This window comes from Pseudorasbora parva, chromosome 7 (assembly GCF_024679245.1).
Source record: "Pseudorasbora parva isolate DD20220531a chromosome 7, ASM2467924v1, whole genome shotgun sequence".
In the NCBI taxonomy this organism is placed as follows: domain Eukaryota; kingdom Metazoa; phylum Chordata; class Actinopteri; order Cypriniformes; family Gobionidae; genus Pseudorasbora; species Pseudorasbora parva.
Window position 1 is genome coordinate 13370045 of NC_090178.1, and position 138324 is coordinate 13508368.

The window sequence follows — 138324 nt, forward strand, 5'->3', positions numbered from 1 at the left end:
TGTTTTGCAGTTCTCCCACTGTGAGATGTGTCTTTCACTACAGCTTTGGACTTTCTGGTGTTCTCACTGTAATTAACATGATCTTTGAGGTGTTTGGCAAAAGGGCCACAATAGTCGGAGGTCAAACTCATGGGGGAGGCAAAGTTTGTGGTCGCAGAAAAGCTGTATGTAAATGGGCAGCAGCTGGATAATCAGTTTTCTTGTTTTCTTCATGCATTCAGGCGTTGACTAGTGCCTTTGATCGACACCAGCATGGCTTGCCCCTAGGAACTAAATCTATTCTGCCTTTGGGAGTCCACATTCTTATTTTCATGAGTCATTGGGCCCTTTTCATGAGGGAAAGACATATTGTATGACTCATGCATTTTATTTATTGTCCTTTGCCTTTTATCAAAGAGTAATAAAGAGCAGACACGAAAGCTGAGAAACTGTAAAAATACTATTTTTTTATTTGAATATATTTTAAAATGTAACTTATTCTGTGATGGTACAGCTGAATTTTCAGCAGCCATTACTCCAGTCCTCAGTGTCACATTCAGAAATAATTATCTGCTGATTTGGTTCTCTTGTGCTGATACATGCATAAACACATTTCATTGTTCATATTTATCTACCTGTAACCACTGATTGTTCGTAACCTATTAATCAAAGTAAGAAAGAGTTGTGACGCAGAAACGGTGGGATTGTGAAACTGTGTGCTTTTCCTGCTCGCACATCCTGAATGATTTGCATGCAGTGCTGTGATTTGAATGCAAAGGATCTGTGTCTTCAAATACATCAAATATATAAGTGTCTTCAACTCTGGATTCAGTGTTAACTAGGATTAAGGAGGAATCAGGCCAGAGGATCCAGTTTTGCTAGCTGGCTAGAGTCTTTTTTATCACAGCAGGAGAACAACAGCTGTGTCTCTTATTTTGTTTTCTTGAGTTGAGAACATTTGCCACGGGACCTCTCGTGTATTAAAGGCTATGGCGAGAGAAAGATTCATGGTCAGATCTAAACCATCTTGGCTGGCTGTGGATTGTTTTTACTGGCTGGCCTGGGGGAGCCTTGACTCATGACTCAGTACAGATCAACTCTAGCGATCGGCTTTATTTGAGACCAAACTTCTCTACCACCATTTGGTCTCGCCTGAACAATAGATCTTATACTGTGCCGTGTACATCTACTATTTATATTAAACATTAACAAACAACATTATGGAGGTATTTTTGGACACGTTTTGGATATATATATATATATATATATATATATATATATATATATATATATATATATATACAAAACAGTTGCCTTAATTTTGAGTTCATTGAAATTAAAATTGAGTTACTACAATGAAATTTTTTGAGATTCGACAGCCTTTATTAAAATATTATTAAAAGATTTTGTAAGCATATTGGGTAATTGTGTGTGTTTTATTTCTGATGACGCAGTGAAGCATGCCAAATCGTGCTATTTTCATTATTTATCAAATTTTTTATGTGGTTCAGATACAATAATATTTTGAGTTTCTATTTATTAAACAAATTTCCTTCATTGTATCAACTCAAATTTTCAATTTGAATAAACTCAAAATTTTAAGGCACCCAGGTTACTTACTTTTTTAAGTTAAACCAACAAAAACCAACATTTTTTTTACAGTGTATATATATTAAAAACGTTTTAAATTATTACTTTTATATAATCATCATGTAATCACACCATAAACAAATATATATTTTTGTTATGTGCACCCTTACTGATCTGGGGCTATGCAGCTCCATATGCAACAAACTGCGATGCACTGTGTATTCTGACACCTTTCTATCAGAGCCAGCATTAACTTCTTGAGCAATTTGAGCTACAGTAGCTCGTCTGTTTGACCGGACCACATGGGCCAGCCTTCACTCCCCACATGCATCAATGAGCCATGGCCACCCATGACCCTGTCACCGGTTCAGTGTATATATATATATATGAGGAGTTCAGATGCAAAAGCCTCTAAAAGCCACTTTGGTCAAAAATGAGATAACGATACTGAACGAATGCTCTCTATATATAGTATACATTCATAAAATACTTTCACTTCATTTGATTGGAAATATGGTTTTGTTCCTTTTTGTCATGCAAAACCAGTGTTTGCACTGGTCATGGCTTTTAGTGTCATAAGAAAGACTTAGGTATGTGAAGGCCAACAGAGACCTATATACAAGCCTTAATCTCCACAGCTGCAGAGCCTGTGCAACTGAAAACGATATTGCTGTATATCTCCAAAATGTGTGATGAATATCAACATCGTATCCATCGTCCACACAGGACTAAATCATCTTTTATATGACAGAGTGAATCTGGGACATATTTAGAACAGCTATGGTAAGGAAATCTGAAATTTGCCACAGCATGCTGGACTGACGGAACCAGATTGGTTAGACAGCTGCTCAGATTTATTGGTTTAATGGTTTTATTGACTTGAAAACAAAATATAACAAAGGGATGAGTAAGTTCAGCCACAGAAATTGTAACAGGCCTCAGAGGCCCTGCTGTGAGATGCAGTTTGGTAGGTGACCCTCACAAACACTTCCAACCTTTTAACGCACTGTCCACAGTTTTCAAGTGCCTGTTCTCAAGTGTCTCTCGTATACGCACATGCACATATACACTCACAGAGATTTGTTAACCCTTGACCGATTTGCCCAATAAAACCAGTGGCCCATACCCCATACAAATCTAATTACAAATGGTTTGGTGCTGCAACATTTTGGAAATCTGAATAAAGATAGATCACATTTATAGGCCTGTAATAAAAAAAATGTAGTACAAAATCATTTTTGGCATAATAATTTACTTAAATGTTACTTCTATTGAAAAAAATCATCATATTCATCATAAACAAGTAAATATATGTATATGTATGAGTGTGTGTGCGCCCTTGTTTAAATTACATTGTGGGGACCAAATGTCCCCATAAGGATAGTAAATCCTGAGATCCGCTACATTGTGGGGACCAGACAGCGGTCCCCACTTTTAAAAAGGCTTATAAACCATACAGGATGAGTTTTTTTGAGGAAGTAAAAATGCAGAATGTTTCCTGTGATGGGTAGGTTTAGGGGTAGGGGCAGTGTGTTGAGGATAGAATGTACAGTTTGTACGGTATAAAATGACGTCTATGGCGAGTCCCCACAAAGATAGTGAACCAGACGTGTGTGTGTGTGTGTGTGTGTGTGTGTGTGTGTGTGTGTGTGTGTGTGTTTGTGTGTGTGCACGCTCGTGACTCTTTAGCTCTGCCCACAGTACGCTTCCACAAGTTCAGCTGTTTTCGGAAAGAATCAGTACAGCGTATCAGTCTTTTATGAATCTGATAAAACTAAACACTTTTCAGAGATATGAAGGATGCAATACTACTCTGTAGGTACTCAAGATTAACATGAGATCGGCAGAAACTGTGTGTGTTATGTACCCTTTAACGTTACTGTAGTATGAAGCAGGGTAGGTCTGAAAGCAGTTGGAGCGGAATGAGGCCGCTGGAGCGATTGCTAATGAGAGACAAGTTCAACACACGACTCGAGAGCAGCAGAGCTTTTATTATGCTGCAGACGACTGCTTCCGCTTCTTCCAATCATGCGTATGTGGGGTAACACAGCACTTTTTTTTTTTTTTATCATATTAGATACATTTGAGTTTGTTAAAAGTTATGTTAATGCTACTCTCTGCATTCTCGCCAGCTATGAGACACTTGCTGCACACTGCAGTAAACTAGATCAATATTAGACATGGTAATACAAGGTATACTCAAAGTAAGTCAAGAAACGGAAAATCGAGGGTAACGCGGTTGATCATTGATAGTCAATGTTCTGGTTGAAATTGCTTATTTCTCTGGATTTAAACATTCTTGGAAACATCTGTGATAATGTAAGCACAAAACTACACAAAATATATTTAAAAAAAATAATGGTTTTTGGATATTTTAATATAAAAATATTACATATTGTGCCTTTAATACAACTAAAAAACTAGAAAAAGTGCTTATAGCAAATTGAAATTAACAGCAGCATTTAAATATTCTGCTATAAAGGGCCTAAAATCTAGCCTGACAAGCCAGACCCACATCAAGATGTTTGGTCTGGAAACTCCCCATTGACAGGGCTCAATCCGAGGGGCGGGATAAACGGTTGTCTTTCAAACTCCCTCTGCACGTGATAGGATAGCGCAACAACCAACCAGAGCAACGAAGGTGAAACTTTCGCCGTATCCAGTCGGCAAAACTCAGAACACATCTTCTTCTCTTCTTAAGAATGACTTCAGTGCCATTCTTTGTTCTTTTCTCAGAGAAAAGCTTAACTCCAAGTCTTCCAGAGTCACGGCCAAAGCTGATTCCAAAGGCCGCCGTTCGCCAGTTTCTGTGTTTACGAGAAGCACACAAATGCAACTCGGCCGTCATTATGTTAAGCTCCGCCCACCGACTCTACACACGATGTGATTGGCCTGATCAGAGATTGGCGATTACAGCTCAGAAGTGTATTGAGAGTTGCTAGACGACACTCGCGGCAGATTAGGTTTGCTGCGGCTACCTAAATTCCCTCACAGGTTTTGGAATATAATCTTTAAACCACCACACCAGTCTCGTTGGCTGCCATGCACATTTTAAGCTTCTTATTCTTCTTGTTCTTATGGTTAAATGACATATTGAGGTCGTGCAATTCAGGTCGGAACAAATATGTAATATAAAAGCATCCTTTAAAGGCTTCTTTTCCACAGGTTCGGAGTGGAAAATGATCTTACCTAAATTCAGAGGCTTTACAGAGAGCCATTTATTGTGGTCAAAGCTGTAGGCATGATGAATCCACATTCACAGAAGGCTTCTTGTAAGCTCTTTGTTGTGGAAATGTTGATCTGCCACTGCCAGCAAAGTCAAACTTTATTAAATGTTATAAAATGAAAAGGGTAACATTTTATTCACAGCCATCCAAATTTTTATTGTGTGCTCGATATAGGGAAATAGCAGATGGCTTTGAATATGTATTTCTGGATATTATATCTCTATCTTCTCCATAGCCCAGAGCACTGTTTTGTTCTTCCCTACTCATTGCACTGGCATGCCACATCTTATTAAAATAAACTCTCCTCTGGACACCCACCACGGCAACAAGGTCTTTTTCGCAACGAGTCAGGTTTCTTTCAAGGGCTGCTAGGATGACCTAACCACATTAGCTTTCAGCACGATGAGAGAAACCTTCGTTTATAATTGAGATGCCAACTATTCCAGATCTACTACTTTACATCCGCTGTGTCCTTGGTTCTCATATCCCTTCCCAACATCTTCTTGCCTGTATTCATAGCAGCTTCTTGCCCCGGGCAGGGATTAGAGTTAGAATTATTACAGCTTTAGTCCAGACTCCTTTATGAGAAACATATAGTAGTGTTCAGATGCTTCTAATCGCTATGAAATATTTATGTTTTTGAATTAAACTGATAATATATAGTACATATTATCCTAAAATACAACCACTCACAGTTCAGACAAATGCTTACTAATTTAATGCATCCGTGGTAAATATTAAAGTGATGTTTGTGAATGTGAACGTTCTGCTATGTTGAAAGTGCACCATAAATCAAGTTATTGTCTCTCAAAAGAAAGAATCGACACTGAACCGTCTGTACGAGTCATTTGTATTTCGAATCCCACTGTGTGACGTTTCTACATAACTAGAAAAGACATTTCTACAATGCCTGCCTATTTTGTAAATTTTCTACCCATGAATACCATGACCAGCCACCTCATTTTACCGACGACTGCTTCTCAAATCTAGGAGTTTAACGCCGGATTCACAAAACACTTGCTCTTACAAGATGGGTCAGTAGCCAGTTTATTTGGACCATCTTGCTCCTCAGAATCACAAGAGTAATTACGGATGTATATATTTTCTACCAGGTGTTAAAAACATTTTTATGTTTTATGTTTAATATTGTGTACATTTCCGGCTAACCGGCTAACTCATGTTATCTCTGTCTTACTAAAATAGTTCAGCTAAGCAGCTGTGGCCCACTCTTCATAGTTTTCACGCGTCATCACGCTTATAGGATGGGAAAACAAGGCTTTCCTCCATTGCCCACCAGTCATTTTTACCAGGTTTGTAGTCAGTATTAATGCAGTAAGACAGTGATATTAAAATACCAAATTCAATTTACACCTAATTGATGTTGGATATACTTTATATAAGAGGCGGGACCTTTCCGGGCAAAGTGCGCTAAGCTGCTGTCCAATCACAACACGGGAAGCGCTGGCCCAATCAGAACTCGTTACGTATTTCTGAAGGAGGGACTTCATAGAACAAGGAAGGCCGTTTTTAGGACAGAGGAAACAGTGCTGTACAGATAAGTCAATTGTGTGAAAAATACTGGGTTTTTTTACTCGCGAAACATGAACTCATGATGTTATATTGCACACTGTAAACATTATCAAAGCTTCGAAAACACGCGAAGAACGGGACTTTTAAAATAGCATAATAGGGGGACTTTAACAGTCCTCAAAAATACTTCATTATATAGCTGGCACAGAATACAGTACAAGCAAAAGCTGACATACTTGATGCTGTGCAAAATGTTGTTTTTTTTGTTGTTGTAATTTATACTTTATACTTTATTCAATCCAGGAGTGAGCCTGTCACACATCCCGAAGGATTCTGCCCTCTCCGAGGAGGTCTGCAACTAGATCAGTCTGTTCAAATGAAGTGATGTAACATCATTTCTGGACATCAGAGGGAAAGTGCTGCAAATATTTATGCTTATTTTTGTTCATAGTACTCATTATCCACCAAAAAAAATAAATTAGCATACCATATCAAACCGTCTAAAATATATAGATGTACCACATGAATGCAATGCAAGATTTTGACTCAGCAGGCTAATACAAACCATTGTATGCTCATGATTAAAATATGATCAGCTTCAAATATCATTTATGACCGAGAGTTTAATGGGGACTTATCTGCTGCCTATGAGGTTCATTTACATGCAAGTAGTTTTGTTTATTGATTCTCTCCCAAAGTGACTTTGGCAACCATGCCATGTTTTTTAAAGGGTATTTTTATTTGCTTTAAACTTCCGTAGGTTATTTTGCAGTTGCCCAAAGGACAATTATATTTATAGTTTACTCCATGGATTGAGAAAAGATATGAATGCTTGTCATATGAAACGGCTCGATTCAAAGGCTAGGATTAAGAAAGGAAAGTGAGAAAAGGGTTGTAATGTATGCTATGGGGGAAATGGCTTTTGACCGAAGCCAGTGTCAAACCTTCATGAAGGGTTTAACAACGTTTTATGTGAAAGAGCCTTATGATTGGACAATGGTGTCACTTGTCTGCCCAGCTGCTTTGGAAAGCTGGAAGCTTTGTGCGCCATATTTTTGGGACGGCCACCATCCTCTCTCTGCTTGCCCACTGTAAGAGGGTGCCAAGAGTCAAATGGAAATTAGGTGAATGCATTTGAAATCAGAGCCGTCAAATATGTTGCATGTTTGTGTATGCCGTGTGCATGTGTTTGCAGGAGGTCGTCTGGTGTGAATGGTTGTAATTTGTGTGTGTAAGACGAGATGTGCGGGAGACAAAATGGTAGCACTCCATTTGCTTAACTTTGGAAGGCAACAAATAGCCTGAAGCGCAAATATGGAACTGGTGAAACAGAGGCTAAAGCAGAACAGTGCACCCATTCAAACCAATAATTTGCCCTGGCACCATTTTTAAAGGGTAGAAAATGAGATCATGGAGTTGTGTTTAACTGAAGATGAATAAAAATAAAATAAAAAAACAGGAAAGATTTTATTCTGAGGTGATATACTAGGTCAGTTTTAATTAAATTTTAGCTCAAATATTTTTTTACTTTTAATCTTGACGGAGATTTAGCCAATTTAATCTATGGGAAGCTTTTCTGTTTTGCAGTTGTTGATGTACGGAAATTAAAGAGCCATGCCATGTTTTTTTCTACTTGAGGAATGGATATTTGAAGAAACACCTTGTCCCCTGAACCCTGCCTTGTTCCATCCATGCACCTTTGGCCTGATGAAGCCAAAAGCAACGGTGTGGAAAATGCTGGGTTCTAGCCTTTAAACTTTAGTTTTTGTTCCAAGACTAAAAAAAAAAATGTACCAGAAAGTACCACAGTATTTAAGCATATTGCAGGAAGGTCTTTGAGCCTCATAAGGGTATAGGTCTAGGGTCAGGGTTATGTCACTCAGTTTATTCTTGGTTTTGTGACAGAGCCCTGCCACTCCAGTATTTGTCTTGTCATTGTGTGAGCATACAATCTCGAGTGTGCTCGAGCCCTGCGCTCTCTTATCATGTCATATTCTGTGTAGCACACGGGCTGTTTTTTCACCGGCCGTGTGCTTTAATGTCACGATGTTTTATGTGAACATGGAGTCTGTGAGTGTGCTCATTGGCTGCGTGTTTATCTTTTGTTTTGTGTTGAGCACATGGCTGGTATTTGTCTTTGTTGGCCATGTGCTTGTGTTTGTCATGTTTGATGTGAGCACATGGCTTGTCATGTATTTCCTTGTGCCATGTGCTCTCCTGTCTAACCCCATCTATCTTGTTTCCTGATTATTGGTTAATTTGCCCCACCTGTCTTCTCTTGTCACCCTCTTTTGTTTGCTTCCCTATTTATTCTCCTTGTGTCCTGTGCTGGTTCGTCATAAGGTACCCTTCATGTGTCTTGTCTCTGCCAATCTTGCTGCCTGTTTTTTGCCGCATGTCTTGTTTCCCCCACAGGGAATTTTTTTTTTTTTTTTTTTTTTTTTTTTTTTTATAATTAAAGACCCATAAACTTCTGCATATGAATCCTCGCTCCTTTCATCACCCAAAACCTGACACTATATCACTCGATCAAAATTTCTATTAACCAATCAGATTTTAGCATTAGGCTTAGGCAAGGAAAGTTTTGCCTTTATACAGAGTGTCTATTTACACCAAGTGCAATTAATGTTCCTTGTTAAGGGGCTAGGTTTTAATAATAATAATAATAATAATAATAATAATAATAATAATAATAATAATAATTATTATTATTATTATTAGTATTATTAGTATTATTCTTAATTTGTTACAATTATATAGCGTTTTTCTGGGTACTCAAAGCACTTTACATATGGAGGGGAACTTCAACCACTCCTCAACCACCACCATGCGACCCGGGTTCTAATCCGCCTTTTCCGCCTCTTCTCCCTTTACTTAAATTTTAGTAAAACTTAAGTAATTACTGGGTTACCATGATCTTCACTTTAGATTACTGATCCGAATAAGTAATCATTCCTACAAGTATGTAGTAACACTTGATTCATTACTATCCATAAACTTACACAAACGTCAAAAGTTACAATGACTTCAGTCATTACTAAAGAGTTATCATGCTTTTCACTTTAGAATACTGATCCAAATAATTAGTAGTTGCTTCTGAAGGATTTCTCATTACTAGTGGTTTACCATTACCTTTACTTTAGAAATAAATACAATTATAAATTAGAATAAATTAGAAATAATAGATTATGCATTATTCAAGTTAATTATGAATCTGTATATAGTAGTTCTTAGTAGGCCTCTGCATGGGAGTTATGAAAAAATAGTAGTTATTAATAGTGCTATTTCTTACTAATTTATTAATCAGTTTATTTTTTTTATATTAGTTACTAGAATGTTAATGTTGTATTGCTCATGTGTTCCTGTGTAGTTATTCATTAATGATGGAACAGTATTCTAAATTGCTACCCAAATGCTGCATTAGTTGTCTTAAATATTGTTAATTTGTTAAACTGCAAACAAATAATTGCATGTTAACATTGACAGCACTATAAAAAATATAAGCCAGTTTCACACTTTCAAGAACACTTTGTTAGTGATAAAACATAATGAAACTACTGTACAGTATGCATTGAATGTAAACCTAATAGCAGGATGGAGTCTACTACATAGTCTGAATAACAGCCTAATAAGGTGTTAATTGACTGATTTTTCTTTTGTCAGCAGCGTGACGATAATGGCACATAATCTGATAAATACCGTATGAGTTCTTTGAGTTTTTGCCTGTGAGAGGGAAACCATTATTTTTGGTTAAGTAACAAAATGTGAAAAGGGATAAATTCCAGATGGACTTCTTGGACTTTGTTTCCATAGTTGGGTTTTGGCTATCAGTGACAGCAAAGGGATTGTGCGAGAAAGGAGAAAATTTGTAGTTCAATCTCTGCCGTTACGTAACTGATCTGTCTGAAGATGTGCCCGTGAAAGTTGTGAGCAAAGCTTATGTGCAAATCATTCTGATTATTATAAAAGTGATTTACCTCTTTACTCAAGTCACTGCCACCCTAATCTGTGGTTTATTGTCTTATTACTTATCTTGCATAAAGTCTGTATGCAACACATTTGATATTATCTAGATGGGCTCTCCACATAAAACACTAAGTTCTAGAAGCTCACGTAAAACTGCTTTTATTTGTACATTTCATTCCCTTAATGTAATGGTAGTAAACCCATGGGGTGTTGTATTACCCCCAGAGAGATGTACTCTATGATCCAAAAGGAAATATGTTCTACAATGAGATTCATTGTCTTTTTATATTTTTAGTGTGGTTAGCTGCACTCATAACTGATTACCAATGCTCTTTACATGATTCTGATTGGTCGTGACTTTCTGCGCTCAAACATGTTTGTATAATGATGTCTAAACTGTATAATTTGCAGCTGTCTTCGGCAACCAGTCTCCTACATTGTAATGAAAGCTCTAGTGTAAAATTCTGCCAGGAAGATTCAATGTTATGTCACTTATCACATTCAGACCGAACCAATCATGTCCTAATTCTCAGAGTATAAAAGATGGTCACGTACACATGTCTGAGTTCGCAGATGCTGATGCCAGCATTTACCTCCATCCTCCCCACCACCACCAGGATGGTCCCCGCTTATACCTCCTAGGGGGTCCGCTGCGCCTCTGCCTTCATCTTTAGGCAAGAAATGCAGAGTCTGTTACCTTCGAGACGAGAGCTACGCCAAAGAACCTCTAATTATAATACTTGCTGGTCTGTTGATAAACTTTACTTTATTGTACTTCATCGGGCCTCCCCAGTCTTTCTGGCAGAACTAGTTTCATGTCTCTCATGTCACTCAATCTTAAATCAATATTTCATGTCTGTTTATTTTGGTAAGTTGAATTAAGTGAAATATTGTTCTGTGAGTCATTATTGCTAAATTGTCTTAAAAGACCTCTCCTAATCCCCCAATTAATTTGGCAATTGTGAACAGCTGACTGTTATTTAATATTTATCACACGCCTTAATATTTATCACACACCATATCAAAGATTCAGGTCTCCAATTGAACATTTTCAAGTGACTTATCGCATCTAAATTTTTCAGTTGAAACTGAAAAAGCTGAAAAATGCAGTAATTCACAGAATTTCAATTCGAAACTGAAAAATTTAGATGTGATCAGTCACTTGAAAATGTTCAATTGGAGACTTATTTTTTGCTTTGTGTTTTTTTATATAGTGCAGAGAGGCTAATTTTATGTTTATATCATGGTAAAATTCATGTGATATATGTGCAGCCAGTGCTATAATTCTAGCTGATAATGATAAGCCAAAAATAAATGTCATGTTATGGTTGCTAATTGATAAATAGGCCATATTAAAATGATATACTGTTATAAGATGTTTATAGGGGTGTGAAATGCTGTTTCATGCATACTGAGCTTTTTACACTGTTAAAGACTTGGATTCCCATCCTAAACATAGACAAAGTTTCAAAAACTAATGTTGGACGTTTGATGGAGTATTTCTGTGTTAAAAATACTCCTTCAGGTTTCTCACAAGTTTCGGAGAGTTTTTTTCGAGTATGGGTCGGCTTGACGTTAATAAGAGCGGAAGGTCCTTGTATGGGCCGTACGGGCTCTTCTCCCAGTAGAGTGTGCGCGCGCGTGACTAGAGCGAGAGAGGAAATGCACGCCCATAAACACTCGCTCAGCTGCAGATCCAGTCGTCCGTGAACACTTATGATGCGCCGCGCTCCACTTTATTCCTATGGGTGACATCAAGCGACTTTAACGCTTCAGCACAGCATTCCGGGAAGGCAGCGCTGCATTTGAACCGATTTGAACGCAGAAATTACGAAAAGCTTCACAACATCACTTCAGTGGCGTCGCAAAGTGGATCTCCACAGTCACTGCTGTCAGGACTTCACTAAATCATACCAAAGAAGTGTGTTTTTGACGGAGCGGTCCCAGCGACAAAGGTTCGGTCCTGCTTTGGAAGCAGCCGGTGAGTAAAACTGCTTTAAATGTCTCTGCTGTTTGCTATCGTCGCGTGAGTAAACATCAGTAAATGACACGATCGCGTGCTTCGTCATTCAAATGCGCTAACGGTTACTCCATTGCTGTTCTCTGTATAACGTTACACTGGTCTGACGTGCAAAACGGTTTTGCTTGCTACTGCTAAGGTTTAGTCGCATACAATAGTCCATAAACCGAATCATGTCCTCATGAACTGCGAGTAAAGACACACAAATGTTGACAGGCCACTAAATACAGTACATACCACAGAGACGGACGTCCTGCTGTTGCTGTTTCTCCTGTTCAATTTATTTCAGCCTCCGAATCTGATTCTGGATCATATATGTATTAGTTGAATCTGATCGATAACCATGGGTTTCTCCACGCTTGAGGACGTCACCGCTTTGTGCGCGCTCATTCTTTAGCCCCGCCCACATGATACGCCTCCAGGCGCTCGTTTTATTCCGGAAAGACTCGGTACAGCCTATATTTCTTTTATAAATATAATAATACTAAAGATATATGAAGGATGCAATACTACTCTATAGGTACTCAAGATTGACATGAGATTGACTAATTAAAGGGGGGGGTGAAACACCCAGTTTCAGTCATTCTTCTTCTTCTTTCGGCAGTTTTCTTTATGGGTCGCCACAGCGAATCATCTGCCTTTAATGAATTATTCATTCATTATTAAAAATTAATGTCACAACATTGTACGGTATAAAAATGGATACTGATTTTGAGATTTGCTAAATATTACATTTAACTTTTTTTATTATTATCTGAGTGTTAGAGGATGGGAAAGGTAATGTCGCACAGTAGCTATAAATAATAATATTGTGCGTCCTTGTATTGAAGTGTTTTAAACTGAGCTTTAAATTGTGTTTGTGCTTCTTAGCCAAAACGTATTTTTCCAAATTTTTATTTTATTTTTATGTCAGCTGTAAACTACAGCAATCCGAACGGTGTGTCTGCAGGTTCACAGCATGCATGCTCATATATTCCTGAACAATTATCAAGCGTGAACTTTAAATATATCGCCAAGCATCAGTCACACAACAAGCACAAACCCAGTCAGAGCAACTGCACTACCTCAGAGCGAATATTGTGCACATGTGAAGTCACAGTTGATGAGATTCTGAGAACATGTTACTCTAGAGACCAAGTGATTCATTTAAACATGTATCTATATATATTCGGCTGTTGACATGCAAATTGTGCAGCCTAGCTTACAGGTTTAATAAAAGCTATTCAAGCATATGGTGCACAAAACACACTCTACCCACTAATTAATTATCACCACTAACTAAACTAATAATACAGGCTAATTAATAAGTGCCAATGTAATCATTTTATGATAATTCATTATTCTTCATATAGTTACTTATATTCTTGAACAGGGTCTTGTCTTCTAATTGTTTTTTAATTGCTGAGAGTCACTGTGGTGAGTCGAGCAGCCACTTGTTATTAATGCAAAGCATCTGGGTTTACTTATCCCAAAGCTACCAATTAAAATGTGTCCTAGAAACATCAATATTTGACTGGAAAAGGCAACTCTCTGAATGTTTACATTCACATGGAGAGCTTGTCCAGAGTTTAAAACAGTGGTATAATAACAGCCAACCCAGAACACTAAATTGTTCCAAACTCTGCAATATTCTGTGTGAAATGCCTAGCTGAACAGGAGTAGCGCTGCGCGGTGGTTATTTTCAGTTGTATTTCTGTTGGAGAAATAGTTGTTTATATTTGTATGCGGGCGGTGAAAATGAAAGTTTTGTTTAACATGGCACTACTGCTGGAAAAACTTTGAGTGCTCTGGATTTTGTGTAATAACTTAAAATGGTATGTATGAATGTATGAATGCTTGTAGTTTGCTCTGTGAGCATGTTGTGATATTCTGCATTGTCCTGCAGAGTTTACCTCAAACCCTAATCAAACACACCTGAAACTAATCAATCACTAATCACTAATCACAAACTAATCACTGCCGCACCACTGCCATGGGGCGGCTGTGGTTCAGTGGTTCATGTAGATTGTCTACAAACCAGAAGGTTGGTGGTTCAATCCCCGGTTCCACCTGACCAAGTGTCGAGGTGTCCATGAGCAAGACACCTAACCCCAGCTGCTCCCGACGAGCTGGATGGCGCCTTACATGGCTGACATTGCCGTCGGTGTATGAATGGGTGAATGTCAGTCAAAATGTAAAGCGCTTTGGATGGCCATAGGGTCTGTTAAAAGCGCTATATAAATCCAGTCCATTTACCATTTACCATAATCAATGCCTTTATAGTACCTAGTAAGACATTAGCTGTGTCTCATTTCGAAAGGCTGCGTCCTCCGGAGGTTGCATTTGAAGGGTGCATACGTCATAAGGCCGTCTCATTTCAAAAAAGTGAGTAGGACACTCCAAATGTGACCTTCGAATGCGTCCTTTCAATGGATTTCGGAGTGTGCATGAGGTGTAGCCTTCACGGCTGGAGATAACCCACAATTCTTTGTGTCGCCGTTAACAACCGTCATATTTTTTTATATTATATGAAAAAACGGCACCACCGTGCAAGTGTAGGTGCGGTGTTTAAATGTAGTTTAAGCTTGTTTTTGTTTTTTAAAGGAGGGGTGAAATGCTGTTTCATGCATACTTTTTACACTGTTAGAGTTTTTTACACTGTTAAAGACTTGGATTCCCATCCTAAACATAGACAACGTTTCTATGTTTGGCAGAAGTTTGTATGTCAGGCAGAAATGGTACCAGAGTAATTTAGTGTAAATAGGTTACTTTGTGTACAACAAATGCCAAAGTGTTGCATATCTACCAAAAGTAGACATTCTAAGCTTTCAAATGGTACCACATATGAGGCCAGAGCTCCTTCACACACTTTAAAAAATGATGACAGGCTCAGGGTCATAATCAGGGTCTGCAGAGTTTAAAAGGTTAAGTTTTTATGATACAATAGTGTAAATCATAAATCAACAACAACAAAAAAAAGAAAGGAAAACATATTTGATGCTTAAAATAAAATGTATTTTTTATATTTTATGTATATTGTTCAACATGTAGGACAAATGTGGGGGGAAATGGTTTACGGTCTGATGGCATATTTAAGAACTGAATACATGCGTTTAAAAATTTCTGAAATGAAACAAATATCTTTTGTTTAGTGATCATTAACAAGATTCAGATGAAAACAACTGGATAATGGCCAAATGTCAAACCCTCCTTGCAGGAGACGCCATTAATTAAATCAGTAAATGCTTCAAAGATTTAAACAACAACATCAAAAACAATAAGAGAGTGCAGATGCCCCTGCTGGCAGATAGAGATCTCTAAAGGAGAGAACTAAAGTCATGGCATCAAATAGAATTCTTTATGAGTAAGAGATCTTAAAAAGCTTATGTTCAGGAGAAGTTCAGGAGCAGGATGGGATGAATTTTGCAACCCACAATGACTCACTCATGATTGGTTCTCTAACCCAACCTCGACTAACATGCTTTTAGTGAAAAAAAAAAACATCTGGAGCTGGGAAGATGGAGAAAATTGTGGGAACAACAGGAAAATAAAACTACAATTCTGTTGTGTAGAACAACAATTATGCATTTAAAAGGCCGGATGAGAGAAAGACGGTCATTTTAATTACTGTGCAAAGAAATGAGGTTGTGGTGGGTGGCCGTCGTCACTTTTGGGTTGTGACACTGATGTCCAACTCTGAGTTTCAGCTGATGCTTTAGGCAACTGACATAGTTGTGGTGCAGCATGAGTAGGTTAAAGGAACAGGCTGTTCTTGACACTCATTCGCTGGGATGGAGTGTAGGGGGAGGAACTGGGCACAGTCTACTTCCTGTGTAGACAGACTCTTCTGTGATGGTCCTTTAGAGCCAGAGAGACCCAATCATTGAGTCTGCCGCCATAGAGCAAGTCTGGAAACTGTGACACAGCACTAAATTTGGCAAAGCCAAGATGGTTAGACTGAAAGCTCCAAGAAGGGGCAAAGGAATTCAATGTCTGCCGACACATGCCTGTCTTGTGTTTCCTATCCATCTCTTAATCATAGTCATATAGTAGATTTGGGGCAAGGAAAGAGTGAATTGTCAATTATGTCTTTGTTTAGAAATGCTAGAAAACTTAGAATTTTTTTTCTGTGAACTCATGCAGAACCTTTTTTACAATTGCTCATCAACTTTTTAATGGAGATCAAGTGCAGGCTGTCTGAAAACACATAGAATATCTCCCTATAAAGAATGTTAGTAGAATACGTGTGTGTGTGTGTGTGTGTGTGTGTGTGTGTGTGTGTGTGTGTGTGTGTGTGTGTGTGTGTGTGTGTGTGTGTGTGTGTGTGTGTGTGTGTGTGTGTGAGCCTGTTTATGTGGTTTATGAGGACACAAATTTGTATAACTACATGGGTATTACACTGGTATTACACTATAAATGTGGTTTATGAGGACATAATACATATAAATGTCCTCATAATTCAAATGGCCTTAAAAACATACTAAATTATGTTTTTTTGAGAAAGTAAAAATGCAGAATGTTTCCTGTGATGGGTAGGTTTAGAGGCAGTGTGTGTGTGTGTGTGTGTGTGTGTGTGTGTGTGTGTGTGTGTGTGTGTGTGTGTGTGTGTGTGTGTGTGTGTGTGGTGTGTGTGTGTGTGTGTGTGTGTGTGTGTGTGTGTGTGTGTGTGTGTGTGTGTGTGTGTGTGTGTGTATAACCGAAGAGGGTGCATTATTTTCTAATAGCTAAACCGGAGTCAATTATTCTGTTTAAACTTTTAGTCAGAATGCCTACCCTGTTCTGTTATTTTGTGTAAAGTTTCTGTATGTCAAAAATAAATTTTAATTAGAGACTATTTAAAACATCTAAAAATACATAAATAAACACCCCATACTGCTTTGTTGGAGCAATATTAAAGAAATTGCTCATATCATTTACTTGCCTCAGACCATTCCAAACCTGTATTTTTTTCCATCTGTGAAGAAGATGGATATGGGATAAGAGGATAGTTATTGTGAAAAGCACATCAAATCTCCATAAACATGCCACTTTAATGGCACCACTTTCATGGTGACACTCCACCCATTTAAATCTGGCACGCACATGAGAACATCTTTAGTGTAAAACATGCTCAGTGTCAGTGTGTTGACCAACCACTCTGTTGTCTGAATACTTGCGTAAAGTTATGTTTCTGGCCTTACCTTTTGAGTAACAGTGGGTTGATAAGACCAACATTTAAAAGAGTATTTATCAGTTTGGGATAAAATAAACTATAAGAACACTCACTCGCTTCACATCATTGTCTGGTCTCGTCTACACATACCTGGACTACTTACATGCTATACGTACATGCTACATATCTGAACTTTCGCATCTTCTTCCAGTCATCTTCCATCTCCAGTTCCTTGTTCCTCGTTGATCCCTTCACCTGCACCATACGTGACTGTTCACAAAGTGCTTATCTACTCACCTGCATACGCCATCTGCCTGTGTTCGTGTCTCTGTTATACAAGTAAACGTATGTGTTCACTTACCCCTCTGCCTCCGTCTGTGTCGTGTCAGTCTTACTGTCATTTTTTTTTTTTAAATACTCCATAAATATGACCAACTCTCATATGGTCTGTATGGTGTCCAGGCAAGTGTTTTAAGGCTTGATAAGGATTGTTTTTGTAAAGCTGATGGCTGGATAAAACTGTGGTTTGTGTTTTGTGCAGAATTATTTTTATAATAGACTCTAGATTTTAGAATAGACTCTAGATAAGAGTCACAGCTAATCTTTGCAGGGCAAGGTTTGACACCCTCTTTAACACCCTCAGTAACCTGAGCTGTAAATGGTCCCTCCAGTGGGACTGAAAGTGAGTTTACAAAGCCAAGGTCTAGAGTTCATGACACACATATAAATAGCATTCTTTGATTGCTGATATCAAGTTATGGTAAAGATGATATTTGGATCAGTAGGGTTTTAAATACAAAGAAACTGTATACCATATATCTTTAGATTCTCTAGCGGTTTAGTTAAAAAAACTAAACAAAACTGCATGAATTTTGTGGAAAAACATTGTTTTGGTTGTGCTTGGGCTCTGTGTGACTGTGCAGATGAATATAACCCTTTACAATATTCAAATCTCTCAGTTCTCTGAATCTCAAGCCAATGTTGATTCTTGTTTTATTACGAGCTCTGCCATGATTTCTTTTTTCCAGCAGACTCTGTTCATGTCACATATATGTTTGTTGCCACCGTCATCCCTCATGAGTTTAATTCAGTCAGCTGTGTTTAATCATTTATCATCTGTATCACCTGTCCCCCTCGTAATGTCTGTCATCAGTGTGTGTATTTAGTTGGTCCGTCAATGTCTACCCGTCTCTATACAAGTCTCCTTATACGTCTATGTATACCAGTGTGTGAGTATTCTATGAAAAAGTTGTATATTAAAGTCCTGTTCCAAGTTCGTCTTCGTGAGTTTTTATCACCACTGGTGCGTGACCAAACAAAGATTTAAAGCTACGTTTAGCGCTTGTAGGAGGTTTTTTTTCCATTTTCGTGTTCAGGGTTTTGTTTTCCGTTTTCACCCCTGCATGCACCATGGACCATCCAACGGTCATGCTCATGTGCCTTGAGCAGGGAGAAGGCTCCCTCGAGAGACATTTAGAACTGTACTTGGATCTCGCCCATCAGACCACCTTGCCGGAATACTACCTGTGCTCGTTTCTGTTTGTGGGTCTCAACGCCGCCACATGAGCACAGTTGTCCGGGGAGGGTCCTCGAGGGAGCTTTTCATCGTATGTGGAATGGGTGCTGGCATCCAGCAACTCACCATTCACCGTCGTGGATGCCGCCAGCCCCACTCCTGATCCAGGACCCAGCCCAGTACCACCTCTCTGCGAGGAATGGCAGGATGTGCCCAGCGACAGAGAGAAGACCTCGGCAGCGAAGTCAGAGCCCGCACCGAATAGAGCGAGGGAGCCAGACATCTCACCCAAGCCTGAGGGGAACCCATCTGACCAGGTGTGCGAGCCGACTGACCCTTCCATCGCCGAGGGAGTCCTCGTGGAGATCGAGGGGATGGAGACGAGCCCCGCCCACCCTCCCGCCACTGTGAGTACTGCCAGAACATCATAGCCAGTTTGTGTATGTGTGGTGAGACCAATTTCCTTTGCCCCCTCATCTCATCTGAATCTGAATCTTCGTCAGTCTTGTTAACCCCACCCATCCTCCCTCTCCCACCACCTCTCCAAACTGCCATCATATCTGTGTTCTTCAGTCTCCTCTTCAGCCCTCAGCCACTCCTACAAACCAGTCCCTCAGCTTCACTTCAGCCTCCTCTCAGTGGTGTGGCTACCCCTCGGGCCTGCTGGGTGTCACCGAATCCCTGGATGTCTGAAGCCCGTGGCTCCGCCTCATGTCTCCGAGTACTCCACTCCATCTCAACCTGTCATCCTGGCTCTTGTGCCTTCATTCCTTCCTTCCTCCCAGGGGGTCGTTGTTGAGGCTCCGTCGCGGCTGCCGAGGTCTTCGTTGTCGCTTTACCCCATCGGTCCTCAGTCTATGCGGTGGGTGTCCCCATCGTCATCGCCTCCAGTCGTCCCCAAGGTGGCATCGTACATCACTCCACCTTGGCTCCTCCCTCCTGCGCAGCCGCCTTGGTGCATATTCCTGGCTGGGACCTGGATCTTCATCTGGACGTCCCTGTTCAAGGCCATCCCATGGCTCCTTCCACCTTCCCCTCCTCCTTGGACTGTTTTTCTTTGTTTTGTACCTTTTGTGTGTTTTCAGGTATAAGTTGTATATTAAAGTCCTGTTCCAAGTTTGTCTTCGTGAGTTATCACCACTGGTGTGTGACAGTTCAGTTCAGTTTTTTTTTTTTTTTTTTTTAATATAAAGGTAATTTTAATAAAATAGGTTTGCGACTTAGCTATGTCACGCTTTCTCACTCATTTCTTGCAACTGATCTAAGCAAATCCCACACCAGTAGCCAGAGCAACTTTTCCCTATTTACAGTTACTCACGGGCAAGAGACTTACAGGGGCACGGGAAAATGTTTTAATAATAATAATTTGTTACATTTATATAGCGCTTTTCTAGGCACTCAAAGCGCTTAACATAGAAGGGGGAATCTCCGCAACTACCACCAATGTGCAGCATCCACCTGGATGAAGCGACGGCAGCCATATTGCGCCAGAACGCTCACCACACACCAGCTTATGGTGGAGAGGGGACCGAGTGATGAAGCCAATCAGGATAGGAGGAAGAGGAGGCCATGATGGACAGGGGACAATGGGCAAATTTCTTGGATTTTTAGCAACCACAGAGAGTCGGGACCTCGGTTTAACGTCTCATCCGAAAGACGGATTTTAGGTTGGATGTGCTGTGGGGGTTTTTTTCCACCACATTTTTATAAGAAACAATATTGAGTCTATAAAACACATCAAAACTCCACAAAACACGTGTTTAATTATTAAAAATAAATTACTAAATGCAAAAAATGTATAAATGCCCCTGGTGACGTACAGTATGACTGCAATTTCCCATGAAAACCATCCTATCAGGTCACTTACTATATTAGGCTTATTATACCACAGTAAATCAGGGTAAGACAAAAACAAACACAAAACAAAAACAATCCTTTTGGAAGAAGGATTGATGATGTAGTGAAATTTAGTTCTACCAGAAAGACTCAGGAGATAGAATGATGAATGAAGCATACATTTATTGACAGCCCAGCAAGCATAATAAAGTTTTGGCATAGGCCCCGTCCATAGTTTATAATCTGAGGGTAGCGGATCAGCATATTCCTGCCTGAAGATGAAGGCAGGGGCGCAGCTGACCCCCCTTGGAGGTATGGACGGAACCATCCTGGTGGTGGTGGGGAGGATGGAGGTTATTGTCGCATCGGCATCTGCGAACTCAAACACGTGTAAGTATGACCTTTATACAGAAATATGAAGACGTGATTGGATATAGATTAGGTTAATAAGTGACGAAGTAATTAAGTCTTCCTGGCAGAAATTAAGCTGAAGCTTCCATTTCATTTTGAAGAAAAAAGAAAAAAAATGTTACATAACAATCTGTAAAAATAGTAGATTAAAAAGTTACTGCAGAATTTTACTTTAAAAAAATAGCTTTTATTGCAGCACCATCTATTTGCATGCCACCTTACGCAGTCACCCGATATAGGCCTTATATCACCTTGAAGAGGTTTATTTTGCGATTATGACCAACTAGTTGTTCATTATCTCGCTAAATACTTAACTACTCAAATAAATAACCATGTAATATATGTAATTAATGAATTACGTGAGGAACATAATATGACTTGTATGAAACTAGTTCAGCCTTGAATGAAATTGTTTTAAGGGTCATTACACAAAATATTTGACTGTAGAATGCCACGATTGACCGATTACGTGAATCTAATCAGCACCAACCACCCTGGGGAATCATCACTGCTATGCTGGAAAGTTAACCGTAAGTGAGACTGTTAACAAGCTGTAAATATTGACTGACAGTGCTAGGAAAATGGCATATGGTAGGGACGGATCAGCACAGGCGCTAAATTTACCCTTTCGTGTTGAGGGGGTTGGGATTGAGAAGGACGTTTGTGAAGATCTGAAATTTGTCTGCTTGCTTTCAAGTCAAGTTGTTTTGCCTTGCTTGTGAAGAACCCTGTTTACTGCAGTGGCTTCCTTGTAACTTTCTTTATTGAAATAACAGATCACAAAACTCCCAGTGTGCATTAAGGCCGTAGGCTACATCGGCAGCCAGGTGGATTAACCTGCGTCTGGGGAGTTGGAGGCAGTTTTCTGCCTCAGCTGCTGTCTCCTCTCAAAAGCACTCACCATCTCGCTCTGGGAGTGTTCTTCAGAGAGGGTGGCAGCTGGCTTGGCCGTGTTTTTCAACATGTTGTGCATGTGGACACACATTTATAAGTCAAATACTCTCTATGTCAAAAGGAATAACAACAGCATGGTGGAGTTAGCATAGTGAACTTCTTCACAAACGCAAGATTAATGAGCATTCCTGGTGCTCTTCCCAGATAACGTTGAGGCATTTGCTGCGTCATTTTTGTACTGCTCATTTTGGGAAAGCACCAGATCATCCTTAGATGTGGAAAGAAGCACACGTGGAGAGACAAAGCGCTAAGAATTTGGTCAATTGAAGTCATACGGCACATCTTCAATCAATCAGCAGTACCTGACTTTAACCAGGATCAGCTGTTTTTATTGGATTATTTGCAGAGCATAATCATATTTTTTTGAGAAAACTAAAAACATCAGTACAAAATATGATGCATCAGCTGCTGTATTTGCAAAATGCCCATGTGTGCACTATTATCTAAAAGTGGTTTGGCAGTAAAGTCTTAAATATTTTTTTATTTGCAATGAAATGACAACTTCCAAGACTGTCCCAAATTACTTTTTCCATTTGATTAGTCTTTTTTTCCTCCATTTGTCGTGCAAATGCACTACATTTGTGCATAGTTTTGAATTATTTGGTATTTGTTTTTTAGCAAACATTTGGTACATTGTATTTGTTTCTGTTGTTTCCCATTTTAATGAATTAGAACTGTAAAATGTCATCAATCCAATCATGTTACTGAGGAAATTGTATCTGACTGCAGGCGTCCCTCTAGACTGACTGTTGGCCAGTAGGGTCAAATATTCACAGACCCTGTTTTAGCTCAAGGCTTCCCCTGCAATCGCTTAGATACTGATTCATCAAAAATCCACTTGCAAAACCCCCTCCCCGTATAGTCTATTCTTGACGCAAATTTTGCTCTTTACCAGTAACTCCAACTGACCCACCTGTTATGTGCGTTTCTGCGAGGGCTCTTCTTTTATGAGTGGGACGCATTGCATTATATTAGGAGTCTATTTAGGTCTGCATGTTTGGCAGGGAGCTGCAACTAGAGGCTTAAGATCCATACTTAGACAGAGATAGAAGCCTGTCTAGGGAGAGCTCATTCTCTTTCATTCAGCTTCGTTTAGGTTGGCAAAGCAAGGCTGTTTGCCTCTGTGAAAAGGTGCTGGCTGACACAAAGCCCTTTTTCTTTTCACATGCTCCTGTCCTTAACAGCAAACAGTAAAATGTTACAAGACCGCTGCAAGATACTTGCCAAATTCTGTCTTTTTCCTTTTTGGTTTTCAGGACATTTTACGCAACAGTACTAAAATGATGTCTTTCCAGATGTAATGGCTTTTTGATGTCATCTTCATGTCTTTGGACTTTGGAAAATGTTTATTACACGGATGCTTTAAACAGTTGCCCCAGTAACAATGCTAATATGTCTTTAATGCCAACAGTGCTGAAAACTGTTTAGTATCTGGCATCTGAAACAGTTGAATACTCTGCTTCGAGCTGATATCCATTCCCTTCTTACCTTGTCTTTCTGACGCGTAATCATTCCCGTGCGTGTCAATGTTTGAATAAAGCTTTAAAAATAAAGCTGACATACACTAATAAATGACATGAAAGACTATAAATGGGTGAGGAATGTTGAATATTTTCCAGTTCCTGCAAGCAGTGTTGAAATGCAGGCTGCTTGGCAGTCATTCTCTCTAATAGAACAAACAGGTGAAGCTTCCAGTCAGGTAAGAGCAAGGTAAAGCAAACAGTGGTCCAAATATTTGTTTTGGTTGTTCTCAAGACTCCAATATAAAGATGCTGTGCTTCAGTTACAGGTATTCAAATATGAACAAGCAAATGGAGAGCTGTACTTCAAATATTAACTACACCCACGACATCCAACATTTGACATATTCTGCTTTGAGTTTTAGGACATATTCTGCTTTGAGTTCCAGATTTTCTGCAGAAACAATTAAACAAATAGAAAAGTCCTAGACACTGTCGTAGCTTTCCTGTTTTTAAATAGCAAAACATTTGGTTTTTTAATAATTACATGTCTAGTATGCAACATTTTGTTTCATTTTTTCCAGCCTCAATACCGAGCATGTGGGTGTTAGCTATTTTGCTTATTGGCTTTGAATATTAAAGGGATAGTTCAACCAAAAAATTTAAATTGTCAGCATCTACTCATCCTCAAGTTATTTCAAACCTGTATAAATTGTTTGCTCTGCTGAACACAAAGGGTGATATTTTGAAGAAAGTTTGTTACCCAGCTTGCTTTTGGGCACTATTGACTTCCATAATAGGGAGAAAATGGATGTAAATGGTGCCCCAGAACTCTTCAGTTTCCCACATTCTTCAAAATATGTTCCTTTGTGTTCCACAAAACAAAGAAATGTATACAGGTTTGGAACAACTTGATGGTGAGTAAATGATAGAATTTTTGGGTGAATTATCCCTTTAAATAAAGCTGTAAAATATTAGCCTAGAAATCTAGACGCATCCTAGCGGCAGCAAATTTAATTTGCCCGCAAGTGTCGTCCAGGAACTCTCAATACCATTCTGAGCTGTGTTCCTCAAAATCTGGACGGCCCAATCACATCATGTATAGAGTCGGCGGGGCCATAATGACGACGGCCGAGTTGCGCTTGTGTGCTTCTAGTAAACACAGAAACTGGCGAACGGCGGTCTTTCGAATCAGCTCTGACCGCGACTCTGGAAGACTTGGAGTTAAGCTTTTCTCTGAGAAAAGAACAAAGAGCGGCACTGAAGTCATTCTTAAAAAGGGAAGATGTGTTCGTAGTTTAGCCGACCAGATACGGCAAATGTTTAATCAGTCAGCGAGCTCTGCTTCACCTTCATGTTGCTCTGGTTGGTGTAGCGCTATCCTATCGCGTGCAGAGAGAGTTTGAAAGACAACCGTTTATCCCGCCCCTCGGATTAAGCCCTGTCAATGGTGAGTTTCCAGACCAAACATCTTGATGTGGGTCTGACTTGTCAGGCTAGTAAAATATAGTATTTGCAGTTATATTTAATGATACAGTTTGATGAAGGTTTGTTGGCAACAGTGTATTTCAACACGTGTAGGTGAACCAAAAACTATGTTTTGCTTGTATTGGCACACTTTGCAGTCTTACATGCACACTGAATTTCAGCAATGAGCTGTGAACTTTCACAAATCTTGATTTCAAAAACATATGGTTTCTAGCCGAGACTAATGGAATCTAACAGTACTTGCACTCAAATTTTCATCAAATACAAATACAATTTTACCTTCTCTGATTATAAAGGATCAGATATAACTAATGTGTATTAGTTTGATCTTTCCCATCATCACGTTGGCCCATTGACTCTACTCTACTTACACTATGATAAAAACGCCATGCTCTCAGATTTCTTTCATCAGTGCTGACACAGACCAGTATGGACTGACATGGTTCATACCCTGTGGAAGTGACTTGAACATGGTAAGAGATTAAAAATTCTATAGTCGTGTCACTTTCCAAAGCCCTATTTTGCCATGGATTTTTCATGCCATAAGAAACAAAAGATTAGGCTCCTGAAATGAGATTGAGCAATCTTTCAGCTTTCATGCTAGCAAAAGCTACAGTATAATATGTGTGCATGGAAAATGTGCTTTGAATAAAAAGAGAGATAGTAAAAGTATAAAAGTGTTTACTATATTGTTCAATTTTTACTGGCGAGCAGCTGAAATATTTACACTAGCTTATGAGTTATACAGTAATTATAATAATTGGTGTCACTGAAATAATCATCAGCTTAGTTCTATTATGCTTAAAATAATTATTCCAATCCAAATGCTTCATAAAAATAATTATAATTCAAAATGAGATGAGTAGCGTTTCTCGTGATGCTTTTTAGAGCTTGATAACAATAAAACCGTTCGTATCAAATGCTTGTCCTTTAATGATCCCCTCGTGCTAATCCATATAGCCCATTTAAAATTCCAAAGCTGACACTTTGAAGCTGACCTCCTCGATCTTGGGGGTGTTGGAAGCTTGCATGCACAGGTCTGTAACCGAGTATTGTTTCTTTTGCAAACAGGTGCTACAAAGGCTGAACACAATAGGCAGCAGTTACTGGGCAAGAGAGAAGACTTAATTGTTACCATGATTGTCATGTGCTTTAATATGGCATGTGTCACTGAGGACACACTGTAAATACAACAGAACATAGGAGAAGTACAACAAGACAAGTAGAAAATATGCGTTGAGTGTTTATTATCGGTATTATTATTATATGGTTTCCTTATGGTCACCTTCAACTTTAGCCATAAACACCTCCATGGTTTCATAACACATGGTGCAAATAGAGCATAAACAATATAGCCAAACATTTTGGGACGTCTTCCTTTGCATGCACATGAACTTGAATCACTTAATCCGTAGGGTTTAATATGGAGTTGGCCAACCTTTGCAGCTATATCAACTTCAACTCTTCTGGGAAGGCGTTCCACAAGGTTTAGGAGTGTTTATGGAAAATTTTGACCATTCTTCTAGGAGCACATTTGTGAGGTCAGGCACTGATGTTGGACAAGAAGCCCTGACTCACAGTCTCCACTCTAACTCTTCTTAAAGGTGTTCTGTCGTGTTGAGGTCAGGACTCTGTGCAAGCCGGTCAGGTTCCTCCACACCAAACTCATTCATCCATGTCTTTATTGACCTTGCTTTGTGCACTGATGCGCAGTCATGTTGGAACAGGAAGGGGTCACCCCCAAACTGTTGGGAGCATGAAATAGTCCAAAATGTCTTGGTATGCCGAAGCAAGGTGATGAATTAAGAAATCAACTTTCCCTTGAGCTTTTGATATATAAAAGGTCATGGTAATATAACAATATCCTGTACGTTTCAGAGCTGAAAATGTCCTTGTTAGTCAAAGAAAAGCTTTTATAGACAAGAGGCCCAGAAAACAATGGTGTGCTTCAGTGGTGTAGTCTAGATTTTTGTAGTGAGTACTGTGTTTTCTTTTCCCCCTATACCAGCGTTCATATGCATATTCAGTAGTTAACGCTTGCCGCTGGGAGTGCACCAGAACCACACCATACCTGGAGGAGGAATATATATCGCGGCCCCTTTAAGAGATCCGCGTCCCCCATTAAACTGCCGGTATTTTGTGTGTGTGTGCAGAACTGTGCCGCGATTCACACGAACAGTGTGAGAAACACGGACTTGGAGCGCTTTTGTACAGAAAAGTAAACTGCGTATTCGTTTTGGCCGATTGTAATGTATTTAGTTCCAGGGACGTGCACAGGGGGGTTGCTCAGGTTGCCCGGGCAACTGCCCATATGCCCTTCTCGACTCACGTTGCCCTTCCGAGGTGGAAAAAAAATAATAAAAAAAATCGTACAGTGGATGCAGAATTTCACGTAGGTCTAGATACAAAAAAATAAATAAATAAATAAATAAAAATTCGTAAAGCCTCATTCACTTCCATATTCAGGTACCCGTCCGAAAGTGAAAGTCAAGCAATTGCTTGGGGCCCCGAGCTGGCCTAGGGCCTCAAGACAACGACAGGTTAAGAATAAAATGCAACGACAAACTGCTCGAGAGCCCCTTTCATAGTCAATGCAGTAAAGTGCAATGACACTGTTATCGGAATCCCCCTCAAGGGGGCCCTCTCAGTCGCTGACAGCAGCCACCCAACCACGCGATCTCTGCTGCCGGCAAATACAAAACCTCCTCATGAAGCGGAATTATGCTTTAGGAATCCAGAAAAGAAAAAATAGAAAAAACAAGATAGTGGTAAGTTATAAATTACACTATATAAAATAACTCTATTTGTACAAAAATGGTGTAATTTTGCAGCAGGTAGGCTAGCAAAAATATGTTTATGTTAGCCTGATGGCAAATGCTGCTTGTAATGAACAGTGCAACTTTTTTTTCAAACGGACGGAATATGGTTACATTGTAATATGTTTTTTAACGGGATAAGGAAGACGCAGATCTGTTCCAGAATAACTGTTTATCGTATTTAATGACCTATAATTGCTATAGCTTTGTAATAGGTTTTGATGAAAGTGACATAGCATGCTATAGGCTACTAACTATTTTTATGCTATGCATAAATAACCTGGAATAGTTAATATAGCATTAACTATTATTATAAACATTATTTAACCAGAAAGAGGCAGAGGAACATGATTTTTTTTTTCCATAACTTATCTTAATGTGCTAGTGTCGGGATATACTAAACAGTTTATACAAATATGATATTATTTTTATAAGTTACCAATGGATCTTGAACAGTTACTTTATTCTGTGTGAAATTTTTACACTGTTGCATTTTGAAGTACAGTATCAGGACAACCCACATGATTTACTGTTACTGTTTATTAAATATTTAACAAGGTATTAGTTGCTAACAAGGTATTAGTTGCATCTGTTGCAACTTTATAATAGCCTAACCATCCAGATAATGTTTATAGACAGTTTACAAACCAACTAGTAACCTTAACAGTGTTAGGAATATTTGGTCTGTCTATCTATGTAAAGTTTATAGATGTTTTAAAAATGGTTTCTTAAAATTTTACAAACATTTTTTAATCATTAACCGTTTATCTGTAGAAGGTTAGCCATGTCCATTTTGCTTGGGGCCCCCAAAATCCTTCTAACCGCCCTGGCTGAGCCTGCATGAGCGGCACTAGAAGGAGATTGTCGCGGTTGTCGGGTGAGACTTAACGTTGTCGGAAAGGTATAACAAACGGACGATCATAAACTGTTGATGGCAGTTAAATTAATATTGTCTTTTTTTATTAGACTATTGATATTGATTGGTTTGAGTTCTTTATTGGTATAGGCAAGGGAAATGGCCTCAAACGCACCATAATGCAGGAAATCACATCTACGAAATAAAAAAAATTCTTGGGGGAGAAACCCCCAGACCCCACTGCAAAAAAATAGCCCCACCTATTATATTTTTCCTGAGCAGAACATAAATACCACTAGGGGGCATTGAAATAATAATGATAATGGCAATAACAATAATATGTAAGTGGACCGATGATTGGGGGGGGCTTTTTTTTTAGGTCAGAGCAACTGCCCCTCAAAAATCCTGTGCACGTCCCTGTTTAGTTCAATAAAACATGTAATGTAAGCCGTATTGTGTTAATGATTTACCTTAGATATGAGGGAGCTTCAGTGCATCGCGCTCAGACTGCAGAGATGTGCTCCTGCAAAAATCAGGATGCAGTGAATAATTGATCAAAGTGCAGAAAAGTTGCGGTGATTGGTCAAAATTGCGAGTCGCACTGGATTTTCTGTAACGTCCGTGCATCATCTGATACAGCTGAAGTGTCACGCGAAGCTGCTGTAGCTTTAGGGGCAGGCTTCCGAAAACACTCAAAGAGTCTACTTTCGTTTCATATCTTCTTTTACATTAGTTAGTTAATTAATTCAAACTTGCGCCAAAAAAGACCGCCAAGCAACTTTTTTTCCTTGGTAGGTGAGGTCAGATCAATGTCACAGGCTACGGAAGCCCCAATGGTCCAAAAACCTTATTGATTCGCAATTTGACTTCAACCACAGTCTGTGTTCGCAACACAGACGTGGTGAATTTATGAATGAAAGTTCTGTCACAAAACGATATTGTTACGTATCCTCACGCTTTTTTAAGTGGGTATACGGAAATCCTTGTCCAGTGGGTATACGGCGTATACCTGCGTATCACGTAGACTACACCACTGGTGTGCTTCATCTTTACGTCGTAGCGTGACGAAACATGCCTCTACAGCAAATCTAATTCAGTAGCCCCACCCACCGACTCATGGAACTGCGAAGAAGATGGCAAGATATTGCGCTATTCCTGTGGAAGAACACAGTCGCTGCATAAGGTTCCTTCGGATCCTAATATTAGGAATGTGTGGTTAAACTTTATTTTTAATGAAGTTCCAGATCATGTGGGAAAGACATGTACATGTGTTCACTTAATTTCACTGTGGAATCGTTTGTAAACAAATCTCAGGTCAATGCTGGATTTTCAGACATTTGAGATTAAAACACAATGTTGTTTCTTCTATATTGGATCCGACAGGAATGGTGCAACACACTTATGTGAGTAAAACGTGTTTTTTATATGTCATAGTATTGCATTGTTATAGATTGTTTTGCTTATGCGTATGTGTCTAACAGAACATATATTAGGATGCTGGACTCAGAAATGTATGGGCCAGGGCTTGCAAACCCAACGTCCTGGCTCTATGTGTTTTCCAAAAGTCAGCCCGTCGGCAGGCCGATAAATCTCATAATATTCCTTTCTTGTTCTGTGGTGTTCTCTCTCTCTTGACCTGACATTTGAAGGGAACGCTCGCACGTGTGTGTGTGTGTGCACGCGGTTCATGCTTATATCGACCATTTGTGGGGGCTATATGTAATACAAAATAATAGTCCAATCAATCGCAGCTGGATGAGAAATAAATAAATGTGTTTGTTTTATAAAGATGTTTATTCCGGTTGCCACTTTCAAAACAATCCCTCCCTCATGTGAACTGAACTGAACAGGGGAGCAGAAGCTCATTAAATATGCTAATCTTTTCCAATCCTTGCCGTGGACGTTTACTTCCAAGTCTCCAGTGCATCATGCCCATCAAAACCCAGCGTTTAGGAGAGAGTGTAGAAAATATTATTTATTAGGTATGATGTTTTTGAATGTAAAAACCACACAAACATCATTAGTTGACCTCAGACAACAGTATGAAAAAAATAAAAAAGCCAGTTCATGACACCTTTAAGAGTTCCTTTCACAAGGGGCCAAGCCCAAACTCTGAAAAATACCCCCACACCATAATTTACACTTGGCACAATAAGGTCAGGCAAGTACCGTTCTCCTGGCATTTGCCAAAACCCAGACTCATCCATCAGATTGCCAGACAGAGAAACGTGATTTTTCACTCCAGAGAACACGTCTCCACTGCTCTGGAGTCCAGTGGTGGCATGCTTTGCACCATTGCATCTGACACTTTGCATTGCACTTGGTGACATAAGGCTTGGATGCAGCTGCTCAACCATGGAAACCCATTCTGAAGGTTACACGAAGTTTGGAGGTCTGTAGCTATTGACTCTGCAAAAAGTTGGCGACTTCTGTGCACTGTGCACCTCAGCATGTACTGGCGTTGCTTTGTCATTTTAAATGGCCTACCACTTCATGGCTGAGTTGCTGTTGTTCCCACTTTCTTCAACTTTGTTATAATACCACTAACAGCTGACTGTGGAATATTTAGGACATTTCATGAATGGACTTATTGCACAGGTGGCAACCTACCATGGTACCACACTTGAATTCACTGAGCTTCTGAGGGTGACCAATTCTTTCACAGATATTTGTAGAACTGCATGAATTGGTGCTTGAATTTTTACACCTGTGGTCATGGAAGCGATTGGAACACCTGGATTCAATGATTTAGAGGGGTGTCCCAATATTTTTAGCAATATAGTGTATATTCATATGGACCATTACTTGAAACTTTTTTTCTGGTGCTTTTGCTTCTTTTTTAAGCTTGACCGTTTCACTCCCTGTTTATTGTAATTGCATGGAAAACAGCATGCAAAACAGTTGGAGGCTGCAGTTGAGCTGATCTACCAAACAGTGAACTATATAAAACAGTGTTCAAATGATATGATTTTCATTAAGCAAGCCAAGCCCATATTTTCCATGGGTAAAGCAAAATTCACCTCCAAGAAATCTCTCTTCACAGTTTCATCTGGTTGGACTGAAACCAGAGGAACGGAAGAGGCCTATATTCCCGTTCCAAAACTCCCTGTTGGCATTATATTGATTGCCATAATATTCTGTGTTACATAACTGCTTGACACCCACCATTTTAATGTGGTAATATATCTCTCTACATCTCTATACTGTGTGACATGCCTTTCCCCCATATGTTAAGCCCAGTTCACTTCTTGTAGTGTTGCATAATAGTAGCTTTGATCATACCAGTTTTCCCTTTCCAAAAATCTCTTTAAAGAAGTCTGATCCAAAGAAAGACAAAATATACCTCTGAGAAAGAGAATATCAGTCTTGTCAGATGCATGACAAACTGTTTCAGCTTGTCCCTAGCATGCATCTTTATTCTGCATTGATATTACGATTGATTTCAAACTGTTTCTCTCAACCAAGTTCTCAATGTAAATGTCGACAAGCAAACATTTAGTTATTAATTAAAACAACACACGCCTATCAACAGTTGATGTGCACCGAAACTGATACTTCCACAGACACAGGCCCATTTTATGCATTTGTGACTGAAGATGCATAACAAAAAAACAATGGGACCTTGTGTATTTCTGTGTTGGCTATCACACCAACCTGATGTAACAGTTAACAGATGGTCAGAAATGCTATAAAAGCCACAATCTTGAAAACACTGGCGAAGGAAGACTGTAACGAATCAAAATGTCCTGGGAAAACAAAGCTGGCGCAAAAGCTCTCTTCCTCCCAAAATGCTTTGTCCATTGAGGTGTTGTAAAATATCCCTACTGATCATTGTTAAGGACAGTATTGAATCACAGATCTAATAGTTATCATATGTCTCAGACATCTGAACTACATTCTGAGTGGAAAAAGGAAGGGAAGTCAATTGACCTCTGCTGAGTCAAATGCAAACCCGTTCAGCGTTTGTATAATATATTAGGCTAGTTAAACAAATAACTTTAGTCCTTATAGGCTCAAAGATGAATTAAACTGTGAAATTGACAGCTCAAAGTAAGTCTCTATTTTGTGTCCGTCCACTTACATTTTTAGCATTAGATCAGACTCAATATATTTTTGAGCTGTCACCACAACTGTTAAAACCACATGGACATCCATGAGCTTAGTCAAACACTATCTGTTTGCATAATAAGAAGCATTTCCCTAATGTGATAATGTACTCTGATCAGTTGATATATACAAAGTAGGTGTCAGTGAGAGAGTATTCTCAATCCCATCTTAAATAAAGAGAGCTAATGTGCTTCATATGTTCAGTTCCCACCCAGCACATTCCCTTAAAATGTGGGAGGCTAAGAGGTTTGAAAATGAGGAGAACACTGGGGTAAGCACAAGTCAAATTAATATAACATTTTAAAAGGCATTGGTATCAGACACTGGTAAATTCATTTTATTTAAATAATTATACATCTTTCATTATGCATTCAGTGATGCCAAACACTGATTAACATACCACACTCTATTTGAAAGCTACTGCACACACTTTTTTAGCTTTGGTCTGGTTGTTGATATATGTGTCAGCTGTATGCATGGGTTTGGCAGACTTTCACTTTCCATTTGAAAAAAATTGCTGCTTTTACTAAGGCTGTTTTTCAAGTTTAAGTCTTTACTCAATTCATACTGTATATTCTTTAAAAATGTTCGACATAAGACAGAACACAATTGATCCTAATAATATTCATGTTTCATTTTTGGGTTCATGGTGAAACATAAAATAGATTTGGCCATCTCTTCCAAACCACAGAATAATGAACACATTGTTATAATGCTGCTGTCAAAATCTATTTCACAATTTGTGCATTGCTTTGAGTATAGTCCATTCAGTATATCATGAACAAACAAATAACACTCTTTTTTCTAGTTTTCTCTTTTGATTGAATGTCATCATCTGTTGAAAATTAAGGACCACACATCGTGATTTGATTTGATTTACTCCTCCAAACACACATGGCTAAATATTTCCTTTGCAAAAGTAAATGTAGGAGTTTGAGAATTTGGCAAAACCCCTGGGCTTCACATATTTTCTGAATTTATAGGTCTAATGTCAAGGTGAATGGCACCAAGAATTCAAATGAGAAGAAAAGTAAAGTTAATACTAACAATAAATAATTCACATGAATTGTTTTTTTGAGCTGTTCAGTCATGACATCAATTCATCATGATTTCTCTCTTATTTAGGTGGAAGGGAATGTATAAATTTAAGTAATTGGATTCATATTATGTTATCATTTTAAGTCAAATGTTTAGAAATGGCAGGCCAACACCAAAGCTATGGCTGACTTTGACATGAAGCAAGATTATCGATAGTCAAATAATAGCTTTAATAAATCAAAAGATTTTCATTTTATTGTTATGGATTTTGGTTTTTGCACTGTTTTTCAAGCAACCTAAAATGTGCGTAACACTATTGCACTGTAACACGATTATTACTGTAAATTGTATACATGTGGTAAACATTTAAAGGTGCTATGTGTAAGTTTTTCACTTGACTAAAGCATAAAAATAATATACTTGCAGATATTTAGGAAACATGCTCAAATCACCTACTTGTTTCTCAGAAAACCAATGCTACAGCCAGTTATTCTAATTTGAAATATGCGTTCTGTGTCGGAATGTCTTTTTTGTTTTGGTCTGCGTGATCCCAATGATATTTCAACACCTCAGGTTGCCATTGGCAGAAAACAAAGCATACTGCAGCTGCCATGAAAGCCAGGAAACAAACTGGAGCAGAGATTGGAGATTCTACCTGACCCGATGCGATGTGATGCTTCATGAGTTCACATCAGAGCCCCAAATGGAAGATAAGAACTTGCCGAATAAAGTTTTTTTTTTCCTGCACAAAAACTATTCTCAGCGCTTCATAAAATTATTGTAAAACCACTGGAGTGAGTTGGACTTTTTAACTCTTTCCTCGCCAAACACAGAATTTTCCGTTATCTGTGAGAAAACGTTTCCCGTCCAAAATCTGAATTTTCTGTGTTTCCACTGTTAGACACTAGAGGGCGCTATTACGTATGTTCCTGAAAGATTACTGAATCTCCTGTTCAATACACACGTGAGGAAGACGCAGTAAAACAAGCGATCGTATGTAATCATATGCATATGTAAAATAACGTGATTATTATTAAACAGCATATGAATCAAAACTATCTAATGTTACTGAAATGTGGACCCAGGATGAGCTACAGGACTGTGAAGCAGTAGGGGTGTTGACGGACTCGATCTACTCCATCTGTGTTTGATAATCGTTGTGAATCTGATCTTGAGTCTTTCACAAAAAAACATGATTTTCTTCGCTTTTTGTTACCCATATCAAAGTTTTGATAAAAAAGGAATGCATGAACCTAGAATAAAACAATGCTCAGATATTCATTAAACAAAATATTCTATGGGTTATTACATTTTTTTGAAAATTGTCAAAAACCCTGACGGTGGCTGGCAACTTTTTTTTTTTTTTAAATACACTGGCGGGGAAAAAGTTGATGACGTCTTTAGTGCCTTTTATGAGTCTTGAGAAAGGAAATGTCATTGCTGCCAATGTAGGCCTTTCTGAGCCATCGGATTGCAACAAAAATATCTTCATTTGTGTTCCGAAGGTGAACAAAGGTCTTACGGGTGTCGAATGACATGAGGGTAAGTAATTAATGATGTCATTTTCCCCTTAATGTTTATTTTAGCAAGGCAAAAAACGTCTGAAAAAAGAATTAAAAAAGAACCCATGGTAGCTACACAACGGATCAGTATAAAATATAAAAGTAAAATAGTCTCAAAGAGTCATCATACCTGGCAATAGAGACACACTGCAACAGTGGGAAGTTCTGATTACAGGTGCTACATTCCCTTTAAATATTCAAATAGAACAAAACAACAATATAAGCATTTAGCACCCACATATTTATGCAGCTTTTGGTTGAACCTTTCTTGTGATGGTGAAATGGTCATGCCTAGCTTTGGGGGATGACAGCAAATGTTTATCAAAAGATCTTTAGGTGTATCTCCCACACCAGGGGAACAAAGTGCCGTGGGATTTGCATGATTGTCTGGGCCCTGAGAGGGAGAGGGTGAGAGGAGTCAGGGGAAGAGATAAGATTGGGCCAGGTGGAGTCTTGTTTTCTCCTGTAGATCTCCTATTCAGATGAGTGAAGTTTTATTGTCTTATTGCAGATTAGATTTCTTGAGTTCTTTCTTTGGTGAAATCCATTCTTAAAAACGTACAGTGTGTAAGGTTTTTAATTGTCAATTGTGCTCTGTCCTTTTGTATGTCCTCAAGCTGGCAACCCGCGTGAGCGTCGAGTCTGAGGAGGTGGGGGGTCGGGGAAACAAAGATCTCCAATACTAAGAATTTGGACTGCAGTACCCATTTTGACCAATAGCTGTCAAACCTACATGCCACATCTTTAATTTAGGTAATTCAATTAAATTTAAACAAGCATTTTGCTTCTGCATTGAGCAATCGAATCATTTTGAATTACACAGCATTTCTTCATTTCCAAATTTCTACATTACAATGTCAATGATGACATTCTCTGTCAAATATCAGTTTTTTTTAACATCACACCATGCCTGTGGTTAACCAGTGTCATGCAGTGGTGTTCTGAAATGAGGAGGCAAAGTCCTCACAGTTTTTGTCTTGTTTTTTATAAATTAAATATAATTTTATGTCCCAGTTACACTAAAAGTTGTAAGTTGCTTTGGATAAAAGTGTCTGCTAAATGCATAAATGTAAATGTAAATGTAAAGTTATCACATTTTCCTGGTTCCATTACACCAAAAAAGAGAAATGTATTAATTAACTAATATTTATTAAAAAAGTATAAATCTAATCAAGTTAAAATGTTTAAAGGGGGGGTGAAATGCTGTTTCATGCATACTGAGCTTTTTACACCTTTAAAGACTTGGATTCCCATCCTAAACATAGACAAAGTTTCAAAAACTAATGTTGGACGTTTGATGGAGTATTTCTGTGTTAAAAATACTCCTTCCGGTTTCTCACAAGTTTCGGCGAGTTTTTTTCGAGTATGGGTCTACTTGACGTTAAATAGAGCGGAAGGTCCTTGTATGGGCTGTACGGGCTCTTCTCCCGGAAGGGTGCGCGTGCGTGACTAGAGGGAGAGAGAGGAAATGCACGCTGTAAACAGTCTCTCAGGTGCAGATCCAGTCGTCCGTGAACACTTATGTCGCGCCGCGCTCCACTTTATTCCTATGGGTGACGTCGAGCGGCTTCAGCACAGCATTCCGGGAAGGCAGCGCTGCATTTGAACCGATTTGAACGCAGAAATGACGGGAAGCTTCAAGGCATCGCTTCAGTCGCGTCGCAAAGTGGATTTCCACGGTCACTGCTGTCACAGGACTTCACCAAATCATACCAAAGAAGTGTGTTTTTGACAGAGCGGTCCTGCTTTGGAAGATGCCGGTGAGTAAATCAACTTCAAATGTCTCTGCTATTGGCTATCGTCGCGTGAGTAAACATCAGTAAACGATACGATCGCGTGCTTCGTCATTCAAATGCGCTAACGGTTACTCCATTGTTGTTCTGTATAACGTTACACTATTCTGACTCTGACGTGCAAAACCGTTTTGCTTGCTACCTCTAAGGTCTAGTCACATACAATAGTCCATAAACCGAATCATGTCCTCATAAACTGCACACAAAGGCCCCTAAATACAGTACATACCACAGAGACGGACATCCTGATGTTGCCGTTTCTCCTGTTCAATTTATTTCAGCCTCAGATTTGATTGTGGATCATTATCTGTATTAGCTGAGATAGATGGGTTTCTCCACGCTTGAGGACGTCACCGCTTTGCGCGCTTGTCATTCTTTAGCTCCGCCCACACGATACGCCTCCAGGCGCTCTGTTTTTTCCGGAAAGACTCGGTACAGCCCATATTTCTTTTATAAATATGATAAAACTAAAGACTTTTCGGAGATATGAAGGATGCAATACTACTCTATAGGTACTCAAGATTGACATGAGATTGACTGAAACTGAGTGTTTCACCCCCCCTTTAAGCATTTGTACGTTTATTCCAAAATAATAACTAAAAGCAATAACAATTTAAACAATACATTTTATTTGTGACCTGATGTTCAGCTGTCAACATATTTTCATCAGTCATCAAGCTATGTAAACACTGGACACAGTCATGAAGATGAATGAATGAATGAATGAATGAATGAATGAATGAATGAATGAATGAATGAATGAATGAATGAATGAATGAAGCATTTTATATAAAGCTCTCATATGTTCTACTGTATACCCAAAGCTCTTTGCACTCATGACAGGGGTCTCTCCTCAACCACCACCAGTGTTCAGCATCCACTTGGGTGATGTGACGGCAACCAGAGTATAATCGCTCCAGTGCGCTCGGCTCACCGCACACCAGTAATAGGTGGAGCGGAGAGAGAGGGATAGAGCCAATTCAGTAGATGGGACTTATTAGGAGGCCATGATCGGTAAGGGCCTATGGAGGAAATTTGGCCTGGACACCGGGGTTACACCCTTACTCTCTACGAGTGCCATGGGATTTTTAATGACCACAGAGAGTCAGGACCTCTGTTTAACGTCTTATCTGAAGAACGGATGTAAACTTTAATTTCACCAAGCTGATTGCTCACTTTAAAAAAAACACATTCATCATGATTTCAGGCCATTTAAAATTTGATTTTGATGTGACATAAAGTGGTGATATCTAATTGGCTCAGTTGTTTACTTACTTGCAAAACTAGTATTCTCTAGCCTCTGGTCAAAAAAGCCTAAAATTAATATTTGCAAAGCTTAATGCTAATCACTGAAATTTTAGTGTTGTTTTATAGTTATAATATGGATTTTTTTTTTTTTTTTTTGAGGAGGCACTGCCTCCCTTGTCTCCTCAGATATAACGAAGATATTTTCATAATTTGTTTCAACATAAAAGCTGTTAAGCTGTCTCTGTGTGTGTGTTAAACAATGCCAAAAATAACAAAAAGATCTTAGTGTTTACATAATCTTTAAAGGTGCGCCTGTTCCTTTAACTCATTTAGGGGCGTGGCTAGATGTCAGCTCTAATTTGATTGACAGGAGAATGCAGGAGAGAAATTTGACCCGCGCAGCCTGTAGTATACACGCTGCTTCGCACACACACACACCCCCAGACTGTGACTGAGCACATAAAGCTGCTTTACATCATTTGACTTGAATAGTTCACCGCATTCACGTTTGAAGATGCAGTTTGGTCACGACTTAAAATGACACGTTTGTCATTTGGAATTAAAATATAATCATAACGTTTGTTAGTAACTTACCAGTAACAACGTTTTGAACGCGGATACTTCACCTGACGCGAACTGGATATTGTCGTCTTTGTTGTCGGGATAATTAAAACAAGTTACTTACTTTACGCATAACGATTTTTTTCTCTGAAACGGAAGGAATCCATTTCACTGACCTGTAACATTTGACAGTAGCGGAAACGTCCCATCCTGGACTAAATCGAATTCCAGGTAAGTGTTTTTTTGTAAGAAACTTGAATATAATAGGCTATGATAGAATACAATAGAATAGAAACTTGAGCGACAAAATGTACCCTGGTATTTGCTTTAACGTGTAAGCGGACCTTTGAGACGGTGTCTGTCATATTGTTTAATTCGTTAGTGATGCCAAGCAGTTCTATTGTTGTAAAAATTACTAGTAACATGTACTAAAAGATTATAATGTTTTTTTTTTTTTGTATAATAGTTTTGTATCCTATTAAAATGTATAATATAAAGCTTTGATTGTGTATTAGGCTAATAAACAGACAAACCATGCATGGTATAAGAATTTAAAGAAATACCTGTAATAAAAACAAACAAACTGTCCCCACACTAAATATTTACAGACTACAAATTGAAACCATCAGTTTAAAATCAGCTATGTCAGTATTTCATTTCTGGTGTTAATGGTTGTTATCCATAAGCCTACTTTTTTTCCTTGTGTATGACTTTAATTATTTAACAGTTCTTTTTGTACCATACATCCTTATTGTTTTGAGTGTTTGAAAGTTTAAGATTAATAATTTGGAGCAGTTTTCAAGAGGAAATTGTTTTGTTTTAAATGAATGATGAATGAGTAAGTGATTGATTGTGTGAAAAATCCTCTTGTCTGTCAGATTTTACATTAGTGCCATACCATGTGTTACACATTTCTTTGACTAATCTAAAATCTATTCAGCCATAACTTGTGTTTGGGTTTGTACATTGTGTAACATTATTCAGTTAAAATTGGCTGCATGAAGCTTTCTCTTTGAACAATAACAGGCCAACCTTTTGCCTTTTCAATCGCTCACTTTAGCCTGTTTAATTTGGAAAGTCAGGTTTGTCAAACATACTAGAGGAACTCTGTGTTATCATTAGACCTAGTTCTAGATATTTCACGTCATTCTCACAAGACTAAAATAGAGAAGACCTTCAACTGATGAGTTCCCTTCTGAAATCAACAGATGGAGCGATGACAGCAAGATGAGACACAAGTCATCACAAAATGAGAGAGTATTAAAGACTCAGCATTAATAAAAACTAAAAGAAAGTTGTGTATATACATATACACATCACATACCTTCATATCTTCTTTGAATAAATGAAGCAGAATGTTCACGCTGCTCTTTTCTGTTCAGTAAATGTACATGACTTTTCACAACAAAGGTCATTCCCGACAAAGTTATCATTTGATTTTAGGGTACTCACGTTGTATTCACTACTGTTATGATCCTTATATTGTGCTTTTTGACATTTTTTGAGCTTGATGGCTTCTGGGTGGCTTTCTTTGAATGGAAACCAGTGTGAACATTTTGAAGAAAGAAAATCATGTAGACATAATGACTGTGAGTAAATGATGACAGGATTTTCATTTTTGGAACCACTATCCCAAGCAAAAACTATAGAGCCTCTCATGTTCATATGGTCTCATGCAACAGACTCGTAATTAATTTATTAATAGAGTTGCTGAAGAGATTGATTCAAAAATCCACAATCCATCAAAAGTTTACCTCAGAAGCTGCAAGTTCCAAAAGTCATGGATCTGTAAACTTCAAAAGAGGTTTTCCACATATGTGGAGTCTCTGGAAGAATGTAGCAGTTGCTGTGGCTGTTGATAAGTGTCTCTTTCGCCTCATTGGCTAATGGAGATAACAAATGGGATTTTGGTGCTGCTGTTGTCGCATCTGTGGTCTCACTGATAGAGTGGCTGATTGAGTGTTGCGGTCGTGTCGGGTTGCAACGTTGTTTAAATAAACTTTTCAACCTTAATCGAACAGGTGAGAAGGTCCAGATGCAGCTGTCACGGATGTGTGTGCATATTGTAATGACAGCACAAGGGTATGACCACCAGAGATGTTTGACACAAACATTTTTAGCTATCAAATCCTCTTGATTAGGTCGGACCACACTCGACTCCCAGATATCCAAATAGATGTATTGATCCACTCAGGAAAACTGAGGATCAGCTAAGTGAGGATTACAAGACAGCTGCTATATGCTTTAAAATGAATCCCACACATTTTCTTAACCCCTGCGAAGATGCCTACATTAACATAAATGTGTCATGGTCAGGCTCCTCCAGCCTTATGAGTCAATTATATAGACCCCATTTGCAGAAGGGTAGTACAATGTTTACAGATAAAAGTGTCAGTTGACATGTTATTTTCTTGTGATCTCTATTTTAAGCATCTGAAACTAACTTTGCTAATCTCTAAAGACAGGTGCTGAGAATGAGAAGCTGTTGGGTTGTTGAGCACAAATGTATTAATTGACACGCTACACTACCGTTCAAAAGTTTTGGTTCATGTTTTTAAAAGAAGTCTCTTATGCTCATCAAGGCTACATTTATTTGACCGCAAATACAGTAAAAGCAGTGATATTGTGAAATATTATTACACTTTTAAAGAACCTTTATATTTTAAAATGTAATGTATTATTATATATCATAGCCATTACTTTAGTCTTCAGTATCACATCAAGAAACATTTCTTTTTATTATCAAAAGTATGGAGTAAGATAAAAAAAAAATATTATACGTTAATTTAAATTGATCAAAAATGACAGTATTATGATAATAATATAATTTATAATGAATATTATTAAATATAAGTATTTCAAATAAATGTTGTTCTTTTAAACTTATCAAAAAATCCTGAAAAAAATATTACATTTTCTACAAAAACATTAGGCAGAAAAAACTGATTGATAATAAAAAGAAACATTATTACTGATTAAAAAAATATGTAGCACCATATTATAAGGATTTCTGAAGGATCATGTGACACTGAAGACCTGAGTAATCATGCTGAAAATTCAGCTTTACCATCACATTAATAAATTACATTTTATAATCTATTGAAATAGAAAACTTTTCTTTTAAATTGTAATAATATTTCATAACATTACTGTTTTACTGTATTTTTTATCAAATAAATGCAGCCTTTTGTGAATATAAGAGACTTTCAAAAATATATACAAATATATTTATTCCAACCTTTTGACTAGACTAATTTTGACATTCATTTAATGGTTAAACTTCGGAGTATGTTCCCATAGTTCTTCAAAATACAGTAGAAATATAGTCGTTTAGAAACTTTGCACAGTAAGCCAAATATCTGGATGTCTGGAGGCTGCAGGAAATTATGGACTGCTGGCCAAAACCAACAAGCAGTCAAAAGGAATAAAAAAGAGGCTTTAGGTTAATTTCTGTGTTTAGAGCAGCATATATTTACTCAGACTAGCATGCTATACACAAAGATACCACACTGAATTGTAGCTTAAGCATTCAGTCTGTAATTTCCTGTGTGCAAAGCTACTTGTGATGAGCCTCAAAAAGGAAAAGCTCAGATAACTTTTCGAGAGTGCCGGGCTGAATTAGGTTAACTGGAAAAATACCAGTAAATCTTTTTATTTGTTTTTAGAGAAAGTCTAGGATGTCATGCAATACAAAAAGGGCCTTTCACAACAAGAACGATAAATATAACCATAACGTTTTAAAAATCACCCTAACTCTAAGAGAATTGCACAATCCATGCCGCAACTTCAACAATAACGACACAAGGAAAACAACATTGTTGGAATCACTTTCATAGTTATTTTTTTTCTCCAGCTGATGAACAATAAAACCATTGAAAGCCAATCAGATTCCAGCTGGCTGTAAAGAGCTTGAGCATTTAAAGTGGCAGATGATGCAAGTTCATCCTTCACTTGGAGTAAACAGAATGTTATTGTCCTTTGCTATGGATGCTAATATACACCAATCAGGCATAACAGTACTATTGACCACTGACAGGTAAAGTGAATAGCTCTGCTTATCTCTTCATCATGACACCTGTTAATGGGTGGGATGTATTAGGCAGCAAGTGAACATTTTGTCCTTAAAGTTGATGTGTTATCTTAGAAGCAGGAAAAATGGGCAATCATATGGATTTGAACAATTTTGATAAGGGGCAAATTGTGATGGCTAGACGACTTGGGTCAGAGCATCTCCAAAACTGCAGCTCTTATGGGGTGTTCCTGGTGTGCAGTGGTCCGTATCTAACAGAAGTGGTTCAATAAAGGAACAGTGGTGAACCGGTGACAGGGTCATGGGCGGCCAAGGATCATTGATGCAGATGGGGAGCGAAGGCTGACTTGTGTGGTCATATCAAACAGACAAGCTACTGTAGCTCAAACTGCTCAAGAAGTTAATGCTGGTGTCAGAAAGGTGTCAGAATACACAGTGCATCACAGTTTGTTGCATAAGGGTGCATAGCCACAGACCAGTCAGGGTGCTCAACAGTGACTTGTCTATCAGAACTGGACCATGGATGCACCCTGGCTGCCACAAGGCAATAAGGGTTCGGGAATGGTTTGAGGAGCACAACAATGAGTTTGAGGATTTGAATTGGCCTCTAAATTCACCAGATCTCAATCCAATCAAGCATCTGTGGGATGTGCTGAACAAACTAGTCCAATCCATGGAGGCCCCACCTCGCAACTTACAGGACTTAAAGGGTCTGGTTCTAACATCTTGGTGCCAGATACCACAGCACACCTCCAGGTCTAGTGGAGACCATGCCTCAACAGGTCAGGGCTGTTTTGAGATTTTCACTCATAATGTTATGCCTGATCTGTGTAGTAGTTATTGTTCTTGGTGTTCAGAACATTTTTAAGCACATGTTTGAAATCCTTTTATCAACAGTCATTATGGATCAGTTACGTGACAAGTATTTGTTTGCAATGTGTCAATAGTTTGTGGTGTGATACTTAGTTATGAGGGCAAAATTGGCAAATAAATTGAATCTATTTTTAGTTATGTTAATTAATAGTGATACCTTATAACATTCTTACGGTACCCTTTTTTTTTTATTGTTGTTGTTGTTCCAACTCAGATCTGTTGTAATGTGCATTTGTGCATCCATGATTAGGGTCATGAGATGAAAAGCAGTCAAGGTCCAGCTTATAATATGGATATTTGCAGCCATCTCAGTCAACTCAAAAGCTCTCTTTATCTCTGGTGCAAGTCTATTTTGAGCCACAGTGTTGTCTCTCTTTGATCACCAGTGTTCCCTATGGTAAAAACCCAAGTGTGAGTCCAGCTAACCAGTTGGGGGCATTTATGGAGGGTAAAGACGACGGACAATAGACAGAATCACCTTTCAACACCTCTTTAAATACATTGGGGATAACATTAAAGAGCCAGTAAATCACTCTCGCCTTCATGCTAATGTGGCATCACTTTACATCTGTCGCGTTTCCTCACATTTGTCCACGTCAGTACACTCAACACATACGGTGTGTATTTAAATTTCTTGGGTTTGAACTTAAGAATATCAGTTTAATTAAAACTTAAGTATATATTTTTTATTGTTGAAATATTTTCTCCTATCTCATTAGATTGATTACCTTAGTCATTGCTTTCCCCATTCCTTTTGATACAGAAATTACACACTGCAGCTTTTAAGATTATGGAAACAGTTTTAGCACTCTTACATACTTGATTCGTATTGGTCAATTGCAACATTCCGCATTCTGATACTTCCTTAAAGAGTGCAACAGTGCCTGTCCACTTTTTACAGAGGCCTTGGTTTCGGAAGTGTTTTTCCTATTCCCATTTTTCCCATATGGATTTTTAAAAAGCCTTTGTTTAGAAGTTATAAACCATAAATCAAACCAGCTATGAGATGAATCACAATATTACAAACATTGATTTGAAGCAAAACAATTATTTGAAAAGCAAAAAAGACAAAGATACAAGACTGTATTTTAAGTCGGCATAAAACCATATTGCTGTATATTATATCTATACCTTACGAACAGGAAATTTATTCAAATGTGCTATTAGCATGCTTATTTTAAACAAAAAATAAGAAAGAAATATACTTAAAAATGCACAAATATATACTTTATAGGCCAACTTGACTTATACTAACAGAATATGTATATGGACTATCCATGAACTCCATATTTTGATCAAGAAGATATACTTAAAAGTATAATTAGATATTCTATTGGCTTGTAGTTTTTAATCTTTTGACTGAGCAGCCTATTAAATACTAGTTTTATATAACCTACAGCCTTATGTACATTGTTTGAAAATATTGATTTATAAGGAAAACAGATTATGTTCCTATTTCTGAGTATCTGAATTTTTGTGTTTTTTGTGTAGGCTAGTCTACTGGTAGTGCACATACAGCATGTGCACGACGTAAATGTAAAACAATGCAATGATTTTCCATAATAGCCTAACTGCAGTATAAAACTTCTAAACTCCTAGTAGTTTACTAAGAAAGTATACTTGTACTTTCATAAACTAAAAAAATTACTATGAGTATTAAAATGGTAAACTACAAATGGTAAACTATGGTTCACTTGTTGTACAGATGCAGGAAAAATGAGAAACATAGTTGTGAGTTATGCTCTTAAAGTTTACTACTGTTACACTTATAGCACATTTAAACATATTCTATATATATACTAAAATGTGGGCCATTTTAGACCCAAGACGCATTGAAAGTATTCAAGTTTACTGCTATATTGATATTAGTATACTTACTACATAAAGTTTACTTTAAAAATATACTTGAACTTTACTTAAGTATACGTCATAAAATGAACTTGACGTATACTTATTTATACTTTACTTTCCTCTAGAGTAGATTCTTTTGCACATTGTAATGACTTATTTTTTCTGGGTGAAAACGCAAAGATAATATACAGTGAAAAAAATAAGCATTTGAACACCCTGCTATTTTGCAAGTTCTCCCACTTAGAAATCATGGAGGGGTCTGAAATTGTCATCATAGGTGCATGTCCACTGTGTGAGACAAAATCAATTTTTTTTTCTTCCAGAAATCACACTAAGATTTTTTAACTATTTATTTGTATGATACAGCTGCAAATAAGTATTTGAACACCTGAGAAAATCAAAGTATTTGGTACAGTAGCCTTTGTTTGCAATTATAGAAGTCAAACGTTTCCTGTAGTTTTTCACCAGGTTTGCACATGCTACAGGAGGGATTTTGGCCCACTCCTCCACACAGATCTTCTCTAGATCAGTCAGGTTTCTGGCCTTTCGCTGAGAAAAACAGAGTTTGAGCTTCCTCCAAAGATTCTCCATTGGGTTTAGGTCTGGAGACTGGTTAGGCCACGCCAGAACATTGATATGCTTCTTACAGAGCCACTCCTTGGTTATCCTGGCTGTGTGCTTCGGGTCATTGTCATGTTGGAAGACCCAGCCTCGACCCATCTTCAATGCTCTAACTTAGGGAAGGAGGTTGTGCCCCAAAATCTCGCAATACATGGCCCCGGTCATCCTCTCCTTAATACAGTGCAGTCGCCCTGTCCCATGTGCAGAAAAACACCCCCAACGCATGATGCTACCACCCCCATGCTTCTCAGTAGGGATGGAGTACTTGGGATGGTACTCATCATTCTTCTTTCTCCAAACACATTTAGTAGAATTATGACCAAAAAGTTCTATTTTGGTCTCAACTGACCACATGACTTTCTCCCATGACTCATCAGGATCATCTAAATGATCATTGGCAAACTTAAGACGGGCCTGGGCATGTGCTGGTTTAAGCAGGGGAAGCTTCTGTGCCATGCATGATTTCAAACCATGACGTCTTAGTTTATTACCCACAGTAACCTTGGAAACGGTGGTCCCAGCTCTCTTAAGGTCATTGACCAGCTCCTCCCGTGTAGTTCTGGGTGGATTTCTCACCTTTCTTATGATCATTGAGACCCCACAAGGTGAGATCTTGCATGGAGCCCCAGCCCGAGGGAGATTGACAGTCATGTTTAGCTTCTTCCATTTTCTAATGATTGCTCCAACAGTGGACCTTTTTTCACCAAGCTGATTGATTTCCCTGTAGCCTTTTCCAGCCTTGTGGAGGCAGTAAAATTTTGTCTTTAGAGTATTTGTACAGTTGTTTGGTCTTGGCCATGTTAGTAGTGGGATTCTTACTGATTGTATGGGGTGGACAGGTGTCTTTATGCAGCAACGACCTCAAACAGGTGCATCTAATTTAGGATAATAAATGGAGTGGAGGTGGACATTTTAAAGGCAGACTAACAGGTCTTTGAGGGTTATAATTCTAGGTGATAGACAGGTGGTCAAATACTTATTTGCAGCTCTATCATACAAATGAATAGTTAAAAAATTATATATTGTGATTTCTGTTTTTTTGTTGTTGTTGTTGTTGTTGATGTCTCTCACAGTGGACATGCACCTACGATGACAATTTCAGACCCCTCCATGATTTCCAAGTGGGAGAACTAGCAAAATACCAGGGTGTTCAAATACTTTTTTTCTTCATAGTATATAGGTAAGATGATTGATTCAAATCAGTAATGTCCACGTATTTATTTAGTTGATGGGTAGCTGTATAATGAACAGTTAACCAGTATTATCACGAAATAAACCAACTGTAAATTATTGATTAAAATAATGACTGATTAATGTTGATTTTTTTTCACTCATAAACTTTAAGAACAGCCACATTTTCTCCTTATTTCTCAATTAATTCCTGCTGTCCTTTAAACAAACCTTTAGTGTTTTAACCTGACAAACTGTGATTTACAGTTGGAAACTTTAATGCTGCCGAGCCAAGCCTTCTTAATGTCCTGGAGAGAAACCTCTCTGTGTAGATGGATGAGTGGTGATTTACTTGCAATTTTTCAAGTTTAGCCTTCTAACACTATATAAACACATTTTTTTCCCTAGCTATTTTGCAGAAACAATAATTGATTTAAAAAATATAAAAACCCGTACTTAATGATTAGTAAAATCTTTTTAGTAATTTGTTTGTCTGAATGCTTTTTGTTTTGTCACAGGCACATATGTGAGAGACCACAAACAACAATGTCGAAGACCCAGAAATCAGAGTCCAGGTCTCGCTCTCGATCGGCCTCCAGATCAAGATCCCATTCTTATTCCCGCTCCCGCTCCAGCTCCAGATCTAGATCACGAAAGCGCAGATATGAGTAAGTGCCCATTATGATCATTTAAAAGCATCTACTGGCTTTGTTCATCATTATGACATGCAAAATGTACTGTAAATGAAAAATGAGACGCTCCCACCTTACTGTGCAGTACAAAGCTGGCATGTGCAGATGTGGGATGAAGGGCAGTTGGTTTCGATTTTTGATTTCAGTTTTGAATCCGATTTTGTACTTTCAAGTTTCAATCATCACTTTCAGTGACGTGTTGTGTATTTAAATACATAACAGAATGAATAGGAAAGTGGGGGGATTTTGTAATATTTCTAAGAGGAAAAACTAATGAAATTATTACTTTGCTGTAATCATTTCCATTTTACTGACTATTGAGTCATTCATGCTGATTTATTTAGCTTCTTTTTCTGTCTTACAATCAGGTCCAGATGGAATCAGTACACAATTCTACATAAATGAATGCAAATGTGTGTTCATATTCCATCTGGGTCTGCTTTTAATCTTGTGCTCGATGAACAACGAACTTTAACTACTCATTCTGACCATACTACACTGCACAAATTTAAACACAATAAGGCTTACTTTGTCTTGACAGATGTGCTTAAGGTTTGAGCTGGTTGGAAAACTGTTAAATTCTCACTTTGTACGTAAACACACAATGGAACTTCATTGTAAACACACACGACCATGTGACTCATGCAGAGTTTCCCATCCATGACTCATTTTAAATTAAAATCAATATTTCAGTGCCAGTGTCAGCCATCTAGCCACAGATGCCAGGCCAAAATTATGTAAGCTACACCTCCGTACATAAATAAAAGTACCCTTAAGCGTTTGGCTTCCTCTCTTGTTGAAAAGGTGCTGCTCAGTCACTGTGATTTTACTCTTCATGTATTCGTCAGCATTGCGTAAAGTCTGATATTTGGGAAGGGCTGCGGCTTTGGAAAGGCTCACCACAGATTCTTATTTCTCATACTAAAATTGTACTTCCCGGCACATTTTGTTAGGACTGCTGGTTTTGTGCTTACAGCACAGTAGAGGCTCTTAGGTAGCCAAATGTAAGCTGTCCCTGCCAAACTGCTGCACTGTTTTAGACAAAAATGGATGCATACTTGTGGTACTCTGGTTTTTTGTTGTAATATTTTTGAGGATGCAAATTTTCCCCGCAAGCATGGATCCTTTTTCCTGTGTGGTTGACAGTGTGCTTTGAGCCGAGTCGGAAAGAAGTGCATTGTTGATTTTTCATGCAAATAGGCAAAATCTGATGTCCATTATTTGCAAGGGAAAATTTTTAAAGCCTGGCTTTTCATTGCTGACCAGTTTCAGAGCAGTGATGCAGCAGCTGGAAAAAGCTTGACAAACATATATCTTGCAGCGTGGTTCTGTATGCATCAAACTGTCCAAATAAAACTCATGGGTATCTGGCCATGAGTGTCAGGATGTAAAATTCTATCAGTAAATAAAAATGGAAGAAAAAAAAAAAGGTCAATTACTCACACAGTTCTAAAGGACTAAAGGTTTTAAGGTTTAAAATTACTGTAACATCAATATGACTTTTCCACTATATTTAAAATAATACAATAGCTTTGTGTGACAAAAAAATAAACAAAAAATGTGTGAGAATCTTGTGAGCTGGTTGTTGTGACCAGATCAGTGAGATGACTTGAGAAATTAATCAGTCCGATTCATGAATTAATCATTCGGACAAATTTTGATCAAGTCACAAATCAGATATCTCCTTTCTGTCATGAACTTCAAGGAGAGCTATAGGAGATAATAATAATTACTTAGATGTAGGACTTCAGAAGTTTTGCCATTCAGTGCTTACGATGATTCATATAGTCTACTTTTATGCTGCATTTGTGCCATTTTTGAAGATTAAGTCTCTTCATTGTAACAACAGGGAAAAGTGCAACCAGTAAAATTCAAATGTCTGATTTTGTGTTTCCCAGGAGAAAGAAAATTATATGGGTTTGAAACAGAATGAGAGTGACTAAATAAGTACATCATTTTCATTTTAACTTCAGTTAAGTGCTTTTCAAATGTAATTGTTACCTTCAGTAAGAGTTGACTGTCTGTACAAAGCTAATGTGTTGTAACTGGCAGGATGAGAACCTCCTCTTTGCTTCATAGAGAGTAGAAATCTTTCCCATATGACCCATGTGACTGAGTCTTTCCATCCGCGCTCACTAGAGGAGATGCAAAGTCCCTCTTGCTCACTGTGAGAGTATCATGTTGCTCCGTGCACTACCTTCTTACTCTGTATTCCAATGAAAAAACGCAACAGGTGAGTAGAAAACCAGCCGAAACTGTAGATACAAGTCGATTGGTGTCCTTACTGTCATTATATTTTGAGTTTTTGCTGGATGGTAAATTGGTCGCAGGGTTCTTTACTTGGATAATCATTTGCAATGCTTTGTTTCATTTTCCAAATGCTGAAAAATTCCACTGTATTAGAATGGCAGATTTTAATGCAATGCTTCACAAAATTGCCTGACTTCTACGATTGTATTGTCTTATACAGTTGCATAGCATGTTTCAGTGTTTTCCATTGAGATTACATTCAAAATTCTATAGAACAGAGTGCAATGCATAGTATGAAGTACTTGCATGTGCAAATTGTTTAGTTGATTATCAGTGTTTGTGATATGTTAAGACATGCTAAAAGGGACTGGCTTACAAAGAGAGCAGAACTACCTAGATCTGTTCATAAATAGAGCAACAGGGCCACCGTATGGCTACAGTTGACCTTGCACCAAGAGCTTTTAAGTGTATTACTGTATCAGCAGTGTTTGCTACCTTAAATAATTATTTTTAGATACTGGTATGCAAATTACTGATCTTGATACAGTTTTAATTTTAAGGCTCTATTGATCATCATTTTACCATTAGCTTTTGTCAGAGGAAGTCATTATGTGTTAGTCTGAATTATGTCTTAATAACTCAAACTTTGTTAATTCTCAAGTGTCTCATAACCAAATCTCTTGACATCATAACCAAAGTACATTTGAGTGACATTTGATTTGAGATCCGCAGCGGTGAAGGTAAATCTTTGGTTTGTTGTTCCTGTTGTTCAGGCAGAAGTGTAAGGCTCCAGAAGAAATCCTATGGGCTAATTTGGTAGTGTTTTTTTTCCTTCTTTGGTGTTTTAAAGCCTATGATCACTATGACCTCTAGTTGTATGGTAAAAATATTATGTAAAAATGTATTTAAAATCTTTGTGCCATTTTCTATATTCCAAGGAGTTTTGTTGGCTCAATCGTTCCTCTTGTTGTCTTCAAGCTCTAGGTCTCGTTCTCGATCAAGATCCCATTCCCCGCCCCACAACCGTGAACGGAACCACACACGGGAGTACCAGAACCAACGGGAGTTTCGCGGCAACCACAGAGGCTTCCGGAGGCCATATTATTTCCGAGGCAGAGGTCAGGGCTTTTTCCGTGGTCGCTTTCAGCGTGGTGGAAGGGGTGGATATAACAACTACCGTCAGAAAAACTGGCAAAACTTCCGGCAGTACCCTCAGCAGCAGCAGCAGCAGAAGCAGTACCACCCCAACAGCCCTAAGAGGGGCCGTTCACGCTCTCCCAAGAAGCAGTTGAGCAGCCCGCAGTCCCGCAGCCATTCCCGCCGCTCTGACAGGTCATCCTCAGGGAGATCGCCACAGTCACACCATTCGTCCTCCTCCAACTCTGGGTCTGCCAAACGCACATGCAAAGATGTAAGAGAGGACATCTCAGTGCCTGAAGAAACTCGAGGAGGTGGAGATGTGGCTCTGGCAGAGCAGGTGGGAGGCTCTTCTTCGGCTGAAGGGAATGCTGATGGAGACAGGACTTTGGAGAACTCTCAGGTTTTGACGAACCATGACACTAGTCCTAAAAGGACAAATCCACAGGTTTGCTCCTCTGTCACTAATGAAGAACCGATTGACTCTGCAACCAACGAGACAAGTCCTGCTCATAAGAGTTCAAATACTCAGAATAAAGGTGCCACCGCCTGGCAGAAAGTTGCAACTGCACCTTCAAACAACAGCCCCATAAAGAAAAGACTTAGCCCAATTTTCAATGGTTTTGGGCTCTTTACAAATATTGACCAACAGACAGACGATAGAATTGCTATCTCCGCTGCATTTTTGAAGTAAGTCATTTATCTTTCAAAGAAAAAAAAAATGTTGTTAATTTATCCATTTTTACACTACTGGTCAAAAGTTTGGAAGGATCCATTTATTTGATCAGAAATAAAATAAAAACTGGAATATTGTGAAATATTATTACAATTTAAAATAACTATTTTCTATTTGAATATGTTTTAAAATGTAATTTACTTTTGTTATGCTGAAGTGAAGGGTCATCAAATTCACAATTAAATGCTGATTTGGTGCTCAAGAAAACATTATTGCTGCTTAATATTTTTGTGGAAACCATAATACACTATCATTCAACAATTATGGGTAAATAAGATAAAAATATTCATATTTTTATTCAGCAAGGACACATTAAATTAATCAAAAGTGACATTAAAGACATTCATAATGTCTGAAAGATTTATATTTCAAATAAATGCTAATACATTTCTTTGAACTTTCTGTGCATCAAAGAATCCTCAAAAAAGTTTCCACAAAAATATTAAGCAGCAATAACTTTATGATAATAATAAGAAACATTATGAATAAACTATAAAATTGAGCACCAAATAATCATATTAGAATGAGTTCTGATGGATCATGTGACACTGAAGACTGAAATAATGGCTGCTGGAAATTCAGCTTTGCCATCACATAAATAAATAACATTTTAAAATATAATAAGAAAATAGTTATTTTAAATTCTTATAATATTTCACAATATTTCTGTCTTGTATTACATTTTTTTATAAATAAATGCAGGCTTGACTTTTCAAAATCATAAATAAATCTTAATTATTCCAAACTTTTGACCAGTAGTCTATATTATTTAACTTGTTTGTCCTAGGGCTGGGTATTGTTCTCAAGCCTTTCAAGCTATGTTGATGACAGATGTTCATAAATTTGACGGACGATATGCATTTGAATATTGCTTTCTATTTTCTTTTTCTTTTTTACCTTTATTTTAGTCAGTAATAAGAATGGAAGTAACACAATAAATCCTGTGTGTGTGCCAGACAAAAAGTAAGATTGCTCATTTGGTTTGCAATCTGCCCTTCAAATGCATCAAAAGAGCTTTTGGAAGAAAGAGCCAACACACGAAGAGCTAGATATGCCTTGTTTACAAATGTCAGCTCGCAGTCTGTAATTTAGATGTGCTAAAAATGTCTAAAAGGTTTATATTTGCACTTTGCAAATGGAAGAAGTGAAATATTCCCAGCTGCAGTGCACACACACACACTTGTTTGCCTGTTTCAGACTGGAAGCCATTCATTTGTGTACGGTAAAATGATCCAAATCCATTATAGTTTATGCATAGTTCTGTCAGTTTGACATGAAGCAGCAGTCATTGGTCATGTCAAAACGACAACAGATGCATCTGAGTACATTATTGTAAGTAATAATGAAGTGCAATTCTCTTTTTCTCATTGGCCAGATTCCTGGAGGAGCAAAATGTTACAAAACAGGCCTCCGCATGGGAGAACAACACACACAAAGGGAAAAGTAACGGAGAATTAGTATGTGATAAAGAAAATGGAGGAACCTTTGAAAAGGGCATTGAGTTGTCTCGCACTGTAGATCATGACAACGCAGGAGAGAAGGAGAAATGCAAATCTTCAAAGAGTGGTGATGGTAAAAAGTTATCCATAAGCACCCCTAAAAAGGGTCCACGAAACGGCCCAACATTTCTGTGCGAGGATGGTGAGGACGATGATGATGAAAGGGAGATCTCTGATAGGGTGAGGGATGTGGAAAGCAATCCCTCCAAAAGCAAAAGCAAAGTCACGCTATCTGCTCGTGAAATGTTCGAGAAGCGTATCAGGAGGATGCAGGACATGGCATGGGATGATGAGCTGGAAGCTCTCCTGCTCTGCCATAAACAGGAAAGAGCAGCAAATATCCTAGCTGCTCTCTCTAAGAGCGGCATGCTTAAGGATCCCTCCCCTGAAAAGCTCTCGAATGTGAAACGAAAAGAGAAACCCACACTGCTTCCTAGGAGGAGTTCTGAGAGCCATGAGCAAGAGATGTTTGTGGTTATGAACGAGGAATCCCCACCAAGAACTTCTGCGAAAAGAGGAAGTGAATTCAATGTAAGGATGGATTCTCTCAGTGATGACCTTGCAAGGTAAACGATTGTCATTTCCCTCCAAGATCTCAGAAATGACCTTTTGCTTCTACTTGTGTCTTCACAAAACATTGCATTGTTGTGCATATGACTGACCATCACATATTAAATATATTTCATTTTGTCTTTTGTCATTTTTCTATTTGACAGAACATCTGTTTTGACCTCTGAAAGGAGGAATCTTCTGGATTTTGTGCATCTTGATAAAAAGGATTGGGAGTTTCAATCTGTCCTTCAGCATCTTCAAGCTCAACAGTCACCTAGAAGCCCATCTGAGCTGTTTGCTCAACACATAGTTTCAATTGTCCATCACATTAAAGGTAACTGAAACCTCTCTGTCTTGTACAGCTAATGTTGTGAGAGTGTTGTAGTATTTGTATTGTTCCATCACCCCTCTAAAAAAATGAATTGAATGTTATTTATATTTATGTATTTAATCTAGTTATTCACAAGGAGACAAATATGTTAAACCAATAACATGACAATGATGTACTAAAACAGAAACATTTTTACTTTGTGTTTTTTAAAAGACTTGACTTCCGGATCCGGGAAACTGACTAAAATGCTGTATTATGCTGCCAGGCCAGTAGTTGGCAATGTCACTTTGTAAAGAAACAGGTGTTTGCGCACATATGCATTATTTTACATATGTAAATAATGCATCTCCGCTGGTTGTAGTAGTGGTGCAGTAAATCTACTTTTTGCTGGAGAACTGTTAATAAACTCAGTATCTTGAGCAGCCTATAGTCCGTCATTGTTGTTTTGGCGTAACACGTTTGCACATGATGTCACCTTTTTCACAAATTCACGTTTGTGTAGTTTACATGGAGATGATCATTTTCAAAATCGTGCACTTTAAAATCCGTTTTCAAAAGTTTTCCTTTTTCAAGCTCCCAAAAACGGGGCTTTTTATTGTGCCAAAACGGATAAAAAGTTTTCTGTTTTTAGTTGAAAACAGTGTTGCTTTTTTTTGTGTGTGTGCAGTGTATGATAAAGATTTAATAACTTTTTTTCACTTGCAAAAAATACCTTATTTTTTATCCTGCCCACAGCTCAATATTTTCCTTCTTCTGGACTGACCCTAAATGACCGCTTTGCCATGTACCAGAGAAGAGCTGCTGAGAAAGAACTCATCAAGCAGAGAAAGAGTCCAGAGATACACAGGTATAAAAATTCAGGGACTTCCCATGCTGGTTTCTCATGCACGTATGAGCAATTAACTTGTTTTGACCATTTCTAAGACTTTAAGAAAGGAGGATCAACATATATCAAAATATTACTCTCTTCACCTCTCTTTTTTTCACAGGAGAATTGATGTTTCTCCCAGTGCTTTTAAGAGGCACTCTCTTCTGTTTGATGAGATGAAAAGCACCATGGAAAACAGCTTCAAGGTGACCAAAAATTTTGAAATATGACGTATTTTGGAAAAGAATGCTGTGCGAGTGATGGGGCCAGAGCATTCTTAGGCTTCCTTCTCTCTCTAAAAACTCTTGTTTCTGATGAGAGAGGCATAAAGTCCAAAAAGTGAGATGCAAAAAGAGGTGCATTCAGGTTGTTGTGTTGTAAATGCCCCCTCAACGTTTGATGGTAACCTTTTACAAGCCTTCCTAAGGCAGTTGAGGCAAGAAATCAGAGGTCAGAAATGGAAGTGACCAGTTGTTCCCATGTCAGATCCATTCAAAGGACTCTAAACAGAAGTCATAGTAAGTATTTCTCTTCAAAGCCTGCAAAGAAAAGTGAGGTGTTTAGGCCAAGTAAAAACAACATACTTTCATGAGCACCAATGAAAGTATTTCTGCTGTGGTCCAATAATGTTTCCTTTTGTACTATGTTTCGTTTATTTTAATATTTTTTTGGATTTCGCTGAGCAAGTGAGAGGAAATCAAAACATTATTTCCCATTTCTGAGAAATACTGCTTAATGAACCTTGAAAGACTGTAAGAAGCCAAAATGCTACATAAAATAATATTAGAGAAGGCCTCTTCCTCTTATCCATTTGCATGATTGTTTCAAGTCAGCTGTTGCCATGTTTTTCGTTTTGGTCCCGCCCCATACAATGCTGCATGAAGCTAATAGATCACGCCGCTAACCCACATCTGGCCACAACATCTCTCTTTCTCCTCACGACAGGTTGATGGTAAAAAATCTAAAGGTGATTCTGTGGACCTTCGACTTGATATTGAGCGCAGAAAGAAATACTTGAGTGGAGAGAGAGAGCACAGAGAGGAAGAATACGGAGGAAGAGTATCGGTGGAATCTCCGGAATCAAGAAGGGAAACATCCACAGAGAAAGCCTCAAAGAACCACAAAAAACCAAAGTAAGTTGCATGGGAAAAGATGTGAATACAGAGGTTCAGTTCTAAAAAAACAGCTTTAAATAGTTATTTTAAGTAACTAATAAACCAGTGAGCAATAGCCGTCATTTCACCATCTCGATATAGTCTGGCTATGAGTAACCCACCAGTTCAAGCTTAAATAACCTTGAATTTGGTTACATGTCGTTTTTGCCATAATTAACTTGCGAGAGGTATAATATTCCATCATGCAAGCAAAGGCAACTGTGTCCTTTCTTTGACGTTCATTTTTTAGATGGCTAGATGTCTATTAAATATTCACTGACCGGCCAAATTTTGCCTTGATGTCATGGTTGTGTTTGGACGCCATTTAAACACAATATTGCTTGATGGGAAGGTAACAGATATATTTTAGTTTAGGCTTGTTGTAATGCCGCAAGTGAAAAAATTCCATGGTGATAATAACTTCCCTAAATATGAAAACTGCAGTTTTGATCAACCATTAAACAATTTTCGACATCAGATTAAATTTACATGCGGCAACATTCAATATATTGAGCCTGTCAGGAGGCCTTCAATAAATATATATTTAAAAAGTTCCTGAAGATGCGTTCACACTGTCAGCAGTCTGCAGCAACAAGAATTCAATCGTTTTCAATGAGAGTTGGTGATGAGAGGCGACATGAGTGACAGAAAGCATTGGGCAGAGCGAATGTTGAGTTATTGAACTTGCATATTGAACATGCAATACGATGCAGCAAATAGCAAAGGGAGCAGAGCTCAAATGATTGACCCCCTGATACAGTTATGTACTATATTCAAGTAGGAACCCCTACTTGTGCCCAATAAAACAGCAACTTGGCCACCTTCAGCTATTACATCACTGTCAGTGTGAACACACCTTTTTGTCTTTCTGGTCAGTTGAATATTTTGAATATGTTGGAAAAAGGTTGAAAGGTGTTTAAAAATGTCCTGATTTGCTTTGACTTCAGGTTTTTGGTAAGTGGACAACCAAATAACCTGATATGGTCACATTGACAAAAAAACAATGTTAAAGGATCGCTGATCCAGATGATTTTTGAGACCTCTTTACATCGATCAACAATGTCTCTGAATTGAATGTTATTTCATTCCTAAGGAAAAGCAAGAAGAAACGGGAGCGTTCTCAGTCATCTTCCTCATCTTCATCTGTTTACCATGAAGAAGAGGCTGAGATCAAGCCAGAAGGCTTATCCAGAGTCCAGCAGGGGTTTCGAGAGTATGGAGAGCCCGTGGAGAGAGGAAGAGCACGAGGAGGCTTTGTAAGTTGGGTGATTTTAAAGAAAGAAGATATTTGTTTAATACTTTAATAGTTATAGTTATCATTTGCTGTTTTTTAGCAGCTTAGCATACGTGGTAGAAGTTGGAACCGAGGAAATTTCCATGGAAACAGCAACGGTGATTCACAAACAAACATGTCAGCAAAGAATGAAGACTGGGATCAAGAATACACTCCCAAAAGCAAGAAATACTTCCTAGTATGTTGTGATATAAACACCTATTCTGGAGCACCTTTCTAATGCAGTTTCTCAACAACCCCATTAAAGTGCCCCTATTATGCTATGATAAAGGCTCCTAATTTAGTTTTGGAGGTCTCCTACAACAGGTTTACATCAAAGGTCAAAGAACAGTTTCATTTTCTCATTATATAGATTGTACATCACCACATTTTTCAGTGATTCTCAAACAACTCAACGGATGAATCAGTCTCTAAGTCCCTCCTTTCCGTGAGCTAATTTGCTCTGATCGGCCAGACGGCCCAGTCTGCTACGATTGGCTTACCACGTACAGCGGGTGTTTCGGAAGCTAAACACCCATTACTGTAACCGTAGTTTCACCAGTTGTTGTACACACCGTAACGACTATGTTGATTTTACCATATCAATCCAAGTGCGAGTCCGATGATTAAACATTGGTAGAAGTTATTCAACCCGAAGCTTCATCGCAAGGATGACTTGGGCAGGATGTTTCCCAGTGATACGCTACACATTTTGAAGTGCGTTATGATATGTTACTGGGGGAAAAAAAAATCTACTCCCTCTATCCCCTCCCTGTTTTAGCTTATGCTACTCTAAGCAGTGTCCAAACATTTGTATTTCAGCCACTTTTGTGATTATTTGCATCTTCATGATGGATTAAATAGACAGTTTTAGGTGATAGTGGTCCACAGCTGCTTAGCAGAACTATTTCAGTAAGACAGTAAAAATTAGTTAGCCGTTTAGCCGGACACTTACACAATATAAAACAAAAATGTATTTTGAACTCCCGGTAGAAAATATATACATCAATAATTATTCATACTTGCAGGTTGTGATTCTGAGGAGCAAGCTGGTCCAAATAAACTGGGTACTGACCCATCTTTCAAGAGTGAGCGTTTTGTGAATCCTCATCAAGTTGTTTGTCACCGGACAATGTACAACATAGGCGGGCAAATGTATTTTCTAGGGACATATAGCCGTCACAGTGGGATTCAACAAAAGAAATTCAAGTAAAGCTGACAAGAGTAAATACAAATCATTTGAATTTGTCACTGTTACATAATATTGATATGTGCAGTTTACGTAATAATGTTATGTTAAATTTATAAAAGTTTATTATGTAAGGTGAACACATTTATCAATTTAATTTACCTTTAAAACTTTTACAATAACAACAAGCTTATTTTTAGAAATAAAATGCAAAAATAACTCATTGGACAAACTCAAATTTAATTGAGAGCAGGAATTTGTGTATATGCCCACAGCCAACACAGGAACTCCTCAATGTCCATCATAACTGAACATTAAACACTAACATAAACTAACAACATCTTTCTCTTTACTGAAAAACACATAAAATAACACTAATCCCTAAATGTACCCTCCTAACGCAGTCCCTTGCAAAGCATGCTAGGAACTACAGATCCACTGTCCAGTTAGTTATGTCAGCACAAATATTTTATGTAGTTTTAACACAAATGAATTAAGTAAACTTCAGTTTTAAATATATTAGGTTGATTGAACAAATTTAATAAATATAATTAAGTTGAGGCAAAATTATATTTTTAAGGTCTGAATAATGTTTTGAGTTCTATTATACAGAATACATACTGCTTGAAAGGAGCTATTTGAAAAACCATAATAGGGACACTTTAATATAATATGAATGACAATAACAACCAACATGCTCTTTCCATGCATCCTATCTATTATATTCATGGTCTGTTCGTGTATGATTTTGCTTAAACTGAGTAATTGTTCCAAACATTTTAATTATAATAATACGCTAGGTTTGAGACAAATTAGATTATATAATTAAAGGGGTACTTCAGCGCTGGGAAGATGAATCTGTATTTAAACTGGGTCATTAATGTAGAAGAAATGTGAAATTATTTTTGAATTTGGTGCCTTCTAGACTGAGAAAAGACAGAAAATGTATTTTTGTCTCATGGGGATGAAAGACTACAATTCCCAAAATACTTTGCTGCCCTGTGAGACCACTCCCAAAGCCACCTACTGAATCACTTTTACTTTCCCAACACCGCGTTCATCTTCATAAAATCAGTTGATTTAGAGAACAGACACTACAATTAAAAACTGAAAGTGTCTGTTCAATATATTGTGATTTAGCCGCTGAGGAAGTGTCAGAACAAACGCAGCAGGAGTAAGATTACACGCATAGTGATGAGCTGAATGAGCTCTGGTGATGAGAGCTGAGGTAAACGCGTCCAGGCTCGCGGCAGTAGTTCTCAGCACGTGTTCAGTCTGGCACGTTTTCAGTTCATGCCTTTGGAAGATTAACTTTCATAGGAATTAACTTGAGAAGATAAAAAACTCACTTTGCTCCGCCGGCCGCGTTTCCATGAATGCCTGAGCCGAGCTGAGCTGTGAGTGCGACCCCATCCCCATGTGCGAGTTGAAAACATGCGGAAATGGCTCCCTCTGCTCGCTGTAGTTTTTAGCGTCTGGCCAAACATTTTACTGATGACGCAAATCGACGATATTTGCGTCACCGGAGTAATTTTTCCAGAAATAAAATGCATAAATCTCTTGTCTCAGGGAGATATGAGAGGGGGAAGCACAATCATTCAAATATACTCCAGGGTTTCTACTGATAGAAAGCCATATGCTAATCGCTGAAGTAACCCTTTAATAAGTTTTTATTACCTACCAAGTCTCCTTTAATGATTTCAGTCCCACTTACAACTATATATTTTATGTTATATAATTGATGTCCATATTTTTGTAAGCCTTTCTTCTGTCTTTGCAGCACAGTGAAAGAGATGGTCAAGGTGAGAGAAAGCAGATGAACACACGGGGGTTTGGCCGCGGTAACGTTGTTCGTGCTAAGGGACGTTTCATCCTCCGGAGGGCCACAAATACCAACAACACCAATAATACGAGCCCTAAATGGGCCCATGATAAATTCCAGGCCACTGATGATGAGGGCGAACAGCAAGGAGGTGATGTAGAACAGGACCAGTGAGGACTTCGACAGGACTTTTGAGGACAAGGAGATCCCTCATCATGCTTTAAACCCTGGGATAAGACTTGCCGGCCTTCACACTGTAAAGAATGGATATAATATCTGCATCCAAGTCTTTTAGAAAGGAAAGAGGCTTTTTTGTTGTATTGCTTTTTTATTTCCTATTTTCATGAGGATGGTTGTGTCAGCTTGGTGGTGAATTATTATTATTATTATTTTGTTCATGCAAATAAGCATGCCTTTATAAAAAAACACATTATGGAGTTTAAGCAAAATTTTTATAGGACATGTTCAATCATGACAGACACTGTTAAAGGCTATTGCTCCAACGTACATTTATTTTCCACCCTTAAATCTCCGGAAGAATTAGTGCTCAAGCACCATTGCGAATCCGGTCTCCTTTTTTGCACAAGACTTTTGAAACATGCAAGCGTAAAATACGCAGAATATAATATTTAAGTTTTGAAATAGTGATAGAATGATATATAGGCAAGGCCAATTGATTGGCTGATACTTGGGACATTTTATTATAACCATATGTTTTTATCTCTCCATTGTTTCGGTTTTAAATTCTACTGACAGCTTTGTACATGAATAGTAAGAACTTTCATTTTTTATTTGTGTGTGCGTGCGCGTGTGTGTGTGAATTGTGATTAAATGTTACAAATGCAGTACAACTCATTATATCCAATGTCCAATGATCTATATATGTCCAATGACCATATATATCGGTCGTTGGAAACTATTTTTTAGATGTTTATATCGGGCATAAAAAATTATTTTGTTTTGGCTGACCACTAGTTCAAATGTTAGGTGCCTAATGTGCCATAGTGCCTAAAGTGTAGCTTGCCACTATAGAGCTATAGCTGTTTATGTTCTCTTTTTTGCCTTAAGAAAGGACATTATCATTGTTGAAGAAAAACAGATGTACATATTGACATTTTGTGGGATTAAATGAAACTCTTTAAGACCCTTGTGTGTCTACCAATAGAAACGAAGATCATGATTTAATGACCCAGTCTCGCTATGGGACCAAACTACAGCAGGTAGACATTCATGTCCCAGTGAATAACATGGGGGAATAAAATATTTACATTCATCCAACTGCTAGGCAAAGTTGTCAACTTTAAAACTGGACAAATATCCTAAAGAAAAAAGTTAAAAATACATGTACTGACAAATGTTTTGAAGACTGTTAGCAAAAAAGGTTTGACTATGTGTGTGCATATTTTATTATGGGTTTTCCAATTATGGGTGTCTTGTCTTCAAATTGTATGCCTTTTTTTCTATTGGCTAAGCACATTCTTTAGATGAAGTAGTCAATTTGACACTTAGATATTTTAATAAAAAGTTTTTTTGGGGGGGATTTTCTTTTGAAGAGTTAAAGTAAAATAATATAGAGGGGATGTGAATAATTTACATTCATACTCGACATTGGATTTTAGTTGTCAGGGTTCTGATTTGCACTGTGTCTGGTATATACATTTGTCTTGCATTTATATACTCACAATCAGAAAGAATAAAAAATGGAACAACTTTGCATTGAGTGTTTTTTTTTGTGTGTGTGTTTGTGTGTCAAGAAAAAAACCAAGGGTTTTTCTTAGAACTAATTGTGAGCTATACACCTATTTGAATGGTCTCTTGAAAAATGCTTTATTGTTTCCTTGTAAACTGGCCTGACAGGCTCTAAATAAAAAGCACTACAGTCTTGGTACACTCATATATCTGCTATCTGTTCACTAAAAGTGCAATAAAAACACACTCGTTAATACAAAGATTACACTCCTATAAAATCGCATCAGGTTTTCCCTTGAATTCCTTGCAAGTGAGTACACCTGCTGTCAGTAATTTTTGCTGTGACACATGACACCAGGAGGCTCATACCAACACAAACCTGTCTCACCTGTTACACACTCTCTCTATCTCTCTCAGGGTATAACGTGTCTTGACTAGGTGTGAATTCTTTTTCAACAATGCTAATGTTTGACTAGAAAGAAGGAGGTCCAAGAAAGTGCTGTCTTTGGATTGTATATTTCACAGAGATATCTTGACACTTTGAGAACGAAACAGAATCTACATCGTCTGACTTGGTGTTCTGAGCACAGTTTTAAAGGAGCGATGGGTGAGTTTGTAACCCTGGTTTCTAAATAATGTCTTTTTACGGTATGGCGAGTTGTTTCTGTCTGATATGTGGGTTATGTATACGGTAGGTAACCAACATTCATTGGAAATGTAATAGAATTTTGATAAGTTGAAGACAAATAAAGTGACAGATGGTTTAGAATGAGCTGCTTTTCGTATTTAATATTGTTACTAAAACGTATGCGTGGATGTATGTACAAAATTAGTGTATTTATTTATTCACTGATTTACTCTGCATGTATTTTCATGTTGCCCTATATTATTTAAGGAACAAATATATATTACAGACATTAAGTCTTGCACGACCCTCCATGTTTGGTAAATAAACTTGTGATGGCAGTTTATGCCATCAAATTCGCAGACTCTCTCATTTTCAGGCTGTTTTTATGAGTTTACCTGACCATAAACTAGGCCTACTTGTAATTGAAACTTGACATTAAGATTGACCAATCATACAATCAAAGGGTTTCTTACTGGAAATCAGATGTATGCAATGCCATTGTGAATCAAGCACAGTGATCTTTGTACTTGCCTTGAGCTCACACTCACGTTCAACTCGCATACCAGGCCTGTTGAAACACATTGCTCTGGCTGTCCAGCTCTAGCATTGTACTCGAGAGGCACATAAATCCTATCTCTTCTATCTGTTTAGCATGTTTTTTCCTGCCTTTCACATAATTAAATGCATTTATCTGTAGGGTAAGTATTTAATTAAAGATGAGGCTAACACTGACATACTAAATTTGTCCCTGGTTTGGATGAAATCTGCAGATTGTTTTGCATTGATTTTAAGGGAAAATCTGTGGAATACATTTAAAACGTGTTTTAAATACTTTTAAAACTGCCAAGACATTGCATAAACACTCAAATTTACTAACCCTTAATGGCATCACCTTTCTTTTGTCAATTCTAGAGGTGCTTGTGCTTCTAGACTTTGAGGCGACAATGCCAGATGAGTTAACGGTGTGTGTAGGGGATGTGGTAAAGAATGTCTCAAAGGCCAAAGAAGAAGGATGGCTGGAGGGAGAAGTGAGAGGAAAGAGAGGCATGTTCCCTGGCAACTTTGTCAAGGTCTGGATCTGTTAGAGTACTCTCTCAATGGCCATGTTTAGAGCCTTGCCATGGCTTGCCTAGTTCCTATAATGGTCATTTTCAAAATAGCTCTTCTCTCCCCACAGGAAGTGCCTGTTTACTTAATAGGGGACAGCAACAGAGAGCCAAGAAGCCTGAGGAAATGTAAGTCTCAAATATAAGTTAAATAACAAAATGGATAAACATAAACTGGATGGTGGTATTTCATTCATTAATTAATTTTTTAAAGGCACAAAAAGTAATTGTCCCCGCTTATGCTTATCATTCACTTGAGCAGAAATTATATTGATGGCTGAGCAAGGGGTGTATTAATTTAAGCAGCGATAAATTGAAAAATCAACTTTCCCTTGAGCCTTTGATATATAAAAGTTCATTGTGATATAAGAATATCCTTACCGTTACACTGTAAAAAATTAATAAAATAATAGGTCTCCAATTGAGAGTTTTCTAGCTTTTTTTAATATATTTTTTTATTGATTGATTGGTCCAGTTGAATTTCTGTGAATTAAATAAATTCACAGAAATTCAATTTGGCCAACTGAAAAATTTAAATGTGATCAGTCACTAGAAGAAATTCATGTCTGATTTTAAAAAAAAATTACTGTGTAAGTTTTGGAGCTGAAAACTTCCTTGATACTGAAAATTGACACCACTCCCAGAAAACGAGAGATCTCAGAATGTCGATCATTGACGTCATAGAATGCAGAAACGCTGCCTCATCAGATAAATACTCCTGCTTCTCTAGCCCCGCCCACCAACTCATAAGGCTAAACTGATCGAATGCTGGAGAATCCTTTATCTGATGGTTCATTGCGATTCGGGATGAGACTCGGACATGTATGTGCCAGGGCTCACAAAGCCCAATGTCCCTGCGCTATGTTTTTTCCAGATCGGTTATCAAAACATAAGCTCTTGGGCAGGCCGGTGAATCTTAAATGTTGATAACATTCCTTTCTTGATCTGCATTGTTCACTCTTGACTTGATATTTGAAGGGTGTGCGGCCGCGCGCGTGTGCAATTCGTGCTTCTCTCCACCAATTGGTGGGCCAAGTAATAAAAAAAAATATTCCAAACAAACAAAACGGTTGGATGAGATCATCAATCATTGTGTTTGTTTGATAAAGAAGTTTTGAGAGCCCTGTCAGAGAATTATTCCAGTTGCCGCTTTCAAAACAATCCCTCACCTGACAAAGGAGCGGAAGCTCATTAAATATGCAAATCTTATCCAATCTTAGCCATGGGTGTTTACTTCCAAGTCTCCAGTGCGGCACGCCCATCAAAACCAGTGTGGAAAATAGCCTCAGAAAAAATGTATAATTAAAAAAGCCGATCGGAGACATAAAAGTATCACGCAAGCGTTTAGAGTTACAGTGTGCAATATAACATGAGTTCATGTTACGTGTGTAAAAAAAAAACAGTATTTTTCACACAATTTACTTATCTGTACAGCGCTGTTTCCTCTGTCCTAAAAACGGCCTGATGATTTCCTTGTTCTATGAAGTCCCTCATTCAGAAATGCGTAACGAGTTCTGATTGGGCCAGCGCTTCCCGTGTTGTGATTGGACAGCAGCTTAGCTCACTTTGCCCGGAAAGGTCCCGCCTCTTACCATAATGGGGAGAGGAGATGCAAGCGCTGAATGCGCGCTCTTCTCCACGTGGGAGAGCAACAAGACCACGCCCACTATTTTGCGTGTTCTTGTGGGCGGAGGGTTAGTCAACAAACGGTTCTAGTGACGTCATTACATCCCTGCACTTCCTGCTGTAGTCCAAACCGGCCGTTCACTGTAGGCTTTGAAAGGGAACTTCTGTTAAATAAAATATCTCGCTTGGCATTGAACTTTGAGCTTTATAATTTTACAGGTATTATTTATGCTCTAACAGCAACATTTCACACTAACTAAAGTTTACAAGATGGAATCGCGAAGAACGGGCCCTTTAATACATTTATATTAATCCCCAAAAAGAATAATGTTCTGTAAATATCCAGATATTTGATAGATAAACAGTGTTTCAGTGACATTAAAAAAAACTTTTACATTCGAGTCTTGGTCCACAAGTGTAAGTGTCTGAAGTTCTCCAAAGCATCTCAACTTGGTACTAAAATAAGTAGGCTAATGAAAGGTTTGTGCCTCCACATCCGGTCTCAAATTATACCCAGCAAAATCCATAGGCTAGGACTGCCCTATATCCGCCATAAAACAGTTACTGGTCATAAAAGTACTTGTAAAAGTAAAAGCTAGAAATGCTTTTTGCAGTGTAGTTCAGTTCAGTTTGTTCTCACATCTGAACGTGCTGACATGTTCCATATGTTTTCTACTTACTTAAATTCTCCAGCGAGGAAACCAAAGGTGCAGACAAGGAAATGCGAGGTGGCTTTTCCCTACAATCCCACGCATGAGGACGAGTTGGAGCTGGTTCTCGGGGAGACCATCGAGATTATCAGAGAGGTATACACCCCACATTTCTATAGACGCAAAACTTTCATGATGCCAAGTAGATTTCACGTGAATGGTCTCGTATAAAATGTTTTACTACAAACTTGCTGAAGAGGTAGGCATACTTGAATATATTTCACCCTCAGGTCTTACCAAATTATTTTTCTTTGGGTAGAATGTTCACTGCTCCTATTCAAATTATTATATTATTCATTTCAAATTATAATATATATGCATGTATGTGCTACTTTATTTGTATGTAGACAGTCAGCTGTCATTTGAAAACCAATATTCCAAAAGGTGATGAGAGCACCTACATAAAAAAAAAAAAATAGTGCATTACCTGAAGGTTTTTTTTTTTTTTTTTTGAGATAAGTTATAATAATGGCTGTCTGGCATTATATAATTTAGCTTTTTGGTCACGGCTACTTTTCAAATATATTGAAAAATTGTAAATATGAAATCAATGAAATTTTGAGTTGAGATTACATATGTCTGGGATCAGAAAAGCTTGTTTTAATGTGTATATATAATGGTTGGAAATGTTTTTGCTTCAAAATCAGATTTTATATTTTAATCAATGTCATGTTTTAATCTGCTTTTTCTTTTGTCTTTTAGATTGAAGATGGGTGGTGGATGGGAAAGAAAAATAACCAAATAGGAGCCTTTCCATCAAATTTTGTTAAGGAAATTTTTGTTCCTTCAAAAGGTGAGCTTGTACACTAAAACTCGAACTGTAAGGATTTAATTGTTTTACATAATGATCATAATCTTAAATCTACAGTTAATACAGTGCCCTTTTTACTGGTTTTGGTTGGCCTAAGGTTTGACTGATGTCCGAAGTTTATTAAAAGCTTAGAACAATCACTAAATACTGAAAATCTCTTATGCAGGAAGCACCTCTTAACTGTTACCATCCCATGTGGGGCGTTTTCCATTATATATTTAAAACAATAATATCTTCGTAAAAACCTGAAGTAATATTGACAAACGATATATAATTTGAAAGCTTACAATCTATAGTATTACAGAGAAGCAATAATATATGAATCTGCAAAAATATTTTCATACTCATAAGGCATGTATTGCAAATTAGGTAGAAACCTAAGTGTTTTTATGCCAAGTGTTTAAAAGTTAAAAATCCATTACATTTTTGGATGAAAAAAGGTCTGAAAAAGTTAAGTATAAAGGAAAAAAACATTACATTCTCCATTTATTTGGTGTTCCTGTTGCTCAACCATTAGAGCGTGGCGCTTGCAACGCCAAGGTTATGAGTTCGATTCCCAGGGAAAGCAAGAATTGACAAAAAAAAAAAGAGTAAAATGTGTACTTTAAAAAAAAAACCGCAATGTAAGTCGCTTTGGATAAAAGCGTCTGCCAAATGCATAAATGTAAATGTAAATTTCTGATGTGGCAACGCATGCCGGTGTTCTTTTCACAACTTTTGTGTTTGTTGTTGGTTGAATTCTAAATGCTGCAAACTGCCCATACTACTTGTAAGCAGGATGTCTACTTCATAAATTGTATGAAAGTTATGGAAGGTTCAGATTACTCAAACCATATGGAAATGGTGGCGCCTTTATGTGGTTCATAATAGAGCCTGGATGTCACCTAGTGAAAATGTTTGGTTCTGTGCATGAGCAAATTTTACTGAAAGCTCATTTTTTTTGTACCGTTCTACCAGACTCTCGTACATTTTCATTTGTACAGAGAGTCTGGCCACTCTCCATTGACAAGCGTTAACTTCCTTGACGGCGGGTCCTCTGAAGTTTAAAACTATTGGATCTGCCCAGAGCCACTCTGGATCTGCCATTACCAAATTAAACCGCTAACTTTTGGTCGTGAGTGACGTATGTCATCTCAAACTAGTGCACAACATCAATGTCATCGTTCTCAGCCTCTCTATCTGTTCACCGATTGGACCGCTTAAAATTTGACCGGAGAAAATCAGAGAATATACAGCAATCCCAGACGGAGTACTGAAGTACATAAAAAGGCAGATTTTGAGATATTAACTTTAATTTCACTTTAATTTTCTTGCGCTTTTAGAGTAAAACCTGTTTTGTAAAATATACAGCTCTGAAAAAAAACTCAAATCTATGTTAGATGGTGTCTTACTTTTTCTCAGAGCTGTATATTTATTTTAAAATATTTTTACATTTTATTTTCATAAACTTAAAGAAGTTCAACTTAAAAAACACATCTTGTGACCTTGGTTTTTGCCCTTTTCTACTCCCCGTGGCTCAAAACAAAACCGCGTTCTGTGTGAACCCTATGTTTGCTGCTGTCTTTCTGATCCCTCGTGATGTTCTGCAGATGGCAAGATAACTGAAGCCAAAGCCAGGCCTAAACTCTCTGAAGCTGTCTTCAATAAAGAGGTGAATATTATATTAATTATATTGTATTGTTATATATATTATATTAATTGTATTATATTTTTTTACAGGGAAAAGGACAGCAAAGACCAAGTTTACGGAGAAAAACAAGTGGTGAGATGTCTTTAAACATGCCATATCATACAGTTGAAGATTAATTAAAATGCTGTTTAGCTGGTTCTTGAGGGTGCACTTTTCAACTTGAAGAGACCGAACTTGAACTGACTAAGACTATTCCTATAATAGACCGTGACAAAGGAAACACAGAGTCTTAAGACAATGCCAGTGGCTGTTTTCAGTGAATGAATTCTTAAAGGACTTCCTTAAGGGTTTCATAGCAGAAGAGCTGTGCTTTGAACATGTGCTTTCAGATTCACCCACCAAACCTGCCAGAGCAAATTCATTAAGGAAAACTCGCTAATAAGTTTAATCAGAATGGCAGCAAATTTGAGGTCGCTGAATACATGTTTAATTCCTCCGCAGTGAAAGAATGCTGTCAGGCCATGTTCGAATACACAGCTGTTGCCGACGATGAGTTGAATCTGAAGAAGGGAGATGTCATAACAATTATCAACAAGGTGTGTCATGTCATAATGTAGATTTCTATTCTTCTGAACCTTTAATTCATCAAAGAATCCTGAAAAATATGTATCATGGTTTCCTCAAAAACGTTAAGCAGCATTAAATCAGGATGACAAATCATTGGTCACCAAACAGACAGACTACTTTCTATTTATACAGCTGACCACACAATATATTTTTCTAAAGAAAAATAACCTCACCTGATTTGTATGTAAAGGATAATGTACAGTCAGCTAACTGTCATACAGCAAAATAATAAACCCTAACAAGGTGATCAGTATGCCAACATATACTGCATCTTGTATCATTCTGAAGGGGTGTATCTTGACTGCATATGATCACATGGCTGTACAATATTTTATTTAGTACATGACTATTTATTGAAAAAAAGTTTGTTTACCAAGGCTGCATTTATTAGATCAAAAATACAATAAAATGGTAATATTGTGAAATATTTTTAACAATTTAAAAGTTTTATATTTGGATATATTTTCAAATGTAATTTGTTTGTGATGGCAAAGCTGAATTTTTATCAGCTGTTATTCAGTCTTCAGGGATTTGATGCTACTTAATATTTTGGTGGAAACATAAATGTCTGTACTGTCACTTATGATTAATTTAATGCATTCTTGCTGAACAAAAAAAAAAAGTTTATTTAAAGAAAAATCTTGTTGGACCCAAACATTTCTAGGTAGTTTATATGAAACAAAAAGAGAATGGAGTGATATCATGTGTATTAATAACAGACAACATAAGATGTTTGTTTATACCCATATACAAGTTGGAGTTAGTCAGCTTTGTGTCTTTCTTTTCTTTTTCCCTTTTTCCCTGAAGGCCACTGAGGATGATGGCTGGTGGGAGGGGGAACTTAACGGACACAGGGGATTTTTTCCAGATAACTTTGTCATGGTGATCCCAGCGGATACTCTTCATGTGAGTGTGGACGGAGAAATGTTCTCATGATTGGCCCATTTGTGTGTTGTTAGAGAATGGGAGTCTCCCTTTTGTCAACACTACTCTGGGCTTTTACTAATGCGCTGGCTCAGAAAACCATTTTAAGGCCAAGGGCATTCATTCTAGTTTACAAATAGTTGAATTTGTTTTTAGGTGGAACAGACTGGAGGTTATAAACCTGTTTTCAATTCCTTGATCGTGTCCGTGATTATACAAGACGGCTAACTGGTTTATAAATGACTATTTTCTTCCTGTAACTTTGGACTTATTAAAAGAGATTGACTCAGAGGTTTCCATTAGAGGAGAGGAACACTAAAACGGTGACTTGATTCTTCCTATATGAAGAGTGTCAGCTTTATCCTGCTCAAAAGGACTAATTCATATTCGGTTAACAATTTCTCATTTCTGACACAGACCGGGAATGCAGGCCAGACACCGGTGAGACGTGGCTCTCAGAAACACGCAGGTAAGGCATCAACACATTAGTCATAGCCGGCAGGGCTGGTTCGACAAGATTCTTCAGATTATATCGAACGTGCGGTAGCTGGAAACGTTGCTAGAAATAGCTGCATTTAAAGATTATGGGGGTGTGTGAGCTGGTTTTATTAGATGGAAAATGTAGTGGCACATGTCAGACCGTCTTTGAAACACTTGTTACCGTCATATTTGTTTTAATGGTTTAATTGAGACTTTATGTGAATTATTATTTTGTCTAAATCAGTATACTAAAGCCAATCAAAGTTATAAAAGAGTATAGGCTTTAGTGTCTTTGTAAAAGCACTGTCTTCATCAAATAAGTATGTTTCATCAAAGGATAAAACTGCTATATATACACTGATTCTTGAGTTGTGGTTTTAATGAAGGATAAGTCGTCATAGTTACATACTTTTGTTTGAGATGAGACACTATTTTTTAGATGTGACCAAGAATATTATTAACTAGAGGAAGTTGATCAAGTTCAGTTTTTTTACTATTATTTTTTCACATCATGCACAAATAATTATGTTTATGACTGTTCTATAAACTTTATACAGTGCTTGACAGCCATTATTATGCTTTATGATCATATTTTATTCAGCTTGACTTTTCTGAGGAATTAACAAGTTAGTTTGTTTAGTAGTTCCCAAAAACTCTGATGAAAACTACGAACTGTAAAATGCAGTTTCTGCACCTGTTATTGACAACTCATTTCTAGGACAGGAAGTAGGCTTTTTGCTTATCTAACGTTTTGTTTTGCACTCAAGCGTCAACACTGCCATTTTTCCCTCAGGATGATCGTGTGTTTTGCTGCGGAATTCTCTCTGTGACAGTGTTAAATTGTTGTTAAAAGTCTGGAAATGTAGTTCAAAAATCTGTTTTGTGCGGAATTTTTAAATCTGACTTCATACACATTACCACAAACCGCTCTAAGAAACACTGATGCAGCTGTGTGGGGCTGTGACAGGAAGTTGTTGTGTAGGCCATGAAGAGTCATGTGAGCAGACTCTAGAAGAAGGCAAGAGCAGAGCACCCCTCTGCTCTTTATATATACGCCTTATTTTCCATATAAACAGGGTTGTTGAAAAACTGGCAACTGACAGGGTATGTATAGACTATATTTATTCTTAATTCTTATTTTATTCTTTATTTGCAGTATAATTTGTCAGTTAGAAAAGTCATAGCATGGGGTTTTCAGTAGTTTTTATTTTATTTATTTTTATATATGGTTTCAAAAGAAAAGATCTTGTCATATGGTCGATGAGATGTGAAACAATGTTCTGTATGAGAGTGGATGTTTATGTGATTATTTATGGCTCTGGCAAGATCCATGCATGCATTTGATTTTGACAAGACTAATTTGAAATGAGAACAGCGATCTGGTGTGTTTAGTAGGACACGGTTTAATTACTGTTGATTCGGGTTTTATTCAGGAACCCATGAGAATTTTTTTTTGTAGCCACAGGAAACAGCAGGCCATCTCCGTTGCTCATTTGTCAGGGAAAGTTACAAGTTCCCATGCCACTGAGACCTCCAGCATGCGTCCTGTTTAGTTGTGAGAGTGCTTCAAAGTGATGCTTATTTTGTGCTGTTATTTGAAAAGTGTGTAAAGGGAATGGTAGCCCAAATTGCTTCAAGGGTTCTGGCTGGCCTTCTCTGGCACTCTTTAGACAGGCTATAGTAGTCAAGATGTCCTCTCGTGTGGGGTATGTTATTAAAAAGGCTTTATTAAAATAGAGCTGTTATATTAAACACAACCAACACATTGCAACAGAGCCTTCATCTGGGTGACCATTTTTAAACTAACATCCCTATAAATCATTTTTTATATTACACCCAACACAAGTCCTTTGGGCTTTTCTATTTATAGGAGGGTGTGCCAACATTCAGCTTGTATTAACATTAAGAAGAAGCAACAGTGACAGTTACATATGTTTGTTACATTGATGGAAAAAAACGAATAATTATTGTAACTTTTGTATCTCAGGGAATCCGATGCCAGTGATGGACCAGAAAAGCTCTGATATGAAACCACAGACAGAGACTAAAAGTAATCAACACCTTTAAATAACCTTTAAAAGTACAACATCCTGTATTCAGGAGTATTCCGGTATATTTACATATAAGGGTGTGTTCACACTTCACAGGTTTGGTTCGATTAAAATGAACTCCGATCCGATTGCTCTGTTAATGCGGTTCATTTGAATAACTGAACGCTGCCATCCGAAACCTGATGTGCAACCAAACAAACAAACCCGAGACCCCTGAAAAGATGGGTCTTAAACTCTGGTGCGGTTTGACTGAAATATGAATGCAACACAAATTAAAGACAACGAACCAAAAAAAGGACGCGATGACTCAAGATATGACCCTAAAAAGGACAGAATGCTCAAGCACACCTGGTTCTTCTCATCATAGTCACAATGTTGCCCATTACAGTTTGGTACAGGCATCTAAGAAGCGTCATCTTGCAGCAGATTTTTGTTTTTTGTGCGCAACAGACAAATTCCTGTCACTGGTTTGACTCTATTTTGATGCCGTAAAAGTGTGAACACTAAGTGAACCAGGACTAAATGTATCATTTTCATTCTTGGTCCGGACCGAAAGAACTGAGAGAACCAAACTACAAATGTGATTGTGAACACACCTTTAAACTATTTATTATTATTTTATTAATTTTTTTAAATATATGTCTAACATTTATTACTTCAATTAACTCATTTATAAGCTCTACAATCTAAGAAAAAACTCTCCCAATCTCGTCTTTGCACACAGGTGAGAAACAAGACACTAAAGACTTTCGAAGTGACCCACCTGGTAAAATCAAGTTGCCTGGTCTACACAAACCACCTGTTCCTCCACCTCCCGCCAAAGAAAAGCCCATAAAACTAGTACCAAAGTAAGTGATGCCTCAGCAAATCATGTTAGAGCATAAAACCTTGTGATGCTTTTCATGAGACTTTCATTTCAGGTAACAGAGAATATTTAAGAAATCTAAAATACTAATGTTTTTCACTATTTAATAATAAATGAAATCCCCTTCCATTGGTCAGTTATTTTCCTGAGGCACTGAATCCCCCCTCATTAGATGATCATTTAGCATTGTGTTATTCAAAAGGGCCTGTGAATGTTCAGTCTTGTAAAGAGCGATGGAAATTTTATGAGTTGCTGAGGGACTAAACAAACTCAAACTGCCTGTTTCCTGTTTTTCTGAGTGAGCATATAAAAAACAGAAACTGCCATGTGCAGAGTTTACAGAAAGCTGACAGAATTGCATGTACAAACTAACTATTACAGTCAATTAACAGTTAATGTAATGTTTTAAAAAAAAAAGTTGACATATTAGACACAAATGTATAGGCTCAGCGTTACAAATGTTAACGTTTATTTTAATTTTAGTACAGAGAAAATGTGTTTGCTGCTTGCTTTGTACCTATGTATTTTAAAGGGTTAGTTCACCCAAAAATGAAATTGATGTCAATAATGACTTGCCCGAATGTCGTTCCACACACTGCAAAAAATGCTTAAAATATAAAATATCTAAAAAAAATCTTACATTAAAGAAACATTTACTAGACAAGTAAAAATTATTGTCTTGTTTTGGGAAGAAATAACTCAAAATTAAGGTTTTTTTTTTTTTGCAAAATCTGCCAATGGGGTAAGAAAAATAATCTTATTTTTCTTACCCCATTGGCAGATTATTTTGCTTATTTTAAACAAAAACTCTCTTAATTGAGTTATTTTTCCCAAAACAAGACAATTACTGTTGCGTGTCTAATAAATACTTCTTGTTTTGAGAACTTTTAGATATTTGTACTAGAAACAAGACAAAAATACTAAGTAAGAAGAGCATTTTTTTCAGCGCATCTGTAAGACCTCCGGCATCTTCAGAACACAGTTTAAGATATTTGATATTTAGTCCGAGAGCGTATGCAAGTTTAGGCACACTAATAAAACATAACATACTTTGGTAATAAAAACATCATCAAAGTAGTCCATATGTGACATCAGTTAGTTAATTAGAATCTCTTGAAGCATCAAATACATTTTGGTCCAAAAATAACACAACCTACGACTTTATTCAGCATTCTTCTCTTCCGTGTTTGTTTTCACTCCTCAAATAAAGATTAGAACGGTTGTGAATCAGCGTATCGATTCGGATCGCCAATGTCATGTGATTTCAGCAGTTTGACATGCGATCCAAATCATGAATCAATGCGTTGATTCCTAACTGTTCAAATCTTTATTTGATGTTTGAAAACAAACACGGAAGAGAAGGCAATGCTGAATAAAGTCGTAGTATTTGTTATTTTTGGACCAAAATGTATTTCCGATGCTTCAAGAGATTCTAATTAACTAACTGATGTCACATATGGACTACTCTGATGTTTTTATTCCCTTTCTGGACATGGACAGTATAGTGTGCATACACTCTCGGACTAAATGTAAAATCTTAAACTATGTTCTGAAGATGAACGGAGGTCTTTTACTTGTCTAGTAAATGTTTCTTAAATGTAAGATATTTTGACTAGAAACAAGACAAAAATACTAAGTAAGAAGAGCATTTTTTGCAGTGTGTGGAATGAGTCATTAATGACATCAAATTCATTTTTGGGTGAACTAACCCTTTAAGTACTTAGACAATATGTTAAAATACATTTCAGAAACGTTTGTGTAATTTGCATAATGCATATTTTCCCCCTCTTAGAAAAGTTGAAGAGCCACAACCTGTCTCGCCGAAACAACAGCCCCCTGCCTCACCAGTACAGAAAGAGTTTAAAGACAATAAGGACGTTAAAGATAAGACCCCTGACCAGTTTGACGGTGTGGACGTGTCTTCAGAGAAACTGAGCCATCCCACAGCCAACAGAGCTAAACCTCCACAGCGAAGACCCCCAACAGTCCTCGCCCCTGTTGTACAAGTGAGCTTTACACAAAGGCACAGATGTGACACTCGTAAACGCTCCAGGATTTGAGTTGATTGGCTTTTAGTTAAGTCCCCCTGTAGTAAATCACTTTATCCATGTGGAAATAATCTCTTTGTGGCTCAGAATTGCAGTGTGTGAATTTTAGCAGCATCTAGCGACGAGGTTGTGAATTGCAATTGACTGGCGCTACGGTGGCCGACACAGGACAAAAAATGACAACATCGGAGAGGGCACAGGGTGACTAGCACTCTGTAGAGAATTTTGTCCACTTAGGGCTACTGTAGAAACATGACAGCGCAAAATGGTTATTTCACTATAAGGGGACCAGCGACGTAAGGGGACCAAAAGAACTACAGCCGACTGTCAACTAGCAAGTTCTGCACATGCATGTAAATGAGACCACTGTCTATTTCTGCAGATATATTCGTCTTTCAAAAAAGGAAAACCATTCAGCCTGCAGATTCACAAACCATAAAAAAACAGCACGTGCTTACCATTTTGAATATCAACCCTTGCTTTTTTTTATTCCACTCCGCTCATGTTAAAATATTCACCCGAGAACACTGATGTAAGATGATAAAAATTAGAACAGAATACTGTCTGTGCCGTTTTTGGTTATTGGTTATTTAGTTATTAGCTATTAGTCTTGTGCACTGATTGGCTGTTCAGTTATATAATATAATATTATATTATAAATCCGATCGCGTCCAACTAGAGCCAACAATGCGGAACACAATGAAAAAACTAAGGAGGATTTTCAAATCTTAACTAGTTTTAGACATAAGGGCAGTTTTAACAGATTTTTTGCATTAATCCTCCTAATGCACACACTGGAAGATTCGTCCGGGCCGCATGACCACACACCTGTTGTTTGTAGTAACATTTTCACTGCAAGACGAGATCTTACGAGACTCGAGAGGCCAAACGTGACTTGAGAAGGAAAACAAATGGAGAAAGATTGACATGATCAGCTGGTTCTCTTGACGTCAGTTTTGCTAAAAAAAAGGAGGAAAAAAAATATTTCACCCATATTCTATTTATAAAAAAAATTCTCTATACTCTGCTTTCGTAGCATGTTTGTTTGCTGCTTTTTCAGGTTTCAGTTTCAGGTATAGAAGCATGCAACATCTAGCCTTAGAAATCTAGACGCACCCTAGCGGCAGCAAATTTAATCTGCCCGCAAGTGTCGTCTAGGAACTCTCAATACCCTTCTGAGCTGTATTCCCCTCACTCTGGACGGGCCAACCGCATCGTGTATAGAGTCGGCGGGCGGGGCCATAATGACGATGGCCGAGTTGCGTTTGTGTGCTTCTAGTAAACACAGAAACTGGCGAACGGCGGTCTTTCGAATCAGCTTTGACCGCGACTCTGGAAGACTTGGAGTAAAGCTTTTCTCTGAGAAAAGAACAAAGAACGGCACTGAAGTCATTCTTAAAAAGGGAAGATGTGTTTGGGGTTTAGCCGACCGGCTACGGTGAATGTTTAATCTATCAACGAGCTCTGTTTCACTTTCGTTGCTCTGGTTGGTGTAGCGATTATCCTATCACGTGCAGAGGGAGTTTGAAAGACAACCGTTTATCCCGCTCCTCGGATTGAGCCCTGTCAATGGTGAGTTTCCAGACCAAACATCTTGATGTGGGTCTGGCTTGTCAGGCTATGCAACATCCGGAATCAGCAAAAAGTTTGCGACAAGCATCGACTCTGTAGCCTATCGAATTGGCTCAAAATTGGGCTTAAAACCGTCAAGTGTGTGGCCAGCCTTGTCGGTTTCGATGTGTTCCGGGCTTAAGTAGAAAATACTCAGCGATTTGTGTTGGTTTCTCTTAAAGCATATTAAAAACATCACATAAACATATAAACAATATTAAAAACTTGATTTTCACCACAGGGGGACCGCAGAGATGAACTGCAACATCAGACTCTCAATGATTCAAACCTAAAAATGTTTAATTAAACTAAATCAATGCCTAAGACTACACTCAAGCCAAAGCTGTCTGGGAAGGGGCATGGGAATGATGATAAAAATGAGGAAAATCAAAAAGGGCTGTCAATCAAATTTAGGGATGTCAATCAATTAAAATAATTAACCATGATTATAAAATAATAATAATTACATATTATAATAGTAATTTTTAAATAAGATAAAACTCAGTTTAATGTCTTAAATTAATCCAAATAACATCTGCTTTTCATAAAGGTTCCAGATGAAACTGACCACAATGACACTTCAGAAGAAAAAGATGGATTACCACAAAATATTCAAGAGGTTTGGATAACTCTTTACAAGAACTTTCCTTAATAATAATATTACATTATATAATGCTTGACAGATCAGATTACCTCATGTACCTCATATATGAAAGTGCAATTCGTATGTGCCTATAGTATTATCATAAATATTCATATTTGAATGTACATTAGCTATTGATCTGTCAAGCTGTATATAATGTTTAAGGCCCTATTAATGAAAGTTGTTCTAAAGTGTTACCAAAGGTTGTAAAATTAATTATTACATTATGGGATTATTCTATACAATATCTCCTTAAACATCTGTTATATACCCCTGTTCAAAAGTTTGAGGTAAGTAAGATGTTTTTTTAAAAACTCCTATGCTCTCTAAGAGTGCATTTATTTGATCAATAATACAGTACAACAGTTATATTGTGAAATAGTATTACAATTTAGAATAAGTGTTTTCTATTATCTTTTTAAGCTAAAGATAAAGACAGCTTTATTTTCAGCATCAGTTTTTAGTGTCAAATGATCCTTCAGAAGCCTTTCCTATATGCTAATTATTCAAGAGTTTCATATTATTTTCAATGTTAAGAACCTTTGTGCTGCTTAATTTTGTGGATGCTTCGATTGAATGGAAAGGTTAAAAGAATAAAACTTTACCATTTATTGGAGGGGATGGGGCACTTTTGATCAATTGAATGCCTCTGCTGAATAAAAGTATCCATTTCTTTCAACAAAAAAAAAGTACTGACCCCAAATTTTTGAACTACAGTATACAACCATTTGTTAACCTCTTGGCCTAGGATTTAGTATATCCCTCTTCACCCCTCATTGCTCAGCTGCTGGTATTACTTTCACAGGTTACAGAGCCTCAGTCAGCTCCTCCCGCCAATGCAGACCAGGCAACTAAGAGCATTTTACAGCCCAAGACACAGACTGATAGCAAAGCCGTGGTTCAGGAGGAGACCGCATCACTGGCCAATGTGCTGACTGAACTCAAAGATCTCCGCATGTCACTGGATCTCCTCAAAGCACAGCATGAGTGAGTATAAACCCCTGACCACCACACCTGAATGATCATATCACACATTTCTTTAATTGCAATATGCCTCTTTGCCTTTCATGACCAGGAGAGACATAAAGGAGCTTAAAGATGAACTGAAGGACGAGACTGAAAAACGGATGAGATTACAGGTGTGGTGAGATTTAAGTCTATACTGTGAAGATAAGTCCCATATCTAAAATGAACTTGTAAAATAGAACATAGAAAGAGAAGTCAATTTTTTTTTTACATCATTCAATTATATCAATGAGCATGTTTACTGGCACACCAGTACACTGATAGCAAAAAAATCATCTTATTGGGAACCTGTTTACATGCAAACCAATAACGCAGACAAGACTTTATTAATATATCAGGTTATTTCTCGGTAGTGACGCCAAACTGTAATAATTAGCTAATTTTCCTCCCTTAATGCAAAACTCTCGCTATGTCTGGATGCGTTCAAATCCGCACAAAGCACAAATGCACACTTCAATAAGCCAACAGAAAGCAGGTTAATGTGTTTACATGGTGCATGAAATCAGCGGAAGGGGCAAAAATGTAGCTGTGATGAGCCGTTTATGCTTGAGCTGTTCATGACCTTATTCCAATAAAGGAAGTTGGTTTACATGATCACGTTTATTGTTGGGTTATTGTGCGTAATCGGGTTAAAATGTGCATGTATTTGCGCTTCAATCCAGAAGGACCTGTTTGCTAACCTAAACTACTAAACTACTAACAATCAGTACTGTTCTTGACATGACCAAGAAAATCTTAAGAATCAGCTGCAGGGCAGAGTTTTCATTGAACTGATTTGGGACCATACATCAACCCAAAACAAGTTCAGATGGCACGCAAGACCTTGCTAGTAGCCTATATGCTGCTGAGTTTCGATTCATATTTGTGACGCACTCTACTAACTTCACAGAAAAGAAAATGGGACAACAGAATGTGACATCCTGTTTGTTGTCTTTATTTTACAAGAGTGTAGTGTACACAAATGAAAGTAGACTCTTGGCAGTTTCGAATGGTATCTTCCTCTTATCTGACCATAATTTATGGCCATAAATGAGTAAAGTTGTTTCTGCTGTTATGAGAAAATATCTTTGGCCTTGTGCTGATTTGTGTCAGGTCCCACTACAGTCCATTGATGCAATGAACATGTCCTGGAAATGTGATGCCTATGACTTGTACTCATTTTTTATTCTGTCTCCTTGTGGAAAGGTGAAGTAGGCTCAGATATAGATGGCACACTTTCTTCTTTTCACTTATCTTTCCGTGAGTTCTTGGAAAAGTCTCATATTGAACTTTGTGCGTCCGCCATTGTCACCGCATGTTAATGAACTCAAGCGCAAAAAAATCTTTGCACAAGATTTATTTTTCACTATTCTATTTTGTTCTTTTATAACACAACAGATGTTTTTCAGTTTTGTTTCTAGTTTTTTATTTATTTATCAGCCCTACAAAAAATATGACCTATACAAGAAACCTAGCATTGTGGATGGTTTGCTTTTTTGTGCTGCACCGAACTCGTATCGAAACTTGGCCCCAAAACAAAGGTAGTCTACATAACACCGTGACTTCTGTTTACTTACACCCCTACTAAAGGCTGATTTATACTTCTTCATTGGACCTGCGGCGTAGCCTCTTCGCCGTGGGCTACACGTCGATTTTCATTTATATTTCTGCGTCCTTGTCTGGGTTGAGTTGACATGCAGTGGAAGGAGGCGTCCTGGCAGACCAAAACCATTACGATCCGTGTAGAATCGGCACTGTTATATTTTTGGAGAGGTGCACGTCTGGGTACGTCATAGGCTATGCATGCCGACGGCTACATGCATACGGCTACATACGGCTATGCATGCCTACACAGGCTACAACGTAGCTACAGAGTACATTCAATGCAGAAGTATAAGTTGGGCTTCACTCAACTTCCACATTCAGGGCAAGACATAAAGGCACGTTGTGTGTTCAGTACCATCTTCATCCTCAAGAGAGCAGCAGTGAGTTAAAAACACAACCTGATAGAACCTCCAAACATCTGCATCACATAACCGTTGTCATAAAGAAAAATAGCCAAATATATATCTGGCAGTAAAGAAAAAGAAAAGACTTAATCTCTTCTAGCCTGATTCAGATGTTTACCTGTAGATTTTACACTAGCATTAATGTGAGACTATATTTAAGTTTGACAGTTTTCCCTTAATGTTCAGTACAGCTTGTTTTAAACAATATTTTAATATTTATAGGATCAAGTGGAGGCTCTGAGGAAAAAATAGCATCCCTTAATCATCAGGAGTTCACAATCCCAACTATGTGATCCTTTTCTGGGACATGGACATAAAGGCTACAGAAAGACAATGATGGAGTGTGCAGCCGATATGGAAATCCAGCACTTGTGACTTGTTGAATAATTCCTAATTAAGTGGACCAAAAAGCTGAGCTCTATTCAGAGAGCAGAACTACAAAAAGACCTTTGGTTTTTCATATATGCTAAACGGCTCACTTGGTTATGGGAGTCCTCTCGTTTCTTAAGACATATGCATTTTAAAATGTGTAAATATTGAATATCTTTTTTTTTCATGGATATTCAGGGTAAACCATGCTATATTTTAATGTATTAACACTTTATTTTAATATATTTCTGTTTTGTGGTATTCTGTAGAAAATAAATCAGTTAATACTTCCACTGATGATGGTTACATGTTTTTGCAGCAAACCTGATTTACCCTGAGACTTTAATTATAAACATGAATTGATGTCTTTTTTTAAATGCAACCACATAAACGTTTTATCTGTGTCAAGACTATGAAACACAATGGCTTTATTTTGTGAGATGAAGATATCAAATACAGAACTGGTATCAAAATGCAAGCAACCTTAAACAAAGTAATCAAATAAAAGCATTCCCCCATAACCCCAGTGGTCTGATTAAATAGAAATCTTTTGAAATGACAAGACATTTTTGACCAATTATAACACTGTGAATACTATTTAAAAGTTCCTTTGTGAATGGCATGAAGAGACTTTGCTTTGTGACTAACAGAATCTGAAATTCCATTTTCCCTTTGTGGAGAGTTAGGATCATTTTTGATGACATTCAGTTTAATTCCAAATCGAAATACTGTACGGTTTTCAGGTTCAGTGATGACACAAACCATCAGTCAGGATATACTCACATTCTTTCCTTTTTAGGGCTTGTCCTAAATGTTATATGGGTTCTATACATATTAGGCATTGTTATAAGTTTAAATATTTAAAAAAAAATGTATATCAGAATGTACTTAATGAAAACAATGTTTCATTTTTGATGTATGTAAAGCTCAATATTAAAATCAAAATGAACTGGAACTGAAAATTAACCCCTTAAGTGTCACCCCCCTTTTTGAAAATATACATGAAAATTCACTATCCAAACTTAAATGGTTGCAATTCAAGAATGCTTTGGAATATAGACATAAGTTTGGTCTCATTTTAAAGAAGACAGTCAGCAGAGTATTGCTCAAGTGAAATCACTTCAAAAAAATTAAGTTTATAAAAGTTATGGAAGTTTAAATGTACTGTAAATCAAATATACTGTACTAGATATTTAATATTTAATATAAAATATATATGTTACAAAATAATGTGGACTCTAAAATTACTATCAAATCAAAGCCATATGTCTAATCCATTTGTGTTCCAAATTTGAAGTTGATATCACAAAAATTGAAGTTCCCATGAGATTTTTTTTAGGCGTTGTACCACAAATAGCCACCGGGTGTCATTTAAATTCCATTGATTTTTTTAAATGCAATTTCCTGTGTCAAATGTATATATTTTTGTGTAAATATCACAAAACAGTTTGCAGATATAGATCCGTGAGACTAAGACCTTTCCGACGATATGCGTTTTGTCAAGATTAGAAAAGGTTTTTATTATAAATTAAATAAATATGTTAAATAAATATGAAACATGACAACGCCACTTGGGGAGGAGCCCGCTAGAATAATTTAGAGCACCGTTTCCATGGTAACGCAAGGTCCGATTTCAAATCGGGTTGCACAGGATGAATCTTGACTTCGTAAGCTTTCGAATGATATATAGTTTGTCAACATTAGATCAGGACAAATATAGGATATATTGTTTTAAACATGAAGTGGCAAATGGGCCCACCGGTGGGCCAGTGACACTTAAGGGGTTAAACAATAATGCTATAACATCCAGTTGATAAGCATATGTAATTTGAACGCGAAAGGCGAGATGCCCATATAAACATTGGTTTTGGTCTGTTTAGCACAGTGTTGCACTTTTTAATGACAAAAGTGCTAATTGTAGAGGATTGATGGTAATGCCAAAACAGCCCTGAAATGTATCAAAATGTATTTGAATATCTGAATAATCAGGTGTGCAATTATGCCATTTGATATGTCACACACATCTATTCATGTAGGTGTATGAGAGTTTTATCATAGAAGTCTTATTGGAAAATCAACACATCGGCTGATTGCTATAAATCTGTTACTTGAGATCCTGAGAGCATGACCTATTTTGAGGATGATTTCAGGCTATATTTAGGAATGCACAATTTATATTAGGATTTTTAAAAATGTATTTATATTGGTCAGTTTTGGATGTTTAATTTATGGTCATTTGCCTATATATATATATATAATATCATTATACTATTATTCATTAACGCTCAAATTAACATTGAAGGTACACTATGTAACTTTTGGCCTTCTAGCGATTAAAAAACTAAACTGCATGCATTTTGCAGAAGAACGTTGTTTTGGTTGCACTTCAGCTCTGCGTGATTGTGCGGATGAATATGGTTATCCTACTGCTCATAAAACATTTACTAATTGGCCTATGAGATATAGCCAGTTTAGATGGAAAGGATCTCAGGCTGAGCTGAAGATGTTACTGAAGCTATAACCAATAATAGATACGGTACTTATCTATTATTGCTGTAGCTCAGTACTACAACAATATTCAAATGAGCCTTTACAATAGATATCACTTTACAATAAACTCTGTTCGAGAGCAACAAATGGCAATTTATCAGTTTAATAACAATTCTTACCTGTAGAGTAATAAAAATTACATTTTTGAAAAGCCTAGCCAATGTTGATTCTTGTTTTATTACGAGGTCACATTCTCTCTCTTTTTCTTTTTTTCCCGCAACTGGTGATTCTCCGGAGGTTTAAAATTCTCCATGTCGACCTTTCTTGCTCGTTGTGACGACTAACCTGTGTTAATCCCGCACCATACATGCGTCAAAGTAGCCATAAATGTTTCTCTATGGACATGAGGAGACACGCACAGAGGAGCGTGTATGCAATTTCCAGCGAAAACCATCCCGACAGGTCTAAAAAATGAACACATAAAAGGATTACCAAAAGTCAAAAACATTTGGAAGAAGTATTGATGATGTACTGACTTATTTAAATCTAGTTCATTTTGGAAAAAAAAGTTAAATAATGTACCTTTAACAATGTAATATTTAGCGAATATCATAGTAAATATCCTATTTTCATATTGTACACTACACTTTGTAGCATTTAAGATGATTGATTTTGTGTTTTATATTTAATTTATTTAGACAAAATAGTATAGATCATGAAAATAATTTTCTTGTCTATGTTGAATTTTGCATTCCTATTTAAATTGCTCTGCCGGTTTATAATCTTTGAGTTAAGGCTTGACATGTCTTACATGGGGGATTGTTTTTAAATTACAAAAATAGCTGAAACCAAGCAATAACCGGAATAGTGCAAAAGTGCATTTGCTTTCTGTGAGCTTGTAAATATCACATACAAGTCACAAAAACATTTTTAAACCATCAACTCAGACATCAAAGTCGGTATGACTTTTTAATAAGCACCATAACTGGGGGACTGACAGCAACTTGCCCAGTCCAAAGGCTGCATACGGAACAGCTGTACCCATGTTCTGTAGGATTACAATAACATCAGTCCAACGTATAATAAAAAAACATGGAAACACCGTCCAATAACAGTTTTGCAGAGTACTGCACTCAAGCAGTGAAATGGCTTAAGTTTATGTCCAGGAGTTTTTGGGAGCATTAGTAGTAGTGCACTCTTCCGATAGTGCCCGTGCCTGTTCCCAGGATATCCGGCTGTCCATTTCTCCAGATTTCCCTGATGATCCTCTCCCTTTCCTCCAATCGCTGTGCCCGCTCCAGCTCCTCGGCTGAGGTGAACACGTTCCTGCTCAGAGTCCCATCCGGCGTGATGAGGTGGTTGCTTACAGGGATCTCTGTGGCGCTGTGCCGGACGGGGGACTCCAGGCCTCTTGCATCTTCCTCCTCATCATCATCGCTTTCCTCGTCTTCTTCCTCCTCACTGTAGTCTTTGAGCTGTTTTTTCTCCGGCGTGGAGGGCGCCACAGTGGTACGAGGCTTGCAGGAAATCCGGATGACCAGGAGGCATAAAGTGAGCACCAGGCCAAAACAGACGCCGATGACGAAGTAAAGGCCGAAACTCTCTGGATTGGCTGGATAGAGTGGGAAATAAGTCTGGTTTAGTAATTTAAGTATCTCCATATCGATTTTCTCCACATTAAAAATATTAAACATGGGAAAAGTTCTGACCTTTAATGTGAGCATAAGCAGCAATAGTGTTGCTCAAGAAATCCATCTCCTTCCTTTTCACATTCATCCTGGCTTTTTCCTGTGTTTCCAAACCTACCGGATAAAAACAAATGTGAAAATAATATTGTGAGCAGTGCTTGCTAGAGCACTGCTAATATAATCTGGGTGTTTTCTGACGGTCCCAAGTCAAAACACTACAAAGAATACTTTTTTTAATCAGTATTGTTGGTTCTGATTTTTTTTAGAGGTAAAATGAGTTGTAAAATATTTATATTATTAAATTGTCAGTATCTTTAAAAAAAAAAAATCTTTTGGAATTCAAAGCTCAAAAAGATTTTTAGACCAAAAAAAAAAAAAACTATGCCAAAGGTCAAGCTTCTTTGGACAAAATGCTCAGTTTGATACTTTCACTTTTGAAACAATCACATAGCTACTACAATTCTCTTGCACTATAAGAGGCAGTACAGAGACAGTGTGTGTGTGTGTGTATAAAACAGAATCAGGAATGATTTGAGGAGCACAGCAACAAGTTTGAGGTGTTGACTTGGCCTCCAAATTCCCCAGATCTCATCCCAGTCGAGCATCCGTGGGATGTGCTGAACAAACAAGTCCGATCCATGGAGGCCCCACCATGCAACTTACAGGACTTAAAGGATCTGCTGCTAACATAGATACCCCATACCAAGACACAACTAGTAGAGTTCTAGTAGAATCCATGCCTCGACAGGTCAGGGCTGTTTTGGCAGCCAAAGGGGGAACAACACAATTATCAGGTCGTAATGTTATGCCCCTTTTGTGTGTATAGTCAGTAAAAATATCCATTCTATTCACTAAACATGTCTAAACATCTTTAAAGTCTACAGTCCATCCATGTAAGCCCCTTTGTGAGGTTGAAAGGTCACTATTGCCAGCAGCTAGTGGGGCCCATTTCCTTCTCCATTAAATGTGTGTAGCCAACAGTCAGACTGTTTTTTATTGGAATAAAGGACATGATACCATTCTCTTCCCTAATGACGTCCATCCAAATTCATCTGCAGCTTTTTCCTTTCCTGTAGTGTATTTCCTCTCTGACTCTTTTCCCTTCTAACTGTGAACTCCCAAGGAAGACTCATATTTCCAAAGCTGCCACACCCTCACATACAGTATGAGGGCAAGAGTTTACGGAGGTTATATTTACAGCCCCAAACAAATATATCCTCCCTATGACAGTTCTGCGCCTGCTTCCCATCTCAATCCACACTGATAGCAGGCGCCACAGAAAATGAAAGACCTGGGGTCATGTGCGCCTGCCGGATCTTACCACACTTCCTGTGGAACCCCTACCCCACCCCACTTCTTTTTTTTAATCCCATCCACTACAGTCATACAGAACTTCCTGCTGACTTTGGCTTTTCTCAATCACCATTGTTCTCTGTCTGTGAAATCCTTGCATCACACTCAGCGATTCAAATGCACTTATATATAACTAAGAAATCTCTCATTATCATAACAGTTTGCGCTTAAGAAGATTAACTTTTCAAGATCGATAAAGGACAATAAAACACGCCATATCATAACTTTGTGTGAAGAACAAACCAAATTTGAGGTATAAGTTTTCCTATACCATATAAAGCAGTCAGTTTCTCCTCATGACGCACTGTTGTTTCAGATGGATCAAGCTTCTCACTGTGGTTCCGCCTGTGTCCACTGATTATCTTAGGCCTTCGTCTATACAATGACAAAAGAAAACACACACACACACAGATGTCAAACTACATCACATCTAAAATCACTGAGGCATTTGCAGTGCAAACAAATGACAGGTGAAAGTTTGTACTGCGCACACAGGAAGTCAGCTCGAGATCGAAAAGTCTAAAACAGACTCACGTGTCACCGATGAAAATGCAATAAATCATATCTGAGATGGGTATCCACATGATGAATGAGTCATTAGTGAATTGAGTTAGAAAAATAAATCACAGTGTGAACTGCCTGAACAGAAGCATCATGAAAAAATGTTTCTTTATACACTTCGAAGTACAAGCCTATTTAGTGTGTGCTACTTATTCTAGACATTAGGCCCACATTTCATATAGATGGTGTGAAAAATGTGCAAAGCAGGAGGTTTCTTTCAAATGGAAAGTTTGAGTTGGTTTAGTAAAGCCCCTTTGTTTGCAGTGCCGATTTGGATCTTGCTGACTCTTGAAAGCTCTTAACATGAAGAATTGAGGTAAAAAATCTAAGTGGAATCTAAGTGGCAATCTAATGGCAGCTGGAGACATGTTTAAAGACCGTCTAAACACCCATTAACCTGCCGTGTTGTTTTGTTTGTGTTTTGTTTTCCCCTGAGGAGGAAATTATTTGCAGGCCTCTTGCCATGCAATCCTGTCACTCCAACACCAGCGGTTTTCTTTCTCTGACCTCATGTTCTCCAAAGCAGATGTTGCAGGGGAAAATACCAATGTATGTTATGTTCTGATATCTGGGGCTCAGGGAACATTATTAGTTGGAGCTAACTATAGGAGCATGGCTGAAGTGAAGGTGCAGTTTTTCTTTTAGAAGGACCCTTAAAAATAACTTGTTGGTGCCCCCTTATGAAGTTAGGTTCCTTGAGCTGTTATTTGTATTGTATCATGAAACAACAGTTCAAAAGTCTGTGTAAGATGTTCCTTATGCTCAAATATCCAAATAAAATTAATTACTAAGTTAACTGTATCAACTATTTTACTGATCTGCCCACATTGTCGCTATATGATCAATTGAAATAAGCTGATAACATCACCGTTTGTCTGTACAGTCGAATCAAATTTTGTTACAATATTGTCCTGTTTAACACTGTGACGCTGCGTTGTAAAAGCGCTATATAAATAAAGTTGACTCGATTCACCAAAGCTATTTATTTAAAGGTGGGAGGGGGGGTGAAACACTCAGTTTCAGTTAATCTCATGTCAATCTTGAGTACCTATAGAGTAGTATTGCATCCTTCATATCTCCGAAAAGTCTTTAGTTTTATTATATTTATTAAAGAAATATGGGCTGTACCGAGTCTTTCCGGAATAAAAAGAGCGCCTGGAGGCGTAACGTGTGGGCGTAGCTAAAGAATGACGAGTGCGAACAAAGAGGTGACGTCCTCAAGCGTGGAGAAACCCATGGCTATCGATCTCAGCTAATAGATATATGATCCAGAATCAAATTTGAGGCTGAAATAAATTGAACAGGAGAAACAGCAACAGCAGGACGTCCGTCTCTGTGGTATGTACTGTATTTAGTGGCCTGTCAACATTTGTGTGTCTTTACTCGCAGTTTATGAGGACATGATTCGGTTTATGGACTATTGTATGCGACTAAACCTTAGCAGTAGCAAGCAAAACGGTTTTGCACGTCAGACTAGTGTAACGTTATACATAGAACAACAATGGAGTCCGTTAGCGCATTTGAATGACGAAGCACGCGATCGTGTCGTTTACTGATGTTTACTCACGCGACGATAGCCAACAGCACAGACATGTAAAGGGGGGGTGAAATGCTGTTTCATGCATACTGAGCTTTTTACACTGTTAAAGACGTGGATTCCCATCCTAAACATAGACAAAGTTTCAAAAACTAATGTTGGACGTTTGATGGAGTATTTCTGTGCCAAAAATAATCCTTCAGGTTTCTCACAAGTTTCGGCGAGTTTTTTTCGAGTATGGGTCTACTTGACGTTAAATAGAGCGGAAGGTCCTTGTATGGGCCGTATGGGCTCTTCTCCCGGAAGGGTGCGCGCGCGCGTGGCTAGAGGGAGAGAGAGGAAATGCACGCTGTAAACACTCTCAGTCTCAGTTGCAGATCCAGTCGTCCGCGCCGCGCTCCACTTTATTCCTATGGGTGACGTCGAGCGACTTCAGCGCTTCAGCACAGCATTCCGGGAAGGCAGCGCTACATATGAACCGATTTGAACGCAGAAATGAAGCTTCACAACATCGCTTCAGTCACGTCGCAAAGTGGATTTCCACGGTCACTGCTGTCACAGGACTTCACCAAATCATACCAAAGAAGTGTGTTTTTGACAGAGCGGTCCTGCTTTGGAAGATGCCGGTGAGTAAATCAACTTCAAATGTCTCTGCTATTGGCTACCGTCGCATGAGTAAACATCAGTAAACGATACGATCGCGTGCTTCGTCATTCAAATGCGCTAACGGTTACTCCATTGTTGTTCTGTATAACGTTACACTATTCTGACTCTGACGTGCAAAACCGTTTTGCTTGCTACCTCTAAGGTCTAGTCACATACAATAGTCCATAAACCGAATCATGTCCTCATAAACTGCACACAAAGGCCCCTAAATACAGTACATACCACAGAGACGGACATCCTGATGTTGCTGTTTCTCCTGTTCAATTTATTTCAGCCTCAGATTTGATTGTGGATCATTATCTGTATTAGCTGAGATAGATGGGTTTCTCCACGCTTGAGGACGTCATCGCTTTGCGCTCTTGTCATTCTTTAGCTCCGCCCACACGATACGCCTCCAGGCGCTCGGTTTTTTCCGGAAAGACTCGGTACAGCCCATATTTCTTTTATAAATATGATAAAACTAAAGACTTTTCGGAGATATGAAGGATGCAATACTACTCTATAGGTACTCAAGATTGACATGAGATTGACTGAAACTGAGTGTTTCACCCCCCCTTTAAAGCAGTTTTACTCACCAACTGCTTCCAAAGCAGGACCGAACCTTTATCGCTGGGACCGCTCCATCAAAAACACACTTCTTTGGTATGATTTGGTGAAGTCCCGACAGCAGTGACCGTGGAAATCCACTTTGCGACGCGACTGAAGCGATGTTGTGAAGCTTCCTGTCATTTCTGCGTTCAAATCGGTTCAAATGCAGCGCTGCCTTCCTGGAATGCTGTGCTGAAGCGTTGAAGTCTCTTGATGTCACCCATAGGAATAAAGTGGAGCGCGGTGCGGACTATAACGACATAAGTGTTCACGGACGACTGGATCTGCAGCTGAGCGAGTGTTTATGGGCGTGCATTTCCTCTCGCTCTAGTGACACGCGCGCGCACCTTACCGGGAGAAGAGCCCGTACGGCCCATACAAGGACCTTCCGCTCTATCGACGTCAAGCTGACCCATACTCGAAAAAAACTCTCCGAAACTTGTGAGAAACCGGAAGGAGTATTTTTGACACAGAAATACTCCATCAAACGTCCAACATTAGTTTTTGATACTTTGTCTATGTTTAGGATGGGAATCCATGTCTTTAACAGTGTAAAAAGCTCAGTATGCATGAAACAGGATTTCACCCCCCCTTTAAAAAAACATTTACTCCTGTGATGGCAAAGCTGAATTTTCAGCATGATAGTCTTCAGTGTCACATGATCCTTCAGAAATTCTGTCAGTTTCACATTTATTATTATTGTCAATGTTAAAAACAGTTCTTATGCTTAATATTTTTTGTTGAAATTATGATTTAAAAAAAAAAAATCTGAATTTTTTGATGAAAAAAATATTAAACCGATTCACACTATGATCCATGTGACTTTGTTTCTTCTGTGGAACATAAAAGGTGTATTTAAAAGTTGTCATGACATGAGAAATCACATTTGCCTTAAGAGGTATTTGTACCTCCAATGTCATGTGATTTCAGCAGTTTGACACGCGATCCAAATCATGAATCGATTCACTGATTCACAATCATTTGAATCTTTATTTTTTAGGATTGAGCACACACACGGAAGGTCTTACGAGTGTGGAACGACATTAGGGTGAGTCATTAATGACATCAATTTTATTTTTGGGTTAACTAACCCTTTAATTTAATTGAGTTTAACTCATTTTGGGCCAGTGTAATTTAGTTGGTCTAACCTAATTTCATTCAGTTTAAATTAAATGTATATATTTATAAAATTACATGTTATGCTTGTCAAACTGAAATTAAAACATTTAATTGGAATGAATGCTATAATGAACTTACTATAATAAACAAATAATAAAATATTTGTGAAATAGATCACTGAGTGTCACAGCCTAAACACAGGTGGCACTCTTCTTAATGGTAACTACAAAATTCAACAAGATTACAGAAACTCATCTAAATATCCAACATAACTGGACATTAAACACTAGCATTACCTGACAACATCTTTCCATTCACTGAAAAACATAAAATAACACTTTAAAGGTGTGTAAGTGCGTAGTATTTAGGAGTATGTATTGACAGAAATGTAATATACATAACTATGTTTTCAGTGGTATAAAGACCTTACATAATGAACCGTTAACGTTTTTATTTCCTTAGAAAAAGCCATTTCTATCTACACACACGCCGCGGGTCCCCTTACAGTGAAATCGCCATTTTGTGCCGGCATGTTTCTACAGCCCTAAACGAACAAACTTCTCTACAGAGCACTAGCTACTCTCTGCTGTCTCAAATGACATTCTTGTCCTGTGCGACCACTGTAGGTTTTCCCTGTGCTTCGAAATTCAATTCACAACCTCACTGCAGATGCCTTTAAATTTACACAGTGCACCTTTAATCCCTAAATGTACTCTCCTAATGCAGTCCCTTGCAAAGCATGCTGGGAACTACAGATCCACTGCCCAGTTAGTTTTCAACAAAAATTATTCATGTAGTTTTAACACAAATTAAGTAAATTATAGTCAAATGAACACAATTAAGCTGTGATAAAATATTTAAAAATAATTATGTTTCTTTAGCTAATTTGAATTCATTAAACTTAACAAGAGGCAAAACATTTTTAAATCTATGCAAGCTTTTTGAGTGGATGCGCAGAACGCTGAACAGGAAGAAGTGAACATAACGGTCTGCTGAAATGTCTTTTGTGACATTTGAATTCTCAGCTGTAAGCAATCTCATGCATAATACAGCGCAGTGATCGAATTAAAAGAGAAAAGATCAAAATCTGATGACGGAAAAGCATACTCTCTAACCACAGAAGCCAATCACCACTCCGAATTTATAGATATTCATCACAAAAGTAAAAAAAGTAACTGATCTCACAATGCTTTGTCTTTAAATCATGGTTTTTATGCATCTTATATATATAGTCTATTGCTCAAGTTTAAGCCTGCGCAATGGACTTTAGTCGGGGTAGATGCCATATTTTACATGAATTAGAATTATAGGGGTAATTAGAATTACTCGAGGTTCATTTATGATGGTAAAAAAGTTATATATATATATATACACACACACACACTCTAAAAATGCTTGGTTAAAGTAACTCAATTGCTGGGTTAGTCCATATTTGACCCAACATTGGGTTGTTTTTTTACCCAGAATGTTTTAGAGTTATTATGTATATTTATATATATACAGTCTTGTTCAAAATAATAGCAGTACAATGTGACTAACCAGAATAATCAAGGTTTTTAGTATATTTTTTATTGCTACGTGGCAAGCAAGTTACCAGTAGGTTCAGTAGATTGTCAGAAAACAAATGAGACCCAGCATTCATGATATGCACGCTCTTAAGGCTGTGCAATTGGGCAATTAGTTGAAAGGGGTGTGTTCAAAAAAATAGCAGTGTCTACCTTTGACTGTACAAACTCAAAACTATTTTGTACAAACATTTTTTTTTCTGGGATTTAGCAATCCTGTGAATCACTAAACTAATATTTAGTTGTATGACCACAGTTTTTTAAAACTGCTTGACATCTGTGTGGCATGGAGTCAACCAACTTGTGGCACCTCTCAGCTGTTATTCCACTCCATGATTATTTAACAACATTCCACAATTCATTCACATTTCTTGGTTTTGCTTCAGAAACAGCATTTTTGATATCACCCCACAAGTTACCATAGTAGGAGAAACATGCCCATATCATGATGCTTGCACCTCCATGCTTCACTGTCTTCACTGTGTACTGTGGCTTGAATTCAGAGTTTGGGGGTCGTCTCACAAACTGCCTGTGGCCCTTGGACCCCAAAAGAACAATTTTACTCTCATCAGTCCACAAAATGTTCCTCAATTTCTCTTTAGGCCAGTTGATGTGTTCTTTGGCAAATTGTAACCTCTTCTGCACATGCCCTTTTTTTTAACAGAGGGACTTTGCGGGGGATTCTTGAAAATAGATTAGCTTCACACAGACGTCTTCTAACTGTCACAGTACTTACAGGTAACTCCAGACTGTCTTTGATCATCCTGGAGGTGATCATTGGCTGAGCCTTTGCCATTCTGGTTATTCTTCTATCCATTTTGATGGTTGTCTTCCGTTTTCTTCCACGTCTCTCTGGTTTTGCTCTCCATTTTAAGGCATTGGAGATCATTTTAGCTGAACAGCCTATCATTTTTTGCACCTCTTTATAGGTTTTCCCCTCTCTAATCAACTTTTGAATCAAAGTACGCTGTTCTTCTGAACAATGTCTTGAACGACCCATTTTCCTCAGCTTTCAAATGCATGTTCAACAAGTGTTGGCTTCATCCTTAAATAGGGGCCACCTGATTCACACCTGTTTCTTCACAAAATTGATGACCTCAGTGATTGAATGCCACACTGCTATTTTTTTGAACACACCCCTTTCAACTAATTGCCCAATTGCACAGCCTTAAGAGCGTGCATATCATGAATGCTGGGTCTCATTTGTTTTCTGAGAATCTACTGAACCTACTGGTAACTTGTTTGCCACGTAGCAATAAAAAAATATACGAAAAACCTTGATTATTCTGGTTAGTCACATTGTACTGCTATTATTTTGAACAAGACTGTGTGTATATATATATATATGTGTATATATATATATATATATATATATATATATATATACACATACACACAATATGTATATATTGTGTGCAAAACTTTATTACCATCATAAATGAACCTCGAGGAGCATTACAATAATAAATCAACTCCATGTCATCACCCCTTTAATTCTAATTCATGTAAAATATGCCGTCTACCCCGACTACAGTCCATTGCTCAGGCTTAAACTTGCTTTGCAGATTGGAAAGGCACACAGATCATACAGTATTATTTTGAGAGATGAAAAAAAAAAATCCAGATAAAGAAACCATGCATTAATATGATTTAGAAACTATGTTTAGCACTACACTTACTAGTTGTTTTAATAAAGAAAGTGCAAACGAATGCCAATACAAACTTTGTGCCTATATAACAAATCCTGGGAAAAGGCCAGAAATTCTCATTTTGTTGTTTGTTTAAAGAAATTGGAAAGACGGAGGGAATCCAGACACTGTCATATCTGGTGATAACTCTCGTCTTTTCCAAGAAGACCACAATAGCATTTCCTTCCCCTGGATCAGTCTCCATCAACCTAAACAACACCCCCGATTTGTTCCTCTGTTTTTCACATTAAGTTGTCTGTCCAAATAAAGAGTGTAAGTGGATGATTTGTAGGGGACAGAGTGATAGCACCAAGACCTGTGGAGCGATTCCTCTTTCTGTTAATCGTTGAACAGAAGCTTCAGTCTTCACCATGAGGGAAAAAAACATCAGTCATAAAACAACCTGACTGAACGACTCCTTCATTGTAAAGCACTCAAAAATATAATCACAAAGCATGAACGGAATTTACTCTATGACATTAAAGGCTATAATTGAATCCTCCAATATCAAAAGAAAAACATGGCTTGAGCAGCCAGTGCAGCCTTTTCGTTCATATGACACAGCGCCAGCCAAAACAAACAGATGGATATTTTTGATACTTAGAAATGTTCTTTCAGCCACTGGAATTTCCTGGCATACTGGCTGAACCACTTGTGGTCTTCTTGGCAATGGGCTTGGTGACTGATACAGAACTTTGAATCTAAATTTAATTGGGTTTCTTTGTCTCGCTAAACTATTCCCAAACGGTGGACAGCCTAGAGGAGGCAATCTCAATATACAAAATACTCTTAATGACTATTTAATGCTGTCAGCCTCAGTAGAAAACTTTATCTTGACTGGAGTTGCTACGAGGACTATCTATGCTTCTATAATGAAAAGTTCACTATAAAAGGGAGAAAGAAAATGTTTTCCTATTATCTCATAAACAACTATGTTATAAAAAGGAATTGAGGGGAGGGGGTCAAATGTGTCCCTAAAAATACATTTGAAACATTGCTTTTTTGCATTTGGCAGAACGCTACAACCCCAACGTCCTCATAATCTTGAATTTTTCCATAAACAACCATCCAAAAAGCATCGTAGAAGCACTGACTATTCAACCTCTCAGTCAGCATGTAGTCCCTCGTGTCTCATTTCTCCCATCAGCCAGATTCACCTGAACACCAACCATGTCCAGAATCCTCTCAACAAATCAAAAGTAGCAGCTCAATGTAAGTTCCAAAACCTCGAAGGGGAGGGTAACTGTCCAACCAATAAACTTGGACACATTTCTACCGGCTGTGTGGCTTGTTAAACTGCTCAGGAGGTTGGAATGGTAAAAGCATTCCCTACATGAAATAGCTTGAGCTCCTTTACAGGCATGGATCTCACCTTCACATTTCCAAAGCAGTGTATAGTGTCTTTCTTTCTTGTTTCTCTTGAAGATAGAATCCAGCGGATTAAACCGTGTAACTCATTTGGATTGTTTCCTGCCAGTAGCTCTTACCGAGGGGGATATTTCATTTGAAGCCAAGTCATACATGTGGTTACTATCAGATTCTTGACCCCTGCATCAAATGTGGAGTTGACCCTAAAAACGCATGCCAGTCGAGAAAGAGGAGACTAAATGAACACAAGCTCCTATGTTGAATTTCCTCAAGTGCACAAAGCTCTCTGCACAAACCTCACTGTATAATGGTCCTTTTTCCCTCATTAAAGGGTTAGTTCGACACCCGTAAGACCTCCGTTCATATTCGAAACACAGATGAAGATATTTTTGTTGAAATCCGATGGCTCAGACAGGCCTTCATTGACACCAATGTAATTTCCTCTCTCAAGACCCATAAAAAGTATTAAAGGCGTTGTTACAAAGCGTATCGATTCATAATTCAGATCGCGTGTGTTAAACTGCCAAACTGCTGAAATCACATGACATTGGTGATCCGAATCCTGAATCGATACGCTGATTCTAAATAACTGTTCGAAACTTTGTTTTGAATTTGGCCCACCACTATATAAGTCGTTATTTCATTTTTTTTGCGCACAAAAACTATTCCATCGCTTTATAAAATTATTGTAGAATTACTGAAGTGAGATGGGCTTTGTAACGACGTCTTTAGTGCCTTTATGGGTCTTGAGGGAGGAAATTACATTGGTGTCAATGAAGGCCTGTCTGAGCCATCGGATTTCAACAAAAATATCTTCATTTGTGTTCCGAAGATGAACGGAGGTCTTACGGGTGTCAAACGACATTAGGGTAAGTAATTAATGAGAGAATTTTTGGGTGAACTAACCCTTTAAAAAGTTTTACCAATCTAAACTTATAGTTAAACTTGTACTTCTGATCATTTTTGTTTTAGTTTTTTTTAAAACCACAGTCTAGTCATATCAATAGCCAAGTAAAATATATACACTACTGTTAAAAATGTATAATGCTATTTCTTTGAACTTCCTGTTTATCAAAGAACCCTGAAAAAAATATCATGGTTTCCATAAAAATATTAACCAGCTTTCAGCATTGATACTAACAATATAATTATCTTGAGCATCAAATCGGTATATTAGAATAATTTTATATGAGACAGTTATGTTCATTGATCACATGACCAGCCCGCTACTAGTATGAAAAGTTTGAGGTTCTCTCTTTGCTTTTCAAATATTATAGATTGTTTAAATGCATAACAGTTTTTAAACATGTGAACCAAAAATTAAAGTAATAATGAAAGAATTTCAAGGCTAATGAATTCAGCTGCACACAATGAGCTTGTCAGAATCTTCCATAATGCTTCTAAAAGTTAAAAGTCCCTTTGTCAGGTTATTTTCAAGTTGGGTGTTTGGTACCATTCAATGATCTTAATATAAGAGAGGGAGTATTTGCCAGCCCGTGGTGTCAGTGGGGGTTTTGTGGCTGAGGGCTGCGCTCTTGGGTGTTAATGTGGACCAGATGTGTGTGTCAATGGAGCCAAAGATCCTCAAAAGTTTTCTATGCAAATGCAGAGTAGAACAAGACTTTTCATGGACCCTAATCTTCGGCTCTATCCACCATAAGGGTCAACAGGGTCAAAACAATCGACATGGGAATGTACTGTGAGAACACAACACAATCTCTACCCATTCCTTAAATTCTAAAATAAAAGCAATTAAGACTTGTTTTAGTTTTAAAACCCTAAGGAGACCTATTATGAATATGAGAGTGGGAGTGATTTGGATTTAATTAATCCCGTGCATCTGCAGCCTTGTTTCTGCTTGCTTGGGTTCAGTGTGAAAGCACTGAGAGTGTGTGGGTGATGGGCCGACTAACCCTCAGGTGATCCCAGTTCCAAAGCTCCACAAATAGAGCAATGATCTCATCTGCAGATCGATCTGAGCCTGGAGGCCTTTGCAGATCCCTAGAAACATGCTGGATCCATTACACAGGCCCTCTGATTACTGTACGACACAAAACATGTGGTCCATCTTTCCCATGGGTGGGTGGGCATTGTTAACCCCATCCTGCCTATAGATATTTAGCACAAGGTTGGGATGGATGTGTGTGTACCAAAAACTTTGATAAATGCCAATTAGAAGAGCATACAGCCATGTTCAGTCTGATTTCAATGGCTTTACTAACTATCCTTGACTGTAAAATTGCTTCATAGAATGAAATGGAAAGATGTATAAAGTATTATAAAAGTGTCATTAAAGTGATTCCTATATGGCTTTTGGTATTATCATATATGATAAATGACAGTCTTCTTAAAACCTAAAGGATAGTTCACCCAAAAATGAAACTCCTGTCATCATTTATAATCCTCAAGTTGTTCCAAACCTTCTGCTGCACACAAAGGCAGATATTTGGAGGAACGAACATGTTGTTTCAAACATTCTTCCAAAAATCTTCCTTTGTGTACAGTAGAATAAACAGGTTTGTACAGGCTTGTAACAACTTGAGGGAGAATAAATGATGACAGAATATTCATTTTTGAGTGATCTCTTTATGCTTTGTGAAAGGACAGACCAAAATGTTTCACATTATTATTAGTATTATTATTATCATTATCATTATTATTATTATTACACTGATTATCTTCACTCTGACTCATCAAATGTCTTAAATCAAAATATAATATTGCTCCATAAAACGGAGATTGACACTAAAGTGTGTTTGCTAATCAAGCCAGTGGCATTCACTGTACGAATGTATTCCACTTAAATTAGTTTTTGTGCTATATTATCTGGGGTTTGCTGTATTATTTGGGTTTGGGGATTTATTCTCTCAATCAAAATCCACAAGCTCATAAAAACAGACATGGGGGAGAGAAAGAATGTTTGGGAGGTGTTTAAAAGCACAGACTGACATAGTCATTAAACATTTCAATCCCTCAGAGCAAAAGGAGTTTCAGTATAAATATTCCTCTGAATCAATCAAACTCAGATAAGGCATAGTAAAGCCCAAATCCTTGCATATTCTCTGCCTTCAGGGCAGAGCTGACTCATTTGCGGGATAAAGCTGTAGAAATTACTTTATATGAAAATTGTCCATTTCAGAGCTTCAGGGACCAATTCAGACTACAAAAATGCATGTGGACGCCATTGACGAATGTGGCTAATTAATAAAATAACAACACAATGGATTTGAGAGTGGAAGTGAAGATAATTAGTGAATTTAATAATACTAATAATAATGTGATACATTTTGGTCTGTTCCTTTCACAAAGCATAAAGAGATAGTTCACCCAAAAATGAATATTCTGTCATCATTTATTCTCCCTCAAGTTATTCCAAGCCTGTACAAACCTGTATATTCTACTGTACACAAAGGAAGATATTTGGAAGAATGTTTGAAAGAATTGTTTGTTCTTCCAAATATCTGCCTTTGTGTGCAGCAGAAGAAATAATTTCATTCAGGTTTGGAACAACTTGAGGGTTATAAATGATGTAAATGATGATGACAGGATTTTCATTCTTGGGTGAAGTATCCTTTAGGTCTTAAGAAGACTGTAATGTATCATATCATATCATATATGAAAATATAAAAAGCCATAGGAATCACTTTAATGACACTTTTATAATACTTTCTATGATTATGCAGCACAATATTTTGTGGATATGTGTGGTAGTCTATCTTTTCATCTCAGAAATGCGGATACAGCAGGACTTATAGAGGCAGATAGAGCAGAGGTTGACCTCTGACCTCCCTCCAAATCTACAGACCGTTAACTCAAGAAGATAAGGTGGCTCGCTGAACAACGGTAGAGAGGGTTTGCGGAGGAGAGCAGATGCTCAGGGCAGGGTTGAACGGATTTGAACACAAGTCAGCCATCTCTAAACAAAAAGCAGCTGCGAGTTTTGCACATCTCTCTATCGGGATATAAATCAAACTAACATTGCATGCCAAAACAAACAAAGACTTTAACAATCAGCTGTTCAAATGTGCGAGACTTTGAATAGATTTTCCTGTCAAAAGTATATTTAAATGGTTTATTTTATGACTGAAAAGGTGTGGCATGCAAACACTTTTTACTACTCTCTTGCCTCTTGTACAGGAAAACCCCTTTTTGTTTGAAGAAAACATCAGCCATGCATGAATCCCTCACCTCAACTGCCTGGTCACATTACATTATTATTGACCTTCCCGCAGATAAGCACACAATGAGCCTGGGTGTTTATTTTTATAATGATAAAACATTAACCAATTTATAGCTGCAGCTCTAGCCCTAACGTAACTCAATTAAGGATGCTTCTGTCCAGGACTTGAACTCTCATGAAGGGAAACATATACACTCTCAATGAGTGCAAAATTATCTCAAATAACTTCCATCTGCACAGATGACATCTCTGATTGGAATATTTCTAAATCATAACATGATTACAGGACATGATTCATGAGCATATGAGTCAACAAATTCATACAGATGTGCCAGAGTTCCATCTACAACATTCATAATAAATATACAAAGAAACAAACAAATAAATTCTGTGAAGATGTAGTTATATAATAGTTGTATAATATTGAATATTAGTATCTAAGTGTTGTTTTTCAGCTAAAAAGTCTAAAATTATATATATATATATATATATATATATATATATATATATATATATATATATATATATATATATATAGTTTTTTTTATTCTTAAAAAGCTAAATTGCTCCTGATATAATAGAAGCGAGGTTTATGCTTAAAAACAAAATGATACAAAATTAAACTTAATTAGATTTTTTCTCAAATTAAGTCTCTTTTGCTTCAAGTAAACTTGTTTTAAGGATGTTTAGATATTTTTGCTGAAAAACAAGACAAAATGATCTTTTTGCGGTGAAGAACATTAGAGAACTATTACTCATCTCTCAGTGCAACAGGTTTACTAAAGTTGTACCAAGTAATATCACTAAATATGGCATGCTGAAAGTCAGACACTCACCACATAAAAATGGCAAAGTGGTTCTCCTACAGCATCACACGCTTCATCAGACTTCTTGGGAAGTTTAGTCCTGAGCTGATGGTATCAATACGTTGCACAGCCCAAACTGACAAGAGTCTTTACAGTCCCGTCCAATGACCGCTCAGTGGTACATTCGTTTGCAGCTTGTAATGAGTTTGCGTTACAAGCTGCAGTGTGTTCACTCCCTTTCAGCCGTTCGCTAAGCAGCAGGAAAAGCTGTCACAGTCCTCACACGCAGAAGAGAGAAAGACATGGAAAGAGAGTGAGAGAGGGAGAGGGAGGAAAAGGGAAAAAAAGAGGTCCAGCCTTAAATGGGCAGGGTTTGGGGAAGAGAAAAAAGGAGGGCGAAAGGGTCTTTCCCCTGTTGTTAAGGAAACAGCCATGAAAAGCCAACTCTAGACCAATTAACTAAGATTTTCCACACTGAATAAAACATGACAGACAGAAGAATGAAAGAGCCTTTGAGAGAGGAGAGTTTGCTTCACTGTTCGGGAAACTACTTCGAAATTGTAGCATGCCAAGCTACAAGCTATAATCATAATTGAAAGCAGTACATACCTACATTGAATCTACTGTTTTCAAAAAGTGTCACTGTCAATTTAAACACGGCCAAAACTTAACTGAGTGTGTTACTTTATGTTTTACTAATTGGTTTCAAATACTTGTAACATACTTGGATTGCTGTGGTATGTAGCAAAACACAAAAGTGAGTAAAAGCCCTTCTAGGAGTAGGCTAATGAGCAGGACCCTCAAACTAACAAAGAACTATTTGTGACACATACACTACCATTCAATTAGAGTTTGGGTCAGTAATTGTTTTAAAGGAATGAATAATTTAGAAAAGACACATTAGAATTTCTTAGGGATCATGACACTGAAGACTGGAGTAATAATGCTGAAAATTCAACTTTGCCATCACAGCAATAAATAGCATTTTAAAATATCCATGAATGAAATTTCAACAAGTACAACATGTTCAAGGACCTTGGAATAACATTCCAATCAACCAATCAGATTTTAGGGACAAGTTTACACTTTATGTTAAGTTTAGGCTTTAAACCAGGGTTGGGTGCTTTATACATCTTTTATTGAAAAATCATTTCCTTCTGATTTTAGGGATGGTTGGAGTTGGGTTAGGGATATGGCCTATGGTTTCAGACTGAAATGTGCTTCTAGGATCAACTAAATTTACTCAGCAAAATCACAGTGACCGCTGTGGTACTCAAGTCTGGACAAAACCAGACTTGGACTCACCAAGGTGAGCTTTATCACCTCATTTCACCTCAGTTATGGTCTCAGCAGGCAAGCTTGAGCCTGTAATATCCTCCTCTCTCCACCAGCCATTACAGCAACGTTCTCACATGAACACATTTGTGCTTCAGACATAATGGTCTGCTTTTGAAAAATAGGCCACGGATAAGCTCACATCGCCTTACTCGTTTGCTAGTCCTTGGATGTTCTTGTAATTTAGTGCTGGGTTTATTTAGCACATCCAAGAGATGGTCCTCACTGCAGAACAGGAGATCCAGGGGCCGAGGTTAGATCCAGATCCAACTTCTCCCACTTTAGTTCATATACTTTGCTTTATTGCTGCAACATTGGAGCCATGAACTTCACATACTTTTGAAAATCCAACATTTAGATGATCCTGGTAATCCCTTATTGTCACAGTTGTAAACACGATGGCATTCTTCTTCCACAAAGGAAGTTTAAAGTCACGGCATTTTGTTTTTATAGACAGACCGTTAAAGAATGCAACACACACGTCTTGCAGACATCCTGTAGAGTTCAGACAACTTTTGAAATCCTGAATCCGGTTTCAAAACTACACCTACACAAACCCCAACCCTAAACCTAACCCAACTCGACCCCCTGGATCTCGTGTTCTGCAGTGATGAACTACTGGAGTCCAATACAATATGTTTAGGAGCATTTGTACTTGTCCTCGACTGAATGAACTGGTCTTGTCTATTCACAGAAAATATGGTCTTAAATTTGGTCTTTAGTCGGTCCAAGTCAGGTCTTGTCCGATTCGATAACTATACAACACTCTCATTTTCTTCAGAAAATCTACTTTTTATTGTTATCTGTCAGACACACATTCTTAAATCTGTTGACGTAATAGAGAACATGAATGATGTTTGTCCAATTCAATTACTTTCACCTCGCCCTCTAATTAAAGAGAAGATCCAGTGGTTTTTACCAGAGCTTTCAATCCCCTATGACATCCTGCCTGGATCTCCACACAGCTGGCAGAGCTCCACCTGTCCCATGGGCTGATTTACACTCCTGTGCAGCTGCTCTTCAAAGCCAGTAGGGAGCATGGGGGAGCAAAATGGGATAAAGGCCAGTAGGAGGCAAAGCCTGTCTAGGTTGGACCTGTTCTACATAAACCCAGAGCTCCACTTTAACACAGGGGAGTAAATTACAAGAACATCCAAGGCCTAGAAAACAAGTAAGTCGATGTGCACTTATCAGTGGCATATTTTTCAAAAGCAGACCATTATGTCTGAAGCGCAAATGTGTTCATGGAGAAAGCTGCTGTAATGGCTGGTGGAGAGAGGAGGATATTACAGGCAAGATCGAGCTTGCCTGCTGAGACCATAACTGAGGTGAAATGAGGTGATAAAGCTCACCAGCTGTGTTAGATGATGAATGTGCATGAAAACAAGTCATGCTTTAGTTAACCCCTCTTATGATGTAGGTCTGTCTGTCTATCTGTCTATCTATCTGTCTATCTATCTATCTATCTATCTATCTATCTATCTATCTATCTATCTATTCAAAAGTTCAGGGTTGGTAAGAATTTTTACGGTTGGTAACGTTTTTGAAATAATTTCTGGAAAGATTCAAATGCTCATCGAGGGTTTATTTATTTAAAATATAAATATTTTGTTACGTTGTAAATGTCTTACTGCCACTTTTGATTGTCCTGGCTGACCCCAAAGTTTTAAATGGTTTACTTTAAAATTTTAATACAGAGTAAGATAGCTCAATACATGCAAATGCAACCAATTGAACCTAATATAATTGGCTAATGCTGTGAGCTCTGGGAGTGCCCTGTACACCAGTGATCTTTGCCACTATACTGTCTCCTTTTACAGTAGGTCTTTAATTGAGAGCAATTTCCTGTAGAGAAGTCACTAGTTTTCCAGCCAACCGCTAATCTGATAATTGACTGAGATAATTGCAGCTGCAAAGAATAAGGATGCAATATCAAATGCTGCAACAGGAGCAAGATAGTGAATTGCCTAATTCTATTGCATAAAAAAATACCATTTGCTGAGACAAATGCCAAGTATTCCTGGATAGGGTTTAACACAGCTCTATTGAATCAAGAAAAAGAAGAGATCAGTATTGGCATGCAATTTTTTTCGTCATATCTATTAATTTGTTAAAAATACAAAACTTACAGAAAACTTTTGATGATTAGTCTAGATGTTTAATTTTCTGAATTAAATAATTCGAACTTTCCAGATAATAATTTAAAAAAAATATATACATATATATATAATTATATATATATATATATATATATATATATATATATATATATATATATATATATATATATATATATATATATATAATTTTTTTTATTATATATTATTATCTGGAAAGTTCAAATTATTTTAATTCAGAAAATTAAACATCTAGACTAATCATCAAGAGTTTTCTGTAAGTTTTGTAATATATATATATTGTAATTAAGGTGGGATGAAAATATGTAAAAAAAAAAAAAAAAAAAGACATTTTGACATTACAAGTCAAGACTTAGGGGTGTGACAAGACTAGGCACAAGACTTGGTTTAACAAGAATGAGACATGAGAGTTTTTTGCACAGTATTTAAGAAATCCTCAATGACAAAATTCATGAATGGAAAAAAAGACTCCAGGTGCATTTTGCAATGTTTTAACTTGATGAATGTTAAAACATTGCAATGTAATGAATGTTATTTCAGATCTACTTTCTGCGCATGAATTATAAAAGGCATTGAAAAGACAACAATACTCAAGCACTAAAGGTTTTGCCACAAACTCAACTGACTGGCTTCTCCCCTGTATGATTTTGCATATGTATGAGTCTCTTCAGACCTTACTGTACATGAATTATGAGCTTCCAGAACTTCTGACTGAGGCTGTGTGACCTCCTAATTGAACTTACTTTCCACAAATTGAACATAGAAATATATACAGTATAATTTTGTCTTATTAAGTGCAAACAATAAGTGCATCCATAATCAAAGTACTCTCTCAATATATATATATATATATATATATATATATATATATATATATATATATATATATATATATATATATATAGACAAGAGCTGAGAGATGATTACAACTACACAGCCAAGCCTAAGATAGCTTTGTTACTGGGAGTCTTATTAATGCACATCAGGGAGCTTGAATTTAGTTTTAGGGGTTTTTTTTTGTTATCCCACGTATTCTGTGTATAAGGACCGCCAGTGTTGAGCGAACATTCTACAAAAAGACATTTAACTGATGCTTCTCTACCTTGCAATTCAATGGACGAATCTGGGTCAGGAGAACGATACTTGCCTGACTCCATGCATTTTTCCAAGTGTAAAGTTTGGTGTCGGGTTGTTTTTTTAGAGGTTGAGCTTGGCCCCTTAGTTCCTGTGAAAGGAACGCTTATTGCTTCAGCATACCCATACATTTTGGACAATTTCATGCTCCCAACTTTGTGGGAAAAGTTTGGGCATGACCCCTTCTTGTTCCAACCTGACTGCACACCAGTGCACAAAGCAAAATCCATAAAGACAAAGACACAGAGTCCTGACCTCAACCCGATAGAACACCTTTGGTGTGAATTAGAGCGGAGACTGTGAGCCAGACCTTCTCGCCCAACATCATTGCCTGACCTCACAAATGGGCTTCTAGAAGAATGGTCAAAAATTCCCATAAACACCCTCCTAAACCTTGTGGAAAGCCTTCCCAGAAGAGTTGAAGCTGTTATAGCTGAAAAGGGTGGACCAAATCCATATTAAACCCTAAAGATTAAGAATGCGACATCATTAAAGTTAATGTGCATGTTAAGGAGGCATCCCAAAACTTTTGGCAATATAATTTATATACAAAAGAACATTTCTAAGACCAATTACAATGTCTTTCATTTTCAGCTAAACAAAATTGTGACTGACCTAGAGAGCCAGTGATCATAAATTTTATTTAATTCAGAAAAGAACAGTATGTTTGAATGACATAAAAACAAGAATTGAGACATTATGCATGTTTTGGTGTACAAACATGTGCTGGAGAATTCATGGAGCCTCAGATTAACTTCATTATTGCCCAAGGACTGATCAAATTTCCATGCAGGTAAAGCCTCCACCCATTTATATCACTAGGAAATACATAAGATTTTCCCACCACTGTCCCTGTGAGAAACCGCCATATGCATTAATAGTAGAAGTGATCAAACTCATTGCCCTCAACAAATATGAGATGAAAGAGTCGATGTTGCTACAGCAAGACTGAAACTATGGAGATTGTTTAACACTGTATGCTGACCTTTTTTGTTTTTCTGATGTTTTTGATAAGTGCAAAGAGCACAGAGGGTTCTGGCACGCCCGTTGGCTCAGTCCTGTCGGGGAACACAAGCAGAATGAGGTCTGTTTGGTATTAGATGGGAGGGTTAACACAGGAAATGGCTCAGGGGAGACTGACGTGGTCCCTCTGTGGTCGGCACCGGTCCCGGAACCCCAAGCCTGGACCAGTACAAGGTCTCAGTGTTCTTCCGAGTGCTAAAAGAAGTTTAAACTAGAGTGAGTGGGACTTAAAAGCTGGAAGGGGTAAAGGCTGGACGGAAGACATAAACAGTTCAACACCCCAGCAGCCAAGCATCGTTGTTGAGTCCTCAGGCCAAGTCCCACAGCTTCTGGAATATCTCCGGTGCTTTCACAACCCTCATTGAGTTCCTTTTTTTCTGATTGTGGAGAAATTATGAAAGTATGAAGGACTTCAGAATTATTATTATCTGATGCTAGAGAATTTGAGTTTAACATAAAGAGTAGTGCATTATGGGTACAAGACATTTTTTAAATATGGGTAAATATATACAGTACAGGTATAAAAAAAAAAAACATGACTTAAGAATTAAGAAATAGATTTTGAATGTTATTTTTAAAGAAAGGGTGTTGCTATGCGGGTACTGATAGGTAAAGAAAAAAAAGAAAGAAGATGTTTTAAAATGAATTATAACAAAATAGACCCCAGATAGGTTATCTTGATGCCATAAAACAAAACTAAAGACGAAACAAAAAACTAAATTAACATAACTGCAAGTTTAAGATGGGATAGTCTGCTTTGATCTATCATTCCTAAGGTTTAGGTCAGTAAGATTTTAATATGATTCTTGTAGCATATCAGCATATTATAGTAATTTCTGAAGGATCATGTGACACTGAAGACTGCTAGCCTGACAAGCCAGACCCACATCAAGATGTTTGGTCTTGAAACTCACCATTGACAGGGCTCAATCCGAGGGGCGGGATAAACAGTCGTCTTTCAAACTCCCTCTGCACGGCGTGCACGCAATTGGATATCACTACAACAAACCACAGAAGGTGAAGCAGAGCTTATTGACAGATTAAACTTACGATGTATCCAGTCGGCAAAACTCAGAACACATCTTCCCTTCTTAAGAATGGCTTCAGTGCCGTTCTTTGTTCTTTTCTCAGAGAAAAGCTTAACTCCAAGCCTTCCAGAGTCGCGGTCAAAGCTGATTCGACAGACCGCCGTTTGCCAGTTTCTGTGTTTACTAGAAGCAGGCGCGGCGCACGCGCAACTCGGCAGCCATGATATTAAGCCCCGCCCACCGACTACACAATGTGATTGGTCTGACAAGAGTTTGGCGTTTACAGCTCAGAAGTGTTGAGAGTTGCTAGACGACACTCGTGGCAATGAAATTCAGCTTTGCCATCACAGGAATAAATTATATTTTAAAATGTACAAAAATAGAAAATACTTACATTTAGGGGATTGTTCAAATCCATAACCATAAGTATGATCAATATTATTAGTGATATGACCTTCAGGCCAACTTGTGTATTCAAGCTGTTGAATATTTTCAGATGTTGATTGACAAAGAAAGACACCAACTCACAAATCCTTCACCACAAAATACAAACATAATTTACAATCTAGATAAGGCAATGTTCCCTTAAGAGCACTTAAAGGCCAATTACACTGCCCCAAGATGTTTTCCAAAGGTTAAATTTTGGCAGTGTGATAAAACACATGACCTGACAGATCCATTCCACAAAACATAGATGCATTAAAAACACTGGAATGAAAATGGTTGCGCAGGGAGACTTGTGTGTAGTTCGCCAGTTCTCCAGTCAGCCTTGAGGCTCCAGCTGTAGTTTAGCCCCTGTGGAATGCTGGGGCTGCCATTATCAGCACTTAATGGGGTTCTGGTGTTACAAACTCACAAGGCTAAACCAGTAATTATGCCAGCAGCGAAGGAAATGTAGTCAAGGGTGTATTGACAGACTGCAGTCTTTAGAAATGAATCATCAACATTCAGTTTTACACCTTATACCTCACACTAACAGCATTTTTACATGTCAACGATAAAAAAACAAAACAGGAACAGTTATTCCTTTGCGTCACATTAAATGACAAAAGCTATATTATGCTTTTAGACCAGTAGTTGGGGATGTCACTTTTTAAAGAAACACTATGTGCATGTGACATCACTGCTCTACAAATTTTTGTGTTTGTTGTCTACATGGAAACGATGACAGTAGCTTATCATTTTCAAAAACTTTGAAAACCCGTTTTCAGGCCTTTTAAAATGCATTAAAAGTTTTCCTTTTTTAGTCAAAAACAGTGTTGTGTAAACAGCCCTTAAGCTTCGAATAGCCTACTTTTTTTGTATGAATTAGTTCAAGTTCAAGTCAAAATTTTGAAAAAGACCAAAGGGTGATATTTGGTACAGCATAAAATTTGTAACCATGTCAACACAAACAAAACACAAACAGCAAACACACCATTCTTACATCTTGCAAGTTTAAAAGCCTTACAGCAGTGTGAATAAAAGAATGCCTGCTACACCCTCTGCTCAGTGGTTCCCAAACATGTTCCTGGAGGCCCACCAACAGTGCGCATTTTGCATGTCTCCTCAATCAAACACACCTGATTCAAGCCATCAACTAATTAGTAGTGATTCCAAAATCTGATGTGGGTGTGTCAGACAAAGGAGATATGCAAAATGTGCACTGTTGGTGGGCCTAGAGGTAGCATTTTAAATTCATGGAACAGTGGATGAGTTGAATTTACAAGAATAGCTTCAATATAAGATTCAATATAAAATTTACATCAGTCAGGCATAGGCACAGGTGAAGTGAATAACACTGATCTTCTCTTCATCTCTGCGCCTGTTAGTGGGTGGGATATATTAAGCAGCAAGTGAATATTTTGTCCTCAAAGATGATGTGTTAGAAGCAGGAAAAATGGGCAAGCGTAAGGATTTGAGCAAGTTTGACAAGGGACCAATTGTGATGGCTAGACGAAGACTGGGTCAGAGCATCTCCAAAACTGCAGCTCTTGTGAGATGTTCCCAGTGCAGTGGTCAGTATCTATCAAAAATAGTCCAAGGAAGGAACAGTGGTGAACCGGTGACAGGGTCATGGGTGGCCATGGCTCATTGATGCTCGTGGGAAGCGAAGGCTGGGCCCTTGTGGTCCAATCAAACAGACGAGCTACTGTAGCTTAAACTGCTCAAGAAGTTAATGCTGGTACTGATAGGAAGGTGGTTATTATGTTATGCCCAATATTATACTGATATTAAAAGCTTGCTAACATTTTTTTTTTCTATTCTCTCCGAGATGTGACAGGGCACATGAAGAAAAATTCTTCGCTGTGCAACTTCGGTTGTAATAAATGTTGACTAGCATGCTAGCCTCAAGAGACAAGGGGCTAATACTTATGTCAGCCTCCGGCAGCCAGCCATATGACTCCATCCTCATCTAGACCATCTTTCTCTCTAGAAGATCTTGTGAGAAGCCAGAGGGGATATAGTGACATGAGGACTGCTAACAAAGCTCTCTTTCTGTCTAACAACTTCTCGTGACATTTTTGACACATCCTTGCTTTTAAATGATCTGTGGCAAAATACTACTTGTGTTTTATCTTGCACAGTAAAAAAACAAAAAACAAATGGAAAGCAATGAAATATAGAGGATATATACCGTATATATTCACATTCACATACACAATACATTTGTGGACATGTTCTATTAATCATTGCAACTGTTATTCATCAAATTATGATCAAGCTATGGGGTGTGAATAAACACATTGATTGGGAAATGCAAACTTGTATTAAACACAGATTGTTGTTATATGATTTGCACGATTCCTCTGGAGAAACAGCTCATGCAAATGAATGGCAGTAGCCATGGACTCAATTCAGTCCTTAAAAAATATTTGTTTTGGCATGCTCGAGCAAATGTTCCTTTCAAAAGTCCCACAGCCTTTGCATTAGTTACCTGGTCTAACCCTCTATGCAAATGTAAATGAATAATTTTAGCCATGCAAGCAACATATAATAAGTGGATAAAATTCAATAAAGGACCTCAACCTGAAATATTAGGAGAACCTCATCAACATAACTATGTCCATCTTCATCAGAAGGCCCTATTTGCGTCAAGAAAAACGAACTACCACTAACAACAAACAAGATGATCATACAGCACTCACTAGCAGGCCTCGGGGCAGATCTCATTGTTGTGTAGGACCGGAGACAGTTCTTCATTCCCTGAGAGTTGACCTGTCTGTGATACTGAGAGAGGTAAAAGACCCAAAATGAAATGTCCCAAAAATGCCACAGCTGGGAGTCACTAAGTCTCTACTCAGAATGAAACACCGTCTGTGGGCGCCTTCTGGGCTGTAATTTGGTTAAAGAGTAAACAACTTAGTCTGCCAATAAGAAACCAGTGCAAGTCCGTTTTAAATCTCTGGTTATTTCTAATTCTTGCAGAATAAAACCCAAACACTACCTAAAGGAAGTGCTTTTCAGCTGTGTTATAGGTGCCCCACAGGAACAATCGCTGCCCTTTCTAGGTTAATGTTCCTGTTTATCAGCCTCTACCTTTATCAGGGCAGCCATTCTGCAGAATCTCGTTACAATTTGTTGTATTGTTGCAGTTTTATAGCAGTTAAATAGGTTGCATTATATGAGGTCCAGTCTCAGGAAACTGAGATTCACAGGAAGAAGAAAAAAACACTGTTACGGTTTTAAAAAAATATCGGGGAGGGTTGAAGGTCAGTGTAGTGGATTTCACTACCAAACCAAAGCACTGCAAAAAATCTAAAACAACAAAATCCGCCTGTATAACGGGTGAAGTAGCTGCAATAAAGCGCAATTAAGGAGTAAATAAAAACATTAATCAAATTATTTAATAATTATCCAATAAGAATATGCAGGAGTTTTCAAGAGTAAATAACAACCACATCAAGCAAAAATGTAAACGAGACCCAACAAAGACCTGAATGAACAAACACAGACCAGGTGCATAAATTAGGAACTGGAAACTAATAAGCACAGGGAACTCGGAGGCCATTTACGCAACAATTTTAAACTAAAAATCGAAAACCTTTTTGTGCTTTCATTTAACATGGCAACTGCATTTTAAGGGCCTGAAAATGCAAGCTTTTGAAAACGGGTTTCAAAGTGCAAGTTTTTTAAAACTATAGATTATTGTCTCTGTGTAAACTACAAAATATGTGAATTGTGATAATGATGTCATGTGCATGCGTATTACGTGTTCAGTCTATAGGCGTGTAGTGTTTCTTTAAAAAGTGACATCGCCAACTACTGGCCTGGCATGCATAACATAGTGCCTTTGGTCATTTTCGTGGATCTGTGTGAATCATTTTGACAACATTGTCATCGGAACACAAAATACACAAAGGAAAAACTAAACATCAGTTTTTAGTGCATCACTGTCATGTAAATGTACCCTCAGGCAAACCAGAACAGGGAAACACAATGAAGCAAAACAGACATAGTAACTAGATGTAACTACACGTCTGCACACCTGAAAAGGGAAGCTAAAGTCCCATAGCTCATAAACCCTGCCCCCTCCATGTATTCTAATGGGACACAAGACAAACTAAACAATCAAATTACACTTTAATGGTCTCTGTCATTTTAGGTAGTTTATTATCACACTGATGTTAGTTCAAGTGTTTGTTTTTTAAATAAGTTCTCTGAGTGAAGAAGTCACTGAGGCACCAACTGACTTTTATCTGGTTTTTCGGTAGGAGATTGGAACTTTAGCTTTAATTTCTACAATTCCACAACTCTTTATTTCAACATAATGAGTTGTTCGTCAGCTAACAGAAACTGCGGGCGCGTGGGCAGGGTTTTAATATCACGTCTCTATACTTCCTGCTCTCTACTTCACAGACTCAGGTTCCAAATCCATGCCATATTTGGACGGCGGCTTCACTTTTCTTTAATGGAAAGTATAGTGAAAGGGAGTCATCCATATTTGTTACAGTCTATATGGTTACAACCTGATCAGTAGGCTCTTTATATATATATATAAAGAGCCTACTGATCAGGTATATATATATATATATATATATATATATTTAGCTAGCTCGACAAGGCTAATGTAAGTACTGATGTTCTAAGAGACAGAAAAACGAACGTTTAGAACCTTGGGGTCAAAAAGATATATATATACCTCGTTTATCACACTTTTCTGCACAATAAGTGTGATAAACGAACATTATTCAAATGACTCTGTACACAATTGGATAGTCCTTCAAACAATCAGACCACATATATACGTGATCAACGAGCATAATTCAGATGACTCTGTATGCAATTAGACAGTCCTTCAACCAATCAGAACACAAGAGGCGTGATCAATTAGCAACGACTCATCGTTTCTCTCATATAGAGAGTTAAAGAAATGGACACAGCGATTTCCGCGATGGCGGAAAATAAAGTCGATCAGAGGCACTCACTTCCTGATGGCTGAGCGAACTGCGCAGGCTCAGATTGAGCTTGACGACGTAGATGTAACGTAAGCAACCTGTCAGACAGTTGAAGGTCTTCTAGTAGTTGTGGAAAGTGAAAGTTGTGTTTTGTTCCATTGCTTTTGGCTCACTATGGGCTTCTCCCCATTCTTCTCCCTTGACTTTGTCTCCACGTCCCCCGGACTGTCTCATAGACAGTAAAAGATTGTTTCTGAGCGTCTCCTCCTGTCTATACGGTAATTTCTCAACTGTGAGACAGAGTCGCGTTGGTTATGACGCAATCGTTAGCCTATTTTTACAAAAACAGCTTCTACGGGGGGATAGTGTAAGATACAAGGTAATAGAGCCTTTTATGCATTGTCGTGTTTCTTTAGAAATAAACAATGGACAAATGGAGTCTTTAAACGCCTCAGATGTAAAGTTATTCACTGTCAAAGTGACTCAAAAATGAATGGGAGTCAATGGGATGCTAACAGCAGGTGATGGCTTGGTTAGCAATGGCCGCCCCTATGGGTGGAACGCTTTCCGCGCGCTAGATTACCCCTTTGGTTTCTCTATCTGTCATCATGTTAAACCCTCCAATAGCGTGGCAGGTGGATAAGCCAGTCTGTGATTGGTTCCCGCAAAAGTGTAACAAAAGCAGTAGAAATTAATGTACAGGTTTCCAGACTGAGTTGCAGGGCGAAATCAAATCACTGTCAGATCAGGCTGGGTTTCTTCAGTCGACCTTTACCAGGACTTCGTTGTGAATAAACCCCAAATATTGACAGTTTATGCCCCCATGGGACCTATTGCCTGGCTAGCAGATGTCAAATTCTCATCACAGATCACCCTCAACCTCCATGCACTGCTGCTCTGTTGCTTTGCTTCCTGGTTTCCACTCTCCTCCCTAAGGATGCTTGTCCTCACAGACATCCTCACTGTAAAAACACACAATCCTTTCCTTTGTGCTATAGTGTGTTGTATGTACAAGGAGGTATACTTACTGTCTGACTCCTGTCACCCAAAGAGTGTTCTTACAGATGTAGAATGTAATTATATACCTGTCAGGTTCTATTCTCTTTTATTAATTCTCATTTCTCATGACGTGAGAAGACATTTTCTTGGAGCACAAAAAGCATGTTGAGTTTATAAATGAGATGTGTCGCTAATACTCCCCACATCAAATTAAAAACGTATTCCTAGTTCAGTAAAAGTTAAACTCAACTGACAGCCTTTCTGGCATAATGTTGATTACCAAAAAATAAAAAAAGATTAGAATGGGGCCCATTCATGAACATTAAAATACTCACTCTTTCAATAGTGCAGTCACAATAATACATACTAAGTGTTAACATGATTTAGCAACTTTTTATATCCCTTTGGCGACTTTCTTTAAAAAAGCCACTTAGGGAGAAATCTAGTGACTTTTTGGACTGATGGTTAAATGGTTAGTTCACCCAAAAATAAAATGTATGTCATTAATGACTTAATTAGGATCTCTTGAAGCATCGAAAATACATTTTGGTCCAAACATTTTATTCAGCATTGTCTTCTCTTCCCTGTTTGTTTTCAATCCTCAAATAAAGATTCGAATAGTTATGAATCAGCGAAATGATTCATAGGTCTATTCCGAATCATGAATCAATAAGCTGATTCATAACCTTTTGAATCTTTATTTGAGGATTGAAAACAAACATTGAAGAGAAGACAATGCTGAATAAAGTCATAGTTTTTGTTATTTTTGGACCAAAATGTATTTTCGATGCTTCAAGAGATTCTAATTAACTAACTGATGTCACATATGGACTACTTTGGTGATGTTTTTATTCCCTTTCTGGACATGACAGTACAGTGTGCATAGACTTAGATACGCTCTCGGACTAAATATGAAATATCTTAAACTGTGTTCTGAAGATGAACGGAGGTCTTACGGGTGAGGAACGACATTAGGGCGAGTCATTAATGCTAACAATTTCATTTTTGGGTGAACTAACCCTTTAACGTCAATCACTGTATCATACTTGTTCCGTTATCTGACAGAAAATACGTAAATGAGAACAGCTTTATTGGACATTAGACTATATAAAATAGAGTGTGCTAGAGTGGATTAGGAGAGAAAGCTAATTACAGTTGGTGCTTTTACATCATCAAGAAACACTAAAGCATTAAAATCTTTTCAAATGTAAAAGCTCTACCAAGGAAGTTATATGTACCTGGGTATTTTATTTAATAGTCAACTTTTACAAGCCACATACTGATAAACTACTTTCTAAACGTAATCTTAAATTGGGTTTTTATTTCATTTTATTTTATTTTAGTGTAAGGAAATATTTGGTATCTGCAGCATTTTTACCACTATTAGATGATGGAGATTTGCTTTATTTAAATGCCCCAGAACATCACTTAAAAGAACTTGACACCATAGCACTTTACGTTTTATTCCTGGTTATAGCTATCGAAGCACATCATTGCAGTATATATGATAAAGATGAGTTGCCCTCTTTGTATATCCGAATAAGTTTTAATTGGTATCGTTTTATTTATAAATCAATTTGTGGTTTAATTCCATCTTACTTGTCTCTCAGCTTTTCTAATATGTTGTTACAATCTTTGTTTAAATGATTTGTTGCACTTAAAAGTTCCTCAGGTTCGAACAGAACTAGGAAAAAAGGCTTTAAATATAATGCTGATGTGTTTTGCATGTTATTATATGTCATTGGCTGCTTTCTTGGCCAGGTCACTCTTGTAACAGAGATTTTAAAAGAGATCCATAGGTTTTTTAACCTGGTAAAAAAATTAAATAAAGAATGAGAATTTAGCAACTTTTTGACCTGGTTTCAGCAAATTTCCATTGAAAATAGTTGGCAACAATGATGACAACATACTACCCAAACAAACCCAAAATGATAAGAACAACTTTTAATTTAAATACACAAGTTTTAACAGATTAATTCATGTAGGACTTTTATCAAATTGATAAGCTTCTCCTTTTAAACCCTACAGAAAACAACTTACATTGCAAGAGCCTCACTATAACCTTGAATCTTCTTTTCTTTTTTTAAGAAAATGAGTTGAAATTATTTGGTAATCAACATTCTTTTCTCAGAAGCACTGACCTCTGTAACTATAACGCCTGTGCAATCAGGAAGTCCCTTATTTTGTGGCAAGTGACATAGATTCATTGCTCAAATAAGCAAACGCAGGAAATTACAGCTTCAAAAAGAAAGAACAGAAGGTGTTTTAAGCTAAATCCTGTGCATGTGGCATGTTTAGTCTCGAGCAGCACTATAAAAGAGAAGCAGCGCTGCAGATTTATGGGTCATCGAGGGCAGGCAGGGGGCAGTGAGTGTGTGAACGATGTTCTTTTGGGATATTACAGGAGTGTGCTGATGGGGAAAGTCGAGAGGAGCCAGGCTGGCAGCTTTACTGCAGGTTAGCGTTAGGTTAGCGTTGCTCGTGCTGCCTGAGGCCCAAACCTCTGACACAAAACAGACTGATGGGATATTCCACTATCTGCTCAAGTGCATGTAGCCAGAACTCAGTTAATATAACCAAATGCTGACATTAGGGTGCAAAAATCTGAAAATAAACATGGAAAATCTGAATACAAAGAAACATTGTTAAATGTTAAATTGTTAAACTTCAAAAAAGAAATCAAATAGTTACTGAAAGAAGCTGAAGTTCATTTTCATTTTTCTATTATTATTTTAGTCAAATTAGTAGAATTACAATTTAAAGGTATCATGAACTAGCTTTTTTATTTTTTTATACTGTTGTCTGAGGTCAACTAATGACGTTTGTGAGGTTTTTACATTCAAAAACATCATAACTAATAAGTAATAGGCTATTTTCTACACTGGTTTTGAGGAGATTTGGAAGTCAACGCCCGTGGCTAGGATTGGATAAGATTTGCATATTTAATGAGCTTCAGCTCCTGTCTATGCCCTTGTCAGTTCAGTTCAGTTCACATGAGGGATGGGTTGTTTTGAAAGCGCGCACGCACGCACACGCACACGCACACGCACACGCACGCACGCACACACACACACACACACACGTGCACGCTCGCACCCTTCAAATGTCAAGTCAAGAGTAAGAATAGCAGAACAAGAAAAGAATATAACGAGACTCAATTCATCACCCCTTTAAATCGTAATGAAATTCTTTAGATTACAGCACGCAAAGTACTATGTCAGTAAAACGTATTTACAGCGTAACTTTCTGTAATTATAGTGTACCTAAAAAGTACGTGCGTGTTAGCCTAGAAATCTAGACGCACCCTAGCGGCAGCAAATCTATTTTGTCACGAGTGTAGTCTAGCAACTCTCAATAGATTTCTGAGCTGGAAAAAACAAACTCTGGTCAGGCCAATCACACAGTGTATAGAGTCGGTGGGCGGGCTTAACAAAGCTGGCGAACTGCGGTCTTTCATATCGGCTTTGGCCGCGACTCTGGAAGACTTGGAGTTGAGATTTTCTCTGAGAAAACAACAAAGAACGGCATTGAAGTCATTCTTAAGAAGAGATGTGTTCGGAGTTTTGCTGATCGGATACAGCGAAAGTTTAATCTGTCAACTAGCTCCGCTTCACCTTTGTTGCTCTGGTTGGTTGTAGCGATATCCAATTGCATGCAAATTGAGTTTGAAAGATAGCCGTTTATCCCGCCCCTCGAATTGAGCCCTGTCAATGGTGAGTTTCCAGACCAAACATCTTGATGTGGGTCTGGCTTGTCAGGCTACGTGCGTGTGGGTATAAAGAATAATAAGATACATGGGATTCCTTCTTAAGATTCATTAGTGAAAAGAATAAAAAAGGACAAGAGGAACAATAGGAGGAAGAAGTCAAGCAAGAGGGGGAAAAAAGGGGCAAAACGTGCTTCTTGAAAAGTGGTTTCAGAGTCTGTGATATCAGATTGTAAGTACCGAAAGTTATAGCCTGGATGCCAGCCGAACTCAGCCCCGCCCAAAAAAATGTTTAGGTCGGGCGGTTCGATCCATAGAGAAGTAATTATCTCCGAACAGAAACTGTTCGGACCAATGAAATCATCAGGGCGGGCTTTAGACGATGATGGACAGATGATAAACCACAGATATGTATACGTATTTATGTGATAAACAGTAACATATTCATGTACGTCATCAAAGGGGCTTGGATTATATTTGTTTGAATCCTAAACGGAGAGCTTATTTGTATATGCATTCACCTTCACAATTTCTCTCAGAAATGATGATCATGTTGGGTACGTACTCTGTGTATCATTAAATTATTAATTTTTTTTACAACACCGGCAAAGATCGTGTATTCCAGCCTGATTCCAGCGTGCGTGCAGACAGGGTTGCCAAGTTTTTACAACGAAACCTGCCAACTACTAGCCCTAAACAGCTTCTCGGGGGGTTCTCCGGGGGAAAAATGGCGTTTGGGGGGTAAAATGTGTGTTATTTTGGCACTGTTGCCTGCTAAAATTCACACTCATGGGTCTATACATCACATAATAGTCGCTTCAACCCGCAGACATAGAAAACAACCCGTGGAAAAAAACGTGAACTTGGCGACACAGTGCAGTTGAGCTCTGTTGATATTTGACAATGTGTCGCTTCGTTGCTCTGATTGGTTGTAGTTCTATCCAGTTGATGTCTTTCCTGGTTCGGTTGAAACACGCCCCATAATCACAGCCCAATGGAGCAGTTTCAGACTCATATTCTTGACCACGAATAGAATTGACCACATCAGGCTACGAAAGTTATGCTGTAAATGTGTTTTTACTTAAAACTTTGCAGACAATAATATAAAGCATTACCAAAAATGCAATATAAAATTATTTTATTTTGATCTATTTTGGATCCCACTTTTACACGCACTAAAGCAGAATAATATAGGGTGAAAAATGTATCCTCTATTTCAAGAGGAACGAGAACCTAGGTCCACACAGAAACATGCAAAGTAACTCTCTGCTACACATAACAGGAACATGATGTGGTCGGACCAAATGTCGTGTCCTCTACTTCCTTTACAACTGACTCAACATTCATTAAAACAAACATGCTGAGCTGGACCACAGCAGTGTAACCACAGAGTAAACCTACAGCCATTAGCCCCTGCCAGTTAATCATGCTCTGTCTTGTGGTTAAGTTCTCTCCAGAGTCTCTAATTAAAATAGGTATCTTCTCTCATAAAAGGCCTGTTTGATTTCACTTATCTAATTCTGCATCAAATGAAAATCCTGAATATTAGTCACAGATGTAAGTTTTCTAGAACTGTTGTTTCACAAAATCCCCCCCCCCCAAAAAAAAATTTCAATGTATGATCATTCATCAAAATGTAATAATAATTTATTTTATCCTATTTTTAACCCTTTATCTCTGTGTTCCTGTCATATAAATGTCCCTTTTTCAAATCAGATAATTTCGCAATAGATAAAATCAAATCCCACCCTACATTTGTTTCACCATGTATCTCGTTAATGTCACATTATTGAAATATAGTAGCCAACAAACACAATGTCATGCTGCTTTTCCAATGATTAAGCTTTTTGTGCTGCTCCACTATAATTGTAAATGAGCGATATATGCAAATCATGGTGGTTAAAACACTTGTAGTCTGTGATTACCTGAACACACCTAGACTTGTTTCTTTTGAAAGGGTGCCATTTACCTGCACATCTGTCTATGAAGTAAACATTAGTCAAGCCCACTATCTCCTTTCACACTGCTTTCTCACGAGGACACCTTAAACATAACTCGTCATTATAGCTAGTCATTATATATCAGCAAGAACAAACATGCACAACTGACTTATCCAGAGCTTGTGGTTTAGGCTGAAATGTTAATTTAAAGCATGTCACCTTAAAAAACAGTTTCTGAGTTATGCTATATTGCCAGAAATATTGGGCCACCCCTCAAAATCATTGAATTCAGGTGTTCCAATCATTCCCATGACCACAGGTGTATAAAATCAAGCACCAATGCATGTAGACACTTCTACAAACATTTGTGAAAGGATGGGTTGCTCGCAGGAGCGCAATGAATATAAGCGTGGTACTGTGATAGACTGCCATCTGTGCAATAAGCCCATTTGTGAAATTTCCTCACTACTCAATATTCCACAGTCATGCCAGAAGAACAATATTTGCCTGAATGCATTGTGCCAAGTGTAAAGTTTGGTGGAGGTGGATTATGGTGTAGGGTATTTTTTCAGGGGCTGGGCTTGGCCCCTTAGTTCCAATGAAAGAAACTCAATGCTTTAGCATACCAAGACATTTTGGACAATTTCATGCTCCCAATTTTTTGGGAACAGTTTGGGGACGGCCCCTTCCTGTTCCGATGTAACTGCGCACAAATGCACAAAGCAAGATTCATAAAGACATGGACGAGTGAGTTTGGTGTGAAGGAACTTGACCGGCTTAAACAGAGTCCTGACCTCAACGAGATAGAACACTTTTGGTGTGAATTAGAGCGGAGACTACGAGCCAGCCCTTCTCATCCAAAATCAGTGCCTGACCTCACAAATGGGCTTCTAGAAGAAATTCTATAAATTCCCATGCATAAACACACTCTTAAACCTTGTGGAAAGCCTTTCCTGAAGAGTTGAAGCTGTTATAGGGTGGACCAACTCCAGATTAAGAATGGGACGTCATTAAAGTTCATGTGCATCTAAAGGCAGGCGTTCCAAAACATTTGGCGATAAGAGATATATTACAATATTATTTTCAAAAACATTTAAAAAATCTAACTGACCCCAAAGTTTTTGAACAGTGTGAAAAATCTTATTTTAAAGCCCTTTCATCACAAACAAAAGTATTATTCAGAAAAGCAGGCTTAATATGCTTACACAATCTATTGTACATGGTCATAATGTCGCTTGTATTGTTTTAAGTAAAGTAACACTCAGTGACAGTGGAATGCAGAAATATGGTCAGTGGAATTCTGCAGCCATGTTAATTTATCTTCTTGGCTTGTAATCTGCGTTTACTGTGTCAGACTGTTTACATTGCTATCTTACAGGGAAAAAATAACTTTCATTAACATACCATTTGTTAACCATGAGCCCTTCTTGGGACGATCAGTCACCTGCTGTTGCTTTTTTATGGTCATGAACAAGAGATGCTATAATGGATTATTTCAATTTACTGAATGAACCCAATCCTGTCGCTGTACAATCAACAAGTATACTATTATGATTCTTAACTTTAAATTCTCCTAAGGACTGTGACAGACATGTCTTCGTTCACAGCTCATTCCAGCCGCACAGCTGTGGTTCAGAGGTTAGATGGATCACACAGGTCAGTGATGGATAGCAGAACTCTTTCTCTTTACACACTGTGGAATGAAGCAGATGGTTCAGCTCACATGCTGCACAGAGCAGCCTCATCCAATCACCACGATGATGTTTTCCATGAAACTAGCTGTATTACATATTTAAAACCCATCAGAAGGGCAAAATGGAATCTGTGGATTTTTAATCGTATTTTCTGACTGATTTTGTGAACAAAATCTGTAGATATAGCTGAAAGCATAGTGTATTAACCAAAACTTTAATAAACAAACACGCCAGGGCAGGCAGGGAGATTTGTAATTTGATGAATGGTGGGCATTCCAATTCTTTATCATCCTCCAATTTCTTTTTTCTTATAATTTTTTTTATTTCTTTTTTGTTTTTTACAATGTTTAGCTTAACATGGCTAATGTAAGCACTGATATTCTAAGATACTAAGAAAAACTAAGATTCTGCGAGAGGCACTTTCAACGGACAGATCCATTTTTATGGACTTCAAAAACAGAACAACAATCCCTGCCATTATAAAGCTTGGATTAGCCAGGACTTTTTAAATATAACTCCAATTTTATTCGTCTGAAGAAGAATGTCATATACACCTAGGATGACTTAAAGGGATACTTCACCGCATTTTCATATTTAACCATGTTATTCCCTTAACTAAAACGAGTTGATCCTCTCTCGTCTGAGTGCGTGCACTTAATCGCTCTGACCAAGCGGTAACCTCCCGCGATCTCTCTTGAAGCCAATACGGAAGTAATGTAAACTGCAATTCCTTAACTGGCCGCTAGAGGCAGGCTCCAGAAGGAAGCAGAATCTCATTGAGCCCCATGTTAAAATTCTCAACTTTACAGCAGAATAAAACATGTTTACAGCCTGGTAAAATTGTGGTTTTTGCCTATACGGCTAATTTTGATCTTCATGACAACTGTGAGGGGGGTGAATTTTTATACCTCATTCGTTTAAGTTATATAAAGCCTTAAAGTTATGCATAATTAAGGGCGTGGTTACAAGTGGATAGCCATTTATCTGCCGTCTATAGTCATTGCGTCACCTCAGCTCTGCGCACATCCCGCCTTTTTGCCCATTTTCTGTTATCCGGGAGTGATGCGCGATGACTCGCTCACAAGATGGCAACGCCCAGCTCGCCCATACTTTAAGCTTCAGAACGGCTTATCGGAATCCTATGGGTGACGTCACGGGCACTACGTCCATATTTTTTTACACTCTATGGTTCTGACGCGCGGTGACGATCTGATAGCATTTAGCTTAGCCCTCCCTCTCTTATTTCTGTCAATAGGGGGGAGGGGGAGATGTGAGGGAGGATTTTTCAGGCGTGACTTTTTACTGCGCCGAGTCGAAGTACTTCCAGAAGTGCTATTACGCCACACATTATATTTCTCCTTTTTAATCCACTTAGAAAAGCACCATGTTTTATTTTATGTCATCATACTTGATCGTTCAACTACTCCTGTAACTGTATTTAAATAGGGAAAACGTGGAGGTGTTTGGTCGCTTCTAACTTGATCTCTGTTTGGTATAGTGAATGAACTGGGCTTAGTGGGCTGAGCTAAATGCTATCAGATCGTCACTGCGCGTAAATATATAACATTGTTCTAGTGGTTTTTGGATATTTTGATCTAAAAAATCTTACACATTGTGCCTTTAAGGTTAGTCAGCTAAAAAATAAATAAATCTTTTTTTTTTTTTAATTAAAGATACATTTTTGGAACTGGAACTGATCTATTCAAGACCAAAGCAAAGTGTGTAGTGTTGGTACCGGTCGCAGGGTTTATGGTCATCCGAGCTCCAGATGGGTGTCTGTGGCCCATTTATGAGTTCAAGTGTAAACACAGCTGATGCAAAAGAGGAAAAAAAGGACACTTCCTTCCACCTGTCTGGGATCTATTGACTCTAAACAACTAAACATGAGGGGAAACCACATGCAGAATACATCAATACATGATTCAGATGAAACAAACAACCAAAGTTCCTCAATCCACTTCTGATGCATTAGATGACACTGTGTGCATCAATATTGTTCCATGTCCTGCAATACATTTTATAATCAACATAGAATGGAAATTAAATGTTTACTTTTTTTATTTATTAATGGATGTTTCTATAGTCTCATTGTGGACTATTCACGAACACCCTGGATTAAACAGTTTCAGGATTTTGAAATGCTCCCCTTGCAGCTAAAATACCCATATGTTGCAATATCTGGAACTGGTGGCCATGCAGAGAGAAGCAGATGAAGGCATGTGAGGCAGCTAATATATAACAGAAGCACCACTTTCATCCTTTACAGTTCTTTTTACAGCAAGACCTTTCAGCACCAAATCCCAGGCTGTGCAATACAAATTCATGGCCGGCGCCAAGTGACAAAAACATTCCAATACAGGAGAAGGTAAAATAATTTTGACTCTTCCTAATTCTAAGAGTTTCCTGCCTCCCTTTTAGAAAGGTAATGTGTTTCCATTCCTTCTCCCAAAAGTGTAATTGGTTGTCTCTTCTGCAAATTTCTTCATGCAATGACAAATTGTTTGCATATTTTGTCCAGCTTAATATAAATCACATATTCATACTTGTGATAGCTGAACTTTCCACTGTATTGAATTCTCTGGCTTTTTAATCCAAACTAAATATTTCGAAAGTGCTTTGCGGTTCTGCGCAGTCCAAAAAAATCCACCCTATTTTGGTAGCTGAATTGAATTAACAGGAAAAGATGCTATCGGGTTAATTTAATGGACTTATGAAAAAGTTCCTCTATCCTTGTTATTTCAGACTTCTTAATCTGAACCATGCAAAGCTTCCATAAAACCCTGCAGATATACTGTTGCCATCACATATTTCAAATACATGCATTATGACAGGAAATGAAGGGGATCTTTTACAAATGAATGCAGCTTCTGGCCTTAAAAATTATGGAAATAAACACCATTCACAGAGGATATTAGCACAATCCCACTTTCATTCAGAACTTCAATAACCAACATAATGCATCAACAGAAATATTATGTTTGCAAATAAGAAATACAGCATACTCTACTGTCCAAAAGAAACATACCCTTTTCTTCAGAGTAGGTAGTATTGCCAAAATCTACATCTGTGCAAAAGCACATGGCAAAATCAGGAATCTGGCAAAATAGAGAGGTTTATCCAAAAGAAACTGATGAGTTATATTTCTTTAGCAACAACCCTATAAGCGATGTACAGGCAATCTACACCCATTCCAAAAATGCAAGTTGCTCTAAAATTAAGAGAGGCTGGGGTAAGATGTGTCAGTGGGTAATCTAGCAAACTGCATATCATTTGTGTCACATGACCATATATTTAGAAAGAGCTCATGATTAGAGCGCTAGAGCTAGATTCTCATAAAAAAAAACTGCTAAGCTCTTTTATGCTAAAAATTGTTTTGCATGTCAACATTTTCAGGCAAAATGTAATATAAATCATATTTACTTGCCATATAAGTTGTTAAATTACAAATGTTTTTTTTTTTAAACAAATGCTAATTATTTGTCTAAAGAATAGCCATAAAATATTAAATGAAGCAATGCTGTGAGGTACATTGTATTAGATGCTTTGGGGCAGACTCTCAAATATTATTAATACAAATACTATTAATATTACGAAAGGTAAATTTTCCCCCTAAATTCTAACATTTTAAACATTAAATCTTTGCTGTGCTTTTTGGTGCTGCAACATAAAAATCTTCAAATGGAACTGAATGCTTTTGAAGTTGTATTTCTTTAATTGTCCTTGTTTCAATTTTCGTATCATCAAACTACATTTGTAGAATTCATATTTCTATGCCTGTAAATAAAGATGCCTATTATTTTCAGTTGAAATCTCACATCTGAAATCTCAATCATCATAACACTTGAGTCACTTATTTATCTTTGCCTATCAACTTACCTCACTCCTGTTACTAGTTTTTTTTTTTTTTTTTTATGCACGCACGCACGCACACACACACACACACACACACACACACACACACACACACACACACACACACACACACACACACACACACACACACACAGTTATTGGGGTCAACTGAAACCTTAAAAAATGGTCCCAAGGTCCAAAACCTCATCACACAGACATGTTCCCAATGACTCAGATATGACGATGACCCCAGAGGAAACGTGAATATGACTGCACACTTTGAAGCTCTCAGGGTGCTCAAGGGACACATATGAAATCCTATTGTGTTATTGTTACTGCTATTTCATCATAGGAACTGGATTTCATTTCTATTGATTTCACAGGATTTCAGGACAATTGCCTAAGACATTCCTCCAAAGACATTATAATTCAACGTCACTTTGAGACAGGACAAGGATTACAGTTTAACGTAGGAGAGCCTTCAAAAAAAGATTTTGAGAAGCGTGAATTAGAAGGCAGAACGTGGTATAGATATCCACCCGTCAATTCTGTAATGTATTGTTAACTTCTCACTGGAGTTATATTTTACAGCCCATAATATTACGCAGTAAAAACCCTTCCAAGCCCTTTCAGCAGATGGTGGTTTATGGTGTTTCATATATCTCACCCAGGAAAAAGTTCTGGCTTCTCCCACACACTCTCACGTTACACAAATATGCTGCTATTGAGTATATATTCAACCTTCAGGGGGGAAAACTTGGACTGAATTCACCAACAGAAGCAGAGATGAGTGTTTTTCCTTTCGTTCACTGTTTTAACTCACCCATATATATACTTTATGTACATATATTTCAGGTTTCTTTTTGCATGCTGTGACAAGCATCGCTATTATTGCTCAGTTTTGCTAGAAATATGTATGACTCCACAAATCGCACTGCTATTACCTTTTTAATCAATCACCCCCCCCCAAAAAAAAATTAAAAAAAAATATATATATATAAATAAATAAATAAAAATCAAAAAACATTTATTTACATTTATTTCTGAGCCATACTAAACCAAAAAAAAATCACCCCCCAGAACGGCATAGCGTCCACATAGCAACATGGCTACCATCTAAAACACTTACACTTACAGCAAATTTTCAAACCCCTTAATAACCAGGTTATTACCCCTGACAAAACCCTGCAACACCTTGGCAACCATATTCCTTTTCTACTTTCAAATCACCATAGCAACCACTAGCCATATCCTGGCAACCACACTGAACACTGAAGCAAAACACTAGGGTGCGTCCCAATCAGCTCCCTTGTTCAGTAGTCAGGGTACTGCTCAAGACACAAGTAAATGGGCTGACTTCTTGGTCAGTGCCCTGACTACTGAACTAGGGAGCTGATCAGGATTGTAATTCAAAACACTTTTGCAACCACATAAAACACCCTGGCAAACAACCAGAACACCTTTTTAACTTTTAAAACAACCAGGCCCACTGAAATCAAAATGGAAGTTTTTTAGCTTTTAGTATGAATGTGTTAGCCTTAAAGGGGGGGTGAAACACTCACATTGACATCTCATGTCAATCTTGAGTACCTATAGAGTAGTATTGCATCCTTCATATCTCCGAAAAGTCTTTAGTTTTATCATATTTATAAAAGAAATATGGGCTGTACCGAGTCTTTCCGGAAAAAAACGAGCGCCTGGAGGCGTATCGTGTGGGCGGAGCTAAAGAATGACAAGCGCGCAAAGCGGTGACGTCCTCAAGCGTGGAGAAACCCATCTATCTCAGCTAATACAGATAATGATCCACAATCAAATCTGAGGCTGAAATAAATTGAACAGGAGAAACGGCAACATCAGGATGTCCGTCTCTGTGGTATGTACTGTATTTAGGGGCCTTTGTGTGCAGTTTATGAGGACATGATTCGGTTTATGGACTATTGTATGTGACTAGACCTTAGAGGTAGCAAGCAAAACGATTTTGCACGTCAGAGTCAGAATAGTGTAACGTTATACAGAACAACAATGGAGTAACCGTTAGCGCATTTGAATGACGAAGCACGCGATCGTATCGTTTACTGATGTTTACTCATGCGACGGTAGCCAATAGCAGAGACATTTGAAGTTGATTTACTCACCGGCATCTTCCAAAGCAGGACCGCTCTGTCAAAAACACACTTCTTTGGTATGATTTGGTGAAGTCCTGTGACAGCAGTGACCGTGGAAATCCACTTTGCGACGCGACTGAAGCGATGTCTTGAAGTTTCCCATCATTTCTGCGTTCAAATCGGTTCAAATGCAGCGCTGCCTTCCCGGAATGCTGTGCTGAAGCGTTGAAGTCGCTCGACGTCACCCATAGGAATAAAGTGGAGCGCGGCGCGACATAAGTGTTCACGGAGGACTGGATCTGCACCTGAGAGACTGTTTACAGCGTGCATTTCCTCTCTCTCCCTCTAGTCAGGCGCGCGCGCACCCTTCCGTACAGCCCATACAAGGACCTTCCGCTCTATTTAACGTCAAGTAGACCCATACTCGAAAAAAACTCGCCGAAACTTGTGAGAAACCGGAAGGAGTATTTTTAACACAGAAATACTCCATCAAACGTCCAACATTAGTTTTTGAAACTTTGTCTATGTTTAGGATGGGAATCCAAGTCTTTAAAGGTGTAAAAAGCTCAGTATGCATGAAACAGCATTTCACCCCCCCCCCCCCCCCTTTAAAGTTATGAATAAGCTGTTGTGTTCCAAAACCATGACTAAATTTGCCTTTACGAGGTTTTAAGCATTAAAAACGTACAGTCTCTCACTTCCGTTAAAACGAATCACAGATTTCATGACATCATCGCAGATTTCACCTTTTCATCAAATCTTCTGTCCAATCAAATCCTCTCTAGAATCTAAAGCCTGCCCCCTACACTGCGAAGCTGTGGCTGAAATCGTTCAGTTGTTCACACATTTTCTAATTTCTACATGGTGAAAGGCACTGTATATGGAGGTGAAAGAAGTCTGGTTTCACGTTAGTTTCACGCAGCATAGCACATACACCCACGCACACACCAACGGCTCTGGTCTAAAGTTAGACTTAGAGACACTAGAGCGCAGTGCAGATCATACGCATGAGTCGGCGCAGACAACAAACATATCGGATCCATTTCAATTCTACACAGAATGCTGCATTTCAAAGCCATATGAAATTACGCCAACACATTGAATAATGCGGCGCGTTTCAAGCAAGCAGCAACCTCAGCCAGTTTCTCTTGAAGCCAATACGGAAGTAACTTAAATTGCAATTCCTCGACTGGCCACTAGGGACAGGCTCCAGAAGGGAGCAAAATCTTGTTTACAAAATATTTATAGCCTGGTACAAATTGTGGTTTTGGTCTATATGGCTAATTTTGCCCTTCATGACAACCGTGAGTGGGGTGAATTATTTTATAACTCATTCATTTACATTATAAAGCCTTAAAGTTCTGCATGAGTAAGGGGGTGGCCACTTTGATTGACAGGTGGATAGCCATTTATCCACTGTCTGTTAGTCATCGCGTCACCTCAGCTCCGCCCACGTCCCGCCTCTTTGACCATTTTCTGTTATCCGGGCGTGACGCGCGATGATGCGTTGCCAAGGTGGCAACGGCCTGCCCATAATAATAATAATAATAATAATAATAATAATAATAATAATAATAATAATAATAATAATAATAATAATAATAATAATAATAATAGATTTTATTTATAATGCACTTTTCATTGCGAAGAATCTCAAAGTGCAACTTCTCTACTTTGCCCTTCAAAACTGCAATTCAGAATATGGTTGACGTCACAGACACTATGTCCATATTTCTTTTACAGTCTATGGTGTCAAGGCACTTCAGTGGGCCTTTAACTACATAGCAACACCGTCATCCAGCAGAACAGCTTATTTACTACACAACTCCTTGGCAACCACTCAGAACATCTTTCTAAATTTTAAAACACATCCGTAACCACAAAGCAATAACCTGGCAACCACCCAGAACCCTTTGAAAAAACTTATCAACCACTAGCAATACCCTTGCAAACACACAGAACATCCTAATTACCACATGACTCCTTCTTTGGCATCCACCAACATGTAATTTAATGTTTATTATTATTAGTATTAGTAGTAGTAGTAGTAGTAGTAGTAGTAGTAGTAGTAGTAGTAGTAGTATAGTATTCTGCAGGGATTGGTTTCTACAGACTCAATAGACATCAGTAATATGTGCCAGACTACCAGAATGGACTTCAAATTTATCTCCACAGTGGTTGGCAAAAAGCAGGTCACAATGCCATCTCTGGTCATAAACTGACAAAAGAAGCCATTGGTACTCCACCCTGGTTTCATGGTGGTGAGGCTGGGAGAGGGACAATTGCACCCTGCAAGGCAGTTTGTCACTTTACGTGGTTTGGCCAAACCCAGACAGCTCCCATCACTATTTAGCGTTTCCCACATAAGCCCATGATGAGCATGTAGCAGTATCCAAGAGGCCGGAGAGGAGAGGCTTAGTAAAAATAGCTGTTTACCACAAAGCTTTATAAGTTGCCATTCTTCTCTAGGCTTGTGTATATATCACTAAGCAGTAAGCACTCTCTCTTTCTCTCCTCTGCAAAAATGATTCCAGGAAAGTTGGAGGCACTTTATAATACATGAGATGCAACATTCAAACTGCAACAACTTCGTTCAAATGAGAGCAATATTCATCACATAGTGCTTTAGAAGAGGAAGCTTTACTCATAAAGACTGGAAGGGTTGTTTGATAAGTCAGAGCAGTGCCAATACTGGAAGTGGTTATGAGTAACTCTTTCAGAGGAAACACACACACGGTTTTCTTTGTCAACATCTGATATATCTTTTGAAGATGGGCTTTGCTAAGATTATGAGGCTCTCTGAAGTTTAGCTCTCTGATTATAGCATTTTTTGAGGAAGCCTTCTCCAGCCACCCACACCAAAGCTAGCTTTAGATACAGAGGAAACTTAAATAATGACCCCCTCATCTCTCGGGAGAGACTGCGGAGAACAGGAAGCAAGTACGTGGAAAAGCAGAGGACTGGATATTCTAAAGGCTTACCCTGGCGTTAATGGCCACACAGCAAGACTTGATTTCAAATGCACTGATAGACATCTGAGCTGGTTCATATTTCAGCAGTGCTTCAGCATTTTTGCATAATTTACTGCATATTAGATTGTCTCCAAACAAAACGACATCCTTGGTAACCTGTGGAACAGATGAAGGATTACAAAGAAAGAAAAAGCATGTTTCATTCAAGCCAGTTTCCTAAGTGTAATGTTTTTACCAAATGTGTTTTCTTCCTCTAAAGAAGACAAGACCTTAAATTCAGTCATTCGCCAGTTTAAATCAACAGTTGTCTTTGCACAGGAGCCAAAGGCAATGACAACAATAGACTCGTCAGTTGCCAGGATATAAAATGACACGGGTGTGGCGGAACATTGTTTTCAGCACATCTCATGGCTAAAACATTATTGCACACCAACGATAGCCTGCCTTCAGTTTGAAAGGAATGTCGATGCTATGTTTTGCCAAAGCTTGTTTCGACTCCCAGTGGTGAGAGGATTGATCCAACATGGAGCTCTAGATGCCTTTCCTAATATTTTTTTTCTTTCTCCAGTTCTCTTGGAAGCTGAACTTGTGCTTCCTCTGAGTCTCTCCATGGAGATGTGCCTCTATAAGGGAGGACAGCTGTTAGAGTCGTAATCACTTTCTCTCAACACACACATATACACACGTCTGGTTCACTATCTTTGTGGGAACTCTCCATAGATGTAATGTTTTTTATACCATACAAACTGTACATTCTATCCCCCTACACTGCCCCTACCCCTAAACCTACCCATCACAGGAAACACTGCATTTTTACATTTTCAAAAAACATCATCCTGTATGATTTATAAGCCTTTTAAAAAGTGGGGACCGCTGGCTGGTTCCCACAATAAAGGTGCGATCTCAGGTTTTACTATCCTTATGGGGACAGTTGGTCCCAACAATGTAATATAAACAAGGAAACACATACACACACACACACACACACACACACACACACACACACACACACACAGACTTTTGGCCACTTTGTAGCCTCTAAAGGATTTCAACGGGATGTGCAGAGAAAGAGAGTTGCTGTATTCATGTTAAACAGGAAAAATGACTAGGTAACCACTGTACAGTATTAATATTCAATCTGGATATTTGGATAAAACATCTAACCCTAGATTTAAATGTTCAACATTAACCATCCCGCACTATTTTTTCTGAGGTTTTCTGTATTTTTTCTTTTTACAGTTACAAAAAAAACACGTGGTCTATTGCATACTATTAGCTTTCGAAATGATCAGATATTCCCTGGTGGATCCTAAAACAGATGGGAATTATCATAGAGTCACACTGAACGAGTGATCCCAGCCTATATAAAGGGACCAAAATATAATGGAGACTTATGATTAATAATATGATTATTGATATAATTCGTGCACACAATCATGTTTTATGCGTTAAAAATACTAATAAAAAACAGCATCTTTTGAGCAGCTAGGTGGTTCTATGATTGCCCAGAACAGGAAGACGTTTTTAGAAAATTCCCAGTGGGTCCTTAAACAAAACAATGAATGTTCAGGGTACGGAACACTCTGGCAATCCACTCTGACACATACACATATGCAGTCATATAGGCATCTCTGTCCTTCTGTCAGCTCTGGCACCCCTCAGCGCTGACAGAGGAGACAAGGGCTCCCATTGAAGAGGTCACTCTCGCCCCAAAACCAGATGTTCACAGTAAGCAGGCAAGTGCAGAAAGACAGCCTCACTCTTAGCCTGTTTTCAATTTCTCAAATATACAGAGACACATTAAATAAGCAGACGTGACAAGATCAGCGTACCTGGACTGTGACGAGTTCAGAAAGATACAGTTTCTGCTGTAATGTGACATTTTACATGGATGGAATACAAAATAAAACTTCAGAAATGTTGATTATCTAGTAAATACTATACAAAACTGCTTAATTTTAGTCATATTTCATGAGGCTTGCGATTTTTGCAAACTTAAAGGGTTAGTTCATCAGCATCACTGCAGAGTCATGAATGCGGATTGACAACACATCCAGAAGAGAAGACAGGGGTAATAAAGTCGTAGTTTTTGTTATTTTTGGACCAAAATGCATTTTTGAAGCTTAAAAAAATTCGAACTAACCCACTGATGTCCCACAGACTACTTTGATGATGTTTTTATTACCTTTCTGGACATGGACAGTAGTGTGCAAACACTTTCATTGAAGGAACAGAAAAGCTGTTCCTTCAATAGGGTGAGTCATTAATGACATCAAATACATTTTTTGGGTGAACTAACCCTTTAAAGTTGAGGCATGTATATTTAATTAAACCAGTGTTAAATCGCATATATCCAGCACCTCAAGGCACCTTTGTTTTTGTCTTTTAATTAGTGTTAATACTTTAGGCCAATCACCTTTATTTAATTGGGCCTAATGTGGTATTAAAATGGAAGTTTCTACTACTGCTTGATTTGAAGGCCTGTTGCCCTTTTGATTACAATAAATAGGTCTAAAAATGATGTTTATTGTGGTCGACTGTTCAGTATTATTCATAGTTACATTTAAAAAGTAGATATAAAAGTAACTTTTTTTATATACAGTAATTGGTAAAGTAATTCAATTACTTTTATAATAAGAAACTAATTTTCAGTAACTTTCCCAACAATGGTTAGCATTTAGCACTTCCGGTTCCGACGTCCCGAAGTCAATGGGCTTGTTTTTAATATGGGTTTTGGTTAAATTACTGAAATGATGTCTGTGGTGAACACAAGCTCAAGACACTTATGTTTTATTCTACGACATAAAAAACATCTGTTTTACCCCACTATGACAATTTCATGACAATAAAGTAAGTGTGAGTGAGTTAGTGAGTGCGTAATATTATTTCCATCATGAGGTGCATTTTTTTTCCAAGATATGAGATATGGTCTCATCCTCAGTTCTTATTTAAATAAAAAAAACTTTTTTGAGTAGGCAGTGCATTTAATAGTTACAACAGAAAAAAAAAACATGAAATCTAGTGCCACCATAGACAGTAAAAGAAATGGACGGAGCGTTCCCATTGACGTCAACGGCGAAAGAATGAAGTCAACCTAGGGGCACTCACTTCCTGATGGCTGAGCGAACTGCGCAGGCTCAGACTGAGCTTGAGGACGTAGATGTGACGTGAGCCTCCTGTCTGACAGCTGTGAGTCTTCTAGTAGATGTGGAAAGCGAAATCTGAGTCACGTTGTTTAAATATTTTCTCCCGTTGCTTTTGGCTCACTATGAGCTTCTCCCCATTCTTCCCCCTTGACTTTATCAGACTAGTCTCCAGGACATGTCTCCACGTCCCCCCGACTGTCTCATAGACAGTAAAAGATTGCCTGCGAGCGTCTCCTCAGGTCTATACGGTAATTTCTCAACTGTGCGACAGGGTCGCGTTGGTTATGACGCAATCATTAGCCTATTTTTACAAAAACAGCTTCTGCGGGGCGATAGTGTAAGATACAAGGTAATGGAGCCTTTTATACATTGTCGTGTTTCTTTAGAAATAAACAATGGACAAATGGAGTCTTTAAACGCCTCAGATGTAAAGTTATTCACTGTCAAAGTGACTCAAAAATGAATGGGAGTCAATGGGATGCTAACAGCAGGTGATGGCTTGGTTAGCAATGGCAGCCCCTAGGGGTGGAACGCTTTCCGAGCGCTAGATTACCCCCTTGAGTGCCACCAATGCTTAAAAAAACACTGTGCACCACATTCATAGAAGGCTTTCGAGTTTGAGCTTGAAAAGCCTGAAAGAAAAAATAATAATAGATGAGACAATGCATCTTGTTTCTTGGTAAAGTGTAATATCATAAAGGAAGCAATGTTAAAGTTTTGATCGTTTTTTTAACGGTTGAATGCAAAATGAACACCATGTCCTCATAGCATTCAGTTATTCCACTACAGTACACGATTTTGTTCATCACTTTCCAAAAACGGGTGAATTGGGTTTCACCATTGACAAAACACTTGACACCTTATTTCATAGATCCTCAGTTTATACACAAACCAACATGTTAGAAACTTGTGGGCCATGAGGCTCTGGTAGACACATACACATACAGTCCTTACAGGGTGGCAGATAAATCAGTGTCAAAGCTTTTGGGAAAGCAGTGAGAGCAGTCATATCTTATACCCCCAAGGTCAAGGATACAAAGGCCCCTGAGACGGAGACACAGCAGGTTACTCAGCACGTCCTCCACTAGCAGAAGGCTTTAATTGACAGAGTCTGGATCTCATCCAGCGGATAATGGAATCAATGGGGTTTTTGGGTCGGCTGGAGGATACTGCCCCAGAATGGGGTACTGAGAAGAGACATGAATGGAATGGACAACAAAGATGATCCTCTCTGGAGGATCACGACAGAGACTTCAATTACAGTTTGGCATTCTTCCTGATTCAACAGAGCAAGAAAACTCTTATTGGAGGCGAATGTTCTCATTTACACTTAAAAATTAGGGACCGTGAGTGAACACTGTGTATCATCATGTCATCATATGCGAGTTACTGGGTACAAGAATGGTCTGATAGAAATCAGTAAGACCCTGACGTCAAACTTCACTCAAGAGAAAACATACTAGTTCAGCTGTCACTGAGATGGACAGATATTCAGGGAGTTACAGAACAAAAAAACTCCACTGCTGCTCAGAGGGGGAAACAAATGTATCCTGTCATGAATCAACTGCATCCTGTCAAAGCCAAAGCTACGAGTTCAAGAGGATAGATGTGATAGACCAAATAGAGAGTTCATCCAAAGAAGAACTACATCAAAAACTCAAGTTGTTCTATACCTGTAGAACAAAAGATGTGTTTGAGATTTCTCACCATGAACATTGAAACAAATAGTATATTTTTCATATGAAATGTGCAACAGTCTGGAATTTATACAGCTATAAATGTAACTCCAAAGCAGTTTAGGTGGATTTTGTCTCTGCATAAATTAGAGGGGGAAATTGGATTCCCTCTTTATGAACTCTGTTGCTCCTCCAAATTCTTTCTCTGTTCAGTTATCCTCCTGGTAACTTAAATCAGGCGGGTTTTATGGCAGTTATAAAGTATCTTAACATATCTGACCAACATGGGTCAGTTTTCATACCAGACAAGACGAGTAAGCATTATAAAATGTATAAATGAATAAAATTAAAATAAATAAATAAAAATAAATGTAACAACTGAAAATTAAAACGAATAAGCACAATTAAATGTACACTATGTAAATTTTCCGTCCAAAAAGAAAGGCGTAGCTTGATTTATAAAAAAAAAAAGGCGTAGCTTGATGATGCCAAGTTTTGAAGAGAATCTTTGGACATGTGGTCTTCACCTCACAGACAGGCCTAGCCTAGAAATCTAGACGCACCCTAGCAGCAGCAAATCTAATCTGCCCGCGAGTGTCATCTAGCAACTCTCAATACCCTTCTGAGCTGTATTCCTCTAACTCTTGCCGGGCCAATCACATTGTGTATAGAGTCGGTGGGCGGGGCCATAATGACGACGGCCGAGTTGCGTTTGCGTGCTTCTAGTAAACACAGAAACTGGCGAACGGCAGTCTTTCGAATCAGCTTTGACCGCGACTCTGGAAGACTTGGAGTTAAGCTTTTCTCTGAGAAAAGAACGGCACTGAAGTCATTCTTAAAAAGGGAAGATGTGTTCGGAGTTTTGCCGACCGGATACGGCGAATGTTTAATCTATCAAGCTCTGCTTCACCTTCGTTACTCTGGTTGGTTGTGTACCGTATCCTATCCTATCGCCCCTCGGATTGAGCTCTGTCAATGGTGAGTTTCCAGACCAAACATCAAGACAGGCCTGGACTTGGGCAGAAATCACGTTCATGGATGGGAATTTATAACGTTACTGTGGTATGAAGCAGAGCAGGACGGAGTGTTGTGGAGATATGACAATTGACAGGCAACTTCCTCACACCCATCCCGGTTGGAAACATTTGGGATTTTGTAAATGCTCAACTGAACAAAATATATAACACTGGCCTAGTGGTTTTGGGGTATTTTAATTTAATTCTAATTACATAGTGCAACTTAATTTTTTTTTAAACCAATTTATAAATAAATATGCATAAGTAAATGTAAAATATGAAATTAATATGATGAAAAATGTAATTTAATTAAACAAACAAACAGAAATTAAAATAAAAACAAAGATTATATTTAACAAACAAAAAAATGGTTCACTAAATTAAATAAAAAAACAAGTATTAATTAATAAATACATGTATAATATTATTAAAAGGTTGATAGATTTATAAAAACTAAATTTAATTTGAATTTAATTAAAAATGTATATAAAACAAATATTTTTAGGAAATTAAAATATTTAAATGCAACAAAAAATACAAATAAAATAAAATGTTAACCACAGTAAATTGAGCTTCATAAGAATAGTGGTTATATGATAGGAAACTTTTGTGTCCTGCAGAGCTTCACAGCCCACACTAAAGCGTTCACTATAATTGTTTCCAATTTAACCCCAATGTCTTGAGTTAGCCAGCACTGTTCTCAGTCTTTTTTGTGGGCATTGCTGTGAGGCGTAGCGGTTCACACATGAAGCTGATTTTGAGTCGTAAAACTAGTACTGAACCCCAGGGTTGCAGTAACATCATTCATCAAACACTTCAAATTTGCTACATCAACTCCAGGCCGACTGAGCTGTTAAAACAAGAGCCTTATAAAGGAGCCAAACCAACACGTATTGTATTCGGAGCATGGTTTCACAGGAAATCATCAATAAAGGATGTTCAAAAATGTGCTCTGAAGAGCTCGCTCGCATGTAAAATCCCATGTGTTGTTTTGAGCACACTAGGGACAGACACAGCAAAATGAAAACAAACAGCTGAAGAATTTGCTTTGCGAGCACAGTTTTGTTCAACAGCTCATATGGATGCCGTGTGCGCATTGTGAATGTTTCTTGCTGGTCAGAAATCGCTCAACGGAACGTGTTGAATATGTTAGGGGACTGATTGCCATCAAAAAATGCTTTCAACAAAGTCAAATGACTTGTAAACTATTAGGCTAAAATAGGCTATAGTTGGGTTTGCAGCTCCTCTGGGAGATGTACTTTAATGTGTTGGACTGTTATGGTTTGCTTCCAACTGGTTGTGCCCAGGTCTTTGACTAATAAGTTTCCGTCCACATTAAAGCTTATTCTGGCACACAGGAGAGCAAGGTGAATAGTGACCAGCAACCTAAGAGCTCCAACATCTACACACACATTCAGATGATTAATGAGCACGCGCACACGCACACAGTGCTTGAGTTGCTAAAAGGGGAGACGCCAATACTTGAACTGATGAAAAGAACATTCAAAATAAAAAAGTATTTTTAAACAAGAATCTTTAAAAACACACTCCAATTATATCTGAAGGGTTAGTCTATATGATTAAGATGAAGATGACACTTTGGA

The 138324-nt window shown here is 38.0% G+C and overlaps 3 protein-coding genes across 7 annotated transcripts; 2 read left to right on the top strand and 1 right to left on the bottom strand.

Annotated features, from left to right (window-relative positions):
• Window positions 1-38961: 38961 nt before the first annotated feature.
• On the top strand, window positions 38962-62850 carry thrap3a (thyroid hormone receptor associated protein 3a). 3 transcript variants are annotated; one of them, XM_067448204.1, is made up of 11 exons: window positions 38962-39320; window positions 48153-48302; window positions 51555-52403; window positions 53825-54514; window positions 54665-54834; window positions 55567-55678; window positions 55821-55905; window positions 56645-56832; window positions 57947-58109; window positions 58188-58325; window positions 61096-62850. In XM_067448204.1, the coding sequence occupies exons 2-11, from the start codon at window positions 48181-48183 to the stop codon at window positions 61309-61311; spliced, it is 2733 nt and encodes a 910-aa protein (XP_067304305.1). In that variant the 5' UTR covers window positions 38962-39320; window positions 48153-48180; the 3' UTR covers window positions 61312-62850. The 3 variants fall into 3 exon arrangements, with proteins under 3 accessions (XP_067304305.1, XP_067304306.1, XP_067304307.1); XM_067448205.1 differs by having other exon boundaries at window positions 58191-58325; XM_067448206.1 differs by lacking the exons at window positions 38962-39320; window positions 48153-48302 and adding an exon at window positions 50455-50559.
• A 316-nt stretch (window positions 62851-63166) lies between these two features.
• sh3d21 (SH3 domain containing 21) lies at window positions 63167-82486 on the top strand. 3 transcript variants are annotated; one of them, XM_067448207.1, is made up of 17 exons: window positions 63171-63433; window positions 64367-64524; window positions 64632-64689; window positions 66880-66992; window positions 67599-67689; window positions 69297-69358; window positions 69427-69469; window positions 69839-69933; window positions 70772-70870; window positions 71306-71357; window positions 73356-73418; window positions 74144-74267; window positions 76077-76290; window positions 78494-78562; window positions 79392-79573; window positions 79662-79725; window positions 81823-82486. In XM_067448207.1, exons 1-17 carry the CDS (start codon window positions 63430-63432, stop codon window positions 81850-81852), a joined length of 1521 nt encoding a protein of 506 aa, XP_067304308.1. In that variant the 5' UTR covers window positions 63171-63429; the 3' UTR covers window positions 81853-82486. The 3 variants fall into 3 exon arrangements, with proteins under 3 accessions (XP_067304309.1, XP_067304308.1, XP_067304311.1); XM_067448208.1 differs by lacking the exon at window positions 73356-73418 and having other exon boundaries at window positions 63167-63433; XM_067448210.1 differs by lacking the exon at window positions 78494-78562 and having other exon boundaries at window positions 63177-63433.
• Window positions 82487-85386: 2900 nt separating this feature from the next.
• Window positions 85387-101870, bottom strand: eva1ba (eva-1 homolog Ba (C. elegans)). The gene is made up of 4 exons (XM_067449570.1): window positions 101609-101870; window positions 87772-87875; window positions 86169-86261; window positions 85387-86071 (listed from the first exon to the last, which is right to left on the bottom strand). The coding sequence occupies exons 3-4, from the start codon at window positions 86233-86235 to the stop codon at window positions 85641-85643; spliced, it is 498 nt and encodes a 165-aa protein (XP_067305671.1). The 5' UTR covers window positions 86236-86261; window positions 87772-87875; window positions 101609-101870; the 3' UTR covers window positions 85387-85640.
• Window positions 101871-138324: the final 36454 nt, after the last annotated feature.

Coding starts and splice junctions, on each gene's coding strand:
- sh3d21 (XM_067448207.1), top strand. Junction 64,690..66,879: donor GCCAAGAAGCCTGAGGAAAT/GTAAGTCTCAAA, acceptor TAAATTCTCCAG/CGAGGAAACCAAAGGTGCAG. Junction 67,690..69,296: donor AATTTTTGTTCCTTCAAAAG/GTGAGCTTGTAC, acceptor GATGTTCTGCAG/ATGGCAAGATAACTGAAGCC.
- thrap3a (XM_067448204.1), top strand. CDS start 48,181: ATGTCGAAGACCCAGAAATCAGAGTCCAGGTCTCGCTCTCGATCGGCC. Junction 54,835..55,566: donor AATTGTCCATCACATTAAAG/GTAACTGAAACC, acceptor TCCTGCCCACAG/CTCAATATTTTCCTTCTTCT. Junction 55,679..55,820: donor AAGAGTCCAGAGATACACAG/GTATAAAAATTC, acceptor TTTTTTTCACAG/GAGAATTGATGTTTCTCCCA.
- eva1ba (XM_067449570.1), bottom strand. CDS start 86,235: ATGAATGTGAAAAGGAAGGAGATGGATTTCTTGAGCAACACTATTGCT. Junction 86,072..86,168: donor TGCTTATGCTCACATTAAAG/GTCAGAACTTTT, acceptor CACTCTATCCAG/CCAATCCAGAGAGTTTCGGC.